Source organism: Aphelocoma coerulescens, chromosome 1, assembly GCF_041296385.1.
Source record: "Aphelocoma coerulescens isolate FSJ_1873_10779 chromosome 1, UR_Acoe_1.0, whole genome shotgun sequence".
Classification (NCBI taxonomy): Eukaryota; Metazoa; Chordata; class Aves; order Passeriformes; family Corvidae; genus Aphelocoma; species Aphelocoma coerulescens.
The window spans coordinates 78,067,539-78,188,066 of NC_091013.1; the positions used below are offsets into that span (position 1 = coordinate 78,067,539).

A 120,528-nucleotide genomic window follows, 5' to 3' on the forward strand; every position below is an offset into this window, starting at 1 on the left:
GGTTTTTTTGTCTTACAATTCCAAAGTCATTGTGTAGTCAGACATCAGTGGCAAAGACTTAGGTTGCGGGGGCCTTGCAAGAAGAAAAGTTTTGAAGGGGGAGTGAGACTTTGGTTTTGAGGAGATAAGAATACAGGTGAAAAAATAGGCAAGGAGGCAAAACCCAAAGGTATGATGGTCAACTAGCTAGAAACTAGAAAAAGTGCCAGGCATTAAACAGAGAAAGCTGCCCCCTCTGCCAAGGGGTATCTGACTTTCTGTATTTAGGTGGTGTTGTGATTTAGTCCCAGATGGCAACTCAGCACCACCCAGCCACTCCCTCATCCCCCAGCAGTGGGATGGAGGAGGGAATCAGAAGGGCAAAAATAAGAAAACTCCTGGACTGAGATAAAGACAATTTAATAGGTAAAGCAAAAGCCTCGCACACAAACAAAACAAAGTAAGGAATTAATTCACCACTTCCCATGGGCAAGTAGGTGTTCAGCCATCTCCAGGAAAGGAATCCATCACATGTAATGGTTGTTTGGGAAGACAAACACCATCACTCCAAGCATCCCCATTTCCTCCCTCTTTTCCCAGATTTATATGCTGAGTATGATTCCATATGGTCTGGAATATCCTTTAGGCCCAAACTCTGTCCCCTTCCAAATTCTTGTGCACCCCCAGCCAACTCACTGCTGGGTTGGTGTAAGTGCTTCTCAGCAGTAACAAAAATATCTCTGTATTATCTGTTTCCAGCATAGATCCTAAACACAGCCCCACAGTAGCTACTATGAAGAAAATTGACTTCATTTCAGCCAAAACCAGCACAGATGTTGCTTAAAGGTCAGATTTCAAGTGCTGCAGGATGATGACGATGATGTGATAGCTTTAAACAAGACAAGACACTGTGTTCCATGCTCAGTGGATATAAGTATGGAATAACACAAAGTTCAGCCATGTCAGAGAAGTGGCTGGTACAGCAGCTAAGACAAAACAATGAGATCATATCTGAAATTTGTGTTCACCAACTATAAACCAAGATTTTTCATTCTCAGAGGGTATCTTACTTGTCTTTTGGAGAAAGCTTCCTCATGGCTAAAGCAAGAAGGGAGAGCATGGGAATTCAGGCCTCTTCCATGCACTAGCATAATTGAGACCTGTATTATTTTGCACGTCCTTTTCCTCAAATGTGATAAGTAGGTGTTCCTTGTCCGGGTACAGAGATTTTGTGAAACTGAATTCCGTATGCTGGGCAAAGCATTACTTGTCCTTGCTGGAGCATGGCTATTGGTACTCAGTCATGCAACAGCAGTTAGCTGAGATACACTGATATTACGTGGACTTGTCAACAAAAAAATTTTCTCTCTCTAAACCACAATATTTTTCCCATTTTCCTTTTGTTACAGACAATTTAATATGAAGAAAATGAAAATATTTCAACTGCTTTGATCCCAGGAGCAGCAGTGAGCTGAAGTATCCTGGAATTAACTCCTGGCACAGTGCAAGACGGATGTAGAAGTCCCACTGCTTGTACAGGTAATTCATCACTCTGCAGTCCCCAGCTGCAATGGGCATTTCAGGCTTATCTTTTTCCTAGATGGGTACATGGTCTTATCAGCATTTTCACTTGTGCTTATATTCCTCTCTGAAGTTTAGGCAATTGATATCAGGATTATATTGATTAAATTTTCAGTAGCATCACCGATGACCTAACCTAAATGACATAGGTGGCATTGCCTCCCACAGGCAATTCTCTCTCTTTGGGGAAGAGAGTCTCTAACTCTCATCACTCGGATGTCTAGGAGCTGTGATTGCTGTGCCTAAAAATAATGGAATAGAGCTGTGACATAGAAGTTAATCACCTTTATGTATAAAACTCATAGGCAGTGATTATAGACATCCATAAGAAATTTAAGAGGATCACAAAAGATACTGTTTCTAGACAGTGACGTTTAATGCTTTATTCTCCATTCTTAAATTGCACCTATACATGCAAAATAAAGTGCCAGCATCTCTCTCTGGTTTGCGGTTCCGACAGCTCCAAAATGCAGTTCCCACCACTTCTCTGTATCTTTTGGATCTCTAGTAGAATTAGAAATTAGTTTAGTGCTCCAAAAACACTGATATTTCACACAAGGAGAAAGTCACTGGCAAACTTTTAAAATAGTCTGTATGGCTATGAATGCTTAGTCTACCCTTTAATGCAAGGGCACTCACACCAATGGTCAAGGAAGTCCTTCTGACCCACTCACTGTGTTGCCAGATGAAAAATCATCTACACCTGGTGAGCTAACACAATGCTTATTCTTCAAAACCCACTGGTCTGTGGAAGTGCACAATGCCCATTGTGTAACAAGAACTGGAAACCAACCAGCCCCAGTTCTGCTAACTTTTCTAGGTTCACCAATCATTCAGGTCTGACTTTGGGATTGCTGACCACCAGGGACCACCAAAGAGACCCCCAGCACAGAAGAACATATGTGTGAAGGGGAGGGAAAATATGTCAATGATTTCAGGGAAATGACTATGACAGAGGTATGTTTATTCTGGGACAATCAATGAATATGTATGTAAAATACAGTATGTAAACAAGAGCTTTCCTGTACTCAGCATGGTATTTTGGAGGAGATATTCCCTCATGCCTCCAGATGAATAAATAATGCCCGAGTCTTAATATTGCGTTGTTGTTAAAGAGTTTCTTTTATTTTTACTGATTTTTGGTTACATACAGCTAGATAGTTGATGTTCACATCTCCCTCAGACCTGTCTTTTTATCCAGCTAGTGAAGAAGAGTACTGGGCTGGGATTATAACTTCTTGCTGGGGCTCAGGATGCCTTGTTCTTTCTGCTGTTGCTGAATTCATTTTTTCTGGTCAGATTTGGGACCAGTGTAAATTTGCTGAGTTTCACAGCAGACAGGCAAGAATTACACTAACTGAGGTCTGTCTCAGGCATGGACACAAAAAACCCCCAAACCCCCCATTCTATTCTGCAAGACAAAAGAAGCTGATTCTTCCTGGAGAGAGCCGGGTGGGAGGTTGAGGGTGCTTCAGGGGCAGAACAACCCCATGCTCTGTTAGCAGCTGAGCTAGAGAAGCCCTGGGTTGTCCATGCAGCCACATGCTCATGTCCCTTTCACACAGCCCTCAAGAAAAGCACAAAGCAGTTGGAGACAGCAGCCTGGAGACAGCCAAGCTTAGAGCAGCTTTCCTGCTCCTGGTGTCACATTGGCCCCCTGCAAACTGGGACAGGAGGAGCAGGTTCCCCAGGTCAGGGCACTTCAGAGCAGCCTTCTCAGACCTCTGCTCCCACTGTTCTCTTTCTGCTCTCTTTTGGCCACAGAGATATGGAGAAGTGACACTCATATCCTCTGCAAAATGGCTTGCTGACAAATGTGTGAGAAGGGCCAGTGGGGCCAGAGGCATGGAAACCAGAGGCATAGTGTGTGCCAGTTGGCTTAAATTCAAACCAACCCACTGTGAATGGAAAACTGGGAGAGAGTGAAGAGGCAAAAAATGGCTTAGTCATAACAGCTGAAAGGAATATGTGAGACCATCCAGAGCCAAAGCAGCATCACACATTTCCCTATCAAAGAGAGACAGCAACCTGCATCCTTGGGTCTTCTGCATCTTGCCCCTTTGGTATTCCCCCATCCAGCACATCAAGCAGAGGCAGATTCTCAGGGGTGAGCAGGCAGGTTTCACAGGCTGATTGCCTAGAAGTACTTTCTAACTGTGAAGAACACTCCTATCTTGTCTCTGGACTATGACCAAGGGCCCCACTTTGGCCCTTAACCTCCCTTCAGGGCTTTACATCTAGGCTATGTCTACATCTTATTGATACTTCCTGACTAGTCTCTTTTGAAAATCACAGATTTTCTTCTCATCCATGGGGTAGGAACCAGGGGTCACAGAATAGTAGAATGGCCTGAATTGGAAGGGACCTTAAAGTTCATCTGGTTCTAATTGACTGCAGAGACACCATTCACTAGACCAGGTTGCTCAGAGCCCCATCCAGCCTGTCCTTAAACACTTCCAGGGATAGGGCATCCACAGATTATCTGGGCAACTGTCCAGTGCCTCACTACCCTCACAGAAAAGAATTTCTTCCTAATATCTAGTCTAAACCTGCCCTTTTTAATTGAAAGCCATTCCCTCTTGTTCTGTCACTACATGCTCTTGTAAATAGTCTCTCTCCATCTTTCTTGTGGACCCCTTCAGGAACCAGAAGGCTGCAATTAGACCACCCCAAGGCTACACTTTTCCAGGCCGAACAATCCCAATTCTCTCAGCCTTTCTTTATAGGAGAGGAGCTCCATCCCTTTAATCAATCATCCTGGTGTCCCTTCTCTGAAATCACTCAAGCAGGTCCATGTCCAACCTGTGTTGATGACCCCAGAGCTTGATGCACTGCTCAAGCTGGGGTCTCACTTTTGTCCTCATTTCCAGTGTCACAGTGCCATGCCCTGTTGTCCACTGGTTGGGTTTTTCACAGTCACCTGCATGTGCCTCCCTTGGTTACCCTTTCAATTGGGCAATACTGCCTGTAAACATACAACAGGTGACCTCATGCCCCTTTTTTCCAGCTCCTCTTGTGCTGCTTTGCTTTGCTGAGCTGCCAGCTGTGCTGGTGTGTGTTGTCCTCGTGCTCCCCTGTCCTGCTCCTCTCCCTCATTCCAGGTTGTAAACTCTTTGGGGGATACACCACCTACAGCTTTGACAGTCCTTCAGCACAGTGGAGCCCAGGCCTAGGAATGTGACGACCCAGGTAACCAGCCCTCTGCCCTTCCTCATAGCTCATTTGGAGCTAAGCTGCTGTACCCAGCTCTTGCTTGGAGGTTTTAGAGCTAAATCTCTTTTCTAATTATAGTTCTATATAGAGTAGAATACTTTATTAGAATGAATAATGACCTGATTTCTATGTGCACTGCTCACAAGGGAAAGCACAAAGCCTGTCCTGCTACGTTCCTATAGGATCTGGTAGGAAGACTCCTGTCTAATCTTTGGCAAGTCTTACAGAAAACCTGCATTGCCGCAAACTAAGGAAAACAATGAATAATTCATTTCCTTATCCATTTCAGGATTGTTTTCTGCAAAACATCTATTTTAATAATTTATGTGATTTTTAGCTGCGCCATGCCGCAGATGCAAGAGTACAGAGGGGAGCCCTACTGTTTTGCTCAGTGTAGCCTAGAGGATTCATTAGTGCAGAATCTGAGCTCTCATTGGACCGAGTTCCAAGTGAGGAATGAGAGGTAGAAATCAGGGTGGTTAACAAGATTCAAAGTACAACAATTCTCTGAAAATCACAGTTCCAGAGGAGTCCTCCTGTGATGCCAAAATGGTCATATGTTGATGATGTCAAGCTTGTTAAGAGCCAGCTGAGGGATAGAGGGAAGTATATTCAGAGTTCTCGTATTTCCCAGTGTGTACACAGAGTTTCCCTATTTCCCCAACAGCACTTGCCAAAGACATGAACTTAACAGTAATAGAATTGCACTCCAGTTACTATTTCAGGCTGTAACTGATTCCTACCTCGAGTCGGATCCATCCAAGTGGCAGAGCTGCAGATTGAGGTTTCCTTTAGAGCTCAGGCAGGAATGACTACAATCTGCAATACCCCACTAGGGGACAACCCTGCAGTGCTGGTCACTCCTGTGAAGGGTCAAAAATCTCTGGTCACATTCTGACAAAAAGGGACAGGTCAGCAAATGACATGTTAAAAACTAACCACAATCCATGAAGGGAGGGATTAAGAAGGAAATGATCCCTCATAATGGAAGGCATTGTGTTCATGATGCTACCAGTGATTCTTTGGGTCAGTAGAGGTGGATCTGGGTTCATTAACCTGAGCATCAGCACTCTGTTCACATACATCCTGTTCCACCTAACAGCACTTACTTCAGCTGAGGATATGCTGAAAATGCCCTGCTTGCAGCAAAGTGTTTCAGCCTGCTAAGTCATCACCAGCTGTCTGTGCCCCACAGGGCACACAGTGGGCACAGGTGCTTTTAAAGATTGCTCTTTCATTAAAAAAGACAATAAATTAATGTCCTTTACCCTCTATATGACAGTAATTTTTCAATCGAGCTTCAGTGCTGCTTCGGGGAGCAGCCAGGAGACACAATTGTCCAAGACAAATCATATAGATAAGGTAGACCTTGTTTGCATCTAAAAATAGGATATAGAAATAACACCAGCGCCGTCATTTGAAAAAATACCCTCCAAAAGAGCCAATTAGAACAGCAGCAAAATTATTTCTCCTTGCCTCAAAGAAAAAAAAAAGCTACAAGCCAAGAAGTGTCAGGGAGCTGTAGGTAGCACTTGCTATCCTCCTCCTGGCTGTCATCAGCCCCCAGGCACAGATCCTGTTGGCTCTCACATCCCAGCTCCACAGATGCTGGCAGAGCACCAAGGTTAAAGAAGACAAGTCAGTGTCCACCTCTGTTGTTGAAGGAACCCCTGGTACCAATTTAATTACACATTAGCTGGGATAAGAAAATGCTATGGGAAGTGCCTGAATCTGTAACAGAGAGAAATATAGGCCACCCTTATAAAATTATGCATACAGAATTAAAGAACTCCAATAGTACATAGCCCTTTTTTTTATCCTGGCTTTAAACAGATCAAGGTAAATATTTCTGCATTTTAACACATTCAACCTTCCAGTATTATACTTTCATCAATTATAGTTTCCTCTGCTGACCCAAAGCAATACATATTCTGCATACCTTCAGCATGTTATCTTGAATTTTATACAATAAAGTAGCAGCTTAGACTTACAACACGGGTGGGCCTTTTTAAAATTACACCTGGGCTGTGTGGCATTGTCAATGTAAATTAATTACCTGAGAAAAATTACCTGTTAAGAAAGAAGATGTCCATTTACTTTACAGTCTGGGCAGGTAGCACTTGCTGCCCAAGATGCACATGGCCAGGCATGAGCCTGTGGGAGAGCTGGCTGGTGAAATGCAACAACCATGAAGCGGTGGAAAGTCTGTCCAAAGATCCAACCTAAACTGTCTCTATACTTAATGAAACCAAACTCTGCACCCTGCAGTGAGTATAAACATTGATTCTTCTTTATTGAAACAACTTTTTATACTTTTTCCCCCCATTTCTTTCATTTTCTCCTCCCTAGGGAAAGCAGCATCCAGTTGCTCACAGGTCAGTTTGGATCTGTACTAAGTGATAGTGTAAATTCTAATTTTTTTAAGAAAAGCTTGGGTTTGTGTTATGGTAAGAGGTCATTCCAGGGGAGGAAGGAGCGCAGTGCCAGACAGACATCCTCCCTCAGCAGTGCCCAGACAGTTTTAGGCACTCTCCAGGGATATTCTCTGCCCCAGGTTTGACATGGATTTTGGGAACAAGCATGTCACAGGCCAAAGCTGAAGCACAAGGGGGCAGGATGATAAGATTTGGAGGCACCAGCATGCAAGGGCTCCACAGGAGAAAGAATTTCACACTTAGCTTTATTAAATCCATCTTCCTGCAAGACAGGAAAAATAATCACCCAAACCAGTTAGATTACAGTGATACAATCTGACACAGAGCCAGATGACATTTTCTGATTTTATTTGAAGTTGACACCTTGAGACAAGGCATAACTGAGAGGATCAGAGCAGTAAAAAGGTAGCAGGCACCTTCCCTCCCTCCCCCACAACTCCATGAACTCCATTGCAGAGTATTAAAAATAAACCAGTGTAACCTAATAAATTGCAGAAGATTTTTAAGTCAGAGTGGGGCAAGGAAAGAAAGCGAGAGCCTAAAATTTGAAACAATGGAAACTGTTCCTAGAAATCTATTTTAGAAGCTTCAAGAGTGACACAAAAAGTCCTTAAGACCTAATGACTATAAAAAAATCACTTTCCAAAATCAATGGTATTAAGTTAAACATGCATAGTTTTTATTCCTTGTATTCTCATGCAAAATATGCTAATATTTCCAGTTCCATAATTCCAAATTCATTGGAGAAGACTAATTATTGCAACAACCATAGAATTTTGCTGATTAACTCCACAATGAGTGCAAGTTTCCAGCTGTGTAGAGAAGTGCTGACCCCCAGCTTACATTTTAGCGAAGAAACGAGAGGGCTTAAACCCAAGGAATTTCCCAAGAAGTTGAAGTATTCCAATTTCTTTATTTTTTACTTTTTTCTTAACAAAGTGATGGCCCAAGCAGTAACTAAAACGATATAAAGCACCTTATCTGAAGAAGCTGCGATCACACTTCAGACTTGGGAACACCACAGAGCTGTTACATCCCATTTTACCCGATCCATTACGCAAAATATTTTTCCTCTGTAATACTGCATCTCTCAAAAATAAAACCCACAGTGCTTCAGTTTAGAATGATGTATAATTTATTCATATAATTCACAAGTAGTTGGACACTACTCAATTTAATCTCCATATGCAAGTGATTTACACAAACATATAATACTAAAATTGATTGCTTAGAAGGTAAAAAATACCATGGGTATGAAATGCCATGGTAGATGTTGTTCAGTATACTACACAATCTTAGTGTCAAACACTTTTATTCATTTATGGTTTTAGAAAAAAGGCAGTTTGCCATTTTACATTTTTTTTATAAGTAGTCTGGGAAACACAAGCAGTTTTGTTCTAAACCTTCTAATTAATTATTTCTCCCAGCTCTTAGGAACTGAATTGACAACCAAAGCAACATTTTCAGCAGTTCAAAGAAAAAATACATATTTTTGTTCCCCTGAATTCACCAAGCACCACGTGACCAAATCATGTTGCCTTCCGACGTGTGACACAAACCACTAACCTCTGTATACCTAAAGGAATGTGCAGGAATCTGGACCATGCTTCAGCATGGTGGTGTTGGTAACAACAGCCTGATGTTATAATTTTGGCCCCTGCCAGTATCTGGTAGTTGTGAGTGTGTTCACAGTTCACTGTATTAGCATCACCAGACCATTTGGTATTCATGCATTTGTTCGTAATTCTGCATAAACTCCTCTCACTGAAACTTGTATCTCATAAGCCTCATTAATTTTGCATTAAGCATATAATGGCTGCATGGAGAAAATTGGACTTTAAAGTGTTTGCCTGCATTAGATTAAATTACATTATCTTCTAGATGAGGTCCAAACATATATTTTGCTTGAAATGCCAGTAGTTATCTTAAAACATACCGAGAAGTTAAAAAGCTTTCACAATACAAGATCCAGCTACTTATTCCACATATACAAAAACACTGCTAGAGAAATACAATTCAATTGTCAATGCTGAATTATGAGGAAAGTCTAAAAAAATAGAAAAACTCTGATATCTGGACATCAATTCAGAAGGTAACACTGCATAATGAGGCAATATGAGCACCCATTTAAAATGAAAAATCCCCAACAAGAGAAGCATAAGGGGATCATGTGACAAAAATAGATGAACACTGCGCCAAAAACATGCACACGATTGCCATGGTCATTTCAGTATGCTAGTGATGGTCTAACAGTGATCTAAACCAAGAGTGAGACAGTGCTTCCAAATAAAATCAACTGAGTAACTACATATTGATTAAACTTTCTGATGCAGCAAAATGAGGACACAGAGCCATCTCTGGGTTCTGGAGCTGTCTCAAGATTCGCTTGTAAAATTTCTCTCTGACACGATTGAATTCCATTATGTCCAGTGGATCCTCATCAATCCAGAATTTGTGGAATTCATGCATTAAGTAGCCTACAAAATAATAAAAAGGAAGAAGAGATAAATACAGCATATAAAGATGACATATAAAATTAGAAAGTAGCCTGGAATTAACTATTAGGATTTGCACAGAGAATCCTGGTCACTGAGATCTGACACCTCATGACACTGTGCAGGAACAAGACTGAACCTATTCTGGACAACCCCAAAATTGGATGAATATTACACACACTGGCAGAACTTCTCACAATAAACACAAGAAGTCACTACTCATCCTGACATATGGATTCACGAATTGAAGCATAAAACCAGGGAGTATAAAACCAGGGAAAGATGTTGCAGGTGCTTATTATAATTTCCTTGCCTACACATTGAAAATATTAGAAGTGTTACTCCCACTGTGCAAAGAGGAACAGCAGGCCTCTGCTGTAGAAGGGATGCTCAAATACAGGGGAAAGAGCTGTCAAAGCATTATTTTGGCAGGGGAGCTGCAACTGTGCTGAAGGGTGGAGAGTAACACTTGAATGTAGATGCAAGTATCATATGGCAGTTGGATTAAAGAGGAAGCAATATTCAGACACTCCTTAAAGCGCATTTGCTTTCTTGTTATTATTTAAAAAAACAGGAAGGTCATTTGTTAAGGCACTTAGTGCATTTTTTTGTTTGTGTTTCTTCACTTGTTTTTCACCTTGGTTTGGTAGTGGCCTCCATCACAGCTAAGAGCTGAATCCAAGCATCCTAAAGACAGGAGAGGGAGACTAGCCTTACAGTCTCTGTGCTGTGTCAGCAGATTTTATTTCTTTTTTTAAACTATGGGCAGTACAAAAAGTGTTAGCAGAGCACCAGTTATGCCTTTCCACCCCTTGCCCCACACTCACACCCAGCACTTACAGAACGTCTGCTGGAAGTGAGTGAGCGTTGGTGCTTCTGGAGCAACGTTGTAGAAATGGGTCTTCAGAGCCCCACTCACAAGCAGGTTGTATGCAAGGTCTGTTATGTTAATGCCCACGATAGCAAAAGAGTAGCTGTAAGGAAAAGCAGCAACTTCTGTTGAGAGCTCACCTTCTTTCAGCACATTTTAAGAAATACTGATGACCCTGATGTTGCAGATTTCACGTTACTGAGATGTGTTAATTCTCTCCTTTGTGAGTTTCCAAGACGTGTGTGGGGTGGAAAGCAAAGAAAACATTTATCCTGCATGCTCTGTACAGCATTTCCCTTGGGAAATACATGGTCACAGTTAAAACAGGAATTTCATCACTGTGCCAGCCATTTCAGCGGAACGGTACCGATTAATTCCTACAAAATAGGAACAAGCACAGATGTCCCTGTGCTCCTGCACTCGCCTCTTAAACAGGGCAAGGACTCCACACGGTGGCCACAGCTGCAGGGTGACCCATCATTTGCTATTTTTAACTGCTGGAGTTTCCCCTGGAACTCATTACCCATAGTTAGGAATATCAGGTTTCAACAACCTGTCCTATAAAGACATTAAAATGGCTAAAAAGCTTGTGAAAAAGATCCAGCCAAGCCACCTCTAATTTCTTCCTAAAAGAGAACTAGAGACAAAGGCCAGAAAACAGGCAAAAACCTAAATCAGAGCATGCTGGAAACAGAACCATGAAAATCAGGCTCATTAAGCAAACTCTGTCCTGCTAAGAGATATCAACAAGTGAAGTATATTTAGGCACAACAAAGCTCAGAAACTGGAAGTTAATTTGTGAGGCTGGTGCAGAAAGAACTTGACATTTCTAGCAGTGATTATTTCCCAAGAAAGCATGTAAAGACTCACATGGACATTTAGTGATAAAAGTAAACATGCTTGGATATTCGTTCTCAGCTAAAGACAGCTGTCTTCTCTAGACTGTCCTGGGTATTTTTTCAACTACCTCTATCAAGCAAACCAAAATATTTTCTTTTTCTTCAACCTTCTTTTGCATTTCAGGAGGAAAAAATAAAAACAGAAGTCCAGAAGTTAACTTCAGAACGAGGCCTAATGGCAAGTTTCACAGAAAAATTAAATACGGGAAGTAAAATCTTGTATTACAGATTTTTAGATGCATTCAGAAGGAACATCCAGTTCCATACTCATGAATAATGCAGCTATACCAAACCCACTGCTTAAGAAAAAACCCACACTACTGTTTCTTCCCTATTATGCTTTCCTGAAAGCAGTTCTGAACCTGGCTTTGACAGCAAGAAGTGAGACTTCATCATGTCATGTTCTAAGAAGAATTTAACAGATATTAATCACTGCACTATACATAGCACACAAAGTTGCTCCTTGTTACAAAATTTTGGGGTTATTTTTTTCTAAATGTAGCTTGAACTTTTTCTCCTGTAATCTTTGATCAAAACCAAGGTGTGGTCAAGACAGCAGATATTCATATGCTCTCAGAAGTTTCCTTTATAAAGTAACCAGGAAACACCTTTTGCTCCTCAAATATACAGCACCATGGTTACCTGATTTAATTTGTAGCAAATTAAAAAAGATCTTTAAACTTACCCAATTGCCTTATCGAACTTTTTCTTCTCCCATTCAGCTTTGCTAAGTTGGCTGAGAAAAAAAAATAATTAAAATCGAGATATTGCCAAGCATTACTAACTGACAAATATTTTCTTTCCACTTTTCTAATGTTATAACATTGACTGAACATGGTATTTTACCTTCTTTTATATGCCTAGTCCCATTTAACACTGCTTCTGGCTGAATGGATTGATATAAACAGACTTGAAATGGGTGACTGGTTTAGAGCACTGCCAATAGACTTGTCTCACCATTACAAAATGCACCTACGTCAATGCTCTCAGCAAAAGCCCGTTGTTTTCTGAATTGACCACAAAGATGATCCACCTCAGATAAGCTTGAGCTGTACAAAAAGTTGAAATTACATTTAACTAATCCAAGATGGCTTTAGCTTTTTTGTGTTTTCAGAGATATATGTTATACTCATCACTGGAGGCATGATCCACCTGAGGCAGCAAGCATGAAAATACTCCTCTGACAGTAAGTTTTTATGACCTGCCAAATAGAAATCACTCAACAGTCAAAGATAAGGAAGAGTGTTTCCTATTTTTTGGCACAATAATGCAGTGCTTTTCAAGGACACAGAAAACGCCTCTCTTAAAATAAAATTAGTTAGGGAACAGATTGATTTTAAACTAAATTTCAGATCTTCAATGATTTAAAAGAGCTGTGTGATCCAACCAGTCAGCCAACATCCTGCTAACCAGATTTGAGTCTACTGAAATAAGCAAGTTTAGCAGAAATCATTGCCTGCATTTATAACCAGCTAAAGGCAGGCACAGAACTGACCCTAACCAGGGTGCTACAACCTTGACATGGCTGTGGGAGTTTTGCCTTAGTAAGGCAAATCTGAGTTTGCAAGCTTTAGGTCACAAATTATAGACAGCTATGTGTGAAAGCATTGTTCTTAGACTATTCTTGAGCTCAACAAGTATATACTACACTAAAAACAATTCCCTGAGCTTCAAGTAAATATAGTATATAAAAATTGTTGTCATTAAGTACTTAAGATGCTAACAGATTCATACCCATCGTTTCCTGAGGGTTACTAGGTGGCATGCATGAGGACAAAACTTCAGCTCCTAAATAGCTTAGCATACAGGAATACACTATTCTTTCCTCCTCTAAAATCTGAACCATCTTTGTAGGCTGTGGTATAACATCAGTTAGAAAACCCCAGGTAAAGACCCAATAATAAAGGTGGCACCCATAGGATGTAGGCAAGTGAAACAGTTCAACTGAGATAGAAAATCCACTGATCACGATCCCATCAGAAAACACCACAGCTGCTAAGCAACCACATCAGGAAGATCACCATGGGCACCACCTGCAGCATCTATCTTCTACTGAATGCTCTGTCAAGGCATAGAAATTGCACATGCTCACACAGCACTCCAGGACTGCCCTTGGTAATCAAACTGGCAAACGAAGAATACCAACATGTTCCAAGGGCTTTTTGTCACAGAATTACCATTAGGAACTCAACAAAAACAAAAAACAAAAAAACCCTGAGGAGATCAAAAGCTTCAGGATTTAGGTGTGAACCAGCTTTATGGATATCTAACATTACTGGCAGAAAAAAAATGTCTTTTAAGGCAACTGATTTCTAACTGGCTAAGAGGCCTCTATCTCCCCAATAATTATGGAGTAAGTATCTTACAGTCAAATTACTCACAACACAGTTTGTGACACTTGAAGATACCTGATCTCTTAACAGTCAGGACAATGGAGTAGCCAGATTGGAACCATCATTAGTCAAGGTAGACAGGGTATGTGACCATAATTAAAGGGGCTTTTCAGCTCTGCTAACAAATATTTGGCCTAGACTACTTATGTTTATCAAGTCAGCCACTTTAACTACAACAAGCAGGATGGATTTCATTTTTGATATACAAGCATGCTCATATATACCCAGTGTTCCACCCCCAGCTATGGTTGGGTCAACTTTAAAGAAAAGAATATGGATCTCTTGGTGTTGCAACAAAGACTTAGATTTTATAACACACCAAATTGTAGTCTGATCTTTATTTACATGTAGTGTCTCAGAAAACTTAGAAAAAAGAAAAAAAAATACCTTAGTTCCTTCTTAGTGACTTCCCTTTATTATGGAAAAACACAAACAAATTAAAAGAAAGGTAAATAAAAATACAAAAATCACTTGAAAACAGAAGTGATAACATTTAACGCTAAATTTAACTATTTCCAAGATTCAGAATACAAGTGTGCCCCTTGCACTTGATCAACTTTCAGGATCAGTACTTTAAAACAGACAGCATGTTGCCATACCCATGGATATTCCCAACAAAGAGAAAATACCCCAGCCCCCTTCCTCAAACAGAGCCAGCAGAGTGCTCTCTCAAGTTATTGTTTCTGGTCTCAAGCATTACCTGTATTTAGGGTGAAGAGAATCAGTGAGAACTTGCTGAGCTATCTCAGTGTCCCATTCAGCAAAATACCTGCAGACATATATATTTAGGGAGAATTGTTAAAAAAAACCAAAACAGCAAAAAAAGCATCTGAAGTCATACTAAGTAGTCCATACACACCTTTTTAAAGGTCAGTGCATGTGTCACACAGTATGAGTAGCATTTGATGTGTTACACTCATTAGGCTGCCACTCAGACCCCCAAAATGAAAGATTAAAGCAACCACAAATGACAAGCGCACTCCCATAGGAGTTTAGTGAATGTGCATTACCAGAGTTTCCTTTCTACCAAGCCTACACAAAATCAGTTGCTTATTACTAGAGCATGTTGGGTGCTGAGCTAAAGAGAAAGCAGCTCAGGATTCTTGATCTGGCAGATTCATTAAGCAAGAGGAGTCATCACAGAAGACTAAGAAATTAAATACATGCTAGGGATTAATTTCAAATGGTAGTTCAAAGCCAGAGTCGAGAGTCCAGATCCTCAACTGAGATTTACTAGAGAACAACATATGGACAGAGGATGATTTATATCCTTCAATCTATAAAAGCAGAAAATATTTCTTTTTCGCCTCAGAAGGAGAAGTTATTTTACCAAATGTTTCCAAGTTATGTAACTACCTGCAGCAAATGCAAGGGCTGGAGAAAATAACAAGCATTAGTCAATTCCCAAATTACAAAGCACAGCTATGGCATTAACACCTGGTGTGTGTGAGTTGGAAGGAAAAAGTGATGTAAACTCACTGCTCACTGCTTAATTTTGAGTATCGACAGAAATTGAAGTAGTATTCAAACTACCTAAGTGGGCCATCAGTGACTGCATATCAAGTGTTTTGCTTATGAATTCAGCATGAAATTCCCAAAGAAAGCAGCTGAGCAGTAACATAACCCTCCCACCTACATACTTCCAGGGCATTTTGTTTAGGGAGATCTAGGTACTGGTGAAAATACACTTTACAGTTTCCTTCTCGTAGGAAGAGAGTGCTAACTTACTGTGTCACAGAGAAACTAAAAAAGGAGCTTAGCAAGTGGTATTACAGGGTTGAATTACGAGTACTGAAAGAAAGAAGACCACTTTGAGAAGAGAAACCCTCCAAAAATTAGGCTAGCAAATAAATTCTTTCATTTTCTTAATATGAAGTCCCTAGCACTTTTATAAGTTATTCCCACAGATTTGCTAAAATCTGCAAGTAATGCTGCTTTTCATGACTTCAGACACACATAAACCCATCTGCACAGGAACATACTTACACCAAGTTATATAAGCCGAGGAGACCCATTCCTCTAAAGTCTGTTTTAGGATCGTCACCTTGGAAACCAATTTCGCACCATTGCTTTGAAATCCGAGCTTTCAGTGGTGAATTCGGCTTCAAGCATTTCCACAACTAGGAAGATTACAGGTAAAAAATAATTAAACTTCCACACAGTACACCTTCTTTTTTTTCCCTCTTTTTAAAGCAAGCTAAGTTCTGATTTAACATCATTGCATTGTTATCCCAGCAACCCAAACACAAAATCAAATGAAGTTCCTCTGTATGGGGGGGTGGGGGGGGAGAATCCCAAGCCACTCTGAAGTACTGCAGACATTTCAGCCCTACAAGGCCCTTCTGGCCTTGTCAGCTGGTCTAACATCTCACACAAAGACTTGTTTTGCTCATGCTTTGTGCATCGAAGTGGTGTCTGCCTCCACAAGCACAGAGACAGGAATGGCCTGGAATTTGGTTGTAAATCACTGACAGAGCAGCAGAGCAGCTTTGAGTCCCTGAGGCTCTGCAGCAATCTTTTCTCTTTTGCAAGTCTCTGGAAAGGTTATAAAACAAGAGAGCTGACTTGGCTACCACAGTGTTGAAGAGCAAATTGGAGAACATAAAAAAAAAAAATCCATACAAGGATAGCATGTGCACCACCATATTTAACTAAGGGAAGAATCATTCATTGATCTCACATAAAGAAATGTCCAAAGTGACTTAACAAGCCACACCATCAGCTGGAATAAATCCATTTAACTGCACTGGTCCAGCAACTTTAGTGCCTAAGTATCATGTTGCTGTGCACCTGAAAGCAGCCTAAATCGACATATGACAAATACATACCTTTATGCACACCTCATGTGCCATATCACAAACTCACCCTTTCTGAAGTGTATTAAGAAATCAGAATTTAGAATTAAGAAAGTGTATTAATCACCAACCATGAGTTGGTGAGTATGGCCTCAAGAAAAGCACACAAAGCCCACCCAAGGGAAAAAGCTGTATGCGCGTTTCCCAAATAAAAACAGAAATTGTTTTAATTTTAGCAATTCTAACTGCATTTAAATTAAGTGCCCTAGGAAGGTTAAAACTTTAATGATTTCACTTTGTAATGACTGCATAAAGCATCATTGTTTAAACCAATGTTCATCCATCAATAGTAAACACAGTATTAATCATTAGTCCAATCACATTAAGTTAATCTTTCTCTCATTCATAAAGTGCTCTCCTGGTAAACATGAATAAATGATAGCCATTAGGAACCTGAATTACCCATTGCAGAGATCACTTAGCAGAGTATATAGAAGGAATGAAAACCAACCAGCCACAGTGAGGACTGGAAAATGAATTAAACCCTTGGACATATTTCCATTTGACATTTGCAAAAGCAGAACACCTACTGTAAACAAGTGCTAATACGCAGGTGAAACTGATACTTTTTTCAAAATTACGAGTTTGCATAACGTTGCATAAGCTACACTGTCTAATCTCTTCTCAGACAAATGCTCAGTTTCTATTCAGCTTTTATGCTCATGCCATTATGATTTTAAGGCACTTACATGACTATACATCACTGATGACATGATTCTCAGGACCTTGCCCTCACAGGCTGGGTGGCTGGGAGAGACTACAGTCAGCTCCTTGGTCCTCCTCACCTATGATCCCACCCTCAGACCCAACTTGCTCCCTGGGCAGTGTAGATTCCCAAGGTATTTAGGAATGCTTTGCTGGAGCCAAAGGCCCTCTTTAATCTGCAATGAGGTGCCTGCTATTTTCAGGGACCTACACTGTAGGCTGGCACCTGGATCTCTCATCTCCAAGACACAGGCTTCCTCAGTGGATAAATCTGTGTGTCCCTTTATTTAAAACTCACTCTATTCCCATACATTTGTGCATTTGGCTGCACAGGGGCAGGACGTGAACAGGAGGAGCCCATCTGCCCAAGTCTACCTGATGGTTAGCACACTCCAGGGCAGCTCTGGATTTTGACCACTCCTTGGTGACACTCCCACGTCCAGCAGCGGGCAAACCTTAAAGGCAGCTTTCCAGACACCAGAGGGAACCCTGACCATCTGAGGCATTTTTAGAAGTAGTTACTTGCATTTGACAGTGCTTGTATAATGTGCCTACTGGGATTTTTGGAAGACCAAGTAACTGTGGTAAAATTTCCAGAAGCTCTCACTGTAACTTGTGCAAAGCCTTGCACTGCAAGCTAGAGCATAGAAGATGTCTTCATCATCATGTGGTATTGTCAAAGTTTTCAATATTTTTGGTTTAAATAATTGAAAAAGAAAAATCCTCACAACCAAACAGGTAGTATGTTTTTATAAGAACTCTGAAAATTCTCTAAGAAGGCCTTTTGCTTGTAGCTAATAAGCTCACTACCACTTTTTCTATGTTTCTTGGCATTCCTCTGAAGCATCTTGCAATAGCGGTGGTTAAAACCGGGATCAGGACCAGGGCTTGCTATTAGACTGTTTTCCAGACCCTTTATTCTTTCCTCAGTTTCCTTCTAATATAAGAACTCTCTAGCTCTTCCTCTGCTTATGGCTTCAAGAAAAAAAAACAACAAACTTTTATTATCTGTTCCAGTGCAAGGCTTTCCTGAAAGCATGAAGGAAGTAAAACCCATTTGGTAAGGATTTCATAGCTCTGCATGTCTTATCTAAAGAATCGTTTCATTTTGTTTTCATTCGAAAATATATTTGGTAACTATAAATGTGTAAGTCATCAACTCCCACTCTTCCATTCCACACAATGAAAAACAGATGTTTGCCACTGGTAGACACTGCCCTCAAAAATACAAGAAATCAAAAAAATAAATTTGTTATTTGGTTAATAGAGAAAAATATCCTTCTTGTGTTGGAGAAAGGTGTACTGAAGTAGGACATAAAGCTATTTTCCCAGAGCTCACTGCAGAAAAGTGCTCTAAGAGTTGCATATCCAGTGCCTAGACATAGTCCAACCAAGGGAAATTCATTCATCAGCCGGGGAGTGAGCTGCTTGCTTGGCAGGTGATACACCCAGACCAGATTATAATGCTATGTAGTCTTATCTTCAAACAGGTACATGATGGAGGAAGGTGACAATAGCTCTGGATGTTTCAAATAGGTTTATGAACCAGGCTTGGGAGCTGACATGAATACAGGATGCCCTCTAAGTACCTCTCCAGCGCCTACCTTCAGGAGCATTTCCTCGTGTTGCGGATTCTCTGAATCGTAAGGCTCTCGGCGCAGCTTCTCGACCTCTGCAATAAGGTTTCTGTACCCCACAATCTGCAGCAGGCATGCCTGAAGAGATACTCCCAACCTGAGGGTGGGAGGAGCAACATACTCCAACTCAATCATGTATGGCCATGAAACAGCGCTACCATGTACACACACAGTTGATACACATGACTAGTGTTACATCCATGAATTGATAGTCTAACACTTCAATTGCAACGGGAGAATTTCCAAGAGATCAATATTACATTAAATAAGGCATTGTGAAAGGCATAGTCTCATTTAGTGCCTTCCTTAGATGATAATACTTGGGATTTTTTTAAAACCGTGAACAGCAATTTTTCACGCTGAAATCCCATAATAATTATACACAGCAGCTTTGAATGCCTGTAACAGCACATTACTGAATCTTTCTCCTCATTCCAAAGACAGCTTCTCAAACAATTCTCTGGGATCAGAGATGTGAACTTGAAAAGGGCTGAGGGGGGAGAAAAAACTCAGCAAAAAGCAAAAATAATCATTTTGCTTCTGTGCCACAAAAGCTAGCATAAAGAAGCTAAAACCCCAAAGTAATATAGTTTCAAAGATCTGCCTCCAGGCACATTTGGCTTTTGTTTCATGTTAAGAAGCATCATAATGGTTCTCTTTTCATTATAATGCCAATTTTTGTGTTTCCTTTTTACATTTCCTGATGCATCATCAAAAAAACCAAACCCAACACACATGAAATAACTACCCTCAAAAAACCCCAACCCAAACTTAAAAAAAAACCACCAGAAAACCCTGCACCAAACAACAGCTTTACATTAAGATTTTATAATACAAAATGCAAGTCATGCAGTGTGCAACTCCCATGCTCATAGAAATATATGCTATACGTGGGAATAAGTCCTTTAATATTTAATAATGTCTAAAATTATTTGAACACCCTAGTATGAATTTGGAGGGCAAGCTAAGAGTGCACCCTTATTCCTCTGTGGAACACAGGCTGCACTGGTATTAAGTTGCACAGGTTCCTCATCTGTCATGTTTGATGCACTGAAACATTTTGTTTATTCGGTGATACTCTTAAATTTTCTGAACAGAAGAATTTTCACTGCTTATCTTTTGAGGCAGGTCTTGCTTGTCTAAATTGATCTCCTTCTATGGCAAGGTGACCTGCCTAGTGGATGAGGGAAAGGATGTGGATGTCATCTACCTGAACTTTACTAAGGCCTTTGACAGTTTTCCTCTGCTGGAGAAGCTGGCTGCTCGTAGCTTGGGTGGGTGCACTGTTCACTGGGTAAAACACTGACTGAATGACCAAGACCAGAGAGTGGTGGGGAATGGAGTTACATCCAGCTGGGGGCTGGTCACAAATGGTGTTCTCCAAGGATCATTTTGGGACCAGTTCTGTTTAATATCTTTATCGATGATCTGGATGAGAGGACCAAGTGCATCCTCAGTCAGTTTGCAGCTGATACCAAGTGGGGCAAGAGTGTTGATCTGCTGGAGGGCAGGAAGGCTCTGCAGAGGGATCTGGACAGGCTGGATCAAAGGGCCAGGGACAATTGTATGAGATTCAACAAGTCAAAGCTCTTGGACCCCCCATGACAAGAAAGACATTGAGGGGCTGGAGCGTGTCCAGAGAAGGGCAACGGAGCTGGGGAAGGGTCTGGAGCACAAGTGCTGTGAGGAGCAGCTGAGGGAGCTGGGGGTGTTTAGCCTGGAGAAAAGGAGGCTCAGGGGGGACCTTACTGCTCTCTACAGGTGCCTGAAAGGAGGCTGTAGCCAGGTGGGGGTCAGTGTCCTCTCGTAAGCAACAAATGACAGTACAAGAGGAAATTGCCTCAGGTTGCCCCAGAAAAAGGTTAAATTGGATATTAGGGAGAATTTCTTCACTGAAAGGTTTGTCAAGCCCTGCAACAGGCTGCCCAGGAAAGTAGTAGTCACTATCCCTGGAGGTATTTAAAAGGTGTGTAGATGTGGCACTTAGGGACATGGATTAGTGATGGATTTGGCAGCGCTGGGTTAACTGTTGGACTTGAGGATTTAAAATCTTTTTGAACCTAAATGATTCCATGGTTAATCTACAGAATCAGAGATGTGAGCATTAGTCCATTTCTCACGCTGCAATTTTATCCCATTTGAGGCTATAAACCTTTCAGACAGAAAAAGCTGCACAGCATTTTCCATCCTCCTTTGCTGTTTGTTTTTTTTGGTATGGTTTTTTTTGTTTTGTTTTTTGGGTTTTTTTAACATGCTTCACTAGCTATAGCCTCCAATTTTACAGAAAGGCTGCTTTTCAGAGAAAGCTGAAAAGCCTGACAGACTGTGATTTGCTGCAGAGTATCACTAAATTACAGCCATCATTTTTTTAACTTCTCTATAGCCTCAGAATAGTTTAGAGCAGCACAACACAGGCTGTGGCAAAGCCGAGCAATTTTATATTAAAAAAAAAATGTTTTTAAGATCCAAGGTGCACAATACATTCAAAGTAAACCATTTTTGCACTTTATCTAAAGGCAGTCAAGAGCTCCATGCAATGTTATTTGGGTGAGGGGATGGGGGTCGAATGAACTTTCATTTTCATTAAGGCTTTGTTCTTCTTGCCAAACACAGGATGTGGGTGAGCTGCTGATGTCCCACACCTGCTCCTTGTCATCCTTGTGCTGGCTGTGGCAGTTCTCACAGCACAGGAGCAACGTACCTGGGCTTGCACCCGCACTGTTCTTAGCTCCAGGTGCTCCACCAGATGAAGGCAAGCCCAAAACTGGAGCTGGGGAACTAGATGATCCTTAAGTTCCCTACCAAACCCAAGCCTTTCTGTGATTCTATCTCTGCTTCCATAGTTAGTGTAGACTGCACATGTCACCACCAGGTTATTCAGCCTACCTGGTCCTACTGCTAAATACACACTTATCTGAGAGGCATTGATAAAGGAAAATTACTGTGGGCCACGTCCTCCCCTTCAGATCACACAGCCTTCAAAAACAGCCCAATGCAGGCAGCCCTGGGATGCTAGTTCAGCTCTGCAAAGATGCCACATTAACAAAAATGACTGCATAGATTTGCAGAAACACATACAGTATGACTTGTTCCCTTGTCCTTACCCCAGGAGATTTCAAGTCTCTGCTATTCAACACAAGGCCAGAACTTCTAAACAAGATGATTTGGATGCAGGTTTTTTATGTTCAAGAGAAGGCAAGGCATTGGATTTTCCTTAATCATGTCTAAAGAAACAGCTGACCTGCTTTTGCTCAAATTTCTCCAGAAAACTTCAGTATAAAATAAATGGCTCAAATGTAAAATTTCAGTGCAGATGTCTAAAGTTTAGCAGAAATATGATTAATTTAATATAAGGACCAATTTAGGGGCAGAGTGTGTACCTATGTATGCGGCATCATACATAGATATACATCATTGCACATTTCAGGCCCCCATTCCTCACTGTTTTAAAAATATATTTTACCAGACTGAAGGGAGTGCAAGGGGGAAAGGGGATGAAAGACTCAAATGCAGTAAAATACTGAGTGCAAGGGTTCTAGTCTAAAAACAATTAAGCATTTTCCCTGTGCTAAGCATATGAACACCACTGGGATCAGAAAAGATAATTCAGGTGATTTTGTGTTTGAGTTGTTTGGGTTTTTTTTTCCCTTTGTGTGGTATTTAAAAAAAAATATTATTGTCAAATCACAGAATGGTTTGGGTTGGAAGGGACCTTAAAGTTAGTCTAGTCCTAACTCCACTGCCATGAGCAGGGACACCTTCCACTAGATCAGGTTGCTCATAGCCCCACTTAACCTAGCCTTGAACACTTCTAGGGATGAGGCATCCACAACTTCTCTAGGAAACCTGTTTCAGTGCCTCACCATCCTCACCATAAAGAATTTCTTCCTAACATCTAATCTAAACCTACTCTTTCAATTTGAATCAATTCCCTCTCGTCCTGTCACTACAGGCTTTTGTAAAACTCCCTCTCCAGCTGTCTTGTAGGCTGCCTTCATGTACTGGAAGGACAAGATCACTCAAAATATAACTTAAAGTTCAGGGTCCTGATTTCAAGCAAGGAGAAGTCATTTGCACCTCTGTTCTCTCTTCTGAAGGACAGCATTTCTTCAGAGGCCAAAGGCATGCCATGAGGAGAATCAGAGGGCGGTCTCTGGTGTCATACAAAATAATAATTTCTTGTTTTCTCCTGAAATCATTCCATCCATTTTCCCAAGGATCCAACACTGAGAAGCTAGTATTTGGATCATCCTGATTGCTAAACATTGCAGGTACTGATGTCCACAGGACAGGCTCTGAGCTGTGCACATTTACATCCTGCAGTTTTTCCTCATATGTCACCTTCACTAATTTTGCCATTGCTGTTTTTTTTTTTCTATATTTCAGCTATCAGCATCCTGTGTAACACAAGAGTACCAGTGCTGTGACACCCTCCTCAGATGGCAGCCTCTCAGAAAGGCCTCACATCCACTTGAAGCAGCTGGTCTTTCATCCCTCCCTTTGAACAGCACGTGGGCAGGGCCAAGAGACACCCCTGGAAAAACTCTGTGCTCATTTCCAGAAAAAATTCACAGGGCTTCTCACCTATGACAATGAGGGGTTCTCTTTGTTTTGTTTCTGTTATTTTTCCCCTTCTTTAAATGTTGGGTTACCATTTTTAGACTTCTTGATAGTGTGGTCACCATCACAACAGCTGTCTCTCAAGTTAGAGAGATGCACAGTGCACTCAATTTCCTTTATGATCAGTGAAAACTCATTTTAAGACTACCCAGTTACTGGCCTTTTTACTGAGGGGGGGAGGGCTGAGAGGGAGGTTCCTGTAATGAGACAAAAAAAAATCATAATTTTCCAACTTAGCTTTTGGGTTTTGTTGTTGCAGCTAGACCTTGGGACCACCTTACCTGTTGATGCTGCTGACCACTTAAAGAAAAGTAGCTATCAATTTATGGATGCCCATTTTTAATTATGTATGTCAACTTCAAGCTTGGGAAGAGGAGTGAACCTCAGACTGATCACCTGCCTAATACAGCTTTCAACTTACCTCCTAGTGACTCCTGACCTAGACATCTTGTGCCTTAAGCTAGGAAATGAGAGGTAAGGCAACCACAAAAGTGTTATCATCTACTCTTGAAATACACACTTGTAAATTTAATGGTTGATTGTCAATCTTGTCTTACAGTAATAAGTATCTTCTTACAATAATAAATATAAATAAATATAGTAAAAAAGTGATGTTATATCATTAAAACTTCTGTTTGGATAATTAAAGGCAGTTTTAAAATGCAAACCTGTACATGTTTGTATCAGCTAAACCAGGATGTTTTCTTCCCTACTCAAAAGGCCACATACAGCCTTTCTAAGAAGCCATCCATCACTGTCCCTGCCTGGTCCCCTGGTTTGGTGGTATTTGATCCCGGGGGAAATGACCCCCATAAATCCATGCATTGACAATATACTAAGACAGAACCAGCTAGGTAAAAAACTTGGGACAAGTCACCATAAAAAAATCATTCATTCTTACATTTGTTTTTTTACGGCAAAGCTAAAATGAGAATTTTATGCTGAGAGACAGGATTTGTCTTCAAATTGTGTGCCACAATAACTATGGAGAACCAGTTCTCCATGGACCTAGGCACTGAGGAAATCAGTAATTCCCACTTGCTCTGTAAGGAAACTATAAACTTACTGTGGATTTATATCTGGATTAATCCTTTTCAGCTCCATGATGTCATCTATTGTTTTTTCAATGGCATCAGGGTGAACATTTACTGATGTTTGCAGCCGCTAAAAAGAGGTTTGAAACACATTAATTCCTTTAGAAGCTATTACTCAACAGAAGTTAACAATGCTAAATTTGATACCCGAAAGCTTCTACATTAAGAGCCCAGAAGACCCAACTCAACACGTGTGTATCTTTCCAAACTATTCAACCCTACTGACTCATTTCAGAGCACTTGCCCAGTAAGAGCTTGAGTCTCTTGGCCCTTGTAGTCAGCTTATTGCATTTCTGTGGTAGCTGTCAGTGAAGATGATCAAAGGCCTCAGTGCAGATCAAGAAGCAGCTTCAGACCATCCCCCTAATTACACTGGAATTTCTAGCCTTCATTCGACATTCCCTCTCTCCACATGTTGCAGTAACACAGCAAAACATTCTTTCCTTTCTTTCACACATAATTGCTATTTGTAGAAATGACCCTGGAAGTTCAGTATTCAAAAACCAACATGCCATCTGAAAATTTAAGAGGTTCAACTTTCTTGTGCTTTGTCTCAAAACTACAGACTTGCTTAAATTCAAGCTTTTCAATAAGATTCTGCCCTTCTGTTTGTGCTAGAAATACATTTAGAAGTACTATGCTGAACTAAGAGCTCCATGACATCATTTTTGCTAATGCTGAGGTAAGCTTTGCAACATCACTGACTCTTGTGACAGAATTTAAAGGCTGAAGGATGCTACTTAACATATACACAAATGCCTTAGAGAAGAACTTAGGTTAGCATAACCACTAGTACAGTAAAAGGATGAAGTGAGAGTGAGAGAGGCTTGTCCTCATTAATGCATTTAAAAGGAAAGGAGGGAACAAAGTTGGGAAAGTTCCTTTCCAGACAAAAAACCTGACTTTTTTCTTCTAAGTTTGCAAGTGACTGACTGCAGATTACAGATATTCTAAGACAGGATGAGAAATCAAGCCAAGAACCCTAGATTACTACACTTCACTCTCATCACCTCCACCAGGGCAAATTTTTCCCTTGATTCCATCCTTGCCACGGTGGGCCTGTCCCTGGAACACAGGACACTCTACTTGACTTTACAAGATCAACTGCTATTGCAGACACAAGACCCTCTTCAGTGGAAAATGGTTTTAATGTAAAATCATATCAAATCTTAAAGTGATTTTTTGGGGTGAGCAAAGAGCAGACTAAACAAACCAACAGCACAGGACACCATAGAAAAGGTGAATAACGAGATCTTTCACTCACCTTGCTTTTTGAACCTTTCAGGGATGCCTCTGTAAGGGAACAGTATTTGAAAGCATCATGTCAGACAAGCATTTTTACATTGGATCAATTTAACAACTTACTTCTGATAACAATGGCATGCTATTTTTGGCACATGCAGAAAGTTACAAAGGCGTGCAGAACTAAGTATTTTGCAGTTACCTATTTTCATAGTTCTGGCAGCTCCAGGTTTGGTATTGTAACAGATCCTTTGCAATTCACATTGACCTGTTAGTTTCCTGACCACAAATTTCAGGCAGCGCCACAAGCATTTGCAGTAGAAGTACAGGCATACCTGGACAAACATCCTGGCAAAAGAAGAAGACTGAAAATAAGAGTCTGGAGCAGAGTTTATTTCAATCTGTTCACCACCCAAACAGAAAATACTTCCTCACCCCAAACTCCCATTGCCTAAGGACACCTTTAGAGCAAAAGCAGCAAACACACTACAAACATTTATGCCAGTAAATGTTAAATGGTGCTTTTTAGTATTCTCCAATGAAACAACCCACACAGAAAGCACCACAACTACAAGCACAGAACAAGTAAACTCCAGAGGTTTCAAAAGAGTACTTACAGAAAACTCTTTGTCCTCCTAACATAAAAGACTGTATAGTTCCTACCAATGCTTTGGGGAAATAGGACTACATGAGCAGGCAGTACAGCTCACCCTGATACGATGGATGCTGAGAATCCAAGAAGACACTACACCCCAGCTTAGTTTTGCCTCAGCAACCATCTGCTCCAAGAAGAGTGGTTAGTTATCGTGAAAAACTTGACATGCTGAGAGCATTCATGTCAGGTCCCCAAGAATGAAAATTAAGGCAATCAAAGCTTCCTCCCTTTCAAAAGAAAAGGTGCTTAAGGACCTGCCCTGAGGATTGCTAATTCTTCCCAAGATCAGCTGTTACACAGCACTGATGCTGCACAATTTCTCAAAGTATAGAACTGACAGTAAGCCAAGAAAGCCCTTATTTAGCTACTGCAACTAGTTGGAGCCCCAGCAACAGAAGACAGACTTTGACAAACTGGATGTATTTCAGTGGAGATGGTAGGGCTGGAGCACAAACCCTGTGAGGAGAGGCTGGGAGAGATGGGCTTGTTCCACCTGAAGCAGAGATAACTTCAGGGGGATCTAACAGCAGCCCCCACTGCCTGTGGGAAGATCTTGGAGGAAACAGAGCTGGGCTCTTGACAGTGCTGCAGGGCCAGTAGACAAGGACAACCGTCCTAAGCTGAAACACAAGAGAATCAGCTTGGCGAAGAGAAGCTTTTTCCCCTCGAGGACAGTCAGGTAGTGGCACAGGCTGCCCAGAGAGGCTGTGCAGTCTCCTTCCTCAGTTTTTTAATCCTTGACTGGAAGAAGCCCCAAGTAGCCCAGTCTGGCCTCAGTGCTAACCCTGCTGTGAGAAGGAGGTTGGACCAGAGGCCTGCTAAGGTCCCTCCCAGGTTCAGCTGGGATCCTACAAAAGCCCACGTACATAAGAAACACTCTATTTTAAACTTGGTTAGCATTGCATCTGCTACCAAAGCCCACATACTGCTACCCCAATTACACAACACACCCCAAACCCATACTTTTAATGGGAAACAACTTATTTGGAAATATTTTATCTTTCTTGTTTCTCTGGCTATGATGGCACAGATCCTGCCATGTTACCCAACTATCTGTCAACCTCCTGGGGTGCACGTGGATCCACCCACAGTCCCTGGGTTCAGAAACACATCCCATAAAAGACAAATTGCAAAGAACTAACAGTAGGAGCACTGCCATTTGGTCCTGGTCCTTGGTTACAAGTGGTTCTGCTAGAACAGGGGGATGGAGTAGATGACCACGTGTCTTCCAATCTCAACCTCTCTGTGATCATATTCTGTGATTATATTATAATAAACATCAATACAACTTTGATATGCTAGTTTGCCAATAAATATTCACAAATAGTTTGGTCCATTATGTTCTAAGCTTGTGTGTATGAACATTCATCATTAGCCAATTATTTTCTGCTATTGATGCTTTCAAAGGACAGTTATTTCTTAGGAGAATCTATTATTCTTTTCAATAGACTGCAGTGATTATTTCAAAATTCTGAATTCCAGATACTCAAATCAGTTATAAATACGTATATGTATGTATGTAAAGCTTGAAGAGCTCCATCACTTGCTAAAAACTTCCTGAAGGGCATGGTATAGAAGGATGTTCAAGGAAGGGAAGATGAATTAACGCGTGTTAATGTCCACACAGGAGTTTAATCTGCTTTATGTTAGCTTCAGCTTAATCATCTTTGAAGGGGGATTAAGCTATGGGAACTAAAGACATTTTATGTCTAAAAGGAAAGCATCCACACAAGTATTTAAAATGCTTTAAAAGCATCCACTTTATCTTCACACTTTTAGTTAATTCACTTAGTACTCCCAAATGTCTGCATGCAGGCAAACCTCCTTGGTTTTATGCAACAGGAAGCCTCTATTTTAGATATAAGTTGACACCTAAAGAATGGGGAATCAGTCCCATGATGGAATCAAGTTTTAGACAAAAAAAGAAGTTTCAGGTGCTAACATCAAAGTATTTGGGTACTCCCTCACCCCTGACTCAAGACGAGATCTGTTCAAGTGCCAGAACACACTACTGTGAGGAGCTAACTTGTGCTTCACAGCAGGTTATCACCTTCAGTATTGAGAACAACACCAAGTACCAGGAGGCAAGGCCATCATCAGGCAAGCAGCCATTTTTTAAGTTTCCAACAGTCAGAAATAGAGTAATAGAATCAACACAGAATGATTTGGGCTGGAAGGGACCTTAAAGATCATCTTGTTCCAAACCCCCCAGTCATGAGCAGGGACACCTTCCACCAGACCAAGTTGCTCAAAACCCCATCCAACTGGCCTTGGGATATGTCAAAGAATCAATCTCAGATAAAGTTAACCAATACCTTCAACTGCAGCCTTTAATAGTGGCTTGGAAAACCCCATAGGCTAACACTGGGCATTTTGGTTTTCCAGTAGACATCTGATATCAACCTTCACTGATCTGAGTAGTGTCACATCAGTGAAGAATTCAAATATAATCTATAGCCATTCCTTAGTTTCCTCAGCACAACTCAGCTCTGTAGTCAGGCTAAAGGCACAGGAAAACACCAAACTGAAAGGTGGAGTATGGTAAAACAAAGTCCTGAGTTTTCATCATAGATTTGTAGTAGAAATTAGAGTTGCTTTCTTTCAGCCTGCTTTGTTTCCAAACGTTAGGTCTCTTTTGAAGCAAAAAAGTACAGAAACCCCATTTATATGGAAGATGAGAGGAAAGACTCACTTAATGTCATGTTAACAATCCATGTAAGATTTTCTTCTAGTGAGCAAGATAGCTCCTGTAAAAACTACATGTCCTTTAAGAAAGTTCATGTCTATACTTAGTTGCCTCCAAAGCTGAAACATGACAACCCATTTCATTAAAAACCATTTTGATTACTATATTGTGGATAATTGAATACTGCATGTTGTGGATAAGTTTTGGGGGCTTAGAGGAGGGAAGGTATCAGGTGCATTTGAATTACATATTTTTGCCTTAGGCTCAAGGACAGATTTGCAAATCAAAGGGAAAACTCCAAATGGGATAGAGCTGTGACCACATAATTGCAACCACTTTCCCCACTAAAGCTCTGCTTTGGCTGTGGTTTGCACAAAGATTAATAAAAATTAATCTACTAAAAACATGACACTACAGCACACAAGCACTCCTTCTGTGATTCACTAAAATATGCTTAGCAGCTATTACTAATAAACCAAACACACACTAATTTTGACCAGGTAGCTTATAGAAGAAAGTTAGCCTTTGTGGGTACCTTCAGTTTTCTACTACTCATCCATCTCAAGCTTACAATTGTTGAAACCTTCCATTTGTAACACGATAGACATAAAAAGTATCACAAGCTGTTTATAAAAGGGAATTCTTGCTTGCAGAAATCCTGTAATAAAAGCACACCAGTGATTATGCAAGACAAGTTTTATGCTAGCCCCTATGCACTTTAAAACAAAACACAGCGTATCAGGAATGGGAACCCCCAAAAGCACAGCATGAGCCATGTGTTTTGACAGCAGCACTAATTTCTGGTTTGTTTCAGAGCTAACTTCCAAACCTCCTCTCCACCTAGTCTCCTCCATGGCTTTTTCTCTTTGGTTTGTTATTCTTGTTTGTTTGTTCTGTGGGTTTTTCCCCCACCTGCTTGCCTGTGCAGGTTTCTCAGCACAGAAAAGAGTTTATGTGGTCATGTACCGCATTATTTCAGATCCTGAGGTGAGGTCTAGGAACAGAAGTATTCCATGAATGAAGGCATTCCTCAGAAACTCACACTCTACTCTTTCCTATTTCAATCCAAGTTCCTTCTTCTCCTGTATTCCAAGCAGCTGTAAAGAGCTGCATATTTGTGTCTATACATGCATTAAAACAGTTCATATTAACATTTATTCAAGTAAAACAAAGAAAAAACTGCCTAATAAGATGTCAAATCAACATTTGGTTCCCTTGCCAAGGATGCAGTATGACAAACCCAATCAAGCAAACAATCTCTATCAGCAATAATGGGGCTCAGAAGAGATTCTGGAGAGCCCTCTTCCATGTTGAAAAGGACAAAGAAAGGGGTTTCTACAATTGTTCAGATCCTTGCAAGACACAGAGCAATTTAGAGCCAAAACCAGCACAAAATAAGAGTACTGCTGCAGCAGTGACAGTACTTCTATTTTCCACAGCATGTGCTGCTCTGCCTGGGGAAAGCAAGCATGTGGCAGCGACCAGCAGAGAGCTCTGAGCATGTTGTTTCGCACCCCAACACTGCAAAGGGAAGGACATGAGTGGTTTTAACAAGGGATTTCCAGGTTTGCCCTCCACTGGTCCAGCTGATGCTGGGACAGTGTGATGGAAATGGCCCATGAGATGGCTGTTGGAACTTACATATCTCTCCAATGACAGTATGACATCATGTTTTCATGGAAACTGGTTTTTTATTTAAAGGTGACTGGCTCTAAACAACCTTCTCCATGATAAACTGTCAGAAGCAAAATTGAACAAAACTTTCCAAAGTTGCCTAAAATTTCTGTGAAGCTCTTTCCTGTGTGATCTGTTCACCTAAACAGCAAGGTGTATGTAAAATGCAACACAAAGTACTTCCTGAAGGGATGTAGGGATCAATTACTGTGCAACATTTTTGAAACCAATAAAATAAAAGGTGCTTATTCCCTCCCAGTAATTTCAGAATTTCAGAATTTTCAGAGCTAGTAACAAACATAGGTACTCTGGATAAAATGAAAATTTCAACTAGATACTCAATGCTAGTTACTGGACTTAAAACTGGGGGGAAAGCAAGCAAACCCCTAAAACAAGAAAAACCCCAAACCAAAAAGCCACCCCTACCAGAAAAACCCCAAACACAAAACAAACCCCAAACCAACCCCAAACCAAACCAAAAAAACGCACACCCCCAAAGCCCCTCTTTTAAAAGAATGAAACGAAACTCACAAGTCACTGAGCATACTTACACATTATTTTCTTTCCTCTGTGTCCTGTTTTAGGTCCTATGGATACTAAAGATTGTTATTTTTCCTGAAGGACATACTCATCTCAGAAGAGAGTACAGTACACATGAGTATTTCCTTTCTGAGAATTCTGATTACAGTTTGAGAAGTCAAGAACACACGAGTCATGGCTGATAAGTTGTCCAAATGGGTGAGTAAGCAAGTGATACAACCCTGTTAGGAGCTCATTAACTTGACTATCTTTGGTTTATGTGCATAATTTACAATGTGTATACAAGGTCAACCAAGAAGTGAGGTACCAGTCACCATTTCTGCCATAGTCAGACCTGCTGTTACCTCCTTTAAACCACAAGAAATTGCTTTCATTCTGTGCCTTGGCAGACTTGACAACTGAAATGCACCTTATCTCCCCATTTAGACATGGGAGCAACTCACCGTGGCAACTGGGGAAGACGGAAGAATAGATTTTAACAGCAGCTTTCCACACATTCACTGTTCTCGCTCTTTGCTGATTTGATTTTCATTTTATCTGATATGACTCCAGTACACTTAAAATCTGCTAGTGCTTACAGTCTGCTTTGCAGTAGATCAAGAAAAGATGTCAGATTTTTAGGATTTACTGAAAAAAACCGAAGGGTCTACTAGAGTTGGTTTTTCAAGTTATTATTTCAAATGTTAAAGATAAGTTACAGTCAAAGTAGAAGTGTTGTTGACAGATTCCTCAGAACCCCTTTACAACAAAAAGAGAAAGCCCTGAAAGATTAAGTATTTAACTGAGAAACAGCTTTATTTTTTCATAAGTAATATTTCAGATGTCAGAAATAATTCATATCAGAGCAAGCTGGTTTCGGTTTCCTTTCTGGAAAAGAAAAGAAACCTAAACCAGCTATTTTCATTTGGACATCACCTTGAATTGGAAATATGAGCATAAGAGTCTAAATTTAGGGATTTAGAGTTACTCCAACTACTAGACTGTTTAACAGACAGACTCCTTCTCCAACCAAGTTGTGTGGGAGTGATGATCTGTTAGAGGTAGATCCCTCCAGGGCCAATTGTGTGAGGTTCAACAAGGCCAAGTGCCAGGTCCTGCACTGGGGTCACAGCAACCCCAGGCAGCGCTACAGGCTGGGGAAGAGTGGCTGGAAAGCTGCCTGGTGGAAAAGGACCTGGGAGTGCTGGTCAACAGCAGCTGAACATGATCCAGCTGTGCCCAGGTGCCCAAGAAGGCCAATGGCATCTTGACCTGGATCAGCAATGGTGTGGCCAGCAGGACCAGGGCAGTGACCGTCCCCCTGTACTCGGCACTGCTGAGGCCACACCTCCAATCCTGTGCTCAGTTCTGGGCCCCTCACTGCCAGAAAGACATTGAGGGGCTGGAGCGTGTCCAGAGAAGGGCAACGGAGCTGGGGAAGGGTCTGGAGCACAAGTGCTGTGAGGAGCAGCTGAGGGAGCTGGGGGTGTTTAGCCTGGAGAAAAGAAGCTCGGGGGGGAAACTCATTGCTCTCTACAACCACCTGAAAGGAGGGTGTAGTTCTCCCAAGACAAGAGAAAACAGCTTAATGTTGTGCCAGGGAAGGTTTAGATTGAAAATTATTTAAAATTTCTTCACAAAAAGAATTGTCAAGCATTGGAACAGGCTGCCCAGGGGGGTGGTGAAATTGCCATCCCTGGAGATATTTAAAGGAAGCATAGATGTGGCATTCAGGTGACATGATTTAATGGCAGACTTGACTGTGCTGAGTTAATGGTTGGATTGAATGATCTTAAAAGTCTTTTCCAACCTAAGAAATTCTATGATTCTAAAGAAATGGAACCGGTTTTTCAGGTAGGCTGCAGAATCTCCATCCTTGGAGGTGCTCAAAATGTCTGGATGCAGCCCTGAGCAACCTGCTATAGCTGACCCTGCTTTGAGCGATGGGATAGGACTTGATGATTTCCAGAGCTGTCTCTCAACCTCACTAAACACTTACAGCAAGATGGATTTGAAATCCACTCTTTAAAGTTCTCCTTGGGTCTCCAGGTGAGTATCTGCTGCACGAAGTTGCTTCAGGTAAAGTACTGTCACTATTTAGAAAGCAAAGTCAAGGTTATCATAACTTCAGAGATGAAAGCCCTGTTCCTCTCACCATCTGTTTTATGGCATTTTCCATGTTGCAATCAACAAAATGATTTGCAGTTTGTGCAGACTTAACTCATTGGTTTTAAACGCAGAGATAATCTATGCCATCAGCATCAGCTACTCTGGGGTCTGTTCCACGTTGTGCAACACGGAGAACACTGTGCCACTCAGCAGTCCCTGCCACCAGAATTCTACGTTTCAGCCCTGCTTTTGATCTTCAAAAACAGTTAAGGATGATTTAAGCTCCCAGGTGGTGCTGCTACTGGTAACAGACAAACATGGGGACACAATATACATTAACTTGTTTATTTTTCAACTGATTTCCAAGCTGGAAGGCTTAGTATCCTTGTCTTGCACATATATGTCCCTGCAGTTCCACACTTCACTGCCTTATTCCCCATCACACAAACCTGTGACTGCAGGTTGCAACACATAGAGCAGAACTCATTATCCCCAGTAAGTGCTTTTCTTGGAGGATTTTTGCTTCTTAATCTCTCTGTTTTTCTTCTATATTTACAAAATATGGGGAGGATTGTACCCTTACCAGTTCATGTCAAAGGATTAACATAATATAAGAGAATACAGATGCTTGTAAGCAAACAGAAATAGCTTTTCTATTTCAACATTGTGTTAATATTTTTGATACTCTGTACTCTCCTCCCCCCCATCCCTTAATCCAACTTTCTGTTCACCATTTGGAATACTGGACTTTCTATAACAAAGTCCTAGACTGTCCTGTTTAGATAAGTGACTGTTTTTCAGAAGATCCACCTTGACTATTTAAGAGAATCTAGCATCACCAAGACTTTTCAAATCTTTTAGGATTCACTGACTTTGGGAATAACATGAAGAGAAGTAGAGGGTAGTTTCTCCATGATAGCCTCAGGAGCCCACATAGTCAAAATAGCACTCTTCCTCCAACATGGAAAAATCATCAAGGGGCCAGGAGAGCTGAAGGTGAGCAGAACAAGTAGTTTAACAGGAAGAGAGCTGGCAGCTTCAAACTTGTCAACAACTCAGCTTCTCCATCAGGAGAGAATAAAGTTACTTCATGTTCAGAAAATACCAGACCATTATGGGGGCAAGATGTAACACCCTCTGTGATCCCAGCCAGAGGTTCTAGCCCCTCTCACAGGATGGTAGAGTCCACTTTATGAAGGACTCATGAACCAAATCCCATATGGCATCAATTTGTGACCTTGGGTCAGGCTGCTGAACAAGTCTGTACAGAGAAAAAAGGTAAAAATTATAGAGACAAGACTGTTGAGAAGGAATTAATTAGGAGGATTCCAGAAGAAAGGCTCTGACATGAGATTACAAAATTGTAAAGGGAAAAAGCAGTGAAGGGATGTTAGTCAGGCTATTTGTGAACTTTCAGGTCACTGGACCAGCCCCAATGGAATTGGTGGAAGACCTGGGACCACCCAGGACCTGGGGCACAGAGTTGTAAGGGTCAATTCTTTCCCTCCTGGCTGGTGCCTATCAGGTGGTGAGCACACCAATGTTTAAATTAAGGCTCAATTCAACCTTGGCTATGTTTTGTGGATGTTACCAAACAAATAATTGCTTTATACTTTTGGTCTGTCTATGTCCTGCTTACAGAGTCCTTTTGCAGCTGGTTCAAGATATCTGAGGAAGCTGGCCCAAACACTCCACAGAAATGCTTAAGCCATGTCTGTCTTGGCAACAAAACCATTACAGATGATCAGCCTAAAGGTAATGATGCTGATATGCATAGTGTGTAAGATTCTTTCCTACAAGCAGTCTAAAAAGGGAGAAAAATATAGTGACAGATGCTCTATACAGAAGCATATGTTTCAGTCCTCTTGAAAAGGTTCCTCCCATACAGACGAAATATGATTTCTTTGGTTTATACACAAATCAAGCTCTTGATCTGTATTAGTTTTGAGAAGTGTTCAAATGCCTCCACTAACTACAGAACAAATGCAACATGGGCTTTCTGCACCTACATCTGTTGTCTGCAAGTCCCCCATTCTGTCCCTGGTTTATAGGGAAACAACTGCAACCCATATATAGGAGCAAGTAATTAACATTTCTCCTGCAAATTGAACATGATCAGCTTCAAAAACACTTGCATAACTTCAGCAAGCTTCTCTGCTTTCACAAACAACACTCCAAAAATCCAGACAGTGGACAAGAGCAGGAAGGAAAAAACCCAATGTTTTTCAAGCTCTGCTCTATATTACTATTTCTTCTATTTTCCCCTGACATATCAGGCACTACTGATTTTATACATCACTGCTCCAATCCCACAAGACAGTTCCTACATTCTTTGCTTCTATAAAGAACTGCAAAGGAAAATTTAAATTAAAATAGCTTTAATTAAATAGTGAAATCTAGGTGAATGGGAAGCAATCTAGTATAAACTAGTTTACACCTTCTGTAATACTTGTAACAGCTAAACCACTTAGCTCACTGCAGCATAAAAGTAATTAGGATAATTCAACACTTTTGAGAAAATACAGAACAGTTACCTCAGGAAGTGTTTCATGGTGATGGTTTGGTTGGTGTTGCTAGAGCTGTAATATATTGATCACTGATGACCTCTTCTTCACAGGTGATATTAGTGCTGTAGAAATAGAATTGAGACTTATTTACTGATAGAAAAAAAGAGGGATACTTCAGTTTTTAAAAATTACTCTTGAAACAAACATCTACGGAAATACAAGGGAAATACGTTACGAAAAAATCTCATGTAAATAAAAACAAAATGAAAAATAAAGTGTTCACACTTCAGCCTGAGCACATACTTTGACCAGACTACACTACCTGTGTGTTTTTTCAGAGAAGTAAAAAACTTGAATGAGAATACAGAAGTAAGTGAGAAGGCTTGAAGAAGTACCTAGACATTTTCAAACACTTGTGTTCTTTGAACACCTGTCTGGTTCACAGCAGCTCCCAAGCGGCAGCTTCAAGAGACATTCAGCTCACTCTGCTGTTGGAAGTCCTCTCTTCACCATAATTTGCATGCTACATACCACAGAACAGTAAAATATGCAGAGTTGGAAGGGACCTAGAAGGATTATCGGGTCTAACTCCTGGCCCTGCTCAGGACACCCCAAGAGTCACCCCACATGCCTGAGAGTGTTGCCCAAACACTTCTTGAATTCAGAGTTCTTAAAATACAGTTGACCAGGCTGCCCATTGGTTCTGTGATCTAGTGTCCTACAGTTAATGTTCATTAATGTTCATGAGAGTTCCAGCAGAGGAGAACAGGAAGAATTCGTGAAGAAATTTCATAAATATAACCCTGCCTATGTACTGTAGACTCTCCACAGTCACCACCTCTTTACTTTAAGTTTCTAAAATTAAGTATTCACATACAAGTGGTATTTGACTAAAAGATGCAGACTTTTCAAATTACTGTACTTCATGTCCTGTAAAAGGCATTAAAACTTTTTTACTTGCTGCCAGAAAATGGGACACTGCTACACGTTTGCTACTGGGACAACTTAATCCAACACTTAAAGGGAACAAGACCATGCTTTCGAGCTCTGTACTAGTACAAACCACACACAAAGGCCTGAATAAAAGTTCTTTCACTAAGAAATCATTTAAGACCCCATTTTTCCTTAGCACTGCATGTTGAAAAGTGCTGAAGGCCTTAAGAAGTCTGACTTCTTTTGTCACAAATTTATAAATCTAGAGAAACTCAAACCTATTTTCTTCTGCAGGATGTATCAGCACTGATAGAATAAAAATCTTCTTGCCCTACCATGTTCTCATATTCTTTCCTCTTTGTAACTTGCAAGTTTTATATTGTGCTATTGCCTGCTGACAGGAACAGAACAAGCATTTAAGTTCAGAAAAATACAGCTATCTTGTTGGGTTACATCACATACAGCTTGCTAAAAATATATAATCCCTGAACTGTGAAAGCTTCCTTCATTTATATTGTTTTTGACTGGCTGAATCATGTTGCTGTCCCCTGAATACAGCTGTAATTGGTGCTGGCTGCAGTGACACCTGCTTGCAAGGGCAGAGAGATGCTAACTCTTGTTCATTAATGAACACAAGAGGCAGGATCCAAACACTTCCTGCTATAGCTTTTGATAGGTCTTCTACGGCAGCGAGCACAGGAGATAGGCAAAAACTGGAGGGGATGTAACCTGCTCCCCTTCTCCAGTCTAATAATTTGCTGTTTAAAAGATACAGTTTGTGAAAGATTCTCACAGCTGAGTCTCAGCGTTTTAACATCAACTTGAACAAAGGAAGCTCCACCACAAAATTTGACCCATAAGGGCATCAGTGTACGGAACACACCAGAAGTGCCAGAAGCTGTCAAAACAACCCCCTTTAAAAATGCTAGTCTCAGCTTCTGAGGTCAGCTCCTTCTTGATTCTGACCAAGGTCCTTGCTGAAAATTATGCTGCTTTGTTATTACTGCTTTAAAGGGAAGGAAGAGAAGTTCCACTTCTTGCACCTCCAGAAATGGCTCATACAAGCATGGCATGGTAGGAGCTTCAAGATACTATCTCTTCAAGAATAGTTACCAGGTACAGACAATTATAAATTATAAATTTGTTTTGAATGCTTATTAAAAATTAGAGCATCTCTGTAGCTCTTCAGAGACCCTCGTCTTCTATGCAAAAAGCTAAACTCAAAGGAAGGTAGTTGATTGAAAAAAAAAAGAAAAGCTAAGTGACACAACAAGCATGACAAGTGGTTAAAAGTGCCTATTTTGGATGTCTTCAAAAGCCCACACTTGAAATTACAAGAATAAATTTTCCTTGCTCTCTCCCTTTTAATTAAAATGTATGTGGGGAAGTCTACAGAAAGAAACTTTACAGCTGAAGACCTGATGCCATAGAAGTCAATATCAAAGCCCTTCAGCTTGGAGAGAAAGTGTTCACCCTGCAAGTTCAACAGCCTATCAACTCCCTACAGTACAGTCCCAGCTAATAACTGGGTCCATAGGAAGGCCATGGCCTCAAAAGCAGTTTCCTCCACAGGGGCACAAAGCAATCAACTTCCACCTGACTGTTAACAAGAGGGCTTCAAGATCTAGAGGCAAGACTTCCAGCTCAAACAAAAGTACAGGGTATCTATGCTGCTGTCTTGGTTCATAAGGTAAAAAGTTTAATTTTTGTGTGTGGAACACAGCCTTTCTAAATGCTGTCATCTGCTAAGTACAGAGATAGAAAGCAATGCCATGCTCTACAGTTCTTGCAACAATTCACTTCTGTGAACACACACATACACATGGCATTGAGTTATTTACATCCAGGCTAGACTGAGAAGCTGAATCAGAAGTTGAGAATTTACAGTCATCTTTAAACAAGTAGGACTGGAGGGCAGCATTCTCTATTTCCATATACCTCCTTAAGTGATCCTCTACTGGAGTTCAGTAAAGATTTTCTGTGAAGAAAACGGTATTTAAACTCTTTAAAAAGATTGTTACTACAATTTACAGCTAAGTTCAACTATTCATAAACCTGTTAATCCAGAAGACCTAATTTCTGCCAATGTCTTTTTATCTCAAAATGTAATAGACTTCTCATAGATGAAACTTTACTTCCAGTGAGGTTGTTATAGCATCTCAGTGAACAGGAAGAACAGCCCTGGCTTAGAATGGTATGTTCTATCAGCAATTCAGAATTTACCCAAAAACTCACTTGCCATTAAGTGTGCTTAGAAAAAACCCAACCCAAACCAAAGAGCCACACATTCATTTTTATTCAGGGAGAAGGACTTGACTTCCAGCCTCCTGTTTTCTTTAAGAAAGACCTTCCTCAGCAAGTTGGATGTCTGCAGATCAGGAAGGCTTTCAAGGTCCACTTGTAGGAAAGAAAGACACATGAGAAAAAAGATTCTCATCACCAAGCGATAATCTTGTTAATAAATGTTTATGAGTTTGCTGAAAGAAAGGGCACAACAATTGTACAATTCAGTTGAGAAGCTGACAGCAGTTATGGATTTGGAGAGACTGAAATACAAAATTCTGAAGACTCAACAGCAGGACACCCAGAGACAGCAAGTGCTGGGGAGCAGCCAGTTGGCCACAGCATCCACCCACTGCTCAGAGCTTGAGTTTGTGCTTTTACATGGTTTCACTCATGTGAACTTGTAGTTGTGGGTTGTTTTACGGCTTAAGAAAATGTTCCAGCTTCATGCTGTACACACAGTTTCTCACTAAGGAACCCTCAAGATACTTCTCTTCTTCTGTGGTCAGTTTGTCAGCCTTCCCTGATTTTAAGTCATGTGGCTGAAATAAGTCTAAAGACAAGTAGATTTGACTTTGTTAGCAATTTTCCATTAACTTCATAGAAGTTAATTGAACCTACAACTACAGAAGCCTCTAGACTCAATGTTTGAAGGGCACCTTTGAATGCTCTTTGACAGGAAGAGACTCATTCATGTTCTAAGCCTCTATATTGAGAATGATGGGGTGAGGATCAAGTTTGGATTTCCCATATGCTCAAGTTCTCAGCTTGCAGGATTTTATCCCATACCACATCACTTCCACAAAGCAGCTTCCTACTCCCTCCAACAACACACCCACGTACCCATCCATTGCCAATTGTTTCATCTACTTTATTTTAAACTAGACAGCAGTTTCCCCTCCTAAAACTAACCACAGCTTTTCTTGGAAGAAAAGCAGTACTACTATAATCACATAGAATAGCAAAAGACCTCTTGCAAGATCTGTCTGAAAATACAAAACAAGCTTTCCTTAAATAAACACCAACTATTTGAATTTCTTGTGACTCTATGATCTTTTTAGTAGTATAGCAAGACATGCTTCAATCTGAAAGGTTAACAGTTGCTGGAGGCTTAAAGAAATCAAGAGTAAGCCTTAAACATCACTTCTTTATCTAAAGCTGAGGCTTTGTTTTGTTTGTCTTCAATAAAACTGCAGATACAGCTGCAGGGAAAAGTTGTGTTATTTAATATAAAGCACCATACTTTCAGAGTAAAATATAAACCCAAGGTAGTTTCCTTCACAATTTTTGTTTTGCAAGCTAATGGGTATTTGCAACCTGGTATATTGCAAACACTTTAAAACGTATATTCCAATTATAAAGAAAGATTAGGTTTGCTGAAGAAAAAAATAAATCAGAAACATAAATGTGAACAGGCTGGATATAACACTGGATATATATAATATAATATAATATAATATAATATAATATAATATAATATAATATAATATAATATAATATAATATAATATAATATAATATCTTTTGTTTACATGTATCATTAGATTACCAAAAAAACCCCCAAACCAAGTAATTTATTTTTAAGTTCAGTTGTTGCAGTTTTAAAGTACTTTCTTCTGAATGCCACCACCATGAAGTCGATTTCAGGTTGCCACTTTTCTTTCCAGTGGTATCCTGGGTTGGCATCTACTCCTCATTCACCTCAAAAGCCTACATTTACTTATTTCTGAGGGACAATAGGCTTGAGCCTTATGTCACCGAAAGTGTTTTGCTACTGTGTATTCCTTTTTCTTTTGCTGATGGGAATGTTAGTGCTTCTGTGTCTTGAACATCAATCTGAGATAACTAGAATTAGAAAGGGGAAGAATAGCTGATACACATTATGAAATGTCCCTTGAGGTCCTGGAGGATAGCAAGCTGGCTGGAAGCCAGCAGGATGCAAAGACAGACAACAGCACTCTGGGCTGCATAAACACAAGCAGAGCCAGTAAGTAGATTGAGGGAAGAGATTATCTTCCTCTACGCAGCACTCTGGGCCATATTTAGACACTGCCTAGTTTCGGGCCCCAGCAATACACAAAAGACACCAATAAATTGAATAGAGTTAAGCAGAGATCACTGAGATGATGGGGGTGAGGCTGGGGGAGATGAGTTTGTTCAGCTCCAGGCCGGGATAGCTTTGAAGGGGCACAACAGCACCTCCAGTGCCTACAGGGATGTCACTGAAAGGTCAAGAGATGGACTCTTTACAGCAGTGCAAGACAGGAAGGGGAAAAACAACAGGCAAAACTTAAACAGGAGTGGTTCAGTCTGGATACGAGGCAAAAATTTTTTCCCAAGAGGACAGTCAGACAGTGGCACAGGTTGCCCAGAGAGACTTTGAGGTTTCAAGCCCCAACTGAATGAAGCTCTGAGAAGCCTGACTTGAAAGCTGATCCTGTTGTGGGCAGGAAGTTGGGTCAGAGATAGTCTGAGGTCCCTTCCAGCCTTTGATTCTCTGCTTCCCCCACAGTCACTCCCATGGGGTGATCTCAAACATCCTGCATTATATCCAAATACCCTTAATACTATGGTGCTATAGAGATACAGCTGACAGGGTGCCCAAGTCCCTGCTATTTTATCAGTTTGAGAGCAACCTGCTTCTCAATAAATTCCTATATACTTTGCAATGTTTTCCAAGAAACAAGCTTAGCTTTAGGATGGAACAAAATCATTCCCTCTCTCATCTCTCACCACCACTCCCATCAAAAGCCTCCACCATGAAATTTTACCATAAACAAGTCTTATTATGGTCCTACAATTCAAGAACAAGAGTCTGCAAGAGTCATGCCAATATCAGCACAACACACAAAAAAACCAAATACAAATTAAAACCCAAACAACTCTAGGACCCCAGTTTGGCAAGCCACTCTAATTCTAAGCAAGCATTGTTTATCCAGATATCCCATGGAATAGACACATACCTACTTGCATCTTCCATCTTGCATTCATTCACAGAGTGGCATAAAAGTCACTTCAAGTGTATTAAACAAACTAGTAAAAACAGAGGATCTTCAGCCATCTCAGTTACAGCACAATCATTTATTGGTCTTTGAATGTTATAGCAAGAACACTGCTCAGACCTCTCCAACTCAGAGGACATCCTGGGAAATGGCTCTGTGAGCTCAGTTTCCCACCTCAGTAGAGAGGGGTATTTTCATTTCCATGTGCCCAAGATGAGGCTGTAGTCAGCGTCAAGCATTCTTTAGAAGAAAATCTTGGAACAAAATGTCACACTTGATTGATGACACTAATAAGCAAGACTTGACTTCAGTCACACTGTCACAGGTAATAAGATTTTCCCACTTCTAATCACCATCACACACTGACATTTTGCATTTCTGTATTTCACTAGGAGAGTGAGGGCAAGGCTAGATATGAAGAAAAATTTAACTGATCTTTAGTCCTGTGAGCATGAGCACATACCACACAATTAAGCAATAAAAAGAAAAAGAGCCCTGAATAAAAGGTTGAAATCACAGCAGTGTTGGGGAGTCGGAGAGCACAAAACCCCCAGCTTCTCTCAAGCTACAGAACAGTGCTTTGAAAGTCTCTAATTTTGTAGTTCTAACTTAGCATTTCAGTCCATTACTGCCTCTTAAAAGCATTACCAATGTAAGGAAAGATCAAGAGGGTCTTACAAGTCTCATAAGAGACAGTCACATAGGATTGTATTTGGGTTCAAGGAAACTAACTTCGCAAATCTCACATGGCAAGTTACCTCTAACACCACTCAGTTCAGCGTACATGCTGTAATTCCTCTGCAGATTTTTGCTCAGTGATAACCCACAGTTTGATGAAGACAACACCAAACCAAAACTCAGCATAGTAGAAGCATCTCCACCTTTCATTGTCAATCTCTGCCCTTCAAAAGAAAAAGGCAATGATTCTCTACCTGACTATTCAAAGCAAACTAAATCCCAGAAACACAACAAAGGAGATGTTCATGCATACCGATGCACTTTGCACATGGAACTGTGACAATAATCTACTTTTACCAATTTCTATTAGTTCTGCTCTAGTACAAGGTTGAAAGATGCAGAGGACAAACCTGTATGAAGTCACTTCAGGTCACTGGTGAAGACTTTGCTGGATACATTCTATTTCTAATAATATACAAAGTTTAAAAATAGAGGAAGCTCTTCACAACCTAGAATACCACAAACTTCCAGAAATGTAATCAGATGCCTAAATTCAACAGGAATTAAAGTACCCAAGTCTTGTCTCTGTCTATAGTGTGTTCATTCTTAACAAGCTCACTTTACATATTGAAGAAAGTGTATTTTATCCAGAAGGGGACTGAGTAAATGATATACCAGCTAAAAATGAAGGTCTCATTCTTGAAAACCATCTTCAATGTACAGCAACTTCCTCTGCTGCCCTCCTTCACACATTAGAAAAAGGCATAATTTTTAGTCACTTCTCATGAATTGTCACTGGACCACTGATGAGTTCACCCAGGAGAACAGCAGCTTCATCTGGGTGGCTCACGTGTGTCTACATGGTTTGCAGTGGGATGTTTCTGGCCCACTTGCTCTGTTTCCAGACACACTGTACAACAGCTTGTATTGCAAGGAAGTCTGTTCTAAATAAAACATCACACTTCATAGCAAAAATCCTTCAAGTTTAGAATAAATCATACAAGGTTAGGTGCATAAAATCCAAAGAGGCTGCCTGGCTACCTTCCAGACTAATTACTGCAGAAGTTTCATGGAAAAAAACCCCAAAATTACTATTTCTAAAAGTGAATGACTGATGTGCTTTTTCTCTCCATCCCTTCTTGGTTTCCACTCCATTGCCTAGAGACGAGTGGAGGGTACAAGTTAAAATGCAAAGATGAAGTATTCCCTTGCCATCAAAATAAACTGAAGTCTAGATTTGCTTTACGGCCCTATCAATTCCTTACAAACAGTAGTTTGTGGGGAAGAAACATCATCCTATCAACAGGTTACATACAGATCTGCAATGTCAATAGATTTACACCAGAGATTCTTGTTCTATCCACTCCCCTACTTTTCCAACGTCTGTTATATTTGCTGGGACCAAGCAGAGCTAACTTGTCAATCAGATTAATACAACCTCACGTCAAGTATCAGCCTGAAAGCATGTAAAACTAAGGACTGAGATTTAGTTTGTTAACTGACCCTTTCCCTCCAAAAAAGTTAAGACAAGGATACCAGAGGTGTCAGAACAATAGCCAAACTCAGCTTTCAGGCTAGAGGAGCATAAATCAATTTATTTACCCAGGAACCTGGTGAAGATCAGAAACAAATCATAATGATCTAACAGAAAATTGCTCCATGTAGTGCCATTTTCCCATCATTTGGGGTTACTTTGGCATGGAAGTGACAACTTTTCCACAGAGCTCTGAGAGACAGACATGCAAGAGTAGAGCAAGTAGGATCCATGAGAGTTTCTGCATTTCCGTCTGCATTTTTACTAAGAAGGGATTCAAGAATGATGACCTCCCATGCACTAAGCCAGTTAGATGATGTCATGGAGCACCACACTTGTGAAACCATAAGCATCCTATAGGAAGTATTATGCACCAGCTGTTTGCTGCCTGCACTCTTGCAGCCTGCAGAGGGACCACAATAAATGAAGAACAAACTTATTCAGTAGATGGGAGGATCTAAAATCCCATGAAGTTACTTTGCAAACTTCATGGTCTACAATTTAATCTCCTGGTTGCTGCTCAGTGAGATTTTCTGCATCCCAGGAGGTAGGAAATCAGGACAACTCCAAGTACATGACCTTGTTGGAAGCTCTGGTTATGCATTTGCTGCCCAGAAGGACACATGCAGGGTAGATTGCTCCAGTTTTACCAATGTCTGTGTGAGGAGAAGTGGAAGAAATAATCTATTTTATCACAGAAACCAGAAAGTTTTCTTAAGTTTCTTTAATATGTATTGCAAACTCCATGTTCTGGTTGAACCAGGTTTAAGCCCTTCTTTAGGGAAAAGTTTTGACTGGCAACACCGTAAAAAAAACCAAAAAAACCAAAACAAAACAAAACAAAATCACTCTAGGGCATCTATCCAAATCTGTTGTCCAGACAGGCCTATGCACAAGCAACTATCAGTTCAACTTGGAAGAGTCACAAGTATTTTACCAAATTTTTATCTCCATTAACAAGAACTGTAAAAATGACTGCTCTAAGACTCCCTTCACCTTTCTGTAGCTTAAGATACCTCCAAGTAGCATCCAAGTCAAACACTGCTTGTATAAGCAGTGGAGAAAGAAAGCTATGATAGAGTTTGTTGACAGGGACATTCATAGAAAGGAGGGATACAGAAACACAAACACCACACTAACATGACAAAGTAAGAGCAAAAGGTGATGAAGAGGTAAAAGGTAAAGATGGAAAGAATGGCTTGAAGGTCAATGAACTTACACCAGCTGGTAAGCAAGACTTATGAAACACACTTTCAAGCATGGCATAGGAACCAGTCTTATGTGGCAATTGGACAAAATGTATTTTCTCAATCAACTAGGAAAAAAACCTGAGTGACAAGGGAAGTGCAAGGTGCTGTGGTGCTCTTCTTCCCTCTATCACTTCCTGCTTGGTTCAACCAGACCTTTACTTTCTTTTAGGTGCCCAGTCTTAGACAGAAAAGGATGCTGGCAAAGATTTGAAGTAGAAAACTGGAAAGAAGGGAGAAGACAACGTGGAAAGAAAAGACAAAGAAGAAACATGAAGACCATTGAAAACTGTTCCTACAACAACATTACCAAGGGAAGAGGAACGAAGTGGAGCAGAAAGGAATATAGACTAGCACAGGATGATTGACAGGATTGCCATAAAGCATTTACTCCTAACACACTGCAACACTGAAAATCTTCTTCCTTCAGAGTCTCTTTCTACTTAGAAAAGTGGGCACACTTTTATTTTTTATAGTCTTACTCTTTACCTCATAAGTGTAAAGTGATAGAAAAGCTTGTAAAAGGAAATAAATTAAACAAGTTTCCAGAATCCTTGCAGCAGATACACCCACAATAATTCAGTAATATGAACTGATCTTATCCTTGAGATGGTAACCTATACCAACATAGCACCTGTTGGTCAGGACAAAGGACATTCAAAGAAGAACATGACTATCTCAGACCATTGGAGATATTGTTGTAGTCCTACTTGAAAAAGTTGGGAGTAGGTTGTGTGGCATTCTCCTAATTTGTGCTTATGGTATGTCCTGCTTTCCATGTCATCTTCTGGGAGCACCACCATTTCTTTCCCTTGCTCACTCAGTTCAGCAAGAACTCCTTTTTTCCTCCTTCAGCCCATCTGTTCTCCTCAGGCTGCTTTAACACTGACAGCATGAGGGCCTAGCAAGTCCAAAACTGACAAACTCCACATTGATTTTAGTGCTTCAGAGGAACAACCTGTTTGATGGCACACATCCAAGCCAATGTTGATATGGATATAGCTTTGTGAGAGCAGAGTGGGAGAAGGAGTAAGAGACTTGCTCTTATAACTGCCTGCCAGAAGAGGACTATAGTTTCCATGACCACAGGACAGCTTTGTACTAAGGGACCCAACTTTTATCACCTACACACCCACATGACTGTGAAAGTATTATTGGTGTAGTAACAAACTGTTGCTACACCATGGACAAGTCTCAACACCCAAGTCATCCTGGAAGACAATAAAAGGTAGGGATTTAATTCTATTTTTCAAATATATGAATAAGAATACTAAAAAAAAAAAAAAAAAAAAAAAAAAATTGGAAAGCTTCTGCTCATTATTAGTGCAATCTGTAACTAGGCACAGAAGCCCTTGCTCAACTGAGCAATTCCCAATAGTATCAATTTTGGGGTCCTAGGAAACTTACTGATTCATTTTTGGCAGACAAGACATGGGCACAGACATAAAATATGGGCTTAAATGGCAGATGGTATATATATATAAAGGAATAACTCCTATGTCTGTGAAATTGATAGCCAACTATACATAGTCCTAAATAAGCCTTCTTTGCAGAAACTGCCTTTCCTCCAAATGCACCCTCAGAAAACATTAGTTAACCATGGCAAAGGTAGCAGGATGATACAGAGAGTTGTGGAGATGGGACTTTGTATAACCAATTCTTTTGGCTTTGGTCTTGTCCCTTAATTTAACTGAGTATCCTTCCCTGGAAAAGCAAAATACATAGCTACTACAGAAGCTCCAGCTACATCAGTGCAGAGCACCAACCAACAGAAATGCTGCTGCCAAGCACTTGAAATTGAAACTACATAGGATGGGGAGAAGCTGTTTGTTTTTAAACAAAGCACCTTATGCAGATGCTGGAGTAGCCCCAGCCTGGTCCCTGGTGCTGAATGCCAGGTTGCAGTTGGTGTGCTCCCAAAACATTTCCACCTACTTATTTTCAGGTGCTCCAAGATGAGCCCACAAAGAAAGGTGAAGAAGCTGGGAGATTTGCTTCAAAAACATGAGGGTAGGCAACTATATTTAGACTAAAAATGCCTGTGAAGTAATTTCCTACAAGAGAAGGAAGAACTCACAGGCACATAGCTTGCTATGGACACAGTCCTGAGGACCACAGTATACTGCACCTCCTAACCTTTCTCTAACAAGTTGCAATTTCACCTGCTTATACTGTTAATTGTTTTCAATTCCAGTCTTCATACCTGCTATATTACTCCTGTTCCCCAGGTTCCTTTTGACGTCTGTGGCTGTATCAGTCTGAACCAGAAAGGAGTGCTCAGTCTGCAGATCTGCAGACAGAATAGGATGAGGTAAAAACACTATGCCAAATCCCTCCATTTCACTCAGGTACTATAACTACTGTAAGGGCTAGAAACTATCTTCTTGAAGGGCCTCTCAGCTGTAACAGAAAGCTGGGAAATGTTTGTTCACATTTTGCAGAGGAGTAGGATACTGCACTCCAGAACAAACTGCCAGAAACATTTGAAGCTGATGAAGTTGGTGTGGGGCTCTTTATTGGATTTATGCTAAAGTGGATGAGAACTGTTCACTAGACTACAGCTGAGAGGTACCTTAAAGAAACTAATATCTTTCATGCAAGGCTCAGTAATTGAATGGGAACACTCCCAAAGCAGAAGTCCTGGTGTAGTTTCAATGGGAGAGTTCAGGTCTCTTGCAGCCAGGCTGCTCTGAGACCTGAACCACTGCAAGGCAACCGGAGAAGGTCTTTGGAGGATGTGTCAGATACTTAAGCCGGATGCAAGCCAAATCACTAGTGTAAACATATCCATAATTTGTCTCAAGGCAAAGTCAGACAGGTCAATTTGTCACCAAAATGCTTGCTTTGCCTTGAAAAGGAATGCTCACGCAGTCCCACGTACCACTAAGTAGTGACTCGGGAAGCTGCTCCCACACCTTCTGCTGTCATACTTCCCTTTCCTCTGCCTGGCAGGAACAAGCAAAATTTCCACCTCCGTCTCAGGCTTGGCAAATCCTGCAGTACAGCACAGCTCAGCACTCGAGCTCAGTTACGTGGCTAAGCCTGTATCATGTTAGATGGATGCTGAGGATGCTAAGCCTGAACCATAGTCACAGTCCTGAACTACCACAAACATTCTTCACATCTCTTTACACCACTCTCATTTTTAATTTATTTTTCTTAACTTTATCCTTCTTTCCTGTTTGGAATTTCACCACATGGCTTTCTTCTCAGCATTCCAGCAAGCCCTGCTCTAGAGTTTACTTTTCAGGCCTCCTTCCCAAAGCTTGTATTCAAAGAGACTAACATATTTCATGCTGTCCTTTGCCCTGCATTACCAAGCAAAGGATTTAAAAGGAATGTCAAATGAAAGAAGCTTTCCAATCAAGAAAGCTGAGCAGATGTTCATAAAAAAAAATAAAAAAAGAAGTAGTCTTATGAGCCAGAGGGCATTAAATCCAACAAGATTTTATCTCCAGGCAACCCAAGCTTGTTCTTCTTGCAATTTTCTGCTAACACTTCAAATGACCCCTTGGGAAAAATAAAGCTTGCCTGGCTCTGTATAGTTATAATGCCCTGACTGTACAACTGAACATAATTTTTGTTTAAATTGGTTTATAGTTGATCACAGCTTAACCGCAAGTACAGATTCTCTGCACAACTTTAAAATACAAGATTATTTAAATACTAGCACCAGTCCAGAGGCCTACATACACCAGTATTTGTGCAACAACATTTTCCCCACAGCCAGCACCAAGTCTGTTTGTGCAGGGAAGATGATAGATAACAAAATAACCACTTAATGCAACATAGCCCTGAAGTTTACCACTTAAGTATAGTTTAGCTCAGAGGGCTGAAAATTCCCTGTCAAGAGCAACAGGAAGATGTTTGATCACAGGAAATTCTTGGGTTCACACATGTCAGTGAAGCTAATGTGATGCTCTCCCACGGTTAATAAAGCCCTGTCTCAAAACTTGAGCAGGCTAAGGATTCGTAGACACTTTGGTTATATGCTCAGCCACAGCAGGTTTTTAACTAGCAGAACATGTTTTACTGTGTATCAGTGAGCCAGTAGGAAAGTTAACAAATGCATTCCGTTGCACGATTTTTCCATTGTTTGGTGCTTTCCTGGAATTATCTTCTGCCCATTTTCTGTTTAGAGTGATACATACAGCATCTGATGCTGTCACATGATTTCACTCCTGAAAATCATAGGCTTCCTGTCTCCAAGCTTCTATTAGCCTTGATGATAAGTCAATTGCTACAGCAACGTAGTTTTGCATTAGTTTTAGTTGAAATATTGCTTAAAATGATATGCAGATTATGAGAACTGAACAAGTCAAAGGATATTTCTAGATGCAGCTCCACCTGTTCGGTTTGGTAACGCAGTGGCCCACATTTTTTAAGACAGTCAGAGAAAAGCAGGCACTCCTAAGAATCAGTAAATCTCACCTGAATCTGCACTTTGCTAAATAGATATAAGTGTGCAACACCTACCAAATTACTACACATAATGAGGCTTTTGCTGTTCTGTTCCCGGGCAGATGAGATGTTCTTATCACACTCAACTGATTCAACTATTCATTGATCTACCAGTACAAAATAACATTCTTTAAAAATGCGCAATGAGACGTTTGAAACAGAAGGCAACCAGTAAGCTTGTTCTAGAGCACAGGGATGATGCAGGATTTTAGAAATGATGTTTTTTCTATTCTACTTCATTTTAGGATAAATCAGAATAACGGGGAGTGGAGGAGGAGGGCAGCGGGGAGCAGAAGAGAAAAGAACGAAAACCTGGATTTACTAAAGCATGCAAGCCACAAAATAAAATTCTTTCAGTTTCTAAAATGGCTCCTTTGTTTCAAATGCCTTTGTCACAAAAAAACCAGCTTGTTGTGATCTGTTGAGTTGATTGAATTGGGACAAAGGTGGTGTTCTTCCCTCCCCCCCACCGCCCCCATTCTGACATACACTTTCGCTACTCTCTTTTAGCGATTTTAAAGGAAATTGCAAGAAAAGCAGGAACGGTGAGGACAAAGGGAAACATCAAAGACATCAATCCTGGAGTAAACTCGGACCAAGTGTAACTTCAATACACAATGACCATGTAGGGGGGATGAAGGGGAGGCAGGGAAGAAGAGAGTGCCATGGAAAAAAAAAGTCATCATTCTCATGTGCGCACGTTTGTGTAAGTGAAGTGCACAGAGCGCAGGGCAGGTGCAGCGGGGCAAGCCAGGCCAGCGGCCCCGCGCAGGGCGGGCTGCGGGGCAGGGCAGGGCGCGGAGCCCACTGCGGAGCCGCAGAGCCGTGCGCCTGGCGGCCGCCCAGTGCCGGCCTCCTCCTGTACAATTATAAAGGATGGGGCAGTCAGAAAAAAAAATTAAATAAAAAATTTTAAAAATCAACTAGAACCCCCCAAATGCGCAAACCACTCAGCGTCTCCAAATTTCCTTACGCCGCAAGGTCTTTCCATAAAGCGTCCCGCATTCAGAGGGGCAAAACTTCTCTCCCACCGCCGGGCGGTGAACGGGGGAGGGAAGCGGTGCAGGGAGCTGCGATGCGATGCCCGGAGCCGCCTCCCGTCGCTAAGCGACCCGCGGGGCCACGGCCGGGGCCCGCCGCCGCCGCGCACTCACCGCTCCGCGCCGCTCCATCCCCGCGGCGCAGCGCAGCCGCCGTCCCGAGCCGTCCTTCCTCGCCGGGAGGGACACGGAGCTGCCGCCGCCGACGCGATCTGGGTCACCCGGCGCGGCGCCCGGCGAAGGTGAGGAGGAGGAGGAGGCGGAGGAAGGCGGGTGGCGGTGCCGCCTACCGGCGAGCGCGGGGGGAGGCTGCGGCGGGGCCCGAGCCCGCCCCGCAGGGAGGGGAAGGGGCCGGGGACCGACGGGAGCCAAGGCGCGCGTGGGCGCTCCCTGCGCGCCGCCTGCTATCGGTCCCGGCCCCAGCGCAGAATGCACCTCTCATCCCTGGACTTCGAGACCTTCCCCCCACCTCGTTCTCCCCGCGCCTGCCGAGGAAAGGCGATACCTGTCTGCTCTTCAGGGGAATCCAGTCACAGTTAAGGTGATACAGGTGGTACAGTTAAGGTCCTACAGGAAAGCGGGAAACATCTCCAAGGTGTTAAGGTCCTGGCTAGCTGGGGTAGTATTCAGCGAGCCAGTATCCTTCCTCCATATCCCATCCCACCGACCTGTCAAGCAGTTCAGTGTCCTTTCTTCCCCAACAGTATATATCCTGAAGGCTTTTGGTCTTCAAAGTTTAAAGTCACCTAGTCGGGATCATAGGCATATCATTCTATTTATATGGCTCTCCCCTCTAAGAGGATAACAACCGTTGTCTGCAGCATCCACAGAATAATTTAAAGTTGCCCAGTGTAGTATCTACTGCCAGTAGGCAAGTAGTCTGTGTTTCATTCATCCCTGCTGCTGCATGCATCTGTCCAGATGTTCCTTTGAAGCTGTGAGCAGGCTGTCAGGCCACACTGGCATCCCAACATTGGCCAATAGTCTCATGTTTTCAGAAGTCCTTTGAAAATGCTTATTAACCTATTTTTCTAAGTGTTTTCTATGCCTAATTTGAAAATAGCTTTCTGCCTGCCTCTTTCAGGGACATGGTTTAATTTCTTCTGAATCTCCTTTTTCAGTCATTTTGATCCCATAATCAACTGTCACATTCAAGAAGTATGGTGAAAACACTAGGGTCGTTGTGTTAAACATTTAATGACTAGGAAACGCTGTTCCTGTCTTAAGGCAAAGCAGACTGGTATTTAATTCTCCTCCTAGCTAGAGCTACGTAGTCTCTCTTGCACTTGCCATCAGCATGCCCAATGCACCTGGCTGGCAGGTGCTGTGCCCTGCAGAGCTGACTGAATGGCAGGGATGGAGAAGGTCCCAGCAGCCACTATGGCTGTGTGATCCATCAGCAAATGAGGTCCAACGCTCAATGGAACAACTCAACAGTTGGTATCAGACTACAGCTTTACCACCTTATCTCTTATTTACATCATGCTTTGCACATTGAAGTAATCTTCCAAGCTTAATTCCATGCATCAATGCAACTAGAAAAGTAGTTCTTTCTCCTGTCTCCTGCATTATGGCAGTATTTCTAATTACTATATCACAACGATGTCCAGTCCTTAGGAACACATCAGACCCTGGCCTTTAGGACCTGTGCCTGTCAGAAACTTCTCCGGCACTAGGCCAGAGGAGCTGCTGCAGGTCTGTAGATGTCTGAACAAAATAAACTCTAAATTGGGGGACTTTTCAGGGGCTTCAGGAGCAGAGTTCAGTTATGCTTCCCAAAATAAATCTAGGAACAGAGATTTGTAAGATAATTCATTCATAATTATGCAAGATGAATCATGAGCATGAAAAGCCAGATTCTTGCTACAGAAGTAGCCTTACTTTCCCACAGGACACGCTCTTGTTCACAAATACTGAGGAATCCAAAATGTAAGATGGAAAACCTTATTGACTTATTCCATTACTGTTATGGCAAACTTAGGGGATCAGACCAACATGTTTGGAGCTTCCAGATGGCCTCCTGCCCATTCTCTGGAATCATGCAGTGGTACATAGCTGTACTGTAGTCATGCAGTGCCATTTCAGACTTGCCTGGATTTTTTTGAGACCCCTGTTGTCAAATTTCAGTTTGATGTACCCAGTCACTCAATAGGTTACTATGACTCCTATGTTCAGCATCATTGTTTCGTGAAATTTGAGGCAAACCAGCAATTTATAAAAAGCTCTTTTGTTTATAAGCAGTTAGAGAATATTTTATTGTGCTGTACTTTCCTTTTAGCAGAATAATTATTTTTAATTTATGGCAAATGAAAGAAACTGTGCATGACAGCAGAAATATAGCCTGTACTTAGAAATGGCAGTGAAGCCATATAAGAAAAAAATAGATGTAGGACCCCACTAGTTGAGCAATGTCACACTTTTCCAGCAATAGCTCATACAGCCCGCTGTGCTTAATAAAAACCAGCAAGGTCACCTGCCTGATTAATTTAGCATTGGAAAGAAGGTGACAGAAGCAGCAGAAAAAACAGATAGCAACATACCTTGCTCAGATATTGGTAAAAAATCAAAAGCTCAAGTCCTTATTATTTTGGATAGAAGCTCTTGCTGTTACAGAAATTACTGATAAAGACGAAATTGATAACAAGGACATGTGCTGTGTCCTTGTGAAGAACCTAACTATTTTGACACCACCCAGCACTTTTCTCAGACAATGTGCTACCCAAGCATTATTAAATGCACCATAAGGAGTTATATTTTAGTTAATATTTTTATAGTATTATTTTGTTTCTTTTTTAACAAGTACCATTTTTCATTTTGTGACAATACAGAGGTGGCAGAAATTCTTCAGCTACACTTGTATTCTTTGACTTAAAATAGACAAGAGAAAGAATGTATTTTACCTAACAATCCTAGTACTGCTGGAATAATCTTAAAAGTTGTAGTAAGAAAAGATAAGGAAGGAATAGGAAAACCTTCCCTATTTCCATAAGGAACTTTCTTACCTCAGTTTTCAAAATCTGTAATTCAGATTATCAATCCCTCTAGTTTTCACTCAGCAGAAGTTAGGCTACCTTCTCCATAAATGACAAGCTTCTCAGGCTGTTCTCACATTTCCTCAACTGCCCCTTTTGAAGGGATTCTTGTCAGGTGGCAATTCTTTGTGCCTGGCTTAGGATAAGCATCAAATACAGATTGTCCTGCAATGGTGAATTATATGGCTCTCATATACACTGATATTATAGCAACTAGGGCAGTGGGCACACAGGCTTCATGATAATTTTTTAAACCAATCTCCTAGTTATTTCGTTCATTTCCAGTCCCACACTTTGCCTCACTTGTATTCCTTTGACAGAAGATGCCATAAAGTTTAACACGGGAGACACTAACAGAAGCATGTAGATGATGGTAACGTGAGAGATGAAGTGTGTCAGGCTTACTCACAGAGCCTTTAGAGAGATGACAGCTAAGGGAAGCAGCCAGTATGCTCATTTAGTTTACCCATTTCTTGAAGCAAAGAATTTTGCCAGAAAAGACTTCATCTGCATATGAGTTAAGAGCATTTAATGTTATAATATTTTAATTTAAATCATTCTGATTGACATTTCTACATAGAGTAAAATAAAGTGATGTAGACATGAATTTCAAATACTATATGCTAGCAACACCTGCTTTTTTCTCTTAATAAAAGTGAACAAACTCGAATATGCTGAAACTGTACCCTAATAATCACCAAAATGTGTACCAACCATATTATGCCTGTGTGAAAAAAAAAAAAAAATTGCAATTATAGGAGAAAAATTTTAAATCAATTTCAAACAAGGAAAAAAAAAAGGTGATGTGAATATTTTAAATCTATTCTTTTCATTCATCGTCTACCATTAATTACAGCCATACTCTGAATGCATGTGCTACACTTCATTCATAGATTAAAATGTGTTTCACCAACAATGCTTCATGAAGATTCACAACCCATGGTGATTTGGGTAAATATTTATGTAAATGTCATACAGATCAGCAAACTGACTCACAGACAAGTGGTGTTTGTAAAAAAAAAAATCACTAAGTTTGGATGCATCTTTTTTTTTTTTTGCCTATTCAGTTTAAAAACTTACAACTCCTGTTTTCCAGATATGACAAGTGTGCACATAGATCCAGAGAAATAATGAAAACTAGATTACAAGAGCAGCAAATGGGATGACCCAAGCATCTGACCATGTTTTTGTTCAGAAAAATTTAACTTACGGTTGCACAGGTATTCTTCTTACAAAGACAGTAAACCTATTGCATGAGCAACAGCTAATGAGTTCTCCTAAGATGATGCCTGAAAGGAGATGAAAGAATGAGCCCCAGTCTAAGGAATACATTGCAATATTCTCTCCAGTCAGTGGGGGCACCAAGGATCTCACTTATGATGGAAATGTAATATTTTGTTCTCTTCTGTAAACAGTACTATGTCTTTAAAAATTAACTTCATAGATTGTGTCCAAACTGCAAGCACTGCATCCCTAAAAATGTATTGATTGCTCAAGTAGACAGAATCAGAGCCTAATATTCCATGATTGTTCTTATGATACATTTATGCCCTGAAGTTATAACTGTGAGAAACAATGGTTTCCAAAGATATGCAGGAAGGCAGACTGCCTGCCCAGTGTAGATATCAGGGAGGATCCCTGTGCAAGGTCGCACTGCTTCCTGAATGCCTATCAAATCCTAATTGCTTGTGACAGAACTGAGTTTTGCCAGGTTACTGTAAGATTTTGACTGTAGGGCCAGAAGAGTATAATACAGTTCAAACAGTATTTTTAAAAGATTGTATTTCCTATTTTTTTAAATGTAAAACAGGCATAAAGATCAGGAAGAGAATGTAAAGTACATTCAGACTTTGAAGGGATGACAATTTTCAGTCTTTGTGTCAGAGAAAACAGAAACATTTTGTGAGAATCTTTCCTACAACATTGCTTTCAAGGCTAAACTAGACCATGTGTTGATAGGTTTAGTGATTTAGAGGGAAATAAATATTTTGTATAGTTCTTCCAGCACTTCATCTTACTTTTCTGACACCCCAGAAAGTGTACCAGGCAAAAGATCTCACCTAAACTTCGCCTGAACTGCAAAGAAAGAGTCACATGGGCAGTGAGAGCAACAATTCCTGTTCAGGAGAGAATTATCATCTTTTCTTCAAAGCCTGCATGGCTTTAGAAAGATTTAAAGCCCTAAGTTGCCAAGATTGTTAATGCCCAAAGAAAATTAAAACTGAGGACAAAACAATTTCATGCAATGTATGGTTTTCTTAGTATTGCTGCATGTGGGACTTTGAAGGCCGAGGACCATTCACTGAGAGGTTTTATGTGGGCAGAAAAAGCTGGCAGGAGCTTCACTGGAAATTTCTGAATTAAGTTCATGGATATTATTCTTTCCAGTAGTTTTGCCCAGGGATTTTACATCTCTTGGGTTCTTCCTCAATCAAATCAAGAAATTACCTGTGTCCACATGTTGCAGGGACCTCTCAAGAGCTGATTCTTTGCACTGGTATAATGCAGTAATTTCAGACTCATAGTATGCACACCATAATTAACAGTAATTTCTGTCTTATGCCTGAAAGATCACACAGATTTTCTGAAGATTTACCAGAAAAGGATCAAAGTTTTTCTGTTTATTGGGGCTGACAGATTGCGCTCCCAGTTCTAGTGCAATATTAATGGTCACCCAGCAGTGTAGGCATGCCTTTGCAGTGTGTCTGACAACAGAAGTTAAAGCTGTTCCTCCCTGTCTCTAATAAAGAATCTTGAACTTCATGAGTGCAATCTCATGGCATAGCACAAGCGCTCAGTTTAGCTAACCCCTGTTCAATCCTAAACATTCACTGTCCGGTTTGGTTCTCTAGATGACCAGATCTGTAGCTGTCCCAGTACAGAACTGGAATATCCCTGCTCTGAAAAAGCTGTGTCATCATGCTAAAGAAACTTGCTCCACAAGAGGAGCACACCTGGTAACAGTGGAAGTGAACCTGCCAAGAATCATGCATTCGTGCCAGAAACACAGTGTTGCCAAATACTACAGTTTTACCATGAGATTTATGCTGTTTAGTGTATTTCTTAAAGTTCCAGTACACTGAGTCTTGAGATTTCAGGAAAACTGCAGCTTTTATTAAAGGAAAAGGGAAAAAAAGTACTCCGAAATCTTATGTTTGTGAAAAAAGCTTGAAAAAGTTTGGAGGTATGAACAGAATGTAGCCTAAAGCTTAGAAATCAGAAAGCATACTGATATTACTTGACATTTTAAGTCTCTTGAGAATAGAAGCATTTTGATCACTAGCATTTGAAAATCCCACTGATTTTAACAGGACCCAGACCTCTCATGTCTCTTTCAGTCTTATGCAATTGCTAAAAAATTTCTAAAAGATGCTTTTTTTCTGACTGTTTTTCTTTTTTAGAAAGAAATATGAAATCTAGCATTGAACAGCACAAACACAGAATAGAAATGACATGCAGCACAGAGCCAGCCTTGCCTTCTTCCTGAAAAATATAAGCCCTTGGCATTGCAGAGGTTTGTTATGGAGAGTTTTATTATCACAAGCAGCAGCAGCAGCACATTTTGAATTTAGGTCAACACATATTTGTCCAAGTGCTGAACTATTACATGAATGCTATCCTAAAACAATTCATCTTGTGTCTCATCCTTTATTACAGTACTTCTCTACAGGACTAGTCATGGGTGATTTTGAGCTGGATTTTGTGCTAAGAGGTTTCTTCTTACTTCTGTAACAAACAGCTATCCTGAAATATATCCTATTTGTCATGATTCTTAAACTGCAGTTTCTTACACCAAGAGATTTGATATAGAAAATCCTATCTTCTTGCAATTCCCTTTAATTGGGCTTGAAAATAATGGAAATCCAGTGTGATCACATTAGGCTAAAGCATGGCTTGGCTTGCTTTGCTATAAAAGGGAGTAAGATTGTCTTTCCACCTACAGACCAGTAACCTCTTGTTTGTTGAAGGAAATGGAAGTGTTTACTTGTTATTGTATGAAGTTAATTCCCAGGGACTGATTAACGCCTTGATTCTCCCTGGGAATTTGGCAAAGATAAAATAGCTAACAGCATAGCAAATAGTGTAATTTGCTCCTGAGAAAAGTCAGTAGGATTTTATTTTTCACCTATGACTAAATAGGAGCATGATATTCTGCTTTAGAACATGTTTCCTCATTATCAGTTTAAAAAAAAATAGAGCCAGAGCCAAGATTTTCTGATATAAACCTTTCTTTTCTTAAGAAAACTATTATGACTTAATATCAAACTAGAATACTTGCTGAAGTTTAAAACCAAAATATTATAATTACAAAAAAGGGATCTTTAAAAAGAAATATTGAGTTTTCTGCTAAAGCACTTTAAATCAGGGATTATAATAACATCAAAGGTAAATGTATTTGAATCCCCACTTCTGTGGACTCTGTTGTGGGTTAGTCAGTCATAATGTTATTAATGGAGATGTATTTTTACTTGTGGTCAATAAGCACTGTGGTATCTGTAGGAGGAGTCTGTACCCATCTTATCTACCACGGGAGGAGAATGCACAGGGCTTCTGGGCTTGAATCATGAAGGGCATAACAGTTCTGGTTTGAAATAATCTTGCATTAAACCCCTAACCAGCCTTTAACTGGTTATTCATTTTAAATGGTGGAAATTTCGTATGTGAGGATGTTGTTTATAGAATCAAAACCTTGATGCATTATCAAAGGAAATGTTATTTGCATGCCATGATTTTGTTCTCCCCCAGAGAACACACATGGACACGCACATAGAAGGGAGAGTCCATAGAATCTGGAATGTGGGCACTTAGGAGAAACAACCTTTGGGCAGGTATTTTCCACTTGTCAAAGCAAATTGGTAAGGAATTACAAACTGGTACCATCAGGATCATCCTTTCAGTACCTTTCAGGGTTGGATGGTTTCCAGGGCTGAGAGCCTCGGAGAATATTATAATAGAGACAGCAGCTGTTGATGTGGCCTGGTTGTTCTTTCCCCATCCATTCTGGCTCACAAGATGACCAGATGAAGATAAGACTTAGTGTTTACAAAGTTTAACAAGCTCTATACTATACTCTTATTAGGTAGGTAGTTAATAGTCACACTTCACATATAAGAAAACTTAGGCAGAAGATAGGTGCTATCACAACATTTTGCTATCCACTCTGTGGGTCAAGAAAAGAGAGTGATGTAATGGCACAGACTGTGGTGGCGCAAAAGAAGTGGAACCACCCTTCTGAGCAAATACTTCCTACCTCCCAAATATTACAGGCTGGTGGATATGCCCTGTCAGCCTCACATGCTTAGTGCAGTTGTACCTACTGCACATGGAACAGCTGTGTCCCTAGCACTGGACATGGAATACACTCCAAGGGAAAAAGAAAAGATTTTTTTGTTGTTGTTTTTCATTTGGTTGGAATTTTTTTTGTTTGTTTGCTTGTTTGTTTTTTGTTTACTTCCGGGTAAGCACAGCCATGGGTAGATTCCTCCAGAGTGTGCATCTGGGAAAAACTTGAGGAACTGGCTTCTGTCTACAGGCTCATCAGTCACCTGACACACCACCCGCCTGGGAATCCCACGCATCATTGATGCTGAGAAAGGTTACATACCCACAGGAGGCTGAGGGAGGAAAAATAAAAACCAGCTTGGTACTTAAATGGAGAGAGAGAGAGAAATAAAAAGGGTGAGTATTTCAGTAATAAGATGCAGTGAGAAGTAGAATATTTGTCAGTTAAACAAAAAGTAGGTAATCCCAGCATTTTGGATAAAGAAAGGGGAAAGGTTATGTCTAGGGGCATAGTATAAAGCTTGGTTTGCCTGTGAAGAAGAAAAACGAAGTGAAGGCTTACACACTGTATCTCTAATTTAAGGGACCGCTTTCTCCGCAGGGAGTCAGTGAGGTGTGGAGATGCTTCCCTTCAGCGAGGCAGGTCTCTCACTAGTGTGGGCTCACTTCACAACCTTAGTGAGGTTGCTGGCCAGGTCAAGAGTGGTGCAGTGGAATATTTATGTACAACCAGAGGCTTGGTCTTCCCATGGCCTTTCCTGGACTGGCATGGTTTTATCTTCCTCCATCTCTAGGGACATGCCAAAGGTAATGTGATCAGTGCTGGCTATAATGGTGGCTTGTCCAGGGGATGCTCTCTTCTGGTGAGCACCAAGGCCTGGGAGAAGCCATGATGCTGTCTTTAATCCATCCTGGCCTGGTGGAAGCTGTCTTTAACCTGCAGTGTGGAGGTGGCTTCCCCCACCTGGTTTTGGATCCTCTGTGCTGGAGGAGGTTCCAATGAAGGAGTGGAGGGAGGTGTGGGGCTGAGGGATGGTGCCCCACTGCATGTGGGGGTTAAACCATTGCACTTGTTCTGTGTGAAGTCAGAGGGACACTTCATGGATGGAGAGAAGGATGACAAGGAGCTGGCTCCACTTGGAGAAAAGGTGGCACGGGGAGGGCCTGCTGGCAAGTGGAGTTGGGAAGCATGGAGTGAGCAGGAACAGGAGGTGGCACAGTGACAGTAAGCGTGTGCCCATGGAAAGTAGTTGTAGGGGGTCGCTCACTCCCTTCCCCTTGCCACACTGACTGCCCTGGATCCTCCCAGCATGGATGTCCCTATCCCAAGACACGGCCGCATGCCGCGGGAGAACCCTGGCCTGGTCACTGGGAAATCTTGGCACACAGCACTGGTTGCTGCCAGCAAATCAGAGAGTCAGTTAGGTTGGAAAAGACCTTTGGAGATTATCAAGTCCAGCCTTTGACCTAACATCACCATGTCACATAGGCCATGGCATTAAGTGCCACGTCCAGTCTTTTCCTAAATATCTCCAGGGACAGTGACTCTACCACCTCCCTGGGCAGTCTATTCCAAGATCTAATCACCCTTTCCATGAAGAAATTACTCCTAATGTCCAACCTGAACCTCCTGCAGCTTAAGCCTATGTCACTTGTTACCTGGGAGAAGAGGCCAACCCCCACCTGGCTACACCCTCCTTTCAGGCAGCTGTAGAGAGCAGTAAGGTCCCCCCTGAGCCTCCTTCTCTCCAGGCTAAACACCCCCAGTTCCCTCAGCTGCTCCTCACAGCACTTGTGCTCCAGACCCTTCCCCAGCTCCGTTGCCCTTCTCTGGACACACTCCAGCCCCTCAATGTCTTTCTGGCAGTGAGGGGCCCAGAACTGAGCACAGGATTGGAGGTGTGGCCTCAGCAGTGCCGAGTACAGGGGGACGGTCACTGCCCTGGTCCTGCTGGCCACACCACTGCTGATCCAGGCCAGGATGCCATTGGCCTTCTTGGCCACCTGGGCACAGCTGGATCATGTTCAGCTGCTGTCGACCAGCACCCCCAGGTCCTTCCCAGCCACTCTTCCCCAGCCTGTAGCGCTGCCTGGGGTTGCTGTGACCCCAGTGCAGGACCCGGCACTTGGTCTTGTTGAACCTCAAAGCTTGGCTTCCTTGGTCTGTGACAAAGCGACACACGTCAATTTCCTCGTCAATTTCCCCCGCAGACCAGCGCTCCGCGGGCAGCGGGGCGGGGTGGTGCCGTGCCGGCGCGGCGGGGGCGGCGCTGGTGCCGGGTGCCCGCCCCGACATGGCCGCCTCCTGCAGGTAACGCGCCCGCCGGGCCGGGGCTGCAGTGCCTGGGCCTTGCCCGGCTCCTGCTCGGGACGGGAGCGGAGGTGGCCTCTGCCGCTGGCTCCCCTGCCCGCCGTGCCGCCCTGTGCGGGGAGCAGAGCCTGCGGCGGCCTGGCCGCGGCTCTGGCTCTGTCCCTGTCAGGACGAGGTGGTGTAAGGGGGAGAAGGCCAAGTCAGTCCCTACGTCTGCCTCACAGCTTTTACAGCCTCCCCCGTGTTTGCTCAGGGCAAAGCGGAACGGACCCTGCCGTAAGGGTGGTGAGGCCCTGGAACAAGTTACACAGGGAGGTTGTGGATGCCGCAATCCTGGCAGTGTTCAAGGCCTTGAGAAACCTGGTCTAGTAGGACGCGCCGCTGCCCATGGCACGGGGTTTGGGAGTGGCTGATCTTTAAGGTCTATTCAAACTCTTAAAATTATGTGATTCTAAGGCACATTCCTATTATCGTTGCTGTTTGTAGCGACTGCCCAGAGCCCGCGGGTTTGCGGGGGTGTCGGTGGGAGGTTCGCCGCTGGCTGTCCCTGGCAGAGGTGGGACAGGATAGCCGCGGGGACGTGCTGGTGCCTGGATGTGCTGGCGCCTTCAGGCGCATTTGGCCAGTGCTGGAGCTCTTAAATCTCACCTTCGGGCCTCCTGAATGTATTTTTTTTTCACAGATGTCTGTGTGTATACAGCGTCCTTATACGTTTGTGGTGGCGTGTCTGCGGTACAAAACCAAGCCAAAACTGAGTAACAAAGAGCCAAACTTATCCCTGATCGTGGCGCTCCCTCTGCCGACAGCCGCTGCTCAGCTCTGCCTGGCCACCAGGTACTTTCGTTTTCAGAAGCGACTTTTACGGCAGGTAAGTTTCCTGCCTTGCTTTAAAGCTTTACATTAACCTTTGTAGTAACTTCAGGCCGTTTTGTGACCTGCTATAACATGAACTCGCGTTGCAAGGGGAAGCCGTTTTCAGTGTGTATTTTCAGGAGCTACTTTTTAAAAATACATGTTGTAAAAGTAGGTGGCAACAGTAGTGAACGCAGCAGTGGATTATCCCTTTTTCTTCTGTAGTCGTGTTGGCCTTTCTAAAGGAGGTGTGAGATCCTAGCAAATGAACTCTCCTAGTTCTATACAGTTGAGTGTGATTCCTTTATTCAGCAATCAGGGTGGACTGTTGGTTTCTGTGCCTGCTGAATTGAGCCTCCTGCAGTGATGCAACAGATAAGAGAGAGTTTAGACCCCATTCAGACAGACACATGCAGGCAGTACTGTTTGAGATGCCTTCAGGAGCTGGAGGCACCAGGGTGATGCTGGCAAGCATGACACAGCACATCAGGAAGGTCTTCAGCTTCTTGAGCAGCAGGTGAAAGGCTGAGTGTTGTGGTGTAGGTCATCTCTGCCAGTGTTACATGCGCTTTAGACAGCTGAATCACACCTCATCTGTCCCTTGTTCAGTTTAGTTCAGTGGTCGTGAAAGGATAGAAAGTAGCCTTTCAGCTTCAGTTTCTGTGCTAGTTTGATGAATAATGTGGCATGACTTACTTGCTTTTGCCTGGAGAATGTGGGAGTTTGTGAGGGCCTGACTAAACTGAGAACTGCTTTCCCTGGAGATAAGATGAAGTCTTCCAGTATGTAGAGGTGTAGATGTTATGGGAGAGGCCTGACCTTTTCAGTTTGAAGTCCTCTGTTCTGCAGGCTGCATGACAGTGGTCTCACTGGTATGGATGATGTGCATTGCCTCCATGCTTTTCCATCAGAAGCCCACTTTCCCTGGTTCCAAAGTATTAACCTGTCCTATATTTTTGCTTGCTTTCTGTAAACTCATCAAATCAAAGATGCGTCAGTTTTCTGTGAGGTAGTTTTGGATGGCCTGACACCCTCCCCAGAGGAACCTGCACATGTGTAGGCTGTAAAGATGTGGACCTCTGTTCACCTGTGTGTTGCAAGTAAAGTTGGGCAGGCCAAGCCTTTTGGTCGAAATTGTGCAGATGGTGATGCTTAGGGACATAGAGTTTAGTGGTGGGCTCGGCAGTCCTGGATTAACAGCTGAACTCAATCTTACAGGTCTTTTTTAACCTAAATGATTTTTTGATTCTATGAAATCTTTTAATTGCACAGCTTGGTCACAGTAGGCTTGCTGAAGGGGCCTGCAAATCAGCTGAATCTTGGTAAGGGTAACCTGTTAGATGCACTTAGAAGAATTTACTTGATGAAAACTTTTTGTGCTTCTTCTCATGAGACTTTTATTTTTTCCCAGGTACCTAGGCTTCTAATTATCTTATGCTTTTGGGTGTTGGTTTTTTGGTTTTGTTTTTTGTATGTGTGTCTCTCACTGTGCTTTTTTTGGCTTAAGCAAGGTGAGATTTCTTGATCGTTATTTAACTAATGAAGGTTAAGATTACCATTGCTCTCTGTGTGTTAAACACTGTTGATTAAGTGAAGAATATTTTGAACTATTTTGAGCTATTTGTCTTTAGAAGGAAGCATGTTATTTTCAAAGAATGAGCTGTGGCCTGTTTGCAGGTCTGCCATCAGGAAAGTAAAATGTTTATTTAAGAAAGTACCAAGAGATTTGGGAAGGGAAGGGAAAAAATCAGAGTATAAAATAGGCAAAAACATTTTGAGCTTTATGAGCATAAACTTTATGAGCACTGTTGCTTTGAAGGGAAAGGCCAGACAGTTCCTAACAAATCTGTAATAAAAATAATTTTGCAGAGATCAAGATTGATTCTGTAACCCATTGATCTTCTCAGCCTCTACCCTTCATTTCTGAAGTCATGTGAATATTATTTTAGTAGTCTTCTCCTTTTTCTGAAACTCTGCCCTCTTTCAGTTTTGTTATTTGTGAGATTTTATTCTCATGCATTTTGCCTCCATTGCGTGTGAGCATGGCTGTGCTTGAATTCTCTCCAGGAGATCCTGGGAAATGTCAAGAATCTAATGGTGATAGGATGGATTTTGGTGCTGAGTAATTTATTCAGTGTCTTTTGGTTTTTGGGTTTTTTTTGGTCAGGCTCAGATATAAATATGATCTTTATGTGGTCAGATATGTGTAAAAACTTGCATAATGTCAGAAAGTCAGGGTTCAAACTGTTACAGCTATGCATGTGACACCTCAAAATTGATAGCAGGCATCTGAAACCATATCAGGAGAGAATTATTGGTGCCTACCACACCAGTATCTTGCTATGTTTACTTGAAATTGTTGTTGACAAGTGCTTAAATTCATTTAAGACCACTGTAAAATCGTGTTTGAGAATGGAAGAAGAATGGTAGGAGGATGAACCAGTAAGTGGAAAGGAAGGGCAAAAGACTGAGTCTTCTTTGGCAGCATTTCCTCTGCTCCTTTTGGAGGATTAGAATCTTTTATTTCCACAGAGTACTTTTGTCATTCTGATTCTCTTTAAAGATTTTTCTCTTGCAGTGCAGTTAAAAGTTGTGCAGGTTGATGATGCTGCAGCAATCACAGGGAGTACATACTTACAGCTCCTGTGTAACACTTCAATATTTTATAACTATTTTAGTAGCATATTAGTGCTTGTTTAAAACAAAATTTTTGCTAAGTCATTCAGTACAAAGTTGCAGTGAATACTAATATGAGGGTTTTTTTACCTTTACCATTTTTTGTGGTACATTGTCATATTGTCATGATTGTGTCTGCAGTTTAGGTATTGGGAAGCAGCTCTGCAGTCATGCAAGCCTGAAGGCATGCAAGTGGATGAGTGACTGCTGGGGCAGTTGACACAATTAAATAATTACATATGGGGTGATTGACCTAGTTTTGTTTCAGGTTTTTCCTTAAAAATAACTGAAACAAAACCATTTTTTGACATGAAGAGAAGATGGAAGGATTGTTGTCATGTTGATGATGATAAAAGAATGGAATAGGACAGACAACTGCAGTTGGACTATCCAGCTACACTTTTAGGAGGATTTTTAGGAAAGAAGATACCTCTAGAATACAGGTAAGGGGTTATGTTGTAGGGACAGATGAAGTCAAAGTCAAGCTGCATCAGTGTCTGGGAGCTTTGTCATAATCTTACATGAGGTCTGGACTCTTCCCTTGGATTTGAAGGAAGTAGAATAAAGAAAGGAAAAGAATGTAAGCTTGGAGAGATGTGGGAAGGTGCTGTATGATCTCAGTATAGTGTTAGACCAAAAGTGGCAAAAAATGCAACAAAACCTGGAGAATGCCAGTGACCCTTAAGTACTCACTGGTTGGTAAATGCTGTGTCGCCATGAAATTCAGTAGTTAATATAGATATATATATATGTACACAGGTTTCTGTTCCTCTCACAACAGGAATGTGATTTGCATTAAGTTTGGCCTTGGGAGATGTGGTGAATGAAGTGTGGAGCATCCGACATCTAAGTATTGCACACGTTTTTCTACTCTCAAGAAAGGCAAGTTTGGCCAAATGCCATACTTCGTTGCAATTAGGAAAAAGGAGCCAAACATTTCATTTCCAACTCAAGCATTGTGTGAGGCATGAGAATAACTGAGAAGCTGAGACAATACAAGTCTCATGGCAGTTCCACACATAATTTTTTTCTCATGTTCTGCTCTGGAGAGACAGTAGAGAAAAGGAAATTAGCTGAAACTACTGTGTGAAAACAGGAGGGGCACACAGGTTAAAACCCACAAATGGATGTAGTAATACTGTGAATGTGAATTAAGGAGTGAAGAGGAAGAGAAAAATGGGAAAATGAAATCAAGCATCATAGCAATCTTTTAAAGCTCTGTTTTTGGGAGAGATCCTTTTCAAGCTGGGCACTCACTGTGTGTTGTTATTTCTGCTTTCCAGAACACCAGCATGGAAGCTAAAACCACTGAAGATCATTTGAAAGTCCATAAAATGAAGAAGAAGGTATTGAGGAAGCAGGTCAGAGCTCAACATACACTGATGAGACATGAGGGCATAGAGTGTGTCTCCCATGCCACACAGGTGACTGGCAGTTGTGATTTTGATGGTAGTGTTAGAATGCTGCTTATCTGTGTTCTGTTCTCACATGTGTCTTTTGTAAAATGCAGTTCTTCCAAATGCACTTCCCGAGACTGATGATTTTCTGTGCTTCTTTGATTTCAAAGCAGAACTCTACTTCAGCAGTTCACTGTCTATGGAGAGACTTGGATGGCCTTTGGATAAGGTTTTTTTAACCTGAAACAGTAGTTGCTTGGGTTGAGGAGGAGGAAGCATTGGAAATGCTATTGAAGTAGATAAACTTTTCTTCTCTGTCTCTGTGGTTTCTTTTTTATTTTCTCAGGCTTTTAACTTTTGTACCTTTCTGTCCTCTGTACTTCTCTCTCAAGTGTAATTTGTCTCATCTAAACTCCCTGTTAAAAACATGTCAATATTGGAACTCTTTTCCATTTTGTTTTCTTTCCCTAAATAAATTAAGGCTGTGGTTCTGTGGGAGTTGGACTGGTTGGCTGACTTGCTGCTGTTGAAATGGGGACAGCTTTCTCTCTTTCCTTGCAGAAAAGAGACCAAACAGAAAGCTATTCAGATTTTTGATTTGTAGTGTTCTGCCACAGCAGAGTTATAGCAGATCAGAGAATGACCTCACAGATACTGATGTAGCAAAAAGTGACAGGAATTTGCTGACACAAAGGGAAATCAGAGTTTCTAATTTCTCTCTCATTTATGAAGAAATACAAATGGTTTGAAACACTGTAGAGCAGTGTCATTTACTCTATGGTTGTTCATCCCGATCCTGCAAATTCTTCCCATTCAAGTGTAGAAAGATCAGTTAGATCTTTACACATTTTTGTAATCAAATTTATTTTAATTTTCACTCAGATTTCACACCACATGGACAGATGCTAATGACTCAGCAATCTTGTTGATATTGTAAACTCTTTAGAACAAAGACTGAGTTTTTCTAGTGTTGCTTGGAAGTGGATCTGTAATTTGGGACTTGTTCCCCTTGAAACTGTTCCAGGTACCAAATTGTCCATCTAATCTATCCAAAGAGTAATTCTGGGGTCCAGCAAGGTCCTTATTGGTGACAGAACATTTGAATAAGTGAGATATGAAAGAAAATCATAGTGCTAGTGGTAAACTTGTGTCAGGAATACAGAAAATGCTTCCAGGCTTTGTGCAAGAGTCTGATTATCTCCAAATTGCATCATCAGTTGCTGCATGTGCTGCAGCAGTTGTGTAGTGGGGTCTTTATAGATTAAGTGAAAGGAGTGGTTTGAACCTCTGCATGTCCTTCACACACAGGCCTCTCCTGCATTAACTGAGGAGATGCCTCTAATAGAGGTTGCAAGGCTTTCAGCCAGACTGTGTGCTGGGCAAGCTCATGGGAATCTAAGTATCTTGTGCAGAATACGTAAAAGAGTGCTCACGGGTTTAAATTTTATTTATAGTGCTGTTCTCTTGGTAAAATGTTAGTTTTAAATGAACCAACAATAATCACTAATGCTCTTTTTTTTTTTTTTAATTCTTTTTCAATTAGAGCCTGGTTATTGCCAATGCTGGTCTTGGTAATGGAATGAGTAGACAGCAATTGCTCAGGATACTAGAAGAATATGGAGCAATGGAAACACTCTTAATGCCACCAAATAAACCATATTCATTTGTGAAATATAGGACAACAGAAGAAGCCAAGGGAGCCTTTAATGCCCTTAATGGAAAGGAAGTAAAACTGGAAGACTGTGACCAAAACATTGTTCTGTATATTAATTTTGTGGAAAAAGGTACAGTTTTTCTGCTCTCCTATATATCCAGCTTCCTGCACACTGCTCCCCTTTGCTTTTACTTCCTGGGTTGTAAATATAGATGAAAGCACACTAGTTTTTATAAGTAAACACAGAGAATGAAAGCTAGAATCTGAGATTCAGGACATAAAATAATCTTTGCTCCTTGTATTTCATTATAGGATACTCTAATTTCAACTCTATTACTTGGAAGCAAAAGGGAAAAAAAGATTTGAGTAATTTCCTGACCATTCAATACTGCACATGAAGGTTTTGTGGTTAAAGAACCTGGTGAATCTCCGGACAGTTTATTGGATTTCTTGTGTGACCTTAGTCTTGCAATCTCTAGCTCAGCTTCAGGAAGAAAAATATGCACAATGGAATTTCTATCTTTTTTTTCCCCCTTATCCCCAAGATTTTTTTTTTTTTTGACTGATTATAAGCTATTTAATACAAGAACTGTTGCTCTTTCTGTGAGCTTTCATAGTGTCTAGCAAAAAGGGTTCCTAGTGTTGGTCTGTACATTCTACCAGCAAATAGATTTTTTTGAGCTCTTAGGATAGCAAACTGAATGTCCCAATGTCAGTGATGTTTCACCTGGGTATTGTTTTGTACTCCGTATTTGGACGTATTTGATTACAGAGTACTCTCTGTCTGTGGAAGCAATCTGCCGATATGGTAAATCGCTAAAATTCTACAAAATTAAAATGAAATTCAGGTAGAACCTTGAAGTGATTGGGAAATTCTGTTTACCATTATTTTGACAGGGAAAGCACAAGTGGTTTTGTGTTTAAATAGTGTAAAGTGTTGTTCATCTTATGCAGTAAAATTTTTAGAAAGTGCTTGAATGATGCAAAACTTGGGCCTTACCCTGTTTTGGCATGACAAAAAGGGATCATTCATTCTCCAGATAAGACCACAATGAGGACTTCATGGTATTGTTATAGATTTCTACAGCTGTAATATATTCTCATACCAAGTAAATATATCCCCATAGGGAACACATGGTTTTATTTTCTCTAAACAGTGACAGAATTCTCTTTTTTTTCATATACCTCAGTTTCCTTGCAAAATGCTGTTCCTACAAGCTTGCCTCCAGGCTTAATGGTAATTGAAAAGATTATTTCTCCAGAGGAAGAAAGGAGGATGTTGGAAGGTATTGACTGGAAAGGAGATGAAGATACTCAAAATGGTGGGCACAACTATAGGAATCCAGACATTCTGTACTTTTATGATGTTTTTTCCTACAGTTTCAGGTTATGGGAAGTCTACATCTTTGTAAATGTGTTGTCAGAAATTATTCTGTGTTTGTTCTTAGCATTTTAGAAATTGGGTCTTATACTGCAGGTGATCAGCTCCTCAGGGCAAATGGTCTGAATTGATACTCTAGAATGGATTTACTTGAATAACATACCTGCATCCAGAGACAAAGTCTTTTTTATGTGTCTTGTGCCAAACACAAGACTTTGTGATTTGATGCCCAGCTCAAGAGCTGTGTCTTCTTTTAAGTAAAAAATAACTTAGTGAGGCATATGTTCTGGATGATGTCATGCTTTCACTTGAGCTTGTGGAGTTAAATCCTTCAATAAATGAATTCTTGGAAATCATTTCAGAGTTGCTGTGTAAATTTGTTCTGTGGAGCAATGCAAAAGTTATGTTGACCTTAGCTAGTATGTAACTTAGTGATTGATAAAAGCAAAGGATCTTGAAGTATCTCTAGGGTATTCATCAGGTGTAAGTTCAGAGATAAGGGCAAGAAAAAGGTGCATTAAGCATGGCTCAAAAAAATGGGTATTCCCTGCTTCTTGCATATACAAAAACACCATCCCTTTGACTCAAAACAGCAGTGAATGTTATGCTTGATGAAATACAAAAGATAATAAGGCAGAAGTGTGTACCATGAAGAATGAGGGTGACAGACACTGTTTTAACTGCTAATTAAAGAATGTTTAGGCTTAACAGGTCAGATGGAATAGGGAAACATAGCAAATTGCTTGCAATGTTTTATGTAGTCTAACTTTTAAAATTATGTGTTTTTACAGCCCAGAAGACCTTAAAGCATAGAAGAGTAAAGCATTTTGGATATGAGTTTCGCTATGATAACAATAATGTTGATAAAGACAAACCATTACCTGGAGGTGAGAACTTCCATATTAAACTGTGCGTATTTTGCCCTGAGGTTTGAACCATTATGTAAAGCCTTTAGGCTTCGCTGAGTTATGGCTGTGAGATTCTGGTTAAAGGAGAGCCTTTGCTGAATCTTAAGGACACACCAAACAGTGCCTTTGAATTTTGAGATTCATTCCAAATTATTGTGAGTGCTTTAAGATTGTTGTCCAGTCACTTGGAGCCAGAGGTTGCTGCCCTTTGTTGAGGTCTCGTCAAATAGGGCTTTTGGGATTGTAATTGTCATTCCTTTTTAGCTTTTTGTTCCATCAAACAGTTGCGTGTTACAAATTGCATATTAATTTGTTTGGGTGGTGTGACGTATGTTGCTGTGTATATTTATCTCTGCCAGCTTGAAGCTTGTTGGATGCACACTGAAATAAAATTTCCTTTGCTCTGAAAGCAATTTTGTAAAGGTTTCAATAACTTATTTGGAGTTGGAAGCTGTGAGTCAGAGCAAAGCCAGTGAGTCATCTTATAGACTTAGATTTACAGGAATTTAACTCTCCTATTTTACTATTTTTAAAACTTGAAGGTGTTTAAGGTGATGCATGTGTACTGGGGTGGATGTAGCATGCAATAGAAGGATTCTGGTTATATTAAGATTTTAACTGTGAAGCTGTATCATTGTAAGAAGATTGATATGTGAATTGTTTTCTAGTCTCACAGACTATTTTGTGTGTGAGAGAAGCATAAACACTTCTTGAGGGAAAACAATTAAAAATAAAAATCAGTAGATTCATGGAAGGGATAGTAGTAACATATTTGTTGAATTTTTCAATCAAGTCCTCAGGTAAAATAGCAAACCAAAGCTTCGGTGGAGGACTATGCCTTCCATTCCTGTTTCAAGACCATCTTAACTTCAGCAGATTTTTTTGGTGATATATAATCTAATTCAGTAACAGATTTCCAGAGAATAAATTTTTTGGAGAGCTCTCTGCACGACTGACTCTCTGCATAATAATTTTGCTTCTTGACTGCAACTCTTTTATTGTAATTGGTGGGAACTTTGCCTCTGGTTTGATGTGGTTTTATTTATGTGTTCAGATACTACAGTTTGCATTTGTACTAATCTGCTTCTGAATGCAGAGGCCTTGGAGGAGTCGCCTTTGTAATTTTGAGATCTTATAAATATATTGGACTTGAAGACTAGGCCCCCAGTTCTGATGTGTGTGTTAGCAACAGATGCAGAGTAATCATTATTAAAGATGGACTTGCATGTATATGAAGCTATTTCTATGTATTTTTCCAGTTATATTTATTGTAAAAAGATGTCCTGTCTTGTTTACAGTTCTGTTTCTGTAACTAGGTCTTCCTGAAATTTGCAACCCATTCTTGGAGAAGTGCTTAAAGCAGGGATATATCAAACATAAGCCTGATCAGCTGACTGTAAATCAGTATGAACCTGGACAAGGTAAGTTTATTTGTCCCTCAAAAATTGTGAGCTCTTTATCTTATATTGTGGTTTAACCCTGGTAGGTAACTAACCACCATGCAGCTGCTTGCTCACTCCCCTCATTGAAGTAGAAGAGAATTGGAAGACAAAAGTGAGGATTGAGATAATGGGTTGAGATCAAGACAGTTTAGTAAGTAAAAAAAAAAGAAAATAAAACAAAGGAAAACAAGTGATGCAAAAAATACTCCTTGGCTACTGGCCAATCAGTGCTCAGCCAGTCCCTGAGTAATGACATCCCTGGTAAACTTCACCCTTAGTGTTATTGCTGATCACAAAGTCATATGATCATATGGAATGTTCCTTTGGTCAGTTGGGGTCAGTTGTCCCAGCTGTTTCCCCTCCCAACTTCTTGTGTACCCCCAGCTGACTTGCTGGGAGGGAAGCATGAGAACCATAGAAGACCTTGATGCTGTGTAAGCACCGCTCAGAAAGAGGTAAAACATCCATGTATTATCTACACTGTTTTCATCACAAATCCAAAGCATAGCACCATACAGGCAACTGTGGAGCAAATGAACTACATTCCAGCCAAACCAGTAGAGCTTTCCTAAAAAGCAGAAGAGTGTAGCATCTAACTGTGACATGGTGTAGGGACAGGATTTAAGCACTTGCTTAGGGTATTTCCTCTGTGACCAGAGATGCTTTGAATCAAAACTAAAGTCTTAATACTGGTTTCTGCACATGGGAACTTATGTTCAGAAGTGCAGTTTTTGATACTACTGTTACAGAAGATGATGGTGTTTGAGTCCAAGGCCATAGTTTAAAAACTAACTATAAAGAGATATAGGAATAGGTAGTCATATTTGGTTTTCTATTTAAGTGCATTTTTTACACCAAACTTGTATTGCTTCCTGTAATGTGCATATAGTCTCCATGAAATGGCTCTTGCTGTTAGTGCATATGATATAATGTTAGTGTATGTGATATATGGAGGCTTAAGTATGATGCAAGCAGTGTTCCCTTATCTTAGTAATAAGGAATTACTGTATTTTTAAAATTTTTCCCAAACTGGAGGCTTCTGAAGAAAAATAAACTTCTAATCACACTTCTAGGGAATAAATCACATGCTGTACTTTTTGCTAAGCTTAGTCATCAAGGTTAAGTATCTGGCTTGCTTTCCAGAGTGAGTATCTCATTTGTCCTTAGGAAGAAAGAACATTGGCTTTACTCTCAGAATTAATGTCTCACATCTATTACAATGTCTACTGAACAAGGGTCTGAAAAGCTGATCCTATTTGTTTGTGTATCTGACAATCTGTTAAATTGATGCAGTTGTGCCCTTCTGGCTGGGATATCTGAGGAGATTAGTTAGAATTGTAGATTTCTATCAGGAATGGAAGCAAGTTCTCTTGAAAAATCAAACAAACAAAAACCCAAGCCCAAAGCAAAATACCCATTCTTAAGTACAAATCATTAGGATATGAATGAGTACAGAGTGCAGTCAGATTAATACTGTCTGCATCTTTGTTCTGAGCCATGTTTTCACTCAAAATTATACCTGAAACTTTAGAAAGTGAGTTATGGCTATGAGTATCTAAGCTGGAGGGGCCACACATAAGATACTTTAAATGGGGTGGGTAGATCAGAGTGGCCTCGGCTGAATTATCAGTGATAGTGTAGAGAGCTGTCGATGTTCCCCTGCTGCACAGTGAATTGCACAGACTTCAGTGTGCCTCTTAAGGCAGAGCCTCAGTGCTTTGTACTGAGGCAAAGCTATGAGCCGTAACAAACAGGTATCTATCTGTCCTTAGTTGTCAAGTCTCACTGATTTTCTGTCAGATTAAATGTTGGTCCCATAAAACACTTGTATTGTTTTCACTGAAACAAATGGAATTCAGAATATTTACATCTAGATGTAAAATCTGCCAGGTAAAAAGGATACTTTATAGAGCTGACTGACACTGTTAGAAAAAATTGTTTTCAACTCACGAATTCTTTACAGAGCCCCAGATGAACTTGGGTAGAATTTTTAATAAACAAATAAAACTGTTTCAGTTTGGATGGTTGAGGAGTTACTCTGCCTAGGCCTGCAGTGGATCAGAGGACAGTGTAGTTGCAGTTCTCCCAAGCTGCCTGCTGTTCTCCCTTGCTCCACTGCTGACTGCCGTTCCCCACCATGTGGTGAGATCTTGCTGTGGTATGCACACTGCTGTTTTAGCACTTGGTGTTAAAATGTGTGACACAAGCTGCAGGGATTGGCGTTTTCTTTCCAATTAGCAGATATGAATGAAAAATCTAAAAAACAAAACTAAAAGATGACTGTCCTTTTGGCAATCCTCAGTTATGTGTGTGTACTCAAACACACACTGACAGATGTATTACCCAGGGGTTAGCCTAGCAGTGATGTGTGTTTGCCTAGGAAGTGCAAAACAGAGGCAGGACTTGATGCTAACAGTGCCTGCCCCTAAGATACTAGGTCCTAATGCTGAAGCTGAATCCCTTAATGCAGTCATTTGCTTAGGAAATAAAGGGATTTGAGATTACTCCTCTGTGAAAAGAGTTAGGAAGAAATACATGATTGTGGATGAACTAAAGCCCAAAATTGTTATATGTGCCATAACTGTTAGTGCTGAGGGCTGACCTGCCTACAAGGAAAGTGAAGTGATTGAGCTGCTCTCTGCAGCAGGGAGAGTGTTTGGAGTCATCCAGGAGTGAGTGAGGCCTTGGACTAACCTGGACTATCTTGTAGGTATTTTTACTGATTATATAAGACACTTAAGTTAATTGTGTACATCTAATCTGGGTGTGTAAATAAGACAATTGCCCTGAATTCTTATGGAAGGCAATTCCCTTGTTTATGATAAGGTTGGTTTGTTCAACCATACATCCCAGTTTTCCATATGGACATCCATAAAAATAGGGCTTGCTAATGGAGATAGCACTCTGTTACTGTTGTTGTTGTTATTATTATTATTATATTGACTTTTTTGTTGTTTGTATTTTTTTAAAACAGGAATTCCTCCCCATACTGATACACATTCTGCTTTTGAGGATGAAATAATCTCTCTCAGTTTGGGAGCTGAGGTACACTTAACATTTGCAGGTGGTCTTATGCTTTACTGAGAAGTTCCATTTTTATTTTGTTAATTTGTTAATTTGATTTTCCATGGTGTCTGTCCACATTCATCCAAACTTAATATCAAATGTGAAAGGTAATATGAAATCCTAATCAAGTAACTTCAATACAACGTTGTCACTGGAAGATTTGCCAGTGATATCAATGATTTTTAAATCTTGGCATCCAGTTTTCCATTGACCTTCCTTCATCTTTATTTCATGCTTTAATTTTACATCTTCTGCCTCAGTCCTGCAGCCCTGCGCTTTCTTATCCTTTCCGTTTCAATGAAAAGGCGGACTCTGGCACAGATGCTGTGTTACTTCTTTGATGTAACACCATAAGCAGGGCATTTCTAGGTTATTGTATTACAGCATACCTGTGTGATGGTCTCAGAGGTGGCCAAAGGCACAGTGAATTTTAATCACGTGAAAAATAAAAACCTCTTTGGGAAGTGGACTGCCTGGAGCATTTTGAAGCTGTAAAAGGTTGGAATGTGTACATTTCAACCGGGGAGACAGCTAGACTTGGGCCATTTCGGGCATAGGCATTGGATTACAGCCTGTTAGGTATCTCACAAATTTTAGTGCCTTTTCCTAATGGGCCATAAATACACTTTTCAGGTGCAGGCAGTCAAAGCACAGATGTAGTAAAACAAGCCAGTAGCCCATGAAATGCTGCATTGTTTATGGCTTTTCTTTCTAGTACTTCTACAATTTTTTATGATTTCTTTGTAGTTTTGTGCACTTAGCTCTTCATCTGATTTTAAAATGAAAATATCAGTTGCAGTAATACGTGAGTTAGCTATTTTAGGAGTGAAGCCCCCTTCTCTATTCCCATTAAATCTTGCCACAGGCAAAATTTACACACTCTGTTAATAAATAATTGGACTTATACAGCATCAGCCTTTGGTATCTTTCTCTTCTTCTCTTCATTTTTCTCTCTGTAGGATGACTTTTTTTCCTACCTGAATACATTAGGCTGCAAGGTGGTAGAAAACATGCATAAAGCCATATGTCTTGTCCCTTTTTGTTCTCCTCAACAGTAAAAAGTGCCATAAAGAAATAACCTTGCAACCCAGCTGATTCTGTATTCTATTTTGGAAATTGGCTAACCAGACACTTCAGAGGAAAAGAAGGAAGCAGAATGCCTCATTATGCTGAGGAATGGAAAGAGCATTTCTTTCAATTGCTTATATGCTTGTCCCTCCAGGATCTGAATTAGGCAGATTGTGATAATTAATAACTGAAACAAATGCTTTGGCTTATGAAAAAGAATTCTGGCAGAACAGAGGACTAAACACAAACACCCTCCTAGCGTGGTGACTTAGTTATCACCACAGATTCTCAAACTCTTTATGTCGTGTTCACAGGCCCACAGAACTGTTTAAGTTGGAGAGGATCTCTTAAGGTCATGTAGCCCAAGCTCCTGCTTAAGCAGAGTCAGCAAAAGTAGGTTGTCCAAGACTGTGTCCAGTTTTGTTTTGAATATTTCTGCAGATGGAAACTCCAGAACCTCTGTAGGCAACCTGTTGCAGTATTTGACCTGTATCACAGTAAAAATCCAAACTTTATTTGTGTTTTGAGGGAATGGCATGGGGTTTAAATTGTGCCCATTGTTTCTTGTCCTGTTGATGGACACTTAGGAAGAATCTGGCTCCTTCTTCTTCATGCCTTCCCATCAGTTATTGATACACTTTAATAAGAGCCACCTTACCTGACCTTGAGCCATCCCTTCTCCAGGCTGATTAGTCCCAACTCTCTCAGCATCCCCTTATGTAAAGATATTCCTTTATAATCTTCCTGGCCCTGTCCTGGACTTGCTCCAATAAGTCCAGTCCAGTTCCAGTACTGGACAGAGTACAAGAGATGCATCCTCACCAGGGCTGATTAGTGAGGAAGGATCACCTCCCTTTAACAGCTGACAGTGCTCTTGCTAATGTAACCTGTTGGCTTTTTTTTCCTGCAAGAGTACATTGGTGGCTCATGTTCAACTTCTTGTCATCAGGACCTCAAGGTCGTTTTTGGCAAAGCTGCTTCCTAGCTCATCAGCTGCCAGTGTGTAGAGATACATGGGATTGTTCCTGACCAGGTGCAGGACTTTGCACTTCTGTTTGTAGAACTTAATGGGGTTCCTGTTGGCAGCAGTTGTCCAGCCTGTCCAGATCCTTCTGAATGGCTGCACAACCATCTGGTATCAGCCACTCCTCCTAGTTTTATTTCACCTGAAAATGTGCTGAATGAGTCTTTGCCTCATCATCCAGGTCATTAATGAAGTTGTTAAACAGTGCTAGCCCTGGCATCAATCCCAAGGGCCCCCACTAGTGACAATTCTCCAACTGCGCTTTATGCCACTGTCATCTTCAGTGGTACCTTGCAACCTAACTCACATTACTGAGGATCAGTCTTTTCCTCAGTGGAGAATGAGTTTATCCAGTAAGAAAGCACTCTGTACTATTTTGTTAGAGGAATCACTGTAAGTTTAATTTGTTTCTGCAAACCTGATTTATATTGAAAAATGATTAGTTACTGGCATGTATGTTCATTTTAAATATAAACAATCTTGTGAACAAAATAAAGGCATGATTCTTCACAACACTGCACTTGTCTTGCATCAGAAAATCGACAGCAATCCAAGTTCTTGTGTGAAATGAGGTGGAAATGTAGGTGTGATATCCTCTTTCAGTCACATGAAACAGCTTTATCAAGAGGCACAGAGTGGCCAAGTGGTTGCCCTGGTTGGTGCAATCCATTATGTTTTGTGGATTTTACAAGACAGATTAAACTTGTTTTGAAGGAGATAAATCTCATTATTGCTTTGCACTTCTGCCTATCTTATAAAAGCTATTGAATAGTTTGAGAGCAAAGCAGTGAGAGGTGATTTGTCTTGTCCCATAGTACTTCAGGAAAAGTGGGGGGTCTCAGGCTAATCATTCCCGTTTGTAACCCATTTCTTTGGCATCTCCTGGGAAACTGCAGAATAAAATTGAGACTTCTAGATTGTCCTGTGGGCTTGTAATTGCATTTTATAAATCACCACATTCACCCTTTCTTTATAGAAGCCGATAGAGTGAAAATATTAATGAATATCAGTGTCAGTGCTGTTGTATTGAATGCACTTTATTTGGAAATTGTCATAGTAGGAAAGCCAAGGCAATGTGGTAAATTTAAGTGAGCGACATTTTATTAAATTTAATGGCAAATCATGTTCTATGTCCATGAATTTGAACAAAGTACTGCAAAACAGTCCTTTCTGTTGAGAATTTTGGTTTTGTTTCAGTTAGGTGTTATTTTCAGTGCCTCCATTTGGTGTCTCTAAAGATACGCAGTTTTACATCTATTTCATCTTAGAAGCCTGGCCAAGTTTGCAGCTGTCTCAAAAGAATCCTAATTTTAAAGCCTGTGTCGAATTTCTCTTTGCAGGTTTGTGGCAGGAGCTTGATCAATAGTGATGTTTCTGTTTTTCCACTTTTCCTAATTTGCCATTTTATATGCTGCCATGTAATGCTGGATTTATTAAAACTTTAGAAATACAGAGGTAGCATTTCTATGATGAGCTAAGTAGTGCTACAAACATATCCAACCCAGAGAAGAATTTTCCCTTCCCGGCTGCAGATCTTACTCCCAGTCAACAGCTGCCAACACCCTGCAGTCCCTCCTTGTCAGCTCTGCCCTGCTGTGTCCAAGACTGCTGTGGGACACCCACTGTGTCATGTCAGAGAGCAAAGCACAGTCATAGTTTGCTCAGAGGGGGTATTGTGTTGGCACAATACTCTGATTTATGTTGCTGTGTCCCATTTTCCTAAGATCCAGCCCCAGGCTTGTTGTTTTCTTCTCTTTAGCTCTGCTTTTCCTTGACTTACTCTGCTTTCTATCCATATGCCTTGGGCTGGCAAAAGGCTGGTACAACACTGAGAACTGCTTTGATGCTCTGTCTAGGCCCTGACCTAATGTCTGAGGAAGGAAAGCTTTAGGGATGTCAGCCAGACTTGTGGCTCAGGGTTAAAGAGGGGGGCCATGTATGGATGATCCTTGACCTCTGCCTAACTTCTGTTAATCTGACCACACTGATCATCTCTTAGCCTGTGGATCTTAACTGCTTTGATCTGTAAAGAAAACCTGTGACTCTCTTAAGCCTTAAAAGAAGAGCAATGTTACAAAGAAAAGCTTTATGAGACCTTTTGAACAACCTTTGAGTTGGTCATTCTAGCACTGATACAATGAGGTATGCTGCTTCTGCTCATCTCTCAGTTTGATAATCAACCCTTTTTCTGGCACTTTTGTTTCTTACCTGTTGATTGATTTCCAGTCTGTCTTGGTTAACAAACAGAAACCTGTAGCTGGTATAGCACCAGCTGTTTCTGTAATAGCAGAGAGATTTTATGAGAAGCCTATAGAAAGTCTAGACTATACCCAGCCTTAGACAGTAGCTGTTCTGTGTCTTGCATGAGCTTTAACAAGAGAGGCAGGTACTGCATATTGTTGTGTGGTCCAGCTCTTATTCTGCTTATCTTGGTTAGTTGCTAATTCAGTTTAATTTGCTTTTTACATCTGTATTGCTTTATTTTTTTTGTTAGAAAGCATCTTACCTATTTAAGGAATTACTATGGTAGTGGCTATACCAAAGTTTTTTTCTCTGTTTGTGCTGGTAGGATGTTGGTAGTAGGTGAAATAGTGGTAAGAATCATCACTATTTAAAAAGAGATTGTGTTGGCAGAATCAAATTGTCTCTGAACCCAAATGGAAGACACTAATTTTAATCACTACAACCTAATGCTGAGTTTGGAAGTTTGTTCAGATTAGGTAGTATTCCTAAAGCTCAATAGTGTGCTTTTCCAATCTGTAAGACAGGTGCAACTCAAGAAACATGTCTTACAGACATGGATTTTATTGGTTCTTGAAGAATAGTGACTTGCAGTGTTTTTAGCTGGAAATCCAAATGGACTTTATTTATACTTGTATACCAAGTTTAGTTGGTTTGTTCCATTTAAAGTGGTATTTCATTTTTGAAAACTAATGAAGAGCTGCTCCATGTGAAAGGTATCCTGAGCACTGTAAATTAAATTTATCAGGCTTCATAAGTCTGTCTCTCCTGTTTGCATTTGCTTTTTATAGCTGTGTCCTGTGTGTTTCTTTCTATCCGTGTCATACCATGATGGACTGTCACTGAGCTTGGATGAGATATAAGAACCACCAAAAAAGGGAGAACTTCCTGTTAATGTAATTGAACACTGAAATATGTCCTCTGAGATAAGCAACAAAGCCTGCAGCCCCTTTGTGGGAATGCTTACAACAGTCTTACTGCCTCTTTTGGGAAAGGTGAAACATTCTGTTCTAATTTTTATTTCTGTGCTGGATGTCTCTTCCCCATTTTCATACAGGATTCTCTTCATACATACCAACATGTATCAGTTTCTACCTGATGAGTTGTTTTAACCTTTGGAAAGATCCTGAAAGCCCAACTGTGATGTAAACTGTTCAAACGGAATCTGCGTTTAAAAAAAAGACTCCTTGGTTGTTGAGATTTTTGATAGGCTCACTCCTGTTCCAGCCAAAGGTAACAAGAGCAAGGCACCCACTGTGTGCAGTTAATGCAGACAAGCATTTGTTTCCAAGTGCTGTCCAGGAATCTGCTAACCAATTTCAATTTGCATTGAGATGGTACAAGAAGAGCATTTGGTCAAAATTGCCCCCAGAAAAATTATTTGATAGCATTATTTCTCTCGAAGCTGTAAGGCAGTAATTTGTGAAGAAACAAGACAGCAGTGTGGAGATCTTGCTTTCTCTGATCTCTCCTAGGCTCCTTGGGAAGAACAAAAATCAAAGCTAAGCTATGATAGAGCCATATTTCAAAGTTTTGTATGTAAAAATATGCTTTTTTGCTCCCCTTTCATATTGGTGAGACATAGTTTCCAGCCGCCTCTCTCTCTGAGATTTGGCATTTACCACCAGGGGGCCAATACCAGGCAAGTAGCTCTGCAAAGATTGGTCTCCTGTCTCCCTTCTGTTAGATTTATACCAGCCTGCCTTCCTCTCCACAGAAGGAAGAAACTTACCATCTCCCATCTCTTTCCATCAAGCTGTTCCCCACTATGCAAAGCGTAGTAGCAACTACATCAGTGCTGAGGAAGGAAAGCGCCCTGTAGTTTTATTGCTGGGGGATCTCTGATCTGCAGAATGTGCTGTGACTTGCTGAGCTATTTCTTCTGGGTCTGCTAGACTGAGAAGCTGCCTTACTCCATTGTCTGTAGTGGTTTTGTTTCCTGTTCATGGTCCCTTATTTTGGCTACTGAAGGGGAAAGCAGAGCTGCGGCCCCTCCTGGTTCATACCACTTTGCTTTCTTCACAGCCAGCTGGTTCTTCTTTTTAGCATCCTGTGTTTTGTTTGAGTCTTTCAGTGTTGAGAAAGGGTTGTGGGAAGAATGTTCTCTTTGTCTCCTGAACTCCTCTGGGCAGTGCATCCAAAGCAAATGTGGAAAGAAAGATAAAAGAAACGGCAATTAGGAGGAATTTGAAAATGAAGTCATTCAATATCACATAGAAAAATATATAGAGATGCTATAAAAATGTCATATGGTTCCAGTTATTTCTGTGTGATTGTGAGAAAATTCCTACTGTGAGTGAAATGCTTTCTAAAATGTTTGCGGTCTGCAGTAGGGCTTGCAATTTTCTTACTGGGGTCATAACTGCTAAATAATGAAGGAAAACTTCTGCGTAATTCCTTTACCAACTTGATTTTGTTTTAACAGAACCTGTTGTCACCAGGCTATTTGCTGTTTCTGTAGTGTGCTTATTTTGTATGCTGAGGCAGCATCATTTCATTTTCAATTCTCAGATGTCTGGCTGTTAAGGCGCTACTGTGATACACAAATACAGATACTGAATTTTTCAGTGGAAGCAAATGTACTCTCTAAAAAGTGTCTTGCTATTCCATAGCTATTGCTACATTTTTCTAATTGGTTTTCATGTGGTAGTGTACTAGTTTGAAAACAAACTAGTGGTAGGCACCAAGTCAGAATAACAATTTAATAGGGAAATTGAAAACAAACTAGTGGTAGGCACCAAGTCAGAATAACAATTTAATAGGGAAATTGAAAGAAAAGGGGGAAAAAAAAAACCAAAAAAAACCACTGGTTCAAACTGACAGAGTCAAAATACAACCTGAGTCCCTGTTTGGCAGGGTGGTGGTTGCAGTCTGGTAGAATGGTGGCTGCAGTCCTCCTGAAGTGGTGATCCTGTAGAAAGGGTCTGCTCTTCCTCAGAAGGTCCAGTAGTGGCTGTGTAGCTCCTGTCCTCTGAGGATCCAGTGGAAAGGTTGTCTCTGGTGTTCAGAATCTCAGATTATATCCACGATGGGATGCTTGGTTCCTCCCTCTGGGGGGAGCATCTCACAATGGGGTAATGAGTCATGAGGCCAAGTGTTGATTAGGCTCATTAACAGAAGATAGTCTGGAGGGAGTTATCTCTGAGTCATGCAGCAGGACAATGATGGGCCATTAACAGCAAGATAGTCTGGGGGGAGGAGGCAAGGAAACACTGCCCCACCTGATTTCCACAGCTCATGAGGATGGTAGTAGAATACACTGCAACCCAGGACAGGTAGGAAAAATGTAGATAGATAAAAATCTTGGGAAAGTATTGCATTATGATGTACAGTACTGCTAGTTTTAAATGAAAACCTTTTTTTTTCTCTTTTGCATTTCATGCCTCCCATATTATCCTTCACTATGATGCATGAGCCATTCTTCCATGGTGGAGATGAATTAACTGTTTAAATATGAAATTTCTATTAACTCCAGTGAAAAAAATATTGTAATGAAAGAAAAGAAGCATCAAACAGGAGACCAAAGGCAGTGTGGTCAACAGGTTGAGGGAGGGGATCCTTCCCCTCTACTCTGCTCTCATGAGACCCCTCCTGGAGTGCTGCATCCAGCTCTGGGGCTGCTGTCATAAGCAGGACAAGGACCTTTTGGAGAGAGGCTAGAGGAGGATCATGAAATTGGTAAGAGACCTGGAGCTTCTGCTGTGAAGACAGGGTGAGAAACTTGGGATTGTTTAACCTAAAGAGAGGATTCTGAGGAGTTTTCCAGTACTTAAAAAGGGCCTACAGAAAAGTTGGACAGGTAATCCTTATCAGGGAGTGTAGTGACAAAATGTGGAGTAATGGTTTGATACTGAAAGAGGGGGCATATAGATTAGGTATTAGGAAGAAATTCTTTTCCATGAGGGTGGTGAGACTCTGGAAGTTGTGAATGCCCCATCCCTGTAAGTGTTCAAGGTCATGCTGGATGCTTCTTTGAGCTGGTGTAGTGGAACATGTCCCTGCCCATGGCAGGGGGTTTAGAACTAGGTGCTCTCGAAGGTAACTTCCAAACCATTCTAAGATTCTATGAAAACTAACAGACTATTTGAATTTGCATTTCAGTTGGTATTTTTACAGCTAAAATGGTTTTTGAGTCAGATTTTGAGTTGTCATTCTTGAAATGTAGTTCCATTTTTTAATAGAAACCTCTGTGGTTTTTTTTAGTAGTTACTAATTTCTTAATTTTTTAAAGCATTTTTTATTTTGTCAAGAGGTTCATCACTGGAAGGTATTTCAATTCCCCATGTTATTTTTAGAAGGTCAGTACTTGCTGCGTGACGTGGAATCCTGGTGTCTGCTACCAATTAACAGCAAACAGGCTGAACTGGAGCATTAAAGATTTGTTATCTTTAGCTGTTGTATTTCAGCTGTACTTCAGTTTTGGAATTCAATTCCTTTTGGAATAAGGAAATCTAATTTCATTAGCCAGTGATGTCATCTCTATTGTCATAGGAGCCTATTTTAAGACTGTGGCAAATTTCATGTAGAAATGCCACGTAGTTAGTCAATAATAACAATCACAAGTAGCCTATAAGCAAAGAAACAAGCTTAGCTTGTTAAGCTCCTGCTGTGGTGTATTGTCTCTCTTTGCCTTGGACAGGACTTTGTAATACCAGTAAGTGTAGGAAATGGGGTTTGAAGTCTGTCTGCATTTATACTATCTTTACAAATCTGAGTATTTTGCATGCTGTAATGTTCTGTTTCTGTTTTTCTTACCAGCTATATTTTGGGAGGAGTTTCTCCGCAGAGCTCTTGTTGCAGAAGAGTTGAATTTTTGCTGAGGAACTGGCAATTTTGAGCAGTTAAAGTGTGCTGGAGCTGTCAGACCTGTGATGCTGATACACTTGACAGAACGATTCTGTCAGTGGGAGAGTCTTGCCTGTAGCAGAGAAGCAAGTAGGCAGGCAGCCTGTTGGTGCTGCCCAGAGGCAATGCAGGGAAAACTGGTCTGTTTGCTGAGGCAGCAGAGGAATGGTTGGAGGAAGCCAAAGTTGATGGTGCAGCAGAAAACAGTGAAAGCTGGACACCTCACAGTTCCTTGTGAGGTGTTCTTGTTCCTCCTGCCCTTGGTGTTACTGCCCGCATCTCTGCAGTGCGCGTTCGTTCGCGCAGCCTGTTGTAAATTCAGGGCCAGATGTTGAGGCCCTGGTTAGAGCTCTTTTGTGTAACTTTTGGCTGCATTATGAGAAGACAGTCACTGTGCTCACGAAGCAGATGGAGGGAATGACAAAAGAAAGAGATGACATTATTTATGATGAAAATCAGCAGTGTTAGAATACTGCCTATCCAGATTTCAGAATGTGTTTTTCCTTTATGGTTGTTTCCCCTGCTTTAAAATAGTATTTATATGTCAGATGTGTGGGACTTCTGTGGGGTGAAACATAGCGATTGAGTAATTGATAAAACAGTTTTCTGCAAATGATTTTAAAGAAGTGTCTTTGTGTCATGCAGCATTTTGAATTATACTTTATGGCCACAGGAGACATCATTAACTAAGAAGATGGCTTTCATTAGTTCTTTGGGTTTTATTTGAGGGGTTTTTTTTGTGGGTTGGTTTTATCTTTGTTTTTGTTTTTGGTTGGTTGGTTTTTTGTTGTTGTTGTTGTTGATTTGGTTTTGGTGGGTTTTTTTTGGTTTTTTATTTGTGGGTGGGTTATTTTGTTTGGGTTTTTTTTGGTTGATTGGTTTTTTTTTTGAGGGTTATATGCTTTTGACTGCTAAGGAATGATGTTTCTTATTGTATTTAAGGTCTGTAAATTCATCCCCAGATCTTTGTTCCTCAGTAGATTTCCCTTTTACAGTGAAGATGTAGAGGATTAAGAAATAGGCCATATGGTAGTTTCTATAGCAATAGATTAAAAACCATGTCTTGTCAGCCCTTATGAGATATGATGCAAAAATTAGTTTGGGAAGGCACAGTTTGCATGTCTTGTATCCTGGAAGTTCTCTTTTATTGTAATGATCTCTGAGACAGCTGTTAGATGCAGGTATGAGAAAGACTAGCTGACCTTTGTTTCAAACTCTGAGTGAATAAATTCATCATTTCATCCCTTTGAATTACAGGTATTCAGCACCACACTGTTTTCATACTACTGTCTCAGAATGTAGGGGCCAAGATTTTAGTGATGATAGTAGTGCAGGAAGAGGTTTTAATTAAGGCAGAACTCCTTTAAACAGAGTTGAAGCATCTGCTGAATCCATACTTGGATGCCTTATTTAATAACTTGTTGTCATTGGTATTCAGTCTGGGATTAAAGCACTGGAATTTTAGAGTTTACGAGTAGGTGTGCACTGCATGTGTAGGTGGGCACTGCATGCCTGAGCTCCTCTGTAATCAGTGGGGGTTGAGTCAGTCCAGCCTATGGGTAATTCAGCTCATGCTGAGTTAGACATCTATTGTTTCATTTCATAGGTTTCAGTTCCCTAATGGGTTGTTTCAAAATCTAAGGCCAGATGTAGGTCCTTATCTTGAACTGATTTGCCTGTTTCCACCCCAGACTTTACGTTAGTCTGAATTCCTGTACTACAGCACTGCAAGCAGAAAGCTGAGACTTGCAGAGGAGAAGAAGGTTTGATGAGCAATCCCAATGTTTGTAGAGAGTGAGGGAAGATGGTTTTCCACAATGCAGGGTAATGAACTCGCAGCATGTTTTACCCATGCCTTGAAATACACTGAACCTGCAAGGAGTTGGGCTGTTTTACAACAGCTGGTGGGTCTGTGCCACACTAATACTTGGTATGAGTCTACACTTTGAATGTAAATATTTCGGGTCCTGTTTCCTGCAAATTACACTTCCCTGTTTTATTCCATGTTTGGCAATATTACTCAGCCAAAAACTGGTTTTTGCTGTATCAATTATTCTTTATACTGAATGGAGGCTTTACAATTCATCACACTGCTTCTGTTGTAGAAAACTTGCAATTAAAGGCTATAATGGTTGATGACAAAATGATAAATGTACAGGTAACGTGGAATGGACGTAAAATTACAGTTGAAGGGAGTCCTGCTTATGTGTATATGCAACCTCAGTAGCGTGAGAATTGTGTGTATTTCCACAGATATTTGTAAACAATCAATGCTTTAGAAAGGTGCAATGTGCTTTTTGAATACTGAAGTGTTCCCCTTTCTACTTAGATATTGAGAATCTCTTGAGACCTTTTCTAAATGTGTTGAAGAATTACAGATACGCCACAGCACCACATAGACCGTGTGCTACCAGGCTCCTCCAAATATCATAATAGAACATAAATTCGTGCTTGTTACAGAACAGCTGTGTCTGTGTTGTCAGGACTTGTTCAGTGGTTTCTTGGTAGACATTTGGTACAGTATTAAACATGTAAATAAGATTATTTGCTTTCAGGACATAGAGTAATACATTAAGTGCAAGTCTGAGTAGATGTAATCGAGGACACAGAACTGCTTTCTTACGATGTCTGGGTGTTACATCTTAAGAGACTGAGCTCTCTGGAGCCCATCAGGGTCAGGATGATTGTGCTCTTCCATTGAAATGTACTCCATTACAAAGCAACTGATGCAAAACTTTAGAAATTTCCTTTCCTTTGGAAAGGAAGATGAATGATTTGGTGCATTTCTGGCACATTCTGCCCTGGTATAGTTGGATGCAATTCCCTGTATGTCAGTGTAGTAGCACCCATGGATGTAAAGGCAGATGTATGACTGAAAGAATGGAAAGTACTGCAGAGGCTAAGTCAGTAAAATAAATTAAATAAAGACTAACAGCATTAGCTTCTTGCTTTCTGTGTACTAAAAGAATTTAAGCTAGGAGCTAGGGAGGCAATTTATTAAAGGATGAAGATGAAATGCTAGTGAGAATAAATAAATAAATTGGTTCTTGTTGAGAAAGACTCTTTGTCTCTGGATTCACAAAAGGACATCAAGGTTTTATACTTGGTTTAGATAGCACTTTCCAGAAAGCAGCGATCCATACCTGTTGGGCGAGACAGAGAGAACCAGTAGTAATGTAACTATTGTCTTTTACTGTAGGGATTGAAAGCCTTTTACATATGACTCTTAATATTCAGCATTGAGTTTTAACACAGGTAATGATCTGGGAAGGTGCAAAGACCACAGGTAATGTCCTGACATACAAAAGAAACTAGGTATTTTAGAGACAGTAGGAACTGCCATACTTAATGGCTTTTGAAACATGGAGTCAGCTTGAGAAGACATAGGAGTGAAGCACAAAAATTTGTAGCAGCTGTGAGGGATCTTGGAGTGGGAAGAGCAGCAGTCAGAAGTTGGTGGGACAGTACCAGAAGTACCACCAGGATCCCATCCTCTGCCAAGGCTGGGCAGAGCAGCCACCTCACTGGGCATCACAAGGAGCTGGCATCCAGCTAGTGAGGTGACTGGTAATTTCTAATAACTTGGAGCTTGTGAACCTCCAAAAATGAATCCCTGTGTACAAAAGGAGAGTGGTGTATGTTCTAGCTAGCTGTGACAAGGCCTCCAGAAGATTTGAAGCTCCTCCATCCAACTGTGGTTAGCTTGAAAATTACAATAGTTTTTCTCTTCTTGTGCACTACTTGAACTTTTAAACAGAGGCCAAACAGTAAGGGAATTTGTATCATGGAGTCAACGGCATACAGAGTAACTAGGAGAGATACTGGTGTGCTGTTCAGTGGATGCACTCAACTCCACTTATCAAGCAAATCATAACAAGGTGAGACCTCAGATACAAAAGAACGAAGTGCTGTCCATATATTGAAATATTTTTTAAACACTCATGTGCTAGACTTTGATTAAAAGGAAGAAATGCATAGATACTTAAAATGACACAGAGAATTCAGGAAGATGGATGGAAAATTGAGTAAAATTTTTGAAGAAAGAAAGCCTAGTAAGTATACTAAGCATCTGAGTAACATTGCCATAGTGCCTAAGTGGATAAATAGGCTTAGCAAGAGATGGTCTACTTTGGTATAAATCTGATACGGGGGAGGCCTGCACATGTGTTGAGAGATTTTTGAGAAAGGCAGTGCTGAAATAGTTCATCGTCACTATTGCTGCACTTGTTTTCTGAAGTATGGCCAGAGAACATGATATAGGATGTAAATATCTGCATATATTACGTAAGGTAAATTTGCTATGATGTGGATTATTCTGGAAAGATAGTCCTAATTGCTTTCCTTTAAAATTTCAGCTTTTTCTGAGTCCCAAATTTTGGAATTTAGTATGGTTTTTGCAGTGCAAGGTGCTGTGTGTTACCAATTGATTGCCTTGGTCCTGCGTGAGCCAGCAGGCTCTTGTCTCTGCACAGAGCCCCACTGTGGTGTTCAAGCTCCGTGTGTGGGCTTTAAACCTCTCAGCTGTCTTTGAAGTAGACATTCTTTTTCATCTGTTTTACATGTGGGAAACTGTTATGTAGGCTGGCTGTCTTTGCTCTCTGAAAATTCAGTAAATAATGTCAGAGTCTTGAGAAGCATTCCACATTGTACTTTTTTTAGCTTTAGAGTGTGTTTCGTCTACGGTAATCTATTAACATCAAATACGAATTGCATCAGAGACAAAGCTTAGAAAAATAATTGTCATTCCTCACTGTAGCTGTGAAATTTTTATTAACATTGTCCTTATAGCTCTGTTGCATTATTTCTATTTTGCTTTTGAATCTTTACTTATTTTATAGACCAGTCACTCACTTTCATCCTCCTACTCTTTTGTGAAGTATAGTACCACTGCACTGAAAGGTGGTGCAGACTTCTGCATGCTGAGGTGTGAAGAAAAAGATACTTTATTCCCTTCTTATGTTGGATTATTTTCTGGTTTTTGCACCTTGCCATATATTATGCCACAGGAACAATGTTTGTGATGTGGGTGTCTCTTTGCTTTGATGTTTAGCCATCGTTGAAAGCTGTTTACTGCTTCATGTGCTCCATTCTCATGAGCACGCTCTCTTAAATAACTTGGCATCATGCCAAGTTATTTAAAAACACAAGTAGATATTAACTGTTTCTTTTAAGGTTTTTTTGCTATATTTAGAGACACACTTTTTTCATTGTAGAAGGAAAAATGGTAAAACTTGTATAGCATCCACTGTTTTTATTTTTTGATTGTAATCCTTGGATGATGCACCATGAGCTAGCTGGAAATTTGATCTTTATTGACTCTGCCATCTAAGAGAAAAAAGAAAATAGGTGAAAACAAAAATAGTAATTGGAAATGGCTCCTGTGGAGCAAAGCTGTCGTGAAGCAGATTGATTCAGCAGTGGCAAAGTTGCTTTATTGATTGTAATTTGTTAGTAAATTAAAAAGAGGACCAAATGCGTTAATCTTCTGTGTGCATGTGTGTTTGACAGTTAGAATTGAGAATGCTGTGCCAGGATAAAGACACATAGAGGAGTGTGGGAATGTTATCTACTTCAGTCAGTAACAGGCTTGCCAGAGATAAGAACAGAGTTCTTCAAAAATCCTTCTGGGTTAAATATTCTTTACTGTGCTGTAAACAAAGAATAGAAGTACTCCTTGGTTTTTTAAGCGTTCAGGTGCAGTTAATCTAGGTAAAGGAATGAAGCATACGAATTACACTAATTATCTTCAGATGTTCCTTAAATTTTATTCTGTCTCAATTGCAATGTCATATTTATTGCTAATAGATCAGTGCAAAACTTTAATATATTCTAGCTGAGGACCTCAGTCTGCTTCATGAGCAAAAGCTGGTTTTGGATTTAGATTTTTGACTCTTTTAATTATTGCTAATTACTTGATGTCATTGTCCATTTGCAAGTAAATTCATCCTTTATTTATATTTTCCTTCCCAAATCATCCCAGCTTCTCAAAAGGATGAAATTTAGTTAGATGGGGAGCAGCCACACAAAATGAAATTATAGTACAGAAGTTTTCCCAGAAAAGTAGGGAGCAGGAACACAACTGGGATTCTGTTCTGGGACTAGATGTTACCAAGATAAATTCTTGCTTTTCAGCCTCAAATTCTGCACCATCAGAAATTTTGTTTCATGTATTTCTTGTTGGTTTAGTGTAGTTGAAATTCAGCCAGGAGAACATGCTCTTCTCTTCTCTATTTTCCTGCAACTGCTGTCTGAAAATCCAGCTGCCAGGGATAGTTTTGTGGCCTCTCATTCCCAGTGTGTAACCTGTTATAGAGCACTCTGAACCTTTGTTGTTTTGGATGCACAGTTGTTTACAGGACAGGGTTTGAGGAGCATCTGCTGTGAAGAGACTCTGGGGCCACACAGATGGTGGGGGAAAAGGAATTTGAGATGCATGAAGTAAAACAGCAGAGAAGGCAGGGAGCTGGGGGTACTGTTGTTTCCCACTACTTCATATGGAGTCGCCAGCCTGGCATGTGGGAGTGAAAGGGAGCAAGGTCTTCTTTTGGGCCCTGGAGGGAGATGTGAATTGGAAATGCAGGGGACCCAGTAGAGGTCTTTCTCATTGATTCATGGATAAAGTGCAGTTCTTTAATAACATCTGCAAGAACAGATGTTTGTAGTTACTCCTGACTCAGAAAGAGGACCAGTGGGGTAATGGGATTCCTTCCTGGAAGCAACGTGGGCACTCATATGTTCAGTTTATTCTGCCATACTGCTGAAGAACCCAGTCTCTATCTTGTTCCCTCACACTTGTCCCCAGCAGCACTGAGCCAGAGAGGCAAAAGACAGACTGAGGCATCATCTCACCCATTTCATCCTACCACTTCACTCCCCATTTCTTTTCTTTTCATGCTTTTTTTTTCCTTACTTGCTGGTCCTGATTAGTTATCTTCTGGTTTATTTGCCTTGCCAGATAGCTGCATCTTTTTAAAGAGATTTGCTGCTACTTGTGCTTTACAGGACAGCATCCCCATCAGATCTGTAAAGCCACTGTTATTTTCTCCTTCTTCACCCCATGCTTCTTTGAGGTTTCCTAGAAGAAATTGCGAAGTGCAAGGGAAGGAGTACAGTAGCAAGTGGCTGCCATTTGTCTATTTGTGTAGCTATTGAAATGTTTCATGATCACTAGTCAGAGCTTATAGTTATGCTTTATTCCTCTTCCCTGATATCTCTCTACCCCTTTCAACCCCACTGTTTGTCACCCTTGTCACTTCTTGCCTTAAATTTAGATAGCCCAACAGAAGAAGAAGCTGTCACTCTATGTGAGTGGTAGTACAGTGTAAATAATTTTTTTCCTAAAAATGTAAAGTCCCTTGTGCTTTGCTTCAGTGTGCACAACATTAAATAGTAATTGTTGTTAGTGGCAATTTGTAGTGTTTTAAGAGTCTTGCTTATTCAGTCTCTGTCTTGCTGAGTTTTTGTGCTGAATGACTGATTGTTGCGCCACTGTTTTCTCTTTGTTAAACACATCTGTACGCAGAAATAGAACTGCCTAATTTGTTTCAATCTGGCATACTGGAGTAAGTCTGCTTTTAAATTGCCTACTTAGTAGGTTACAAATCAGATGGCTGCATTTTCATGGTGCTAATTCTCCAGTGTACCAGGAACTGCTGACTTGAATAGTTTTTGACCACTTTTCTTTTTCAGTAGGTCTTCTGTAACTCATTTGGCTTGCTTAAATGACCTGCTCCTTATTTTCCACAGCAAGAGTTTCTCTCATTTGGGAAATGTAAAAGGGTAACATTCCTAGCCCAAGCAGAAGCAAAATGTACCACTGCCATCTGGGCTGTGAAATTGGAATAAAGCGGAAAGCGTTACCTCAGTATATTGCCATGGCTGGAAGCCAGATGGCAGATAATAAAAGGATGGTCTGGTAGTTGGCATGTTAGTCAGGATCTGGGGATGTGCTTGTTGTGCTTCAAACCTCCAAGAATGTGGGCAGGTTGGAAATTATTTCTCTCACCTAATACTGCTTATCTGAATGTTATGTATCTACTGAGTTAATTGTCTCCGCTCCTCTGCTGTAAATGGATAGGCATTTCCAGAGGGCATAGGGTCATTCCACATCACTTAGCTGTACATTTTACACTAGGATGAATAACCCTGTGGAGAAACTTGTCTCTCTGCATAGATATCACAAAAAGACAGTACCTGACGGCCTTAGTCCAGGTACATAACTTTCAGATGCTTGAGATACAGCAAATGAGCCTGCTCTTTCTCTTATGCAGCTGCCTTTAGTTGAGGGATGGCAGTCCTTTCTGCCAGATACACACAGAGGTTGAACAGTGCTACTGTTCTTACAAGGTTTTTATTGTGAAAAGAAATTGATATATAATTTTAGTTATCTCTATATACATACATTTGTGACTACTGAGATTTGAACATAGTGCTGAAAGGGAGAGAGCTTTAGGACAGGAGACCTGGAGACTTTTGCATCCCTGGGACATATGTAGCTGTTTAACAGAAATATTCAGTTGAGCACATTAGAGAGACAGACAAAGCTAGGACTTGAGAATACCTGGCTTGTGTATGAGGCTCTATAAGTCATGCTCATTTGTGGTTTTGTTTCTTTTTAGATTGTGATGGATTTCAAACATCCTGATGGCCGTACAGTGGCAATTATGTTGCCCCGATGCAGTTTGTTGGTGATGACTGGAGAATCCAGATACCTGTGGACACATGGGTATGTGTAAGAGTCCCTGCATTGCTGATAATAGAGCAATAATAATGTTGTTTGTTTGCTTTATTAATGATATTCTGTATTTAAAACTACTCTGAAAAAAGTCAAATCAAGTTTTATAATTAATATACAAGTTCACTCTGCTGCTCAGATGCTGCTTAGGTTAAATTGAAGAACTTGGGGATTTAGGGAGCTAATTGCCAGTCCCTGAGGTGCAGTTTCCTGCTGCTGTCACAAGTGAAGTTTCAGCTGGAAATTGCTCTCACTTACATCTGCAGTGTGAAAGTTCTCAATGACTCGGAGCTGGCAAAGAATTGATTGTAGTGCAATTAGTGTCACCATTCTCTTTCTTTGCAGCTCACAACTTTTCCCATTGGATCACATATGCCAAAGCCTTGAGAGAGGGGCTAGTTTAAGAGAGTGACTTTCCCTGCACTGGGAACCTCAGGGTGATAGAGGGGAGTCTTCCTGAGCTATTCCCAGCTGCTTTAGGGATACTTCAGCTGCTGGTAAGACTGCATTGAGCAGTTTTGGGATGCTGGAAAGAGATTTCTTGAAATATGTCTAGGGGCTTTGCTTATTGTAGAATCTAAGTACATGCTTTTTAAATTGTACACCACTGGGAGATACTTACAATTGGAGTGCTGAAATTAGCAAAGAGCGTAAAGCCTTGGTGAGCTCTGAGTGTGACAGTAATGCACTTCAGGTGAGTATGGCAACCCTGTATTGGACAGAAATGCCCATAGTAAGCATTTCTTCCTTTGTTTGACCTAAGCAGTCACTGGTTCAGCAGTCAATTGGTGACACTAACTACATTCTGTGTAAATTAAACACCAGATCCTTTTACTGGCAGAAAATCTTCTGCCTTTTAATTTTGCTGGTTAGTATGTATTAGGAAGAAGGGTGAATATGAACTCCTTGATAATCTTTACGTTGTTAATTTTTATAGAGCTCTTATACCACCTGCATATTCCCTCGTTAAATTGAAGAGTTGTAAAAAGCACTTGGTACTTCTGCTGTGCATCATTATAGAAGCCCAGGGCAGTGAGCTCCCTTGTTGTTTGATATACAGGACTGAACACAGATACCAGCGTTGTAAGCGTCTTACGCTGTCCTGTCAAATACTGTCAGCTGTCTTTTGGAAAGGTTCCATACAGCTCTGAGAACACAGTGCAGTTTCCGTGTCAGTGACATTGCTGGCCAGGAAAGCCAGTGGGCAGTCCCCAACCCCAGGCATCAGGCAGCTCCATGGACTGGGCTGAGGCCAGGTTGGAACACCAACCAGGGGTCAAGGCAGTGGCCGTACACAGACAGAGCTGGGGATGCATCTGGGGCTGTAACTGGAGCATGGCCCAGTGGGACAGCCTGCGCTTAAACACAGCTCCCAGGGGAAGGAGGGCTCGCCCTTGCTGAGGCCTCAGCTTTCTCCAGGGCTACCAGCTCTGCTCCTTCTAAGCTGGCCCTGGGCAGCCACACTCCCAGGAGGTAGAAGGATGCATGCTGGGTACTTGCAGTACTGGCCAGCAGCCATTCAAGTTGGAATAGGGTACCTGTCTATTAAAACCTGCAATGAGATGATTACTTAACTCCCTTGTACCTTCACGGGATGGTTTTTGAGAACCATCTTTTGAGAACCAGTGAATAAATGACATTGAAAATGAAGATCCTAGATCTTTTTACTCATGTACAAATGATTCCCATGCTGGTTCTTGTCTACCTTTCCTAAATATAGTTTCTCTGTATATTTTATAAGCAGTAGTGGGTCAAGATACTCAACTGGAGTAAGCTTTCCATCATGCCACTGGAATGTCGTATTGTAATCAAAATTAATCATCCAGCGAGACATTGTAGCTAATTCACTTGTGTACATAATGTCAAAATGTATTTAATAACATTCATGATGCCTTTTATCTATACCTCAGAAGTCAAATCATAAGAGCAAAAGAGTCAGTTCTGAAATTATTCTGGACGTGTTTTCAGTGTGTATACTTGGAATGCCAAGGAATTAGAGACTTCGTTTTGACCCCATTAACAAAGTGCACAGGAAAAGTGCTTTTGTTCAGTTCTCTCTGAAAGAGAAACACAGGGTTTAGAAATAAGCTATGCAGTGTCATCAAGGAGGACAAAAGATGTATTCTCTTTTTGAGTCATAGGTGAAAGTAAAATTCTGACTTTTCTGATGAAGTTCATTGGTGATGTTTTTCGTATTGGGTTTTTCGTTGGGTAACCTGGCTAAACTCTATTCTTGGCACTGCAATAGTAAAACCACCCTGTGCCAAGCAAGAGGGTCTGCAGCATTTTCTTTTTGGCATTGAGAAGTCCTTGTAATAGTAATGAAAGGGAGCGAGAGAGATGAACAGAACCCAGGAGAAGCAAGTGATGCTCAATGCAGTTGTTCACCACCCACTGACTGATGCCCAGCCTGCCCCCAGCAGCGATCGGTGCCTCCCGGCCAACTCCCCCCAGTTTATACACGGAGCATGATGCTCTGTGGTATGGAATATCCCTCTGGCCAGTTCAGGTCAGCTGTCCTGGCTATGCTCCCTCCCAGCTTCTTGTGCCCCTCCTCACTGGCAGAGCACGGGAAACCAAAAAGTCCTCACTTAGAGTAAGTACTACTAAGCAACAACTAAACGTAAGTGTGTTACCAACATTATTCTCATACTAAATCCAAAACTGTTAGCACAGATGCTTAGAAGAAAATTAACTCTATCCCAGCCAAAACCAGGACAAAAATAAATATATTTAAAAAATTAAGTATTAGACAAATGAACAATCAAACTTTATGGAAGAAAATGGAGGGAGGGAGGGAAGGGAAATGTAATTACATGCAATTAAACAACACTTTAATTCATGTCATTAGTTTATGTGTCATCTCTTTTCTCTCTGAAATTGAATAAGTGGAAAACTGAGAGGCAGAAGTATGTGAAATAGGATGTTGTAGTCACATTTCTCTCAGAGTGTAAAAATTACCTTCTTACAAAGGCGGGTTGGGTTTTTTTCTGATGCAAATTGAATTATTCCTTTTTTTTGTCTTGCTTTATTTTAGGATCACACCCAGAAAATATGATGTCATTCAAGCATCAGAGCTTGGGCAAAAAGTTGGAACAATCACTGCTGATGCTGGAGATTTAACATTAAATCGAAGGGAAACAAGGACATCATTTACATTCAGGAAAGTGAGGAGGAGCCCTTGCAACTGCAGTAAGTATCTTGAGGCAATCTTCAAGTCAAAATTGTTATTTATCACCAATAGGTAGGTAGCTTCTTTTGTTTTTGAGCAAATCATTTGATTCCTTTGAGTAGTTTTGGTAGTCTTCATAGCTGTTCCCGGATGGTTCATAGCATGCTATATGACTTGAATTGGTTGCATTCATGTGATTGCTGGAGTTTCTCTATACAGGAAGGCATTTGGCTTGCTCCAGAGCCAGGTGAGTAATCTGGAGTCTTGCATTTTATTGCCATTTCAAGTGCTTAATAATGTAACAAAATAGAAATAACTATTCTTCAAGTTTTCCTCCTTGATTGTTTTTTATTTGAGGGGGCCTGTAATTTTGAGAAAATCAGTACATTAGAGAAGGAGTCGTATCTGCAGTGACAGAGCCATGTACAGTGCCTTAGGGCAGTAGAGATAATAATAGACAGGTGGCTCAATGATTGCATGGAACTGAAGTCCATTTATGCCCTTAGAACAGAATTTCTGAGGCTGAATTGCGATGATGTTGTGGTCTTTGGCATTGGGGGCACTATCTCGGTTTTGAGAGCATAAACATCATTAACATAGCAGATTAATGATCACTGCAAACAGCCTCTGGTACATGTGGGCAGGTTACTTGTTTTCAGGTCATCAAACACTTCTGCAGTTTGACCTGTGTTTCAGTTTTTAAAAGATAAAGAAGGAATGAAGCATTTTTTTACATTTTAGTATTTCACTTTAATTTTGCTAAACATGCTTAATCAACGAAGAGTTGCTTAAAAAAATTAATATTTTGTATCCATTGCTGTATCTAGTTTACCCATCTGTCTGTGACAGCCAGAAGGGACAGCATAGACTGGTGCAGCCTTCATTTCCCCAGAATGAGATGGAAGCCTCAAAGCTGGAGGAAGAATATGTGCACAAGGTGTATGAAGAGATTGCCACACACTTCAGCAGTACCAGGCATAGCCCATGGCCCCGAATTGTAGAGTTTCTCAGGTCCCTGCCAACAGGGTCAATAGTGGCTGATATTGGCTGTGGTAATGGGAAGTACCTAAGCATCAACGAGGATTTGTACATGGTAAGTAGTAGCTACTGTAATTTGTTTTTGTTGATTCTGGTGTTTATTCTATCATACACTTGTAGCATGCTGGAGGTTCAGGTTGGCATTGGAAGAATGCTGAGAACAGAAAGCTATTTCCTCATCCCAGATCAATTACCAATTGTCTTAAGTTTCCACATGTATTCATTATGTGTGTTGCCTTTTTCTTTTTTTCAAAGCCGCTTTTGCTTTGTAATTCAAAATATGTTGAGAAAAGTAGTAATGAGTGCAGTGGATTGAAAAATTCTAGTGGATGGTTTAGCCATTTTTGTCATTGTTGTTGAATAAATTTATTAAATGGTTGGGCAATTTGAATGCATCCAACAAGATTTTCACTTCGTTGGTGGGTGGGTGAAATCTCCATGGGCAACACTATTTTTCCTGTCCTCTTCAGTTCCTTGTGACACGTCTCATTTGTGAATGATGTCATGTTTGGCTGTTCCACCTCTGGCTCTGTGCACAGGCCCAGTAAATACACCAACATAAAATTCACAGGGAAAACTTTGGTACAGATTTCTGGCCCTTCTCTCACTCCCTTTTCTTCGCTTTTAGACAATTCTGACATCATTCTTGCTCATATTCTCTCTTCTGCTGTCTCACAGTCTGTACTTAGTCCAGTTTTACATCTCTCCCTTCCTGTCAGGGAGAGATGAAGTATATACAAATATGAACCAAGAGATAGCTTTCATTGCAAATATTTAAAAAACCTTTTTGGGGAAAAAAAAAAAATCAAACTTGCTGTTTTAACCCAAAAGAAATCTCAGAAGTGTGTCTTGTGGTATCTGCTCTCTCCCAGGATTGTCTGATTCTTTCACAGGTTTGTCCTGTGAAACACTCTGAAATCTGTCAGGCTTGAAAACTTCTATGTAGGGCAAAGCATTCATTATTGATATTAAAACTTGGAGTTGTTTGTCTGTCTCAGGAGTTGCTGTCCTGCTATTTATATTCAGCTAAAAAAGATAAGTTGTTATTTACAACCCTGTTTGTATTAGTAAATTATCTCTCTTACTGTTCTTATGGGCTAGAACAACATCATCCAATTAATGAGTAGGCATCTTTATGCCTGACTGCTGTAGCCTGAGTATAATTATTAATTTCAGTACATTTCAGTCTTTCAGTCCTGACTCCTGTAAGAAAAATCAACAAGCCTAACTAGAGAGGAGAAACATTTATTAGGGTAGCATGAAGCTCAACTGGTCCTAGAAGGGATTTGGTAAATTGCAGTTGTGGAGGTCTGTGGTAGATTTTTAAAGTGAAATTAATGCAAGATGCTGTGTTCAGGAATTGCCAGCACCAGTCTGTTTTCTGGAGCCTGCAGTTAACCAGCTAAGGAAAGGAAAGATCACATTGGCTGGCAGTCAAAGGAAAGCCAGCTCCTCTCCTCTATTACTTTAGGACTCACCTCATTTCATATGTGTCTGCAGGAGAGATAAAAAACATGAAAAATAACAGTGAAATGGAGGAAACAGTTAAAAAAGCAGTTGAAACAGTTGAAAAATAGAATCTGGGAATTGCTTCATTCAGTTGGCCTCCCTAGATGTTTTATTTTCCACTGGTGACAACTAGTGGTTCTTGGATGGAGATAGACTCTAGACTTTGCATTTGATTGGTTTCATCTACAAGTCAGCACAGAGCCTCAGGATGATGGATGTGACTCCTTTTTTCTACTAGACTTATTTTTATGTAGCCTCCAAAGTATGGTTAAAGAAACCCTGTGTTTATTGTGTTTACAGGTATTTTTAAACTTTTGACAAGGTATCTCAAGTGCTGTTAATTCCATCTACCGTGGTTTAGGCATGGAGCTGAGGGTGAGGGATTACAGAATGTTTTATATATCAGGTGCATTGTTGGGATAAAGGGAGTGCTCCCTAGATGAAGGGCCTCAGTTTTCTCCCTCATTTACTCCTCTTTAGTTGGAGGCATGAAAACCAGGCATAAACTTAGTCAATTCTGCATCCTTTTTTTGTGCACAATGTATTGGAGCTCTTAGCCCAGGTCCTGTTGGGAAAGAAGCAATAAAGCAGTGCTGCAAAATTAGGAGTTGTGTAGGGATTGGATGGAGCACTGTTGGCACAGCTCTGTAGCTTGGGGTGTTTTGACTCAGCAGTACTGAAAACCTGAGGCAAGCATTTCCTGAAGGCAAGCAATATGCTTTACAGATTATTGTGCACTTTTATGCTTTAGGTAGCAGTGCTAATGGTAGATCAAGGCTAAGGTAGCTCTCTTGACAGTTTTAATCTTCAGGTACTGTCTGAAAACATCTCCACTGTGGCCTGTGCTGTTGTACTTGCTTCAGTTTCTCCAGATGATTACATGCAGCCTTATCTACTTGAGTATCCAATGTGACAATGAAATGCACGAGTCCATCTATGCTCAGCGAAAGTGACAGTGCTGTAATGGCTGCATTATTCTGACACCGTGCGAGAGCAGCAATTTCACGACAAGCAAATTCAGATTAAGCATGTTTCAGCTGGAGGTGGAATCCATGTCTGATGTAGCTAGCACAAAGGCTGGAGAAAAGTTGAATTTAATAGAGTTTCAGATTACTTTTTCTTTTTCTGTCTCACCCACCTCTTTATTGTTAAAATGAATGCAAAAAAGAGACATGTTCTTAGGGTTGTTTTTCCACATTCTCTCCCCATCCGACCTCATTTGGGGGAATTATTTTAACAGGTTTTATTTAGGTGCTTTCAACCTTAATATTCATATCTGTAAGTAGAGCTTTTATTTTTATGGAACACTATGTTTCAGTCTTAGGCAATCCCCCAATTACCACAAGCGTTTCATTGATGTGGCAATGATCTCATCAATTTCTATGTGCTTTAGCTTTGTCCCCTTGTTTCCAGTGTTCAGGTAGGTATGGTGATGTGTAAGTCTCTGCAGGAATGTTCAGCATCCTCACAGGGCTAAAGTGTGAATGAAAAGTCATTGAAGTCTTTCAAATTTGTGGTTTACATTTGTAATTGAACTGATAAATTGGTGGGAAATTCAATGGCAAACAACTGAAAATGCCATAGGGTAGATAATTTTTCTTTTTATATAAAGAAATTACTCTAGAGAGTACTGATGATAGGAAAAAAAAAATTGGCAATAGAGGAGCCAAAATGATTTGCTTTAACACAGACATTCATATTTCTGTTGTGTGTCATTCAGAGGTAATTGGTAACGTAGTTTACATTTCCCAAGACCTTGTAAGACACCTTTTTGCTGTGCAATGTGCATCTCTGTTTTCTGCATTACTGGCCCAAACTGTGATCTACTAGAACTATATAAAAATTTGATTTTTCCAGGGTGTGGGGAGGAAAGAGAATGAATATTTACTGTGGTATGGTTGCATGATGTTGAGTGGGTTTTAGTTGCACTGGGTTTGTACAGATTGAGAGTAGATTCCTCTCCCAAGGATTTTTTAGTAGTGGGTGAAAGCAGGAGGGACAAAACCAATTAGTAAAGGTATACCTGGAGTAAGTTCACCATATCTTAGCAACTGAAGGGCAAGGCAGATGAACCTTTCCTGCCCTTTTCTCTCAATGAATAACAGTCATTAAATGGATGAGAGATCTGGGAAGAGAGCTCAGAAGGAACTGGCAAGAGCAGCACAAAACCAGAATGAATGATGAATGGGTCAACTTGGTTCTGTTGCTTTGTCACTGAGAAATGAACTCTGGGTCTTAGGCACAGCACTTGCTTTCAGAGGTACCCTGACTATATGCAGTGGAAAACCAAAACACTGCATGAAAGGAATGCTGAAAGCCTGACTCAGACTAATTGTTCATAATTTGGTTTCTTGAGCTTCTCATGCTATTGGTTATAGCTGAGGCATTTCTCTGGAGAGCCACATAATTCCATTCGGTGGCTGGATTTCAGAATTAGATGTCATTTTGTTCATTGCTTTGTAATGTGCTGAATAAATCAGGTTCTCAGATACTTAAATGAACTAAATCTACCAGGCTGAGTTAGTTATAATGTAGAAAGAAAATACATAGTGGTGGCTAATGTCTACCTGTCTTTACCTATCTTTATTTCAGCATGCGAGAGGATTTATCTTTTGCAGATTTGCAGCATCATTACAAAGCAAGCTATTTATTAGTGTCTTTTGCCCCCTAATGATCTATACCAAACCACTGCATTAAGCAGATTTTATAAAATCTACTTTAGTTACTCCTTGCTGAAAAAGTGGAGGTGAAGGTGCATGGGAACATGACGGAGCAGGATGGCGTAACTGCCTATGTTATCCATTTCCAGGAAGCCAGTACAGAGCTGCTGCAAACTCAGACAAGTCACAGGTGTTATACTTGTTTCTCCCTCTCTTCTCCTCTTGTATCTTGGTCTTTTTTTATATATATATTTTGGTTGTTTAAAGATTTGCATTATCCAGTGTGCCCAGAGAGGGTGTGGTATGCCTGATGACATACCTTTGCCCCTTTCCCGAGTTTTGTGTTTGCTGGGGTTCTAGTTACAGAGTTACAGGTCTCCATACTAATGCAGATTTCCTGTCTTAAAATAAGAGTTGGGTGCAGTTAGTATTTATCCTTATACACTGAAAATCAGCGCGTGAAATCCAAGCGGATTTCAATCACAGTACCTGTCAGCAGCCACTCTGGAGCTCCTGTGAGCCATTGTTTACATCACAAAAAAGAGGTGCAGAGAGTGGTGGAGGTACTTCCCAAAAAGGCAGGGATATGGGAACGGATGTCTGGATTATAATTATTTTGAAATATCACGTAGAGATAATTCTAGTAAGCATGCTAAAGTTGCCTAGCTTCAGCACCAGGCATCTGTGATGACTCCCTCTGTTCACAGTTTATGCATATATGCATAGCACCTATTGTCATGTTTGCATTTAAAACCACATAAAGTTTTAGCCTAATATATCTATTCTAGTTCAAAGTGTTCTGTTTCAAAGTCTCCATTTTCATTGGGAAACAGCCTCTTTTTGCTTTGGATGTATATTTGCTTTAGAAAGTATGTCAATACAAGTAAACCTGACTTCATAATATTTGATATAATTTAGATGCAAATGTGGACTTTGCATTCTGGCAGTCATGCCTTTGTTCTCATTCTCAGTTCATTGGATTTCATCAATATACATTGTAGTCCTTTTCAAGGTCATTTTGGGAACGGGGGATTGTGTTCCATTATCCAGCCCATTTTTACTCTAGATGTAGAAGGCCAAAGCAATTCTTTCTGGGAAAGCTTGCTGTCAGTGGAAGCTGCAAATATTCTTCTTCCTTCTTCTGCCAGCAGTGAATTTCGTCCTTTGAGTTTTATTATTAAGGACTGCAAGCCAATGTCTTAATTGCAGAAGTAGTTAAAGGTACCAGTAATGAGGTGTGTAATCGCTACCATGCAGGTTGTCAGAGTAATTTAAAGACACTTCAGTTGGCTGCCAGTGTCAAATGATGGGGATTTGTTTGCTTTCAAGTAAACAAGAGTTGCCTTTTTTTATTCATAAACAACACAATTCACTCAGTGCTTTAGTAAATGTGAGAGACCAAGGAATGAATGTGAAGAACACAATGTTAGGATTGATCTTTTCAGGTCTGTTTACTGCTAATTAGCAGGATAATATATACATATTCATAGTTTCTGTGGAGGATTATCTTGTATTGTCAGGTTGACATTTTCACAACTGTTTCATTTACTTTGGATAAAAAGTCAGGGCTCTGAGTAGAAGGCAGCTCACTGGTAAGCTTTCAGGACATAAGACTGGAAGAGAATTCTTGGTTTTCTTCAAAACTGTGGTGGTAGGCTGAAAGATAAAAGGATTTGAATGGATAAAATGAAAAATTATGATGGAAAATAAATATATTTTCATTAATCATTGCAAAAGAGGTTTTTAATTTTAGTGGTACTGTTGTCTCTTCTGGGTTGATTAAGCAGAGCAAGTTGTTTGCTATTCTTCTTGCATCAAAGATGGTTTAGTATTCTTTCGGTGTCAAATGCAACAAACACTGTCAACAGTAATTATTTAGGATTCTGAACCTGTTTTCTGCTATCTACTTGTTGTTGGTCATTGAAAAGAAACAAATTTATTATTCTCATACAAGCAAAGTTTAATATACAGCCTGGTAGCAGGGCTTTGGTTTGAGTATTCAGTGTGCATGGCAGACATGAAAACAAGGATGGCGCATGCCTCACTCTATTTCTTTCAGAAGGCATCTTGATCAATTTAGATTTACTGCTTTTATGCAGGCATGTAAAACCCGACTTCTAGATACTGAATTTTCAAAGATGTTAAGTTTTGTCTTACTGCCTTTGATGTGGACACTGGGCAGGGTTTAATGGGGAAAGAAATTAATGTTTTACGAGGTGTTCTGAAATGGCTCTTAGGGGTCACTTCACTGGACTGTGCAGAACCTTGGAAAATTATGTTGTGCTTAAATTTTTTGTGGATCATGATACTGAGGGGTAAGGAAGATATCTGAGCACTTCTTTACTTACACTGAAATGACAAAACCTGGGTGATGAGTGAAGCTGTATGCCATGCTTCAGTGATGCCACCAAAGTCACTGGATAGTTGTTTACACTTGTAGGTCAGCTTTTGTGAGTTCAGTATTTGGGTACTTGAAATGTTTTCAAATTACAAATGGCAGTTGAAATGAAAACAAAATACTGAGGTTAGATCACCTCTCATTTTGCTCATTTCAAGACACCTTGAATGGGTTTTGAAGAAAAGTTAGGTTGAAACCTGGTCCATCTTAAGCTGGTTCAAAATCAGTGTGCTATAATAAGCTAGTACCCGGTCTTTCATTTTTGTTTTAAGTAAGCATCAAGGTTGTTTTCTTTTTGTCTGTACCTGGGAACTATATACTTCTCTTAAAGATACTTTCTCACACTTGCTCTTGTTTTGATTTTAAACTGTGTTCCCTCAGTGGGAGACTGTGATGACACTATTACTTTAAGCATCAAGTGAGAATCATATTCCAGTCTTGTAATTACCCTCTTATGAAAAGCTTAAAGAAACATTATCTGTTCTAGGTTGGCTGTGATCGCAGTAAAAACCTGGTGGATATTTGTGCAGAAAAACATTTCCAGGCGTTTGTCTGTGATGCCCTGTCAGTGCCAATCCGCAGTGGTTCTTGTGACGCCTGCATCTCTATTGCTGTAATACACCACTTCTCAACAGCAGTAAGTCACCCCTCTCTCTGCTCTACTCTACTGTTGTATTGCTGTGCAGAGCTGCTAATGGTACAGTACAAGCAAAGGCAAGAAAAAAATGGGAAGAAATCTAAGGTTTGCATTTGGTGTAAGCAGTTGTCAGAGCAGAGTTAAGTTGTTGTGCTACTGCTGCTTCTTAGACTTTCTCTGCTTTTCAGATACCCTTGCTTCCCCTGGAGCTTTGGTCCTGATGTTTGGGTTTCATTTTCGTGTGCTTGCAATTAATGACACTGGAGAAGGGGGCTCTGCTTTGGGAGTCAAGAGATACATTGTTTCCAGGCTCAGATCTTGGGCAGATCTTGTGATTTTGGGGTTTTTAATCTGTGCATTCATTGTCCATCTTCAAACAAAAGGGAGACTACTCACCAGTCTGCTGTGTCCCTGGGCTGGGTAAGGTTTTCCTGGCAGGAACTGTGCCATGGTAACAAGCTTCTAGACCATCTTAGAGAGGCCCCATGGATCTTTCCATACCAGAAACACAGTCAATGATTCCAAATCCAGTACAAAAAAAATAGAAGGAACTCTGTTTTGAAGGCTGATATATCTTTGCTTGTGTGGTCAGAAGACCTGTGTTTAAGCTGTAAATCTGACCCCTTCAGGTGCAAACTTAGCCTGTGCATCATTAGGTACAGTAGATTTGAATCTGGGATTTTAAATACTGAATCACCTTTTTGAAAAGGTGTCTGTCTTTTCCAGGTGGGCTGATAGGTCCAAGAAATCCTGCTCAGCGCAGAACTATTTTCAAATGGAAAGGGAATAGTAGAATCACTGAGGCTGGAAAAGACCTTTAAGATCATCAAGTCCTGCTGTTAACCCAGCACCACCAAGTTCACTACTAAACCATGTCCCTCAGTGCCACATCTACAGGTCTTTTAAATACCTCCAGGGGTGGTGAATCCACTACTGCCCTGGACAGCCCGCTCCAATGCTTGACATGAGTGATGTCTTGATGAAGAAATTATGTCTAGGAAAATGTCTTGGCTTGCACACAGCAATGGGGGCTATATTATGAATGAAAATAAATAGTGGAAAAACACACCTTCCTTTCAAGTTTTAGTGTATCTTAGGCAAGGAGGAATTGCTGCCTTTCCATTCTCCTGACTTTATGTACTAACTTCACACTTTTGCTTTTCCTCTCCAGGAGCGGAGACTGGCTACTATCCATGAACTAGCTCGGCTTCTAAGACCTGGTGGAACAGCACTCATATATGTCTGGGCAATGGAACAAGAATACAAAAACCAGAAGTCTAAATACCTTAAGGAAAAGAATGGTAGTAAAAACAAAGAGAAGGAAATGAATACTGGCACAGCTGAGAGACCACTTAGTGACCAAGGGCCTGATAACAGCAGCCAAGACTCAGCATGGTCTGACCAACTCCTTAATGGCTTGAAAGATGAAAGCTGTAGTGCCAAGCCAGTAGCAGACTTCAGACTGCCTGTTCACACTAACAGAACCTCCTTTAACTCTCAAGATTTGCTAGTTCCCTGGCACCTGAAAGGTGGTAGTAAAAAGAAAGAGGAAAGTGTTGATACAGTGTTGGTTCCAGGTGGCTCCAAAGAATCACAAGAACTCAGCCCTGTTTTCCACCGCTATTACCATGTGTTCTGTGAAGGGGAACTGGAAGCAGTGTGCAGATCCCTGGATTGTGTCAGGGTTCAAAAGAGTTACTATGATCAGGGAAACTGGTGTGTGATTCTAGAAAAGTTGTAGCCTGTGGTGTTTCCTCTACAATCTGTAGAGTTTTCTTTGTTTTCCACAGTGAAAGGTATTTTGTGAAAAATATTTTTAATGCAGGCTGCAGCTATTGCCTCTTTTAAAATAACAGAATAAAGATTGTGTATTGAGTTAATAACAGTGGCTAGCACTGTGTGCATATGTTAACAAAATAATGGCCAAATTCAGCTACTTCCTCTGCAGAAGTGTTTGCTTTACTTCTCTGAATTACAGTGAAGAGGATTAAGTGGGAAAATACTGCCCACGCAAATCACTGAGTCCAGTCTTGAGCTTTTAAAGACAAAGGATCTGGTTCTCCCTTCTCTTACACCATTTTATATTGAGGTAGCTGCAGTGGTTTCCCTGCAGTCCACAACTAATTGAAATGGAGCTCTGGGCAGGAAATGCAGAGCTCTTTGCTGTGTAAAACTGTGGATCAGGGACAAGGGAGTGAATGGTGTATGAAGCAGTTAAGCTGAACAGTCAAACTGTTGCCCCAAATTTGGTCCTGCCTGTTTTGGTGTCCATGAGGGGTGACAGATCTCTTTCAGTTTGGAATTTACTCTCTTGATTGTGGTAATAATGATTTCCTCAAAGAGAACTGGAAAGTCAGTGGGGACACCGCAGACATTTTTCTCCTTGGCTCTCAAATACCTACAATTCATGCTGTGTGTCCCCAGAGTTCTGTAGCTCTTCACTGTAGTGTAGTGTGAAAGCTCCTCTGAAGTGTGAGTTCCAGCCCAGCTGGAACAACCAGACCAGCTCTGCTACCCACCTGCATTCCTATGAGTGCACATCTCTGTGCCTGTAGATCCAGGACTCGTTGGGTGGGGTGACCCTGACATCCCCTGTGGGGGAAAAAAGGGAAAAATATTAAAGTGAAGGCAATATTGGTGCAGGTTTTCTGCTGGGTAGTTTCAACCCCTAAATGTTGGCAGTGGAGCAAGTTCTATTTACTGCACTTCAGAAGAGCAAAGGGCTTGAGTAGAAGGAACTGATGCTGGGCTGGCTGACTCAGAGCAGCCCTTTTGGCTGTTGCCTACAAGGACTAGGGCAATTTATTTAATACAACTCTTGTGCTACCAAAGGAATGTGCCACCTGCAATGCATTTCTGGAACTAAAATAATGGGCTGACTTTTCTAGGGTGAGTGGCTATGGTGCCTCTGGAAACCAGTGCTGCTAAGTGATTTATTGCCTGTAGTTGTCGCAAGATCTATGGTATTGGCAGGTTGTGCTTCTGTAAATAATGGCATTTAAAATGAGTGCCCATCCTAAATCATATGGGGTCTTTGAGGACAGCTGTGTGCCCTTGGCCTACTCCTGCCTGCCTCCCATGTGCAGGCTAAAGGCTGCTGTGCTGGTAGCCTGCTCGCAGTCACTGTTTCTCCTAGGCTTCCATCTTATAATGGAGAAGATCCAAGGGGAGCGCTAGCAGTAAGAGAGGAGCTTGCTGCCACCACAATTCACCTTTGCTTGCTGTCTGCTTCCAAGACCCCCTGGGAAGGAAGGTCTCATTCCCCAGCTGCATATGCTGCCCATGTAGCAGCAGCCTTGTCCTAGCTGATTTCTTTCCTTTGGACGACAAAGGAAGCATGTCTGTAGCAATGAGCCCTCTTGGGTATGTTCAGGGGCTGATTTGCACACATTCAATGAATATCACATAGCTGGAAGCATGTCTTGCATCAAAGCCTGAGCTGGCTTCAGTACTGGGACACAGTGTTTGGGTGCAGGAACTCACCCCTTTACCGGCTGGACTGTGGGACCAGACCTAGCCTGGAGAGCTCCAGGGTGCAGTGCTACATGATGTTGGTGTGGCACTGGTGAGAAGGGACAGGGACAGCCTCTGATGGGTGTCTGTGCAGTGACTAACTTACTAAATTGGGCTCCCTATTCTGATTATATGGATTGCATTCATGTAGAATAAAGTAGGAGGACACATCTCTGAAGCTCTGTGTCTGCAAGGCCCTGTGTTTGCTGGTGCCTGGACTCCTGCTGAGCACACAGCAGCTGCCATTGCATTTGTACATTGCCTGTAGCTGCATTTACTCTAAGAATATACAGTGTTCTGGCAAGGAACAACTACTTGAAAGTCCTTCTGAAGTGTTGCCATATCTTGACCTTGTGTGACAAGTTAGGAATCAGGTCTGTGGTTGTGCTCCATTACTCAATGTACCCTTGTTCTGACTGGGGATAGCTCAGAGGTGCTGCCTCCAAATTCACTGCTGGCTCTGACTGGACACAGGGTCACCCATTGTTCTAATCTGGGGCTCAAATGCATCAAGTAGACAGAGCCTGAATAATTGAATGTGGACTTTATGTAACACTGATCTATTTTTTGCAGGCCCTGTGGCTCCTGTAGAGCTTTCCTGCTTTCTCTCTGTTTCCCTGGCAGAGGCAGCATTAGGCAGTGTCTGGTGTCACATTCAGTATTTCTTGCCTTCCAGGCTGAATAACATCATTTATTGACTGCCACATGTAGGAATAGGTCAAATTTCCTCTCACCAGTTCTGCAGTGAAGCACCTGGGATGTCTGAGAGACAAGTCAGATTTTGCTGTCAGCCTTTTTGGATGCCATCTCTCTTCCTGCAAGGTATTCCTTTTAGCTGAATCACAGCAGCTTTTCCAATCCATTTCATGCTGGCTCAGAGCAGAAAGTGTCACTCTCCCTGTCCTAGGCAGCCCAATGATGGTGGTGAGTTTCAGTGGGTCCTGGTTCTGGAAGGAGGTTCTGGCATGGAGAACACCAGCTTGGGCAACACTGCATGGACAGGCACACTGGGTTGAACATACAATACATAATTCCTTACCAAAGAGGGTTTTCCTGGCATTTCTGAGGGCTGTGAGCTAGAGGACCGTCCCAGCAGCATGTCATCTCTTCAAAGACAGTAAAAAAGTTAAAAGTACTCTGACATCCTCTGAGGCCTGGAAATGTTATGAAGTATTTCTTTGGTTAAAGTCAGAGAGTCTCTTCAGATGCTCGAAGAGGAATCAAGTGGTGATGGAAAAAATGACAAGAGAGGAGGGCAGGTAGATGTTAACAAAATGTTTTGCAGGGATTTACAACACAGAATTACGTGCCACCACAGCTGCCCTCTGCAGTACCGCACTTGCCCCTTTTTACTTCCTGGAAGTGTAATGAGATGAAACTCTTTAAGGTCAACAGTTAGATTTAAATGTTACAGGTTTCACAGTGCACTGGTTTTCATAGTAATTATGCTCCCTTTTTGGCCTTATTTAAATAACAAATGTGTTTAAATGGTTATTCATTTGCAGCCTAGAAGATAAAGGGAAAGCAAATACTCATCTCCATGTGAGTATGACCTGTGCTTTGAATGCCAATGCCTGTCCTATGGCAGTCCTCCCTGATGTCCCAGTCATCATCAGAGCTCGGTGTACCCAGGAGCAGTGAGGCGGGAATTTCTGCTCTGGCCCAGATATGACCTTTGGTTTAGGTCTGGGCAGCCAAACATGCAGGCAAACATCTGGTGGTGTGACCAGAGGTGGCTGTTTTAGGGGTTACTGTCCCCTTTGTTCCCAGCCTCCTGTTCCAGAGACCACCAGGTCACCCCAGATCAGGTGCCCTGACCCTGCACTGGGCAGACCCTGTACCATGTGTTGCACTGTCTTGCCCTGATAAAACAAGGGCTTCAGAGCATCCGTGGGCTCAAAGCTAAGGACATGATGAGGTGATTTCTTGTCCTGGGGCAGGCAAAAAATGAAACCTGCAAAACATGGAGGGCTTCTTTTAATTTCATAGGTTTCTTCAGACTGATGTCCTGATGCAGCCAAGCCAGTGACAAAAACTCCCCCAGACCTTGGAGAGGCTGGATTTCCCTGGAAGTGTTCAATTTAAGCTTAGCAGGGAGAGGTGTAGGGCAGCAGATGGCAAGGGACGACATGCTGATTGCATTGCTTTGCTGAATGAGAGCCACAAAAAGCTGAATGGGGACCACAGCTTTTCTTAAGAGAACTTGAAGGACTGGCCTTGGCACAATGAGCAGAAGATGAATTCTTGTACTCCCTAGTTCCCCCCAAAGTCACTCAATCATGCCCTTCCTTAGTTGAACAGGGGAGAGAAAATATAATGAAAGGCTCATGGGTTGGGATAACATCGAGGAGAGATCACTTGCCAATTACCATCATGGGTGAAACAGTAGAAAAAGGAGAAGTAAAACTGAATCTTGAAAACATCTTCCCCCCCACCCTTCCCTTCTTCCCGGTCTTAACTTTATTTCTGATCCTCTAACTCCTCCTTGCAGTGACACAGAGGGATGGGGAGTGGGATTATGGTCACTTCATCACATGTTGTTTCTGCAGCTGCTTCCTGTTCTCATGCCAGGATTAGGCATCTTCTTCCTCTCAAAGAAGCATTATGAATGTGAAACTTCTAATCCATTTAAGTACAAATACAGATGTGCTTCATAAGTATAAGTAAGATTAAAGTGTCCATCTTGCTACTACTGGCTTTTGGCTGAGGGTGTTGATACTGGACATAAGGTAAATAACTCATATTTCAGTCTTTAAGAGTTATAAGGCAGTGTAGGAAGCAGGAAGTTTCTTTAATGTACTAAGAGATGGAAAAGCAGAGAGATTATAAAACAAGTTATAGGGAAGAGCATGGTGAATAGAAACTATAACTTAGTATCAATAGAGCATGACAGAGAGTGGAGACTAATGGTGATCAGTTAAATGCCATGATCCCAGTGGGAGCAATTAAGCATCTATCAGAGATATTAAATATAGGCTAGAAAAACAGCAATCAATCTGAGTGAAAGCAAGCTGCTGGTGTGCATACAGGATGAAGAGAATTTCTGCAGATGACATGGAAAGTCAGCTGTGTCTGTAGTCTCTCCCAAGCAGAACTCAGACATTCTCTGTATAAAGTGAACGTCAATGAACACGTTTGGGGAACCGTGTGCCAGAAATAAATGTCACGCAGCTGTCACTGCATACAGCAAATGTTCTGAGTTTTGCAAACTATTCCCCAGACTGTACTAGGTGGATGGGGAACCTTCCCAAACACCTAAATTATGAGAGATTTAGAGTGGTAACATTTTCCATACATTACAAAATTTTAATGTTTACCAGAATCTAAAAAAACTTTTCATTTCAGAATTCCAGTTCTGTTATACCTGTAAATATCACAGGAACAGTTTCCACTTGCAAAGTGAAAATTATAAAGATTTGTCTAGGAATACTAAAGAAGATTAATAGCTACTGTCTCCAGTGTGGTTTGTTTTGTGTATTCTTCTTGCTGCTACAATTACGGATTTCTTGTCATTATCACTTTCTGTGTGTCACTATGGTTTTCTATAATTTACTGGGGAGAAAAGAGGGAAAGACATTTCATTCATTATTACAAATCTCTTTTAGGTGTGTTAATGTGCTTTAAAAGAAGTGATTATACTGACAACGTCAGCATTTGGACCCTAATTTATTATGCAAATAACTTGCTCTTCGTTAACTAGTATATGTCCTCTTGGGGCAGAATCAGAATTGCATTCCTTTGTCCAAACTTTCTGAAAGACCATACCTGACATCTCAAGTGGCCACAAATGAATCATTTTCCTTCTCTCACCTGCCTCCTTAACAGATATTTGCTACAGAGATGCTTGTTGAAGGCAGACAGCTTGTTCCTGTACCTGATGGTGCTCTCATCACTGAACTGTAAAAGACACCTGTGTTGAAGTCTAAAACTCGGGTCAACAGCAAGACCCTGGATTGTTTTTATCTGGCTGACATCATTTGGTACAGTATTTCTGTCACACTTCTGCACTTGCAGCAAGCCACCACTGGTGTGCAAATACTATAAAATTCTCAGAAACCTTGCAAGTATTTTAAGCTATTTTAAAGGTATCCTTGTTTAAATTATTCTAACCTGTAACTTTGTCATAATATCAAGTATCTGATATTGTGAGTTGACTCTTAAAACTGGACATTTTACCTGTCAGCCATAGCTGTGGCTTTGAAGGATAACACAAGGAGGAAGCTAGAGACAATCCAGGGCGTTTCCTTGTCCTCTTTGTTCTTCCCTTCATTTCTAGTAAATAAGGAGGTCTAATAATTTTATTTTAGGCCTTTTTCTAAAGCATCCTGAGAATTGATGGGGACTTGCCCCTCTGCCTCTTGTGAGCTCTAGATCAGGCTCTGAGGTAGGTGGCTTAGCCAGTAGGCTGGGAATACCAGATGTGATGTAGGATGACAGAGGCGAGGGTGGTGCTTGTAGGTCTGAGGGCATCAGGATCTCCCAGTAGGCAGCCCCTTCGTGTAGGCAGCTCTGTGGAGGTACATCTGGGAACTGACTGGATCACGGACACAGAGAGAGTGCTCTGACATGAAACTCTTCTCTGCTCCTTAAGCAGGCTATGCCTACCATTACAAAACAGCAACCCCAATGACAGCAGTACTTTTTCCTCTGACTTTATGAAAGCTGTGGCAGGAGATTTCCAATTCACAAGAAAATAAGGTGGAGAGATATGTCACTGCAATATCAGTAATTAATTTTCTCCTTGCAATGCAGAAATGCTCTGTATTATTACTTTTAACATGAGGACGAGCTTACTCTTGTTAAAAAACTAATGTCCTTTATCTGAAAAAAAACCAAATCAATCTTCTATCAACAACAATCAACTACATAGATGAATTTATTCTTAGCTGTCTTTGTCTTATATTCCTACTGAAATTTAATTAAAAGGAAAACTATTGAACCAAAGCACAAGACAGTAGAATAAATTAATGTGAAATAGATATTTTTATAAACGATTGTGTGCTTGTTTGTGTGATGTCTTATTCAGACTCTAGATCAAAACTGAAACTGATTCCAAGGCCTAGAGAGAGTTTAGAAATTGCTAACAATAAAAGTAGCTCACAGTCTGTTGCTGAGCCATCCTATCTTCTCAGATAGTTCATCTTTGATGCCTTGTGCAGAGCAGAAGATGAAGCAGCACGTTTCTCATCACATTCGACTGCTCAAATACACATCAGTCCTTAATGTTAGACTTCTCATACACTTGGATGAGTTCAAAGTATAAACTTGCAACCAGGGAGCTGCTAAAGCACTCATCTCAGGGAGGCAGAGTCCTTTACAGTATGCTGCAGCTCTCTCTGGCAGTAATTCAAGTTACAATCTGGCAATATCTGAAGCTCTGTTAGAACAATTACAGTGAATCCCACATTCTTGCTATTAGAAGGCAAACCCTGCCTTCCGTTCCAATTTCAAAGCTCCCCAGCTTTTCACACTGCCTTATTCTTCTAGTTAAAGATGGTAGGGATAAGAAACAGAGAAGAAGTTGTTCATTCTTTTTTTTTTTTTTCTGCTTGCTTCTTGCTTAGTTTCTGAAAGCGATTTGCGCAGTACATAGTCTTTATACATTCTCCTGTTCTCTCTAAATCTACCAACACAAATCCGCTGGTTTCCCCCCCTCTTTCTTCCTTTGTAAATCAATTTTTTGTGCACAACATCCCTTTCTGAGGACTTGTTTGTGTGTGCCATCCATCTTTTCACCTTTATTTATATATGTATTTCCTCTCTGGTCCCATGGCCTCTGAATACTCACCCACATTAGATTTCCTAATATACCAATATAGAAATAACCCCTTGACTCATGAGTAATGCCATGCTTGAGTCCTTGAAAATCCTAATACTCTGTATTTTGCATTCAAATCCTCTCCTCGGATTATTTACCTCTGGGCCTCTTACAGGCATCTTAGGCTGAGAAATTTTGACATAAAGCCTTTTACTAAGTAGCCCATCTGGTAACTAGCCTGATGCTGGTTTTAATATATCATAAGAACCAGTTCTTAGCAGTTTCCAGATGACTCTTTTGTTGAGGGGTTATGCCCTTCAAGAGAGCTTTCTTTGAAGAATGCTTCCTATCTTTTTTAGGTTGGTTGGTTTTTTGTTTTGCTTTGTTTTTTTATTGCCATTGTAATGATTTCTGCTGCATGGACTCACTTCACATCTTACCTTCCTCACTCTTCATCCCATATTCTCAGGAAAGTTCAGAGGGTGTTTTATTCAGAATTCATCAATGCCTCTCACCAAGCTACCAGAATGAGAGGATATATTTCCTCTGGCCCAACTGTTGAGTATTAAAAATACACTAAAGAAAAAAAAAAGTTTATCATGCATTCTTCTTGGGTCTCAGGCTTTCTTGTGTCTCAGGCTGTATGTGACAAGGATGTAAATTAGAAGGTGTTCCGGAGTAAAAAACATTTGCACCAATTCCTTTTAATGCAGAAATGCTGATTATGGACATGTAGCTTATCTGTATGCCTTAAATTAGAGGAATCGCTGAGATTAATCTGTTTCTTTTTGTTGATATCTCACAGATTAGATAAACACAATTCTGCAGTCTCTGGCACTGTTCCTGTGCCCTCTCATTTCTGTTACAAAACCTGAAAGACATGGAGCCAGCTTGCAGGCCACAGTTAGATTTATCACTCCAAGACCCCTGGTAGGAGGTTTATTAGGATGGCCAGAGCTCTTGCCTCACCTTTGTTCATTCCAAATAATCCTCTCAGTTGAGTCAATCCACTTGTTCAGATTGACATTCCAAGTAGTCTCCTGGGAGAACAGGCAGGAGGAAAACATAGGGTCAAAAATCACTCTCACCCATCTTCCCTATATAAAAAATGCTTGGCTTTATAAGGCATAAAGACTTTGCAAAAAGACATTATTTCTGTGTGACGAATCCCTTTCTGAATCCACCATCCTGGCAGGACACCTGCGGGGATGTGTTTCTATCTTGCCTGTCAGCAGCTTCCTAAGATGCTTCTGAATGGCAGGGTGAGGGCTTGAAACCACATCATAGAGAAATATTAAATGGAACTTGACTATGGGAGATACTATGGTCTCTCCCATTCTGAAACTCCTAGGACAGTAGAGCCCAAAAAACATACTAAAAGAAATCCAGTGTCCTCCTACTTAGGGTCTCTTTTCCAGCTCAGTGGTATCCAGCACCGTGGCATATGCTTGGAGATATGCTTGCTTGGTGTAGCCTGTGTGTTAGCATTAACAGGGGCCTGGAGGGGCCTTTGTGCTTCAAAATGAGGTGAATGGCAAGACAAGCTGGTAGTGTCATGCTTGTCAGAGGGTTTGCTATCAAAAACAGTGACAAAGACAGTGACTTGGGATGTCAGGCATGTTACTCAGTATTTACAGCTATTTCAGGGTCAAGGGCTAAGACAAGAATTAGGTATGAAATTGCCCTTCCCTCTAAACACAGCAGTATAACACAAAGAAAAATGAAAAGCAATTTCAGGAATTGTGGGGTGAAAATTGGAGAGGAGTAAATTGCTCAAGTTGCTGCTGAAAGAGGCAATTACGAACACTCTCTGTGGCAGTCAAATTCTCTGAACAACTATTGCCACGGTGCTGTAGTGCCTTGAAGCCCTTTCCATAGAGCAAGATCTCACTGGTGTCAATAATTTTTTCCCACAAGTGTTCACCTTTTCATTAGAAAAAGACATGCTCCCAACTTTTTTTGATTCTCTATATTGCAGAGACTCTCCTGCAATACTCCACATGTACAGTCCAGCTGGGAGGGTTACTGCAGCTCCCTTCAGTTTGCTGTGTGCTGCCCACATGCATGTGCACTGGACTGAGCTACAGCACTGCAGGAGAAAAGGACAAAGACAGCCCCAAAGTCTCAGGAGCAGCCAAAGGCTGTGGTTACTCTGTACACTGTCTCCAGTATCCGTTTAAGGTATTGCTGCTCTTGTAACAAATGGGCTGATACAACTCTTTGTGGGACTACACTGCAACACGGCCTCTGGCCTACCTTTTAAAGGCCTACCTTTAAGAACTAAAACTGTGCTTTAATCTCACTTAAAACCAAAACCAACCCATTGCACTGCATTGAAACTCTAAGAGTATTTTAGTTACTATTGTACTGGTCTGATGGATAGGGACTGATAAATGAAAGCCCCAGGGCTTTGATCCCTGCCCCAGCCAGGTGATCTTGAGTCAGTATTTGTGCCTCACTTTCAATGTAGCTGATCCGAAGCCCCCTGACATGTGCAGCTCTGGACCTCTCCAGGATGAGCAGGCACCAGAAGATGTAGTAATTTCTCCCAAAAAGGTGTGTTACTGTTGGGAAATAGAATTATTGGGATCAATGAAGAACTGTGCAAGCAATAGGCCTGGAAGTTTTAGGCTTGTGTGTGAGAAAACTTTCCATGGGAAAGTCCCTGTGTGGAAGATAACAAGCAGGCCTGAGAAACAGAGAGGGAGTGAAAAACTTGCAGCTGTACTATCCGGGAGTGAACGAGGGAGGTGAGCACTGAATTCTTTTGATCATAACAAGACTATGGAAACTTGCCAATGTAAGTCCAATTATGTAGAAATAGAAATGTGTTTTGATAAGCTTTAAGCCACTTAGGAGTTAACAAGCTGGTATACTATATAAGTGCCTTTGGACTGCTAATAAATGGAGTTTTATGGAGTTTGCTTTATCAACCATATTGGTTTGGACTGTTTCTCTCTCCCCGCACCGGGGGCCTGGGCTCCTCGTCCCGCGGAGCTTCTAACATGTTACCAGTCTCAGCAAATCATGGACAGGATGAGTGTTACCCCTGCTGTGAGCTTCCTGTCTGATAAAAATGTTTTCAACTTCTCAAAGGAAAAAAAAAACAACCAAAGCAAGCTCCTCAAGACATGAACTGAGTAAGTTCTTTCATATGTGTAACAGCTACCTCACAAAACATTAGTAGAATAATAGAATCATTTAGGTTGGAAAAGACCTCTAATCTAAGACCATTGAGTCCAACCACTAACCCAGAACTGCCAAGTTGTCACTACAGAATTTCCCAGATGAAGGATTCACTTTATTACAGTCATGAAACTTGGGTGGGGAGAGGGAAAATGGATATTTCTAAACCCCATCCCTCTGGTCTCCTGAACTATGGCTGAAATTATCATCTCTTTTCAAAGAAGCTGAGGAAATTAACAAAATAACAAGTGCTCAGGGGCAGACAACTCACAATTTGCTATTGAATATGGAACAATGGGTGAATCATTCTTCGATCCACCACAGCCTCCTCATTTGTTCTCATTGCAAGCTGAGCTCTCCTTTCCAAGCGAGGCTGTCAAGAGCCTCAATGTCACTGGGGCTCTTTTGTTGCTGCCAGGAGCACTCTTCTTGATGGACAGTAGAAAATCGTCTGGTTTTTCAATTCAGGTGCTCACTGCACAATTCAGGCACTCACTGCACAATTCAGGCCAGAGCAACTAATAATCCGAGCATTGCTGCTGCATTGATTTTTGGATGAGGTGTTCTATCATTTTATGGCACTGAATTTAGACACAGTTGCTTTAATTTTCTCCTGAGTACACATAATGAAATTTCTATGAAAGAAATACGCTTTTCCCAGTAATTGCATTATTCTTTGTTTGTTTGGGTTTTTTCCCCTGCAATTTCTCCAAGGACTGACATTTTATTTCTGAGACAAGACAATGAAAATTCCCATCTGAGTCTAATTAATCCCTCAGAACTGAATGTAAAGGACTGCTCGACAGTACCAAAGGCAACTGAAAACTAGGTGGTTTTAAAAATGAACAGAATAACTGAAACTAAGTACATTATGAATGGGGTGTGTCCTCTTTCTGTCCTCTTACTAGCATCTTACTGGATATTGTTTTTCTTTAGTATGAGGACTTCACAATATGTTGTTATAACTGAGGTAAGAAATTCTCTACAGCATCACTGTAGAGAAACATTTTGTATTCTCAGAGTAAAAGAACCCCTTTTCCCTTAGGGAAACACTGCCTCTTGTTTAAAGAAAACTGCACAGGATCACACTAAGTGGAGAGGATTTTTTTTTAACCTTTTTGTAATAAAAAGAAAACATCAAGCTGAGAGTTGAAGGCAAGCAGTGAAAGTTAGAAGCATGGAGGTTTATAACACAGGTCAGCTGGAGAGTCACCAGTTTCTTTCAGAGAAAGTGTAAAATGTGCCATTAAATGGAAAATAATGCTTCACTAGGCAAGGTCAGTTCCTCCCTGAAGGAGTTAATCAAAAATCAATATCTACAAGGCATTATTGTTTTATTATCCTGTTTAATTTTGGCACTGAGAATGAGACAACTGAACAGAGGTTCCCAGCTGACCATTAAAAGTTGTATACCAAGAACTAGTTCTCTAGGCTCACTGAAGATTTCTGAGCATGTGAGGAGCTCTCAGACATACTAATATCTTGAAAGAAATAAGGCTAAACTTAATTTTTTACCTGCTTCCTTTGAGAAAATACTTTTCTTGAACAAGGAAACAAAACTAAATTATGTCACCATTTCCCTAACTGCTGACTTCAAAATTAAAGGCAGCTCACAGAAAGAACTTCCTAGGTTTTACTGTTCTTCAGTTTTTGACATTCTACAGTGTATTTGCATCATAGTTTCTTTCCTAAAAACAGGAGTATTAGAAAATGGTTTTAAATTAAAATTTACAGTACCACCCTATTAATGACATGGAGGGTTACAGGTATGAAGAGCAGCACCTAACACTGCAAGAGCTCACCCCATGCTTTGAATGCTCTTCTTTGTAACTTTCTGCTGTAGAATACACATTCCCTGTTCTCACTCCCAAATTGTCTGCATCTGTCACTATCCACACTATGCCACAGTTTCCAGACTTTCTGTTCTCATTTTCAAATACTTCCTAAACTGAGTCAGTCACAAGTAGTTGGCTCAGCTCATGGACTATCAATTTTCTGTTCAGATTTAATACAAATCTATTAAGCCCATATGCCTGGCTGTGTGCTGAACAAGTTAGAGAGCATCCACTTGAGATACTCTGCTGGCTGCCTGGAACAAGTGGCAGCACTGGGATGGAAAGAAACGAATTTGTTGGTGAGAAGAGCACATTACAATCAAGAAGAGGCTTTCTTAATGGGCCAAACATGCTCTTTTCTTGCTTCTCCTCTCTCAAGCAGTGTACTTTCCTGCATATAGCTAAGGACTGAAAGTAGCATTAGTCAATCCTGCTGGAACATCTTCTGTATCCATCTGTTTGCTCTGTAAATGGCTCCCTGAAGAGGGTTCACATGCTGCTTTTCCAAATGGTGCCTATGAAAGTCTATCAGTTATCATTCTACACCTAGTGGTGATCTACAACAAGTTTTTCTTGAGATGTTGTTAACTGTCAGCATAAATTGAACAAATATGCAAATTCAATTTACACATTTAATACCACCACTGAGATGATGATTAAATTACTGTTATCACTTTGAAAACATACTGTCCCAGGCAAATAGCTAACAACTTACCCAAGCTCGCCACTCTGACCTTTGCCTAAATGTTATTACTTGGCAACTGTGGACACATTCGGTGTCAGACATGTTAATAATGCTCTGATCTCATCCCAAAGAAATTATGTCCCAGATAAACACTGGCTTCACCAGGGTTATAGAAGCCCTGTCAAATACTGTTGCCCAACTGCAACTTTTAAGTGCTTGAACACGCCTGTTTTTGAATTTCCCTCCACTCACCCAGGCACATTCCAAGCAGCCGGCATCCTGACATTACAGAGGTCACAGTCTTGCATGGATGCACTGAACTGGCTGCAAACGGGCAAGAAAGTGTCTGGAAGATCACCTGGAGGTGTTCACAGCAATGGGGAGCACTGGGCACTGTGTGGAACCTATGAGCATCTTTTGGGCCACGTTTGTTTGCTCTCATTAATGCTGGTCTGGACAAATTCCCTTACCAGGGTCTGCATAAGGGAATTTCAGCCCAGCAGGAAGGATGAGCCTGGAGGTCAGTATTCCCATTGTTGAGGAATACATTTAGTGCTTAGTGTGCAGCTGCAGGCTGAGCTCTGGGGAGAAGTCTGAGCCCGAGGTAAGAGACTGTGAAACTGCCAAAGGGCACAGGGACCTGTGGTGCCAGCCAGGTGCCTGGACACTCAGGGGCATGGCAGGAGCCAAGGATTCCAGGCTTTACTGTGCTTGAACTGTGAGGGTATAAGAGCCCCGGGGTTTCTTCCTTGAAGGCACCCAGCTCAAATTGTTGTTTTGTTGTGGTGTCATGATTAAAATATTTTAAGGATTGAGACGTCACAGACTTTGCTATGGGAAACCTGGGGTCGAGCCAGTAAGGAAACCTTGTCTGACT

At 40.9% G+C, this 120,528-nt stretch overlaps 2 protein-coding genes across 13 annotated transcripts; one reads left to right on the forward strand and one right to left on the reverse strand.

Moving 5' to 3' along the window:
* Window positions 1-8,325: 8,325 nt before the first annotated feature.
* On the reverse strand, window positions 8,326-51,683 carry ELMOD1 (ELMO domain containing 1). Of its 2 annotated transcripts, XM_069014453.1 has the most exons (12): window positions 51,461-51,683; window positions 36,197-36,291; window positions 26,222-26,367; window positions 26,042-26,070; window positions 24,750-24,847; window positions 19,031-19,160; window positions 15,853-15,986; window positions 14,567-14,635; window positions 14,254-14,277; window positions 12,159-12,209; window positions 10,544-10,677; window positions 8,326-9,685 (listed from the first exon to the last, which is right to left on the reverse strand). In XM_069014453.1, exons 2-12 carry the CDS (start codon window positions 36,211-36,213, stop codon window positions 9,513-9,515), a joined length of 1,005 nt encoding a protein of 334 aa, XP_068870554.1. In that variant the 5' UTR covers window positions 36,214-36,291; window positions 51,461-51,683; the 3' UTR covers window positions 8,326-9,512. The 2 variants fall into 2 exon arrangements, with proteins under 2 accessions (XP_068870554.1, XP_068870563.1); XM_069014462.1 differs by lacking the exon at window positions 14,254-14,277 and having other exon boundaries at window positions 51,461-51,680.
* An 8,353-nt stretch (window positions 51,684-60,036) lies between these two features.
* Window positions 60,037-110,876, forward strand: ALKBH8 (alkB homolog 8, tRNA methyltransferase). 11 transcript variants are annotated; one of them, XM_069014477.1, is made up of 13 exons: window positions 60,037-60,057; window positions 62,655-62,840; window positions 66,784-66,924; window positions 68,441-68,681; window positions 69,742-69,873; window positions 70,724-70,819; window positions 72,157-72,261; window positions 75,257-75,327; window positions 93,145-93,251; window positions 96,298-96,452; window positions 97,260-97,525; window positions 104,525-104,674; window positions 105,846-110,876. In XM_069014477.1, exons 2-13 carry the CDS (start codon window positions 62,655-62,657, stop codon window positions 106,413-106,415), a joined length of 2,220 nt encoding a protein of 739 aa, XP_068870578.1. In that variant the 5' UTR covers window positions 60,037-60,057; the 3' UTR covers window positions 106,416-110,876. The 11 variants fall into 11 exon arrangements, with proteins under 11 accessions (XP_068870578.1, XP_068870597.1, XP_068870587.1 ...); XM_069014496.1 differs by lacking the exon at window positions 60,037-60,057 and adding an exon at window positions 61,936-61,972; XM_069014486.1 differs by lacking the exon at window positions 60,037-60,057 and adding an exon at window positions 62,014-62,393.
* Window positions 110,877-120,528: the final 9,652 nt, after the last annotated feature.

Bases quoted from the DNA above. Each gene is read 5' to 3' on its own strand.
- ELMOD1 (XM_069014453.1), bottom strand. The intron at 19,161-24,749 runs GTAAGTTTATAG...TCCCACCCTCAG, and splicing joins AATCCAGATATAAATCCACA to GTTGGGAGTATCTCTTCAGG. The intron at 15,987-19,030 runs GTAGGCGCTGGA...TAATCTTCCTAG, and splicing joins ACGAGGAAATGCTCCTGAAG to TTGTGGAAATGCTTGAAGCC.
- ALKBH8 (XM_069014477.1), top strand. From the start codon at position 62,655: ATGTCTGTGTGTATACAGCGTCCTTATACGTTTGTGGTGGCGTGTCTG. The intron at 75,328-93,144 runs GTACACTTAACA...GTTTCTTTTTAG, and splicing joins CTCTCAGTTTGGGAGCTGAG to ATTGTGATGGATTTCAAACA. The intron at 93,252-96,297 runs GTATGTGTAAGA...GCTTTATTTTAG, and splicing joins AGATACCTGTGGACACATGG to GATCACACCCAGAAAATATG.